General features: G+C 33.2%; 4 protein-coding genes across 11 annotated transcripts; 2 read left to right on the forward strand and 2 right to left on the reverse strand.

The window, feature by feature from the left end:
- The first annotated feature begins 25252 nt into the window (after positions 1-25252).
- Positions 25253-29128, forward strand: LOC149423472 (2-oxo-4-hydroxy-4-carboxy-5-ureidoimidazoline decarboxylase-like). 3 transcript variants are annotated; one of them, XM_089631975.1, is made up of 4 exons: positions 25253-25437; positions 26536-26722; positions 27619-27772; positions 28720-29128. In XM_089631975.1, exons 2-4 carry the CDS (start codon positions 26536-26538, stop codon positions 28898-28900), a joined length of 522 nt encoding a protein of 173 aa, XP_089488101.1. In that variant the 5' UTR covers positions 25253-25437; the 3' UTR covers positions 28901-29128. The 3 variants fall into 3 exon arrangements, with proteins under 3 accessions (XP_089488101.1, XP_089488102.1, XP_089488100.1); XM_089631976.1 differs by having other exon boundaries at positions 25253-25433; XM_089631974.1 differs by lacking the exon at positions 25253-25437 and having other exon boundaries at positions 26378-26722.
- A 2366-nt stretch (positions 29129-31494) lies between these two features.
- Pomp (proteasome maturation protein) lies at positions 31495-36052 on the reverse strand. Its single transcript, XM_089631977.1, has 4 exons — positions 35884-36052; positions 35613-35771; positions 33813-33914; positions 31495-32007 (listed from the first exon to the last, which is right to left on the reverse strand). Exons 1-4 carry the CDS (start codon positions 35884-35886, stop codon positions 31846-31848), a joined length of 426 nt encoding a protein of 141 aa, XP_089488103.1. The 5' UTR covers positions 35887-36052; the 3' UTR covers positions 31495-31845.
- Positions 36053-36517: 465 nt separating this feature from the next.
- LOC149423474 (uncharacterized) lies at positions 36518-40885 on the forward strand. Its single transcript, XM_089632248.1, has 7 exons — positions 36518-36544; positions 36634-36843; positions 37236-37340; positions 38317-38572; positions 39092-39223; positions 39310-39500; positions 40049-40885. The coding sequence occupies exons 1-7, from the start codon at positions 36518-36520 to the stop codon at positions 40883-40885; spliced, it is 1758 nt and encodes a 585-aa protein (XP_089488374.1).
- Positions 40886-41774: 889 nt separating this feature from the next.
- Positions 41775-102674, reverse strand: Pvr (PDGF- and VEGF-receptor related). Of its 6 annotated transcripts, none has more exons than XM_089631565.1 (23): positions 102017-102674; positions 74301-74654; positions 72620-72744; positions 70680-70818; positions 68529-68683; positions 67066-67252; positions 64211-64334; positions 63915-64108; positions 61484-61641; positions 60892-61192; positions 59573-59731; positions 59160-59290; positions 58456-58624; positions 57773-58024; positions 56437-56661; positions 56180-56351; positions 55081-55208; positions 54510-54679; positions 53755-53877; positions 53460-53632; positions 45110-45254; positions 44287-44482; positions 41775-42848 (listed from the first exon to the last, which is right to left on the reverse strand). In XM_089631565.1, exons 1-23 carry the CDS (start codon positions 102102-102104, stop codon positions 42349-42351), a joined length of 4368 nt encoding a protein of 1455 aa, XP_089487691.1. In that variant the 5' UTR covers positions 102105-102674; the 3' UTR covers positions 41775-42348. The 6 variants fall into 6 exon arrangements, with proteins under 6 accessions (XP_089487691.1, XP_089487692.1, XP_089487690.1 ...); XM_089631566.1 differs by lacking the exon at positions 70680-70818 and adding an exon at positions 71049-71220 and having other exon boundaries at positions 55081-55172; XM_089631564.1 differs by lacking the exon at positions 70680-70818 and adding an exon at positions 71049-71220.
- Between the last annotated feature and the right edge of the window lie 41505 nt (positions 102675-144179).

Below are 144179 nucleotides of genomic sequence, written 5' to 3' on the forward strand. Positions count from 1 at the left end.
GGTTAACAGAAATGTGATATTTTTAAAGAAACCGACAACTTAGCTCATAAGATTCCGTGAATTTGCTGGCCTAGAGATGCCGATAAACTTTGGGGTAACAATCTAACTGGGGGCCGCAAACTTGGTCTAGGCGGGGACACGACACCCTTGGGACCTCCCCCCGCCCACCCACTCTCTCCGCCCCCGCCCACTACGAGGTATAATCACCGGGGGTTGCCAGTTGCCATCGTTCAGTAGCTACCAGCCACTGCTGCACTATTGCGATTTAATCCTGCTGTTAAAAAGCGAACTCTTGTTTGCCGGGCATTATAAATTTAATGGAATGTTTTCGTATTATGATATGAATTAAATTTACATTTCTAATGCTGGATTTAAATTGAATAAATTAACTTACATACTCGAAATGACTAGAGAGTTTTAGAACTTTTAGAGAATTAGAACGTTTATAATATACTGACCTGCATTTCTCCATGCAAATTACTATTAAAGTATCAATTGCAATCGTTTGCAAATATAAATGCTGTCTGACAGGAGAATTAATTCAGATCTTGTTGTGTTACACAGAGTCATTCTTCTGCAATAGGTACATACACAACCAACTATAAGACACACTCACTAACCAATAAGATGCATCATCTGGGCAACAAGTTGGGGGGTACTATTGATATATTTATTGACCCCATTTACAGAACTAGGCGTAATTTATACCAGCACTTTGTTGATTCCTACAAATTATAGTAGCTTTGGTAATGTAGTTTTAGTGATTTGTCTTATACCTACGTAGTATTGTTCTAGTTTCTATATTATTTACTGTCACTGTTTGTTTTACTAATATTGTTTCATATTCAGTTTTTAATTGTACTGTTATATCATGCATTAAAATTTTTGTGTATAATTTTCGATAGCTCATAAAGATTTATTTTTTCCCCAAAATCAGTACTAAAGCCCGGCTGAGCGTAAAAACCAAATAAAATAAAACATCGTAATATTGAATATGATTGCCGATGGAAGAGGGAGTAATTATTATAGCTTGTTTATATTACATCATCGCTATCAATTAGGTACTATTTTTTCAGTTTATTTTGATAACCTAACCATAACCTAACTACTGAGTCTAGTGTTGACATATTCTTACGTCTGCTATAATTTAATAAAAATCAACATAAAATTGAAGTGTACTAAACTCAAAAATCTAATATATTAGAAATCAAAGACTGCGCTTCAAATCAGTGCATTTATATCTTGTGAAGTGCTATTTTTTCATGTTTTTTTGTCTTCACAAAGAAACTGCATGTTAACTGTCAAAAAAAAAAAACCAAATAATAAAAATAAATCTGTCATTCTGTACTAAAACGAGCTAGCTGTTAAAAAATTCAAAAGTGCCTAAACTGTGTTGAAACTATCAATATTAAACATCATTCAATCAATTTTATTCACGGCGAAATCAATTTATTTCAACATGAATACACTGTGCTTCGCTTGCGACAAAAATATTGACAGTCCATCCGAATTCATATCTTGTGTTGTTTGTGATAATGGCTATCATCTTGTTTGTGCAGAGATTGGCGAAAACATACGTGGTGCTCGTAATTCTCAGTGGAAATGTAAAAAATGCTCTAAAGCTTTTTCTAAAAAAAAGACCAGAAATATGAATTATTATGATGAAAAAATCGATCAAGAACCATCTACCGGCAAACCTACCAAACATCTAAATCAACAGTCAACAGACGCAGAGAAATTTCCTTCATCAACCATAGATGGCGCAAGCGGCATTCTTACGTCAGAAAAGTTTATTTTGGAATTAAACAATTTCAAAAAAACAATAATGGATTTTGTGGAACAAAAATATGATTCGATTATCGCACAAAACAAAGAAATTCTCGATTCATTTAAATTTTTAGCGGATCAGCAAGACCTTCTAAAAAAACGTTTAACTGTCATTGAATCCTCGCAAGAAAGGTTCATTACTGATATGCTAGAATTAAAAAAACAAAACGCTGTATTAGAAAATACTACTTCTCATCAGGACGACAAAATTGACCGGCTGGAGTACATTACACAGATGTGCAATATCGACATCAGAGGCATCCCTGAAGCAAACAATGAAAATATTATGGAAACTCTTAAAAAGATATCAAAAATCATAAATTACGGAGATACCTCGATACCTTTACAATCTGAAATCAATAAAATGTACAGACTAGGACCAAAACTGTCCGATAAAAATCCCAGATCTGTAATAGTGTCGTTCAATAGTATTAAATCTCGAGATGACTTCCTACTCAAAATCAAAGACTATAAAAAATCCTCTACCTCCAGTTCAAGCAAACTCAATACAGCAGATCTAGGGCTATCTCAAGAATCAAAACGGATTTACGTGTCAGATCATCTAACTCAAAAAGGAAAATTCTTACTCTCCCAAACTAAAAAATTCGCCAGAGAAAATAACTATAAATACTCTTGGTCATCTTTGGGGCGCATTCTGCTAAGACATACGGATACATCTAAAATTATTACGATTAAAAACATCACTGATCTTGATCGAGAAAAACGCCAACAACTATGACAGATGATAAAAAGTACCTCAACATTTACTGCACTGCTAAACAAAAATAATCCGGATAATATCATATTCATCGCAAGTTTTCTCATGAGTTATTTCTTTGTCTTTATAAATAATAATGTTTTAATTGAAAATAATGCATTCCTACTCTTTTTAGGAGCTCTTTCATGTAGCAACATTATCAGTGTGAAAATTGTTTATATCAGTATTCACTATTTTTATTATACTTTACCTCCTTTGACTGTATCTCACGTTTCGTTAGCTCTCTCTAAAAAAAAATTATATATCTCCATAAATAATACTTTCACTACAAGTTTTTATTTGAATATTACCGCTATATACTTTTCACACACCCTAAGCATAATACCCAATTTTTATCAAAATAATTCATTCTTACTTTCATTAGTAGCTTTCCCTAGTAACATCAAAATTACTATAAAAATTGCGAATCTTACTATTAAAAATTCTAACCATACTCTTCCTCTAAGCAACAAAAACCACGCTGTTTTAGTATTCTTTAAAATATCTGTTTACTGGGTAAATATTATTCTTCCTTCATGTTCTCGTGGGAATCAGAGTAGTAATATCTTATTTACTCACTATATGATGCTCTTATTTTCTTCAATAATCTTTTTATTTTGGCTAACTTTTATTATATTCACTTGTATTTACAGAATTTACATTAACTACAAATGCTCGAGCTCTGTCAAAATAATGTTTTTGTATTTCTCAAAAACCTTTACTACTGTTTTATTTACATATTTTATTCGCACATTTTTAATCATACTTTTGCATTTTTCTCATGTTACTAAATTTAATTATTGTCCTTTATCACACCTAACAATTACAATCAGAAGCATTATACACTATAGTATGCACTTTACAGTTAAAATATATTTTAAGTGGGAATACTATGTATCAACATTATCATTCATGTTATATAATGTTCTCTCATTATCTCATAATAATGCACTTTCTCTATTCCCTCTCTCTGTTCTTCAAGCAAACCCATATGTACGTATCACAAGCAGCGAGAGTCTTTGTAAGATTATGTTCCCAACAAATCTGTGTAAATCTGGAAAAAATCTTAATTTACATAAATATGTCCTAGTATTGGTTCTTCTTTGCATTTTTCGCATGTTATGGTATTTAATTATTGTTTTTTGGCATTTTTTTTCGCATCAACTCCTCTACAGAATCAGCACATACTTTGCATTTGGCCATTTTATTGATTTTATTGTTTTCATATTTTTTGTATTTGCAGCCTTCATGACAGATATCTACATAATCATCAACTGCTTAGATTGCTCTATACGAAACATACCAACACCAGCATCTTTTATAACATCTTTTACATCTAATATAATTAGTGGATTCAACTTTCAGCTCGAAGTAAAATACGCATCATACTCGAATAATCAGAACTCACATTCTACTATACAATATATTAATAAAACACCGATTAACAACACAGTCATTTACACTTTCGTTTTTAACTTTTTGTTTGCAGACTTTTCGCAAAAGAACTACGGGTTCACCACCACACATCATAGTAAATTTAATCATAATTATGTTTCAGTTACCTTCGGATAATTACAATGATTCTGTAATTAGCATTAATATGAATATAATTCGAGATCTGGAGAATTTAAACAACTATAACTGGGACTCATATAGTCTAAAAATCATACACCAGAATATTAGAAGCATATCAAATCTAGATGACTTTACAATTTTTCTTGATCAATTTAATTCATCTTTCGATGTTATAATATTAACCGAATGCTGGTTAAATAAATACTACACCGTAAAATCAATCCACAATTACTCTGAATATCACACCACAAACAACCTCAACAAATCCAGTGGAATTGTTATCTACATCAAGGACGGAATTAAAGCTCATGTAGAGGAAATTACTTTAGCACAATCAAACTGTATGAAAATAGTATTGAATAATAACATATGCATATTTGCCATTTACAGATCTCCTTCCTTCATCAATATTGACCCCTTCCTTTCTTCATTGCAAGAAATTTTAAACAATGCGAAAAAATTTGAACAGCAAATTATAATGGGAGATTTAAACATTAACACTATCCCTGACTACCACCGTCAATCAATCGATTATCTATGTCTACTCGCGGAAAATGGTTTCACACAGACTATTAACAGCTTTACTCGTGAACAGGGCTCGAGTAAATCCTGTCTTGATCACATCAATGTAAAAAATATTAACTTTATTGACACTTTTGTTATACACTCAACTATTTCAGACCACTATACAACATCTCTTTGTCTTAAAAACAAGCCTCCCACTTCTTCGAAAATTAAATACGTTGCTAAAACTAATTTCAACAAGTTAATTGAGGACTTGAGCGCAGAAAACTGGCTAAATGTTCTAGATAAATCAGATACTGACTTAGCAATGAAAGAATTTATTATCAAACTACACGAGTATATATCAAAACACACAAGTAATATAACCGTTTCTAATAAACAAATTAAATTCACACCATGGATCACCCTGGGGCTAGTTAAATCGATTCACAGAAGAAATCATCTTCATGAAAAGGCAAAAATATATCCTGAGAATTTGGTTTTACAATGTTATTATAAAAAATATAGGAATTTGTGTAAGAAATTAATTACATCGGCGAAAGAAAATTATTATAAAAAACTCATTTACGAAAACAACTGCAATCCAAAACGTTTTTGGGATACCTTTCGCAACATAACCAAATCCAAAATCAATAAATCTTCGGAAATAAAATCGCTATACATTAACACATCAAACTCTGAAGTCCCCAAAGATATGGCAAACTTTGCAAACAGTTACTTTTCATCTGTGGGTGACACACTTGCGAAAAAAATTCTCGATAAGTGTAAGAAATCAGAAACCGCTCTCGCCAATTTAACTATCCCTAGGATCGGTCACAAAATAGACTCAATCACAACTTCAACTAACGAAGTCATGAAGATAATTGACGACCTTAAATCATCAAAAGCATGTGGTCCCGATAAGATTTCATCAAATCTTCTAAAAATCATTAAAGTATACATAGCCATACCGATTGCGTTCATTGCGAATCTAAGCTTTAATTCAGGGAAATTCCCTAACCATTTAAAACAGTCAATCGTCATTTTACTGCATAAAAGTGGGGACAAATCACTGATACATAATTACCGGCCTGTTTCCTTGCTCAACTCTGTCTCTAAAATTATGGAGAAAATTGTAAAGAACCGTCTCATCCTTTATCTCGAAAATAACAACATCCTTTCTAGTAGACAATTCGGCTTTCGCAAAGGTTTAAGCACTGAAAACGCCATCGCTAATTTGACAAAAATCATCTCTAATAATCTAGATAAAGGTAGTAAATGCATTGCACTTTTTTTAGATCTAGCTAAAGCGTTCGACACTATCTCGCACAAAATTCTGCTGAATAAACTACAGCGAATTGGGATACAGGGTCAAATTTTCAAGTGGTTTGTTAGTTACCTAGAAAACAGGAGCCAAAGAGTGGATATTAACGGTACTCTAAGTGATCCAGCCAATATTAATTATGGCGTACCGCAAGGAAGTACACTAGGTCCCTTATTGTTTAATGTTTATATAAATGACTTATGTAATACTTCATTTGCAGACCACATTATTACATTTGCTGACGATACAGTACTTTTATTCGAAGGCAAAACCTGGAATGAGTCTTGCATTAAAGCTGAATTTGGCATAAACAAAGTTAAACAGTGGCTAGATAGTAATCTCCTCACTCTAAACTCGGATAAAACGAAATTCATCTGCTTCAGTTCAACTCAAGCGGGTCAACCACAAGAAATTATTAACATTAGAATACACCATTGTTACGACACTATTACATGTAAATGCAATACCTTAGAATGTGTGGACAATATAAGATACCTAGGAATTATCATTGATAAATTTCTGAGATGGGACAAACACATAGCCTTTACTTCCACAAAGGTCAGGAAACTTACACATCTGTTTATAGCAATAAGAAATATTCTATGTCTAAATGATTTGAAACGAATTTACTTTGCAATGTGCAATTCCATACTAGACTATGCTTCATTAGGTTGGGGAGGTTGTGCCAAAACCATACTCGATCCCTTAGCTAAATCCCAGAAATCGCTTATAAGAGTCATACTGAAAAAACCTTTCAGGTACCCCAGCGATTCATTATTCGCAGAGTTTCGTGTTCTTGATGTAAGACAATTATACATAAGGAAAATCATTTTACATACTCAAAAACAGAGGCACTACTTAGCTTCCGTAAACCACTGTCATAATACAAGACATGCAAAAAAAAACCCAACAGTTCCGCCCACCACTTCCTCATCTTTAGCACAGAGACAATTCTCTTACTTAGGCCCTAAACTGCTCAATCTCATACCTGATGCATGGAAGGCAAAGAGTACTAATATTCTGCGTATGCAGGTAAACAATTGGCTTCTGGACTTGGGGAGAGTTGAATGCGAGAATATGCTAAAAAACAGTAATTAAATTGTAAATTTTGTTTTCTTTACATTCTTCTTTACATTTTAACTTATATTGGTATTATATTAGCATTACAGGAACTGTATTTTTACATAAAGAAAGTTCGAAAATTGTTCAATTCTTCGTGATATTTTTCCTTAAAGGAAAAGTTCCTTCTTTACTTTCATTTTTTATTTTTTGTTATTTTTCATTTCCTTGTTTTATATATTAATATTTCTTTAGTTTAATATATCAGCTAAACAATAGTAAAAAAAAAAAAAAAAATGAATATACATTTGTATTACCTTACCAACAGAATTTCTTCAATTCAGTTTCATTTTCAAATTCATTTTCTTGTTTTTATCTATTAATTCAGCTTATGTTATGTTAATTCAGTTATTATGTCAGCTAAATAATAGTAAAATATGTCGTGATATAACTGGAAGCATTCTAGAATACGAATATACATATGTATTTTTTTTTTTTTTAACAACAGAATAGTCAACACTATAATGTACCATATATTACATGTAAAAACTTATCATATTGGAATGTCCTAAAACGGGCAATCGCCTAGTTGGACATTTTAAGTTCATTAATTGTATTATGTAATATTTACAAACAAACAATAAATAAATAAATAAATAAATAAATATCTTTTACTTACTCAATGAAAAGTAAGAAGATAATTCATCCCTGTGCTAATTCTCACTAAAACGGTATTACTAACAAATGTCATTATTTATTTCGATTATGTTTTACCGTTTTGTGAATTTCCTTCAAAATTTCCCGCTTCTGATTTTCATAAAAACGGCCTAGCGATAAAATGTCATTACGATTATTTTTTTAACGTTTTGTGAATTTTCCTGAAACTTTCTCTCTGCTTATGTTCATTAAAACGGCATTATGATTTTATTATCTGTGAATTTTCCTGAGATAATTTTCATAAAAATGGCAAAGCGATATAAAGGCCATTACGATTATTTTTCCCGTTTTGTGAATGTTCGAAATTTTCCCTAAGGTAATTTTCATAAAAACGGCGCTACCATAAAATGTCTTTACGATTATTTTTTACCGTTTGGTGAATTTTCCTGAAATTTTCCTTCTGAAAATTTTCATAAAAACGGCATTATGATTATTTTTCCTGTTTTATAAATTTTCCCTGTGCTAATTTTCATTAAAACGGCATTTCGATCAAATGTCAGTACGATTATTTTTTTTCTACGATATTTCGTTAAATTTGTTTGAAATATAATTGTTTTTACCATGTGGTAAAATAAGAGACGAAAAAAGAATTGCAGAAAGTTTGCTTAGCATAAAAAATACTTGTATGGCATTGAAAGGCTATAATTACTTTAATCACAGAAAACAAGATTATCTCACCATCGGCGAGGTGAGGATTGGTGAGCTACCGCAATTAGAGATCGAAGAGTCCATTGATTTGACTTTAAGCTTAATAAAATCGTTTAGAGAAAACGACTCCAATAAAAGCTCGTGGATTCTGTCGGTTCGCGTAACTATACAAAGTAAACCTACGCAGTTCTGTGTTGAGTATTGCGACGGACAACGGGTACTTCGCTTTATTAAGGCGATAATTGAATAACGACTCCCCTCGCACTTCCACCTTATTGGACTTATAAAAGCATAAACTGCACATAAAATGATAGACTCACCCAAACTCACCGGTAGTTCATTAGAAGTACAATAATTTATACTGTGTATTTATATCTAAAAGAAGTCCATAAAGCCAAATATCTTTCATTATAAATAAAGTCGACAGGGATTTATATACTAGCCTTATAAAATCATAAGACAATAAATGTTTATTTGTGTTACCTATTCGAAGTTAAACAAGGTTGTTTGCGCAGACAACAAGGGGTCCTAAAAATCTCATGTCAACCGTTTCTGATTGTAGATGACTAAGGAATTTACACTTTTATTGTTATTTTAGTGAATAATTAGAATTGCGTCAAATAAAAAGGTATAAATTAATACAGTAGGCAATTAATACATTTATAGGTGTATTAATTTAAATATTTATGTTTATGTGGCTGTGGTTAATTCGAGCAAATATTTTGGGCATATCAGCGAATACCAATTATTTGTTTTGATAATTATTATTCTTAGATTTTTACAATGTTTTGCTAAATAGCTTATACACGAAAATGCATTTTCTGTCTTTTACATAGGTATATAAACAGATCATCACTTAGCTCAGCTTCTTGATTAATACCTTAATCTATGTTAGGTTGTTATCAGAGCATTATGTATGGCGTATATTATATTACATGTATTAGGTATTCATAAAATATCACATAAATTACTTCTTCGCAAACTAAAGGCCTCAACGATAAAGGACAAATTGCTAATTTGGTTCGCTAGCTACGAAGTGCAAGAAAATTATTTGTTAAAGTGAAAACGTCAAAATTTAGAAGAATTTTATGGCTCTAGCGGCTTACCGCAAGGTAGCCATTTAGGTCCTGTATTCTTCTTACTCTTTATTAGTGATATAATATCGTGCTTCGACAATGTTAAATTTATACTATTTGCTGATACAATTTTAAAGAAATGCCCATGATTGCCAAAAGTTTCAATAAAATTTAAATTAATTAAAATTGACGTGTAACCAACAATTTATTTCTAAATACATATAAATGTAAATATCCAATGCTATCTACATATGCGATGTACAATAAACAACTTGAGGTACTAACTAAATTAGAGACCTCGGAGTTATATTTCATAAGTAACTAGAATTTGTAAATCATACAGATCACATTACAAATAATATTATGAAATCATTAGGATCTTCGCTAAGAACCTTTAAGGCTCCGTAGTAAGCGTTCATAAAGAAGAAGAAAATAGTTTGAAAGGGAGATATGAAAATACGGATGTTAGAGGGAGCACGCTGATATTAAAAAAAAAAAACAATAATAATTTTGCGAAAATTGTAAAAATATTTAAAAACGCGATTCGTTTAAAATGTAACTAAAATATCTCTAGACAAAAGTCTTAAATAGTAGATATTTAAAGATACACTGTCAATTTTTTTCATAAAATATGTTTTTAATGATTTTTGGTGAACACTTTCGGCTCGGAAAATGTATACAGATAATATCTTAAAAATAAAACAAATTGTTTATAGAACTTAAAGTGTTCAGAAAAATATGTTATACATCGGTAGAAACTCGGAATGCGGGGGCCAAAAAAATTAATTCACTTCCTGTCATGAAAATTTTATTCGTCTTATTGGTTCTTAGTAAAATTCCGCTGTTTGGTCCTCAACATAAAATTCACATTAAAATTGAAAAGTGATTTTTTAATTTTAAGGTGAATATTCCCTTCGAACATTTGTTCTGTAGTTTAACTTGAAACTTGAGAATCGACGAAGGATAAGCGACTTATGCTTCTTTTTTAAATTATAAATTCGGAGTTCGACTGTTGCGCTAATATAAGAGTAAGTCTAGTTAATATAAGAGTACCTACTCGACACACTAGACATAAGGACCAATTTCATTGTCACTGTTCACGAACAAATTATGTAGCAAACTCGCCAATTCGTTTAGAAATAATATAGACATTTTAACATAACAATTCAATGTAAAATATTCCTAAACAAATCTTTCACGTCTAAATATTATTTACAAAATGTTAAAAAAATTTAAATAAAGAGATTTTTCTAATGTTATCCAACTGTAAAGCTTTTGAAACCATTGTTCATTATTAACCGTTGTTTAAAAAAATGTAAGGTTAGGTATATACCAAATGTGAAGTTCCAATGGCGTACAAATGAATATAAAACACATTTTAATATTATAAATCCCTGAAAAGTGAATATACATAGAGCACGTATAAGTTCATGAAATCATATTATTATAGCTTAACATTCCTCAATCGTTTATTGGTTAGACCAGTCTTTCTCAAAGTGGGCGATAACGCCCCCTTGTGGGCGCTGGATGCTTTCATAGGAAAATTAGGAGACTTTAAGGAAATCTAGCTCGTTTAAAGAATAATAATTAGTTTGTTTTACTTCCTTATAGCAATGGTATATTGTATGAACATGAATGCGAATTTAGTGCTGTAGCGACGTTGCTAACTTAAAAGAGAAATCAGCTGCAAGTTATACTGAACGCGGCAACTTACGGCTGTTCGCGATTTCAAATCTGATATTAACAAACTCATTCATCCTTCATCCTTCACAATAGATAAATTTTAAATTCAAAACCTTCGTTTAGTGTTAGTAAAAACTTTGAAATTTCCTTTTATTAAACATTCTTTTATCCAAAAATATGATATGGGTCCCACCCCATCTATCCTATCCAAACAATAACACATGTTTGAAAATTATATTTGCAATAACTATTTTTAAGATACGAAACAGATATAAATAAAGTAAAAACGCGAGTTAAAAAAATATGGGGGCATTAGATTTATTTTTTATTTATTTGCTCTAGCACAATGTACGTAAAAAATACTTGAGACTGTAAAAGTGTTTTTGCGTAATGTGGAAGGTGGAATTTCCTTGAAAAGTCCAATAAAATTTACAGATGTCGATTATGTCACTTTAATATCGATATTTTTCATGTCACTTTAACATTTATTATGTCACTTTAATATCGATTATTTCACTTTAATATATCGATTACGTCACTTTAATATAGATATTTTTTATGTCACTTTAATATCGATTACGTCACTTTAATATCGATATTTTTTGGAAGTACATGTTAGGCATAGGTACCATTTTTATAGGATATGAATATTGTATAAATGATATAACCTGTAATCTGTCTACATATGTACCAATTCATAGTCATAGGTAGTATATCTGTTCTCATCAAATGAACACCGCAAACAGATACCTACTTACATGAAATTATAAATTTATATCTAGCGGAACACCACAATAGATCGTGCAAAACTAAATACGTGATCTGTAGAAGTAACGGAATTTTTCGACTTTCTTATTATTGAAACATCACTGTCTCTAAAGACTTATCTGAAATAAGGGATCAAATGATAATATATTATATTCATTTACTCCGATATTATAGTGCTTTTGATTGTTTAAAAATTTATTTAATGTTTAATTGTTAACGAGTCATTAATTATATAAGGTTTTGAGTAATCGAACATGGCGAAAGCAATTAATCTCATTACCTTTTACAGGTAGGTAGGTACTAGGTACTTGTGTGTACCATGGTAAATATTTACTAAAAGTATGAAGTATGCACAATTTAATAATAATAATCTACTCAAAAAATGCTCCACTCAAATTTATGGAAAAAATGAGTACCCTACTGACAAACATACCGTACACTACAAGGAACAAGGACGAAAACCTCAAATCTACTAAACATCCCAAAATTAAATACATCTTTTGGACAGTAACTAAACATAAAGATCAGGAAAATAATAAAATTATATTATTAAGTAACATCAATACAACTTACAGTCAACAAAGATGAATTTAAATATTATTTTGTGGATATCAACACCCTCAAAGTTGAGGAAATAATTATGTTAATAATAACACCCATGCAACAACCTACAGTCCGCCTCGGAACAAGAATACCTAGTGAGGAGGACTGCGAATAAACTAGTTTATTTTGTAGTTTCAAATTGTTATTAATAAATAACTACTCAAAATAAAATAAAATATTAAATATATTATGGTTCTTCTACTAAAATATGATAGTTACCTCTATTAAAATATTATATATTATGGTCCTTCTACTAAGATATGGTAATTACCTCTATATTATGGTCATTCTACTAAGATATGGTAGTTACCTCCATTAAACTATTATATATTATGATCCTTCTACTAGGATAGTTACCTCTATTTACGTTATAACCATCTTTTATAAAAGAGGGAGGCTTTGTAATATAACTTAGCTATCAGCGGTATGCATTTAAGCTTTGTACTGGATATAAAACACTGAATCAAATATGTTAATAATATATTTTAAAGGTTATAAGCAGTGGCAGCTCGTGACTTTTGTGTGTGGTAGTGTGCTAAGTTGGAAAAATTCGACATTATTGATGTTGTTTAGTCCAAAACGAAATTTTAATTTTTTTCGAAAATTGGGATTTTTGAGAGAAGTTTTCAGGAAAATTCTGTACTTCACAGATTTCCTGAAAATCAATATAAAAAACCCTATTTTTCAAAAACATAGTTTTCGTCTACAGCAACATCAATAATGCCAAATAAACTCTGATGTTTTGTGGAACGTATGGATACGTTCAATATGCGTCAAGAATGTGTGTTTATGAGTTACCCTCCACACAGCTTCCTCAAGGATGACAGACTCCTGTTGAGTTTTTTTATAAATGTTTAAGGTCAATAATTTAATGAAATTCTTAAATAATTTACAAATACGAATTTAAATTTTGTTTTCGTGAATTAATAAATGCATGCAAATCTTGGAAGAGAAAATCAACCCCTTCCCGACATCCGATCGAGCTGAAACTTGGCAGATAGGCTCGTTGTCGATGAAAATGAATTAATCGATATTTTGATGACAATCATTGCAATTTCTATGAAATTGGATTACATTTCAGCAGTTAATATACGAAATACATGTCGGTCCCACCCAATTGGGATTTGGCGCAGTTGTTAGCGCTGTTGACTCCAGTCTCTGGGGAGGAAGGTTCAATTCTCAGTGAAACAAAAAATAAAACTTTACAATTGGTTACTAGCCGACCCAAGAGATGGAGAAACCGGGTTGGAAATTGAAATGAATTAAAGCAATTTCAATTTCCAACACATATTTGTTTTATATACTGGTTGATTTTTATTAGCTTTGTTAACCCCGTGGCAAGGTATTTCACAAAAATGGATGCATAAAATTTGGCGAGTTTTAATAGGTAGGTACCTACCTGAACAATTTAATTTTAAAATTAAAAACAAAAATCATCTTTTAATAATGTCATGTATTTTAATGTTGAAAGATTCAACAGATATGTACCTTTAAAATGTAATGTTTAACAGTAAACCTAAAATACCAGGTAAGTATATAAAAGTAAGTCCATAGAACCGAATAATAACTACCTATTTCCTGCAGTCCATTAATATGCCGTATTTTATGGTTATGGCGGCCATGTACGCACATTATCTAGGTTCCCATCGATTTGTGATCAGACCAAAACCGCAATCAATCCAAAATCGATCACAGCAAGAATTTTCTCATTACGCGCACTTTGCTTTTATTCTAGATGTAATAATAATTTTATTGCGGCGAATAGAAAAAGGGGCGGCCATTGTTGGTACATATCTACAAGATACCTTTCTACCTGCTGTGATCAACGATCGTTCTCTTCCCATCAAAAGCTGATAGATGTTGGTGTTAGTGATGATTGAAAGATAACAACCAACACTGGCGCGAGTTGATGTAGGCGGGGAGTTATAAGCCACATAGACACGGTCCAACCCACACGGCAACTTTACATGTTTTATTTAAAATATTAATTGATTTGAAAAGTCTTGGGTAGTTTTAAATATGTTTGTCTAAATGTTTTAGAAATAGGTTAAGTATTTTGTGATATAGGATACTATTAAATTAAACGCTGTATTTGCGTGCAGGTACCATATTGCATTTTTGAGTCACTTTAGCAATCGAAACACGTTTCACAAAATCATTTTATTTTATAAACTGCCTGTATTTTGGAAGTGATCACAGTAACTATCCATTTTTATTTTTATTTTATCATTTGACCAATGATTGAACCTCAGTTGCTTTTTATGCAATAGTTAGAAATGGTTAGTATTATAGACAATATTTATCTATTTCATTTTATTTATTTAGACGCCCATTGCGGTTTTACACACATAAAGAACAGTACCTATGTATTTATTTACAGAGTGGTTAGAGGCGTTGTCTTGGTAAGATAGAGATCCTGGTGTCAATTCCCAGTTGAAATTGTTACCTTTTTTTATTTTTCTGTTTTATGTTTCATGTTTCGTTAATATTTATTTCTTTTACCTTTTTAAAGAAAGACGAACATTCTCAGGTAACGAATAATCTGACAATATTTGAAAATCTGCAATTTTTGGATATTGTCAAGCCGAAGCCGTGGCAATATTTTTTTTAAATCTTACCATGCAGAACCGGTACTAAATGGAGCATCGGTTCCAGATCATTTCCTCAAACTAATAATAATGATTGGTCGTCTTCCGATAACATTTTCTACTTCTTTTCTAGTCAATGAAAATCTTTTGATCCCATGATGCTTTCTAACAGAAGATTTAATTCAGGCTTATGTTTCTAAAATACAGGCACTATCAACGAACAATTCTCTCTAATAAATATGTAATCAACTCCATAAGTCTAATTTGTTCTTATCACTCATTTAGTTTTTTAAACTTAAAAAGTTGTTAATTTTTCAAATCTTTTTATTCCACGTTGTCTACAAACCGATTGTTATGAATTAGGTTATTATTGGTATATTCCCGACAGATACAACTGTGGATATTTCATGGTGCCAGAGATGACCATATTTTTCAATACACGTATTTTCTGTTTTTTTATTAAGATTACACATTTTTTGTGGATTCAACTGAATAATTATTGAAATGGTAAAGGAAACAATTATTCTGAAATACTCGTATTAAAATAGATAATTAGCTACCTATTGCAAAGCAATTTAACTCCAAATTCAGATTTCTGTTGTGTTGTGACCCGAAAACCAGGTAAAATCGTGCAATAAAATAAAACCCTTTACATTGTTATGCACCTAAAGGCTTAGGACTCATTGTTCTCTTAAAACCCTTTGCAATATTTAGGTATAACTTATCTGAAATCAAGGGTTAAGAGTTAGAGAATTGACTGTTTTATGTTTTATTTGGGAAAACTTAAAGAAACATTGAAAATATTGGTGGTAAAACCGGTCGTTGGCGTCTGCTAGACGACCAGGTAAACTAAATTAGTTGGTATCGGAGCAAGATACAATATTTCAAATTAGTGGTGTCTTTTTAAATAAGTGGGTTTGTCGGGAGTCAACAGTCGTAAAAAAATAAATGGATCAAAGCCCTTTTAAACCAGCTTGTTTTGTTTTGCCGTGCTGATGGTGAAATAACTTCGTTAATTGGTGGAATGGCTAATAGTAGTCAATATAACAAAGGATGGGTACAGTAGTCATCAAGTCTCCTTCTACTTGGTTAAAAAAACTTTAGATGGATGTATCTTATACCTATCCGCTGTATTACTCCCATTTAATAAAATTCATTAATTTACCCATCAGGCTAATCTGTTCGCTTTTGCGAACAGCTCATAATAGGTCTCATGGAAATCGTTGTGCCTCCCTTACTCTCATGGTGAGATATATGATCTTAACGGTGATAGAAAGAGAAAACACCTCACTTCATATTTAAATCTAGAAGTTAACAAAATAATAATAATTTACACCTCCATTAAACCAAATATGAAACTTCGTGAGGTTTTCATTAATTATTTTTATATAAAACGAAAAAAAATTAGCGTTGACAATAGTGTTTATAATAAATTTTAAACAAATAAAACGTTTGTTTTTTTCAAAATCATCAGTAATTTTAGTTCATTTTTCACACGAAAAACCTAATATGAGACATTTTTAAAACGTTTTTAAGTTTGCATTCAATTTTTTTATATTTCAAAATGATATTTATGTTTCTAATAATAAAATTTGAAACTGTATTTCATCACCTTTCAAAAATTCTTTTTAGTTAATAGATAGATTTGATTATTAATCTTCAGACAAAAGTGTTATTATCTCACATTACTCAGATTAGAATGAAAAGTAATTATTGTTTATTTTGAATCGCTTCAATTAAAATAACGTTCTGCAGATGGTAGAGTGATAATTTGGTACAAAATAAATAAAAAAAACTTTAGTCAATGAGAGGTATGAAACCGCAATTAATTGAATATTTCCATTGATGTATTTAGTCAATGAATATTTCGTATTCTATCTCAACACACATAATTTCGATTCATCCAAGATCACGACCATTCGAATGCTGAAACTCAGCAGACAAACTCGTTGTCGTTGACAATGTATTGTGTCAACGTACCTACGAAAACCGTACATTAACGCTTACTCAAACTACACATACGCATTTTTCTGAAATCGGATAAAATTGCAGATACAGTTTAATATGGTGGACATTATTTGACTACTGCATTACTACACTATTCTGTCTTCTGATATTGTTGTAGGAAACTATATTATGTGGAAATGTTGCGTGTTTAATTCGTTGAATATTTAAAATATCGATGAAAAAACACTGTGTATAACGTGTGTTACTGATTGTGATTGTGTATTTTTTTATGATTTGTTGATGGCAACGGCAGAGGCAAATGACAGATGTTTTCATGATCTACGGTTATGTTCAAGGTATTGCCATTATTTAACGATTGTAAAATATTATTTCTTCTCTAATGGCAACTGTCTGTATGAAATCGTGAGTATGTGAAAATAATGATCGTGTAACAAAGATTTAAGAATTAACAGGTCTTAATGTAGTTTCCATGTGGGGATAGGTATGCAAAAAAAACATCGTGTAAAACGTTCATAATTGTAGATACAGATAAATTATTTTAATTGCAATAAATACCTATTTACTTAAATATTATATTTAGCCAATTGTGCTTATTGTGCCTATCTACACGACAAATTAAAATCTGTTATTTTTCCTAAAAAGTCAACTTAAAATTGATAGAAAAACAAAAACAAAAGGATATAAACAAACATACGGCGACAACCCGCCACATACCACAAGCAATGTCGTGTATCGGGTCCCATTATAATTTATTTAATGTTTGTTTTATAAATCAACTTGTCACATAAATCCCAGTCGAAATGTTTCAAACTATCAATTTTCCTCTTGGATTTATACGAGAGCAGTTTATTGCCGCTTCAGGAAATAGATCCACAATGGAAGTAAAAGTTTACGAGGTAAACAGAGGATGAGATAACCCTTCCACAGTCGTTGTCGGGAAGATGGTTGTCGGGAAGATAACGGAGGGGTTAAGCGTCACTCTTAAAGTGCATTCATACTTCAACAACGCCGCTAACGATAGTTAAACTCTTCATTTACAGATAGTATTATCAAACACTTAAGATTTAATCAGCACCTCTCCAGTTCAGTGTTTGGAACTCTAGCTAATTTTCGTAGTGCGTACAGGGCCGGCATTGAGCCAAATGGCGTCTGGCGCTAGTAAAAACCCCAAAGGTGCTATATTAGGTTGTATCAGCGCCTTGGCTCCTTGGCGCCTTGGCAAATCGTCCGGAGCGGACTGCACAGATCCGACCCTGAGTGCACTAAGAAAGATCTACGCCTAGGTACCAAAATTATGTATATCAAGCAAAGGGTAGTACCTATAGGTATATCCACCTTTTTACTTACTTAAAAAAACTTTACGGCCGTCGGTTTCCTGTTACATAATAAATCTTAACCATAAAACCGAAAACTCGCATTATGTTAAAACAGTAGGTATCTAAAAACTATGTTTCATTAATTAAAATTAAGTAACATTTCAACGAAATGTTGACCTCTAATAAAATATTTGCATCATTAAATGATACTGATCATTTATCTAATACAGTTTGGCTGATAAATCACCTCAATCCATTGATGTATTATATTTAGATGTGATATGAAGCGAAAAAATAGGTTCCGCATTTTTACCTTCAACTGGTCTCCAACTCTCCCAACGCTCTAACTAAAATTACTGAATTCGGTCTAATATTGAAAAAATTTTCGACGCGATATCAATACGCAGTACCGCCTCTAATTGTAGTTCTACGCCTCAATCGCTTTACCGTTTTCCGCAGTGGTAGGCAGAGAGGACTAACCGCCAAACAACTCTGTCTTGTAACATACTCCCTACTTAATTCCTATTCATACGTGTCTACTATTAAGTTTCAAAATTATTATCACTTCCTACCTACGCATCCATTTCACCAACAGAAAATTATGCATTGTAGTTTACGAATGAGAACGACTTATGAGCTTTATATTTTACTAATTTTAACAGAAGTCGGGGACGCCCGAGGAAGAGATGGCACGATCAAGTATATCAGTCGGGTCATGTCAAGAGTCAGAATAATAAAAGAGTATGCATGAGACGATGTATGAATGTGAATGAGACACAAAGTGTGTGCTAAGACCGAGTTGTTTGGCCGTTAGTTAGTTATTTTGCTAACTGAAGTCCCCGGAGTTGCTCGGGCCTCACATGGAATTTTTAGTTTTCAGAATCAGACAGTGATCTTTCTCTTATTTTGAAGGTCAAGTGTGGAAAATTTCATCATTCTCAGAATAAAACTGAAGATTTGTATGCAAATAAAACGAAACCCGTCCAGCCGGTGTTCGTCCGCCACACTTTGGTTTATATAAATGATAGATTAAAAATGAATAAAAAAATAAAAAGGGAAAATAAATTGATTCTGTTGAATATTTTCTCTTAGAATCTATCTATCGATGTTATGTATAACCACAAAATTATTTACAAATTTGTGGGAATGTTCAGAAACAGAATTATAAATTATTACTAAAACTTTTGATTAACGAGAGTTATAAAACTGTTCCATTTTCACAGCGACTTTAATACATTTCAGGTGGGTGCTAGACACTGGACAAGTCTCTCAGAGAGGAGCTTTTATGTTCATAAAATATGACTGTTTAAAGTTTTAACCAAGCCCTTGTCCAATAAAATCGATATCTGAAATCTATCAAGACATCAAGCCCTCTCTTATATATTCCAAATTCGAGGCAGATGTTCCATGCCTTATTATGTGGCTTCGTTTTCGGGGATAAGAACCAGTGGCCCGCGTACGCAGACATTTTCGACAAAGTTTGTATATTGCGTTTTTGTCATGTTCCAGGATTTTATTAGTTTTCATAGTTTCGTATTTTAGAATAATATAATAATATATATAGCCAGTCAAACATAACTGTCGAAAAAGTAGATATTTTAAATTAATTATTTAGATCTAAAGGAAGTGTGTTTTTACCTTGTCTCATTTTTATTTCTACATCCTTTTTTAAAATGTGAAAACGCACAAGAGTCCCAACCGTCTAGAGCCAGTGAGACTATGGCATCCCCATTTGGGGTATGTTGTGAGGCTGCCTTCAGTGGGGAGGGGAAGGAGGTTTGGAGACTTGGCTTTCTGGTCACACGGCCAAAACCATTTTAAGCAACGTTTCAATTCTGAAATTACACATGGTCTTACACCATGGCGATACTGAGAGTATCTTTCACTTTGGAACGTGCCGCAAATATACTATATATTATTAGTAATTAGTAAATTGTTAAATAACACAAATTAATAAAATAAAAATGAACTGCGAATTAATTAAAATGAACCTGCGTCCTCCGGCTGGCTAATCGAGAGCCTTACCCCTCGACTACGAAGGTCATCAGACATTTAATTAAACAACGTTTTATTTCGTATTTAATTTAAGTTCGATATGAATAGCTTGCACAACATTTTTGTATTTCTAAAATATCTTGTTTTACATAAATTTGAACCAACATTGAATAAACTCAAGTTTAACGTATCTGGTAAAGAATCCGCTAGTTATTCCATTTCGTGATTACATTTATTTATTTTTAACACACTTTTTAGAGACTTTTTCATAGAAATACTTTAAAAATTATATTAATATTATAAAGATTTTTTTTTTCATTTTTATGAATAACATAAGTGCTCGAGCAACAATCTTATTAAGTGATAAATTGAAGATGTCCCCTGAAGAATCCACATTATGACCCTCCATTAGAATTCTGGGTAATGAGAGGTAGATATATAATATTATGGTAGTTAGTCCCAGAATTTGTGAAGTAAAAAATATCCCGTTTTCTAGTAATCTGGAATTGGTGGAACTTACAAATAAAACGCAATGTATAAGTAACGGAATGGAAAGTATAAAAATGTACAAATTTTGGTGAAAATGCCTACATATCATTTGGGAATAACGCTTTGTATTGATCTAGATTTTATGTAAGAAAGTATGATGTAATATACTCGAGTAAATTATATTTATAGATACCTGATCAAATATTGACCCATGCCAATATTATTTTCTCTTAGTGGTGATTACAACATATTAATTATTCCGCGTTCTTGAGTACCTAGTATTACAGCCATCCGTGGTTTGTCAACGTGTATTCTGCTTCTGTTTACTTCACAAGTGTCAAAGTTTTGAAGCCATAAAACGCCATTTGCTAAAATGGTAGCATCCTCCGATAGGGTGATAACTTTTGCTCCACCTTTTATATAGGTATGAATGACAAAATTGAATGATGTAGCGATATGATAATAGGTAGTTGTGTTAGTCTATATGACTCTCAGCGTTGTGCAAATTTCATGTCTACAGTTTTAGCTGCTTTAGACTTCAACCAAACAGGTTTACTGCTAATAAAGATACATAATATCATTTTAGCTTTCAAATGATTCGCTATTCCTGCGATCAATTACAGGTATAGAGGTTTGTATCTTAAAAACGTGAAGATCTAGGAGCAGCCCGTCCATTGGCCAGCAGCCAACATTCGGCCAATAATAAAACTTAGAGGAATCCTTTTCTCATCCCGTTTTTTTTAATCACCCCGAGATAACATTAAAGCGGTGCCGACGGGTCCACAGTAATGGCTTATGGTGTTTTTCTTCTCAGAAGGTAAGCCTACCCAAACGCCCGTCCTTCTATTATAATCTTCAATCCCTTTCTGAAGCCATAAAAATTATTTCAAAGTAGGTATTACATTCAATCTACAAATTCAAAATATACTCGTCTACAAACTATCCTCAAACTGGGACACTTTCCTTAAGATCACCACTGACTTCAGTTTTAAACAGCTGCAAACAAAAGCAATTTGCAACGTGCCTATATTTTACTAGATAAAATAACCTTTTTTCTAATTTTCTTTTAGTTCTAAATATTTTCAGTATATATTTCAATGCCGAGATCTCCGTGTGTGTAACGTTTAGTTTTAAGAATCCTTATTGTTTACGAAGACGTTTTTTGTTGTGTTGTTTTGACTTTTGCGTGATTTTCTTATTAACGTTTCATCGACTCTATTGTTTGTGATGTCTCTGTTATAAAACTTTGTGCCGACAACCGAAATGTGTTGGCATTCTTTACATTTTTCACCGGTGAAATTAATTAATATATATTACACTTAATTTAATATTGTTTGGGGATTATCGGGTAGTCAATTATTATTTTTGATTTCCAAGCTCTCTCTGGACTACGGTTTAAAAGTAACTTTAACATTTCATGACTGGAAGGAAATATTTTTCAATTTGTCTTTTAGTAAAATATGTTATTATAATTCGAAGGATAATTAGTACATCTACCAAGCATCTCCGAAATCAGTTCAAGGATAGCATACCTATATCAATAATTCTATTTCCTCGCCCACGAATGCCAACATGTGTTTGTGGCTTACGTGACAGTATACCTACATATATGTCAGACATATTATTTGTATGGCATACATGGGAGGGGAAATAAAATTATGGTTTTTGTGTGTAACTCGACAGCGCTGATTCCCGCGAATTACTTACCCCTCTATGTTCAACGGGGATGATTCCTTGCTAGAGTAGACAATATTATATTGTCCTCGCTTCGAGGATCTTGAAGATAATCTTTTATCATAAAGTGACAAGTGACCATTGATTTTTTCCGAAACCCTCCATATTAACTCTTTTGGGTGCTTTGTATATTTTAAAATACGTATATTTCAGAAATATTTTTTCCTCCCTATCTAGAGCGAATAAAAATTGACGGTTTTGCTTTCCAAAGTGGATTTGCGCTTATTTTTTTCACTGGAACTTAGTTACTCGTTCAGACGGTAGGTATATAGCCATTTTTTATATTTGCAAATGTGATTTTTTTTTATTTATTTAATATATATAAAGTGGGTACAGGATATAATATGAGTACATAAAGAATATATTTACATTACAAAATATATTTATGTTCGCAATCTCACCAATGAAGAAACTGGTTCTTGTGCTTGGTGAGAGAGTTACACTAATTATAAGAAAAATAGAATCATTATGCTATAAGTAAGTATATATATGATAGGAACAATATATAAAGAGACAAAATCTAAATACAGTGGAGATGAGTATAGACTGATAATAGATATCAATGAAGGGAAAAACAGGCAATTATTTAGTTAATTACTTCTGAAAGAGTAACTTCAGTTTTAGTTTAAGTATGTTATTTCAATCGGAAGGTTGTTGAAATACTTTATTCCTAAATATATATAGTTATTTTGCATTTGTTTGGTATTACATTTTGGAATTTTGATATTGTATCTATTGATATCTTTTAGATAAGTGGGTTTCAAATTTTTTGATTATATTATATTTATAAATTTGGATAATTGCATTTTTCTTGAATATATCTTCTACTCGGGCACTCCGAAATCTGTGAATAGTGTTTCTGTTGGATACGTGGAGGGTTTCTTGAGGATTACTTTGAGGATTTGCTTCTGGACCACTTTGATCGGGTTTAGAATCTTATTGTATGACCCCCCCATCCAATAATTCCGTATTTGATTCCGTGATTGATGATGATTTTTATATTTATTCCAAACCGAATTTTTCTCGTGTCGAATGTATATTTTTTGTTTAATTTTATATTTAATAAAAGTAATGTTTTAAAAAGTTAGCAAAAATAATGTTTTGTATACAATGCATGATTTGTCATTTACAGCATCAAACATTACAAATAACTCTGTCAAGTATCCGTGCAGCTCAGCACCACGAGGAGTGTAGAAGCCTTCATCAGGCCAATTGGCTGGGCCAGTGGTCAGGGCCGGCCCAATATGGGCGCAATTGGAGCAGTCCGCTTCGGGCGCCGAATTGCCAAGGCGATAATAATACCTAACACCTAACAGTTCTAAGAATCCAACATAATAATAGGTGCACGGTTGACATTTGTCATATGAGAATGGGTCGCTTCTACGAGTCAAGACCCGTGTACACTAATCACTCCTTCCTCTCCTCAAAAAGATCCTCACACAGCATCCCCAAAGATATATTAGGTATTGGTCATTAAACGGCGCTTCACAAAAATATAAAATCAGTAGAATACCTATTATTGATAACAGTGATCACCTACCTAGGCGTCTACAGGTTTTGACGAGGAACGTCAAAATTTTACTAGCGCCGGCCCTGCCAGTGGTCGCAAACTGTGACTCACGACCCACTTGCGGCTCTTTGGCCACTTGAGTGAATTTTTGGCTCTCAAAAGATATCTAAATCATCGTACTGCTGATATTCGGCTCTTTTGACTAATGAGCTTGCCGACCACTGTGCTAGGGGGTCGCGTTCGTGGAATTAAAGATAATAACTAAAGAAAATGTTTCAGATCTTCCAACAAACCCAAAAATTAAAATGAATATACTGTGATGATGGTAAAACAAGTGGGTAGGTACCGAAATATTTATAAAGGTAGCGGTAATTCGGAAATAATACTTAATTTTCCATCAAGGAGTTAGACTGCTAGGTTTCCATCTTATTTATTATATGGCATGTTTCATAGAACGAAAATTAAAGTCGATTCAACTTTGTTTCTATCGCATATAATAAAATAAAAGAGGTGTTATCCCAGCTATTTGTTGGCCCGGGAAGACCGAAGAGTATTTTCCGATGTACCTACGTGGTGGATATCTATCTACCTACTTAATTGTTTAGGTACTGGCAATAATTCTAAAAACACAAAAAAAATTGGTATTATCGCGTGAGTGTTACTTACTTTACGTTAATTTTTATAAGGTGTCTTGCAAAGAGAAGATTTTTCGTTGATGGATTGAATGACGTCGATAAAATAGCCGTTTTTCAAAAAATTTAAAAATATTGCATTGCACACCACCTGTCGGGCAGTAGAGATTTAAGAATAATTGATGTCGGTTCAGCGCTATCTATTGGGTAATAGAATATCATTGAAAAAAATAAAAATTGTTGATCAATTATCCAGGTCTAATAAATTTTCTGCTGATAAAAAAAGACTGAAGTCGATATATTGAATTATTTGTATTATTTATTTGTCGCAGAAATGGCGAATAAGGTATCTTTATGATTTAACGTACCTACCGGGGAACAGTAGTTTTGGAAAACTTCACTGCAGTTTGAAATTGTTTATATACGTTGTACCAACCGCAAGAAATGAAATTCAACTGATAAATTAAATAATAATAAAATCGTTTTGATAACGTTGCATAATATTTGACTGACAATTCATGCCACTTGTAACCTGGAAATGATTTTCTTTCTAGTATGATTCTGATAGGCGGTGAGTTAATGGAGGTGTGTGTTGTCATTGCAGTCGCATTGTACCCATAAATTAACCACTCACATTCTACCAATTTAGACGATATTCAAGTAGGTAAATATAGCTTTCAAGTTATTATTAATTAACATTTTACTATTTATTTGTTTTTTTTTTGTAAACCTATGATTTTTGTGCTAGAATAAAAATATATTATTATTATATTTGTTTGATTTCTGCTGGAAAATCACAAGTACCTACCTAAATAATTCACTATTTTTTGTATAAAAAGGATAGAAGATTATTTTTTTGTACATGTGCTTGATATTCAATAACCTAATTTGTAAATGATAATTACATTACAATAAAGTTGTCGTTTTGATTTTTTTCTCTCGTAAATGAATTATTACAGTAATCCAATAAGATTTATTGGTTAATTGCATCTCTTCATCCCTATGTTATTATTCAGGTCGACAAATACATTTTGTCAATAATTGTAAATTTTTTCATAATCACTAATGATAAGAATTAGCAACCGATGTATCTTCCCTGGGCTGATGAAATAATTCTTATGCATTTCAAAAATAAATAAAGTAGTGTAATATAAACCAAGGTCCTTATCAAAAATAAACCACTAACATTTATATTATAATTATATCAACAAGTGTAAATTCTTATTTGTCACAGAATTTTTTTGCTATCAATAATATTTATACCTATCTGCTTTCAATGCACTCCAAAATAACATATTGAAAAGTATTACAATCTATTCTTTCAGTTGAATAGATATTTAGCTCTATAGCTCATAATGGAATTGATGGTGCTGGCTGAAAACAGTTGCATTGACTTATAAATACCACGTCAACAGATTTCTCAGTTCGAAAGTCTGGGCTGCTACAGACAAACTGACATTTTTGCTTTATAGCATAAGTAAATATTTTGTTGTTAATCTTTAACCTCTTGTAAGAAACAAGATAAGAAATTTAATAATAGATAACTCTCCGAGAGATCACTTAATTAAATAATAAAATACAACAATATTCTAGCTGTATATCAAAATTAAACCTTTATTATTTATTACAATCGTAATTATTATTTACTGTAGCAGTTTAAAGAATAATGTCGTCTGCTATGATTTTATTATGTTTTATTCCATTAATAATGTATATTTTGTCGCTAAATAATAATAACAGTAATAAATTGTTTGGTTCAAAGATGGCAGGCTACATATACATCGGGGAGGTGAATGAGCTGGGAAGCGAGCAGTTTGTTTGGATGTTTGGAAATGTGGTTGAATCCTACAAGGAAGCGGCCACCGCAGTAGCCGAAAAGGTGCCGTTTAAAAATGTCGGGGACTTGTGCAATGCTTTCTCTGAACACCTAGAGAATCTCCCAAAGGACGGTAAGCATCCAAACTTATTACATCATCACAGCGCTTTATGCTTTATATAATTAATGATCTAGACACTTAACCAAGAATTGACATGCATTATAGAAACCTTTGAAATGTTGTTGTTTAGTAGCGTCCTCAAATTACCCTGGACGAATTTAGAACTTTTTTTTTTAATGAAAGACAAATATTCCCGGGTTACGAATAACCACTTTATTTGTGACAATATTTGAAAATCTCCTACTACCACCACAGTAAGCGGAAAATGTTGGTTCTGTTGTGATGGAGGACTTAGCCAGCCGAGGAATTGACACTCTACGCCTGGGTGTACAGCCACCAACCTGTCAAACCTTCTATGTATTATTTAAATTTGTGAAATTTCGTTAGACTTGAATGTAGAAGGTCTTGTGTGTGAAGTATCTTGGTAACATCATGAGGTATGACACAAACAAGATTATCTGAAGATTCAAGGAAAAAATTATGGAAGACAAAGCAGGAAAACCTCATGGCTTTGAAATCAATGTGACTTGTACAAGTGCAGATTCGCCGAGTTGTTCCACACTGCACCCTGCAGGTTAAAGATTATTCTGATTATTGGCAACCAGAAGAAGAAATATAAGACAGCTGTTTCAGTAGAACATTGATTTGTTTCCCGGTTATTAGGTTTTAAAAGCTTAACATGCAGATACTCCTAATCCTCTGCACCAATTTTGCAAGTTACCAATAATTATTGTTTTATAATTAATCTCTTGGTGAATCAATTGAAATTAGAGTAGGTAATTCAATAGAACAAAATATTTCGTAGCATTATGTGTCATTCCCATAATAATGTCATTTCTTACTTTATTTGTTTGTGTCATTACTTGTTGTTTTTAATTTCATTATAAGATGAATTATTCACTTTTCAGAAAAACTTAAAATCCTATGCCTACATCCTGATTTAGCTGGAAGATTGGCCGATACTGATGAATTGACAGAGGAATCTGCCCGCGAACAAAAGTCTGCAGAACTTAATGCATTGGACCCTGAAAAGAAAGCTAAAATAAACCTGCTCAATTACAGGTAAGTGATGATATAATTTCTTTACATTCATAAATAATAAGAGCTATCTTGACCACAAAAGGCTGTCATAAGAAAAAATGTTAGACTAATAATATTGAATTGAAATTCTCACACAAATGCATTTGATAAAACCTGCCATAACGCATGACAAAACATGTCATTAAAACTCCCTACAGACCACTTAATTTGGTTGGTTCAACTGTTGTGGAACAACCGTTGAGTGTTGCGTACAGACGACGCGATGGTTGGGTTGATGCTATTCTGGGGAACACATGCAGCATGCCTCCTACTTTATCAAAAAAATAAAAAAATTAAGTAGAAAGTTAAGCTTTAGTAGAATCGTTAACTAAATACCTGAAGAAAAAGACTATCGTGGGCAAAAAAATTCAGTCATGATCCGCTACTAAAATAATTACAATTTAGTTTTTTTACGGTTTTAATAGTTACATCCTTTCAATACATTTAAACTGCTTCAAAAGGATCACAATATCTATGTTCCTGACATCTCTATCAGAGTACATCTTGCTGTAGTATCCGACAAACAAGTTAACGATTTATATAATGTCAAAAAATCCATCAAAAGCTCACTTTCATTAGTCATGCCTGGCATATTCATTATTTTTATTTGTTAAATGTACGCTCACAAACAACTAGGCATGACGGCTCCCTAAATAGACTGAGTAAAGTTGGTTAAACTGCTCAACCACGCTACAGACGATCCAACTTGGTTGGACGGTCGTCAAGCGAAAAAATGTTAAAGAAACTTTTTTTTTGCCTTCTTATTGCACTCGTCACCCCTTAATTCCCCTCAAAGCCCCCTATTGTCACTACCACTGTCAGTTGAGCGACATTGCTTATTTTGCCTACACTGCTCTAATTATATAATACATTATGCTACATATGGTAAGTATAATATTTGTTGTTTATTTCTTACCGTCTTATTTCAGCTACAAAACCAAATTCGGATTTCCCTTTGTCATCTGCGCCCGGGAAAATAAAGCAAATGTGATAATGGAGCAGTTGGCAGTCCGCTTTAAAAATACCCTTGACCAAGAAATAAACATAGGAATCAACGAAGTCAAGAAGATCACCAACCTAAGAATTCTCGACCTCGTGTTGGACTATTAATTAGCATTACATTCCTTGTTATGTTTTCTTTTAAAGACCATTCTGTTTGTGTTGAAATGGTTCTATGTACTGACTTATGAATGTATTTATCATTGTTTGGTAAATAATGTGAATGTGCCATTGTCTTACTTAAATATAAGTAAATAGTATAATATGTAAATAATTTTTCTATGAATTTGTTTTTATGGATTTTTATAATTTTCATGTACATTCCAATAATAAGAATTGAATAAAAATATATTTTTTACAAATAATAAGAAATTTTATCATTTTAATAATATTCTACAATTGTTGTTAAAAGTCCACAAACATTATGTAACAATTTAATTTCGGTGGTGAGGTGAGTAAATAACAGTAACTACATACACGGTCCGGTATGCCCAGACAGGTTGCCTGCACAAGCATACTGGACCAAGTGGATGAAATAACTGTACCATTATCTCCTGTACAGGTGACGGGACAAAATACGAACGTTTGTATCTTGACCTTCACAGGCTTAACTGTGCACGCAAACCGGAGCGTGTGGTGGAATCCGCAGGTGCGCCTAGTGAGTGGAAAGTTGGAGTTGATCTCCATGTGGTGATATGTCATTTCTCGTAACTGTATCATTATTTTTTATTAATGGTGTAACTAAGAGAAGCTTACTTGCATTATAGCTCGAAAAATCATGCCAGTCTTTTGTTCAATTAACAATTCGCTTAACAAGTTTATGTGTGAATAAATGTTCCTTTTTAGCGACCTATTTTTACACCATTTACAAGGTGTTTTAGTTTCCAAAATCAAACGGAGCACGGCAAATGCGTAGTCTGTCAACGGCATGGTCTCGACTGCACAGAAATCAGGTCCTTCTGAACATGCAGGTGCACCAGGTGAATGTGCTGTACCTACGCACGCCACTTGCAGAACAGGCGAGGACCATTCATACATTAAATATTAATAATAATCTATTTATCTATACAGGGTGTATCGGCACGTACCTGACAAACTTTAACCAGCTATTCCTTAGCATATTTGGAGTAAAAAATCTTATGTGCACTTTGCTGTCCGGTAACGTTTTTTTTTTTAATAAAAAATTTATTATTCATATTTTCACCACATGTCACCACTGTTTTATCCTTTGTCAAAGTTTGAAAACCCATCTGGCAAATATTTTATTCGAATTCCGTTGAATAATGCACGTGTGTACCTATATTGGCGCACTTTTACAATCACAACGAAATGGCACGGCACCATTCGTCTCATTTTTAACTATTATTATTTAGTGTGTGCGAAAGAGCGAAGACGCTTTTTGACATACTTGCTTATAACAGCTGTTGAACACGAAACGCAATGCCAATGACAGTGATGTAGTGTGGAAATTTTATTTTTTTTTGTTTTTAATTGAAAAAGAAATGCTACCGGACAGCAAAGTGCCCATAACATTTTTTACTCCAAATGTGCTAAGGAATAGCTGGTTAAAGTTTGTCGGGTTAGTGCCGATACACCCTGTATAAATACAAATGTAAACCTTTATTTGTTCAAAATCTTAAATCTCCGAAAGTTCTTCACTTTGATTGCTTTGAAATTTTGACACAACGTTGCATTTGAATAAGCGTGTGTTTTTAAATATGTATCTATATTATATAAATATCTCCTGTGACAGGAAAAAAAATGCTTTTTTTTAAAACTGCGCCATCTGTTGGATGTGAAAGCAACTCGCGCTATTGTTTCTCTATCTGAACAGACATACTGAGCCCCAGCAACGCCTGGCGGGGTACAGCTAGTTCAAAATAAAAGTTTTGGATTTATTCTTTCTGGCCGTAAACATGACGACTGCAATTTAATCACATGGTATCGTCCTCTCACACACAACGACACAATACACAACATACACAACCAAGAGAGTACGTTCTTAGTCCTCAAATATAGTTAACACACAGAATAGTAGCAGTGTGGATTCTATCTTATTTCAGAATTCACGGTGTATGAAACTATCTGACTTTCACGCATGCGTATTTAGTCCCATCTGCCTAAGTGTTAAAATATTATAAGTGTAAATGCATTTGGCAACAACATCCAGTGCAAAAAAATGCCTTTCAACGCTTATTGGTATAATGCACAGAATAAAATACCTACATATTATTTATTGAGTGCTTTGTTTTTGGTACGATTAGGAATTTTTCGCATGATGCATTATTGGAAGTGTTGAATATTCTGTTGCGGAGCGTAAAGGATTTATAGAGCTAATTTGACAATAATTGCATCTTGTGTATGGATGAGTATATAGATTTGTATATTATTTGATAGATCCCTTCTTCAAAAAGTCACCGTCCACCACTACTGTATGGGTACGCCGGATGGGTTTGTCTGAGCATTTGGAGCCGGCATAAGTAACTTTCTAAAACACATCATTCTTACTTATTCTTTTTATAACTTTTTTAGATGGGATTTTTACCCTCGGCGCACTACAGAGGTGTTAGATTGCAGGACATCGGCGTTCCAGAGGTTAAATTAGGTAAAAAGATATACGCCGTACATCCCATAATATTATATAGTAGTCACATAAATATATACAGTGTATGGATATCACTTCATGTGGTTTTATTTAAACAAAATTTCTCAGTTTTTAAGAAATTTTATTAAGAGTATGATTAAACCCAAAGATATTAGAAGAACGAGATGTGCTATGAGCAGTTCATACTGTGTGGAATTGTTTTGCCCAGTGTCGCCGGTTTTGTTCACCAATACTACTGCACACCTTCGCTTACGCTAAGCTATCCGCACTAATACATAGAACAGATTTCTGTGCGTACACGTCTTGATAGTATTCAAAGTACCCTAATTAAGTAGTACTCCGCCTACGGTCCGGCGGCCAACATAGCATATCTCGTTCTTCTAATATCTTTGATTAAACCAGTTCAAATCATTTAAATTTAGGGACATAAAAAAAACCTAAGTATTAAGAATTACAGTAGACCAAGAGATCTCTCAACAATAGCGTGGGGTTGCCCCATCTGCTCCCTGAACTCGGCAGTGTTGAGGGTGTCCTCGAAACCAATGCGGAGGTCATCTCCGGTGAGGGAATCTCGGAGGGCGTTGGAACTTTCCAGGAATGGCAGCCTTCCAACCTGAAAATGCAAATAAAAAAAGTTTAAAGGAGTGGTAGATACTCTCAGTATCGCCCTGGTGAAGGACCACCATTTAGAATCGAAACGTTGCTCGAAATGTCTTTAGCCGTTTATGGTGAATAGCCAGGTACTTCCCCACTCCATTTGGGGATGCCATAGTCCCACTGGCTCCAGATGTTGGGAGCAGTTGGCCTCTTGTGTAGGATTTATTTTAGACTAGCTGTACCCTGCCACGCATTTCTGTGACTCAGTCTGTCTATGCAGATAGAGACACTAAACAAAAAAACTAAAAAAAGAGTGCTGTTTTTTAAAAAACATGTTTATCCAACAGATGGCGATGTTTAAAAAAAAACGTGTTTTTTCCTGTCACAGGTGACATCTATATAATATAGGTATATAAAAACACACACAATTCGAGTGCAACGCTGTAAAAATTTCAAAGCAATCAGTGAAGAAATTTCGGAGATTTAAGATTTTGAACAAACAAATATTTACATGTTTATTTATACAGAAGACAGATAATTTTCCATTACAATATTAGTAATCTAAGCTTAGCGGGTCGTAAGTCGCAGTTACAAAAGTTTGATCATCTTTGGCCTGTCATTTATCATTATCATTGCCTATTATCTGTCATTATATTGTCAGATTTACAATCTTATTTTATATTTTGATGGCTGTCAGAAGTCTGTTTCAAAGTTTTATTATGTTCTTCATCTCCAAAACTCAAAACTAACCATAGACATATGAATATTAGTAGACCTGCCCTAAGTGATTAAAAGCGTATTATCCCCACTTCCCATACCGGTTCCATTGGAGCCGGCTGTGCTCGCGTATGGCCTCAAGTGAAATTTGAAAACGTGACGTCATCATTCTTGTGCGAACTATGGTCGAGGCATCATCGGTTCATTTTACGAAATAACACGGCAAAATGTTGACTTGTGCTATGAAAACTTGTAAAAATAGATGTGAAAAAGAGAATAAACCCAATTGTCGTATTACATTCCATATATAAGCATTATTTTACTTTATTTTAAGCATATTCACATTGTATAATATGTATCAGTTTTAGAAACATATACTATCACATCGAGAAACGTCTGGACGCGAAACACAAAGCTGGTTGGTTGCTGGGAAGTAAATTATGAACATTTATAAAAGTGTCTTAACTAAATACTTAAACGAAATATTCGACTCTGAATTTTTTTGCCGAATTTGGACTTCGCAAATTTGTTTATAACGTGGCGAGTAATTTGCGCTCCCATGTAAAAATGTCTATTCATTCAAAAGCAGATTTTACTTTTAAGAAGTAAATGGTGATATTATAATGCGAGATGCCTATTTACTGTCAGATTGATTTATTGACGAATCACAGTCAGCCTTACCCCCTTCGTTCTTCAACAGTTGATTTTACCCCTCGCCATTATCTTCTCGTCTATTAATTCCTATGTCTGTGAAACTAACCAAATTAAAGTGAGTATTTTGCGGGTTTGAAATGAGTGGTACCTGATTTGATGATTTTGAAAAAATCAAATAATAAGGACAACAACAAACAGTAGAGAACTGGCGATTTTTTCCTAAATAGACCATAATATTGAAAGGGTTCCATTTTGGCATCTAACTAAATTGTATTTGGTTATTTTTTGGTGCACAATGGAGAGGAACACAACAAAGATTAATATTGGTAGTCCATTCACATGCGGGCATTGGCCTGTTTGATAACAATCTACTGCCAAATAATGAAACCCCCGGCTGCTATCTTACCGATGAGTGTATAACATACAACCGATGAACTCTGAATAAATTACCTTATTCACGGCTCTTAATTCCGTAACCAGTTTCAAGGGAGCATGAAGACCTTGGAAGTTTCGGAGAATTGTGAGATCCATCGCACCTCGATTCTTTAAGAACTGGAATAGAATAACAGAACAATTTGTTAGTTAGTTAAATTTGTGTTTTAGAATTTTTTTTTTTTTTTTTGTATTAGGCAATTCACCCTAAAAAGAGTTAGAATTTTTTTAACTGCACAACCTATAAAGACACATGGTACAACCACCTGAGTAATAGTGTATTTAAAAAAAAACAACAACAACTTGAGCAGTAGATTTCCGGTTTTAGGTTCGGCCGCGCTCTTTCCAAAATTCCCTCTTGATATTAACACTTCAAACGGGTGAAAATAGGGTCCATTTGAGAAAATCCATTTTGTATCGAGCTGTATAAAGTTTCGTTTTAGCATTTTTATTGTTTTTGATGATATATTTCTCCAATTAAATAAATAGAGGTTAATGCAAAATATAAAACAACATTATTTTTCTTGATCTCCAAAACAGTAAAAATGCAGAAACAAAAATTTAAACAGCTCTGCTGTAAAACTACCGATTTGCAGCAGAGTTTATAGTTCTTCGGGACCATCGACTTGAATGATTTTTTTTTTGCATAGTAGTCACCACACCCCTACCATAAATACTAAACCTACTGTCTGAAATTAAAGCCTACTTTGTAATGCAACTCCATAAACTGAAGCTTAAGTCCGTTTTGGGCCATTTTTGGGATGTTTTATGTGTAAAAAATGTGCATATTTAATTACATTAATATAAATTTGATATTCACTCCCGCACAAATAATTACAAAAAAAGAACAATTTTCGCATCTCGAAATTTAAATATGGAATCATGGATCATCACCACCGAAAACCAAAGCTCAAATCACACACAAAAAGCATAAGTGCAAGGATTTATTACCCATTCAGCAGGTTTAGTATAGTTTCCTTTTGATAAAATTTTCTTTCACACAAGAGACAATAAGTTAAGAAAATGGACTAGTACCACATTGTTTGTATATATACATATTTATAGTTGGGACCCTTACAAAAAGATTGGTATAAAATAATCATAAAGAATTATTGGACAGCATTCAAGTAGGACCATCATAAAAGGTAGAACTATCCTTCCCGCCAGAAGTGTGTTTACAAATTTGGGTAGCTATCGCTCGAGGGCATTAGCGGTACTAACTAAATTAGGGTAGCTATTGCTCAAATGGTTAAGTAAAAAATTCTAAGGCTTTTAGGAAACCAGGTAAAGTTTCAGAATCGCTGGATACGAATGCTTGATACAAATACTTCAATCAAGAAAAAAAACATTGCCCAAACTGTCAAAACACAAGAGATTTTGAAACTTTGACTGACAAAAAATTTAACTTTAGTGCATCTTTTAACATCTCCCTCTTTTAAGTTGAATCAAAATGTTATTTCAAAAAAATTGATCGTAAAGCATGTCCAGTTACTCTGAAAGATTACCAAAAGCCATTTGAAAAGAATCTGAACTAAAACATTAACATTTGGGGCAGCAGGAAGGGTTTTCAATGTATTTACAGAATATTTTACTACATAACTTGCTGAAAACTAAAGCTAGGTGTTGGGTAAACATGTATCTAACCTCTCCACTTTTAATAGGCACAGATTATGGAAATTACACTACATTTCAACTTCATTACTATAAGTGAAGTGTAATTTCCATAATCTGTGCCTAAAAGTGAAGCGGTTAGGTAAATATTTACTAGGTTTAGTTTCACCATATATAAGAGGAAACATAGTTATAAAAATTGCTCACATTCCGCTCGGAAGCCTCAAGGGGATGAGAGTTCCCCAACTTCGATTTTGTTCCTGCCAATCCATGAGAAAGCGGGTCCTGGACTCCAAAAGCCCCTTCGTGAAGTCCAAAACTGTCGATGATCTCTGGTCGTACCTTGACTGAAGGAAGTTCGAAACTCTGAAAAGGAATAAATAATGCAATGTCATGAATATTCTTAACCTATAATATCAACAACATCGAAATTGCAGAATCGATGCGCTACCGCTATACAAAATGTTGACATATTTACCATATTGGGTTTTTAATATCGCGAAATAAATCAACGAATTGAAAGAAAATCAAGCTATGTATTTGACAATAGCTAAGTATTTGAAAAATAACAATTCGCATAAGACAGAGGCCGATGCGTTTCGATTTTTTCTAAGCAGAAACTTGCAGAAAACGATGACAGTTGAAACCATAGATTTTTCTTAGAGTGGTGTTGCCATGTTTATCTGAATATAGTAAATAAAAAAATACTATATATAAATTCATATAAAAATGAGAAAAAAGCAACCCCAGCAAGTGGCACCTGGAGCAGCATGGTAATTTATTATTGGCGGCTTTTAAAATATACAAAAATCATGTGAGTAATAATGTCTTAGTTATTTTGTCTACGCAGAACACTTTGAGCAGGTTGTGAATGATTTATTTATGAGCAGATTGATTTCGGACTTTGAGTAGCCCAAGTTCGTAATGCTCTGACTCTGATCCTTAGCAAGTTTAATCCTAGGTAGGTAATAAATATTCACGTTAAGATCTTTATTTGAATTTAAAAAAAACACATTCTGTTAAATAAGCAATACATGGGATGGGCAATACAATCACCCAAAATAAATTACAAGATTAGTGTGCTGTACAAAACTTAATTTACAAACTTGAAAATGGCTCCTCAAAAGGGCCCAGCAATGGTAAGATTTATAAAAAACCCAATTCATTCTTTTAAAATAAACACAATTTTTTGTGATGTTTTACAAAATGTATGGTTTCTATTTTCCAGGATCCAGAGGAGCAGGAGAGAATGAAATTTCGAGCATTGTGTAGATTCCGAACCATCGGGAGATTGGCAATGGAAAATGCAGGGTGGATGAATGAAGGATCTATAGTCAAAACATTAGTTACAAGTGATGTTTCGAAAAATGTTCGACAGAGTATTGTGCAAGCATTGCAGGAGAGGACATCAAAAAAGAAACAAATATTGTCTCTGGAAGTAATTCTACTAAATTATTGATAACTAGTGGACCCCGCGATGCTTCGCTATTGTTAATGTCCTTCTCGGACGTCTCTGACTTCTTCCACCATTCACTATTTTATACCACAATGTAACTGTCAAAAAAACTGTATTACTCGAGTCCGTATCTCATTCCAATGCAGAGATATTACATTAAGTATTCCTCGGGTATCCCCGACTTCTTCTATCATTCAAACCACCATCTAAACACTCCTGGCACTAATAGAACAAACTTTGAAATTTTCATCGATATCTGTCAACTACTTTTCGAGTTTTGCAAAAACAAACATACACACACTGAATTCTATTTCACAACTTTTTCACAGACTTACCAATAAATTTGGATGAATTGATTTATTGTATGTTTTTAGGATAAAGCCCTTCTTTGCCATCCATTATCTTGGCGAACTGATGAGGAAAAACATTACCTTAACAGAATCATAGGAGGATTAAAATGCTTTCGGAGGTATCCCAAGGTTTGAAAATAAATAAGAAAAATATTATTTTTGTGGATTAAAGTAAAATAATTTGTTGATCTAGCGCATCTGATTACTGAAGTTAGTCTGATACTTACATAAGTTATGTAATTATTAACTGTGATGATCTTTGTAGCGTAATGTTTTGCACATTTGACTGTTTAGTTTGGACGTTGAGAGGTTGTGAATAATAACCAAAGATAATCTATTATCTTTGATCACTATGCACTCGCCACAAAAATAAAGTACTAAGCATTAATGCGATAAACTGGTCGCGGACTCGATAGGTACCTACGCTGTTCTTGTCCAGAGCCAAGAAAGTGGCTTGTGCCTTTTAAAAATGATGGGCGTCACTGTTATAATCATCCTACTCTATTAATAAACTAATGTCTATTTAGCTGAAAATTTGCTGTTGAAACCATCTTTCAAATACAATAAAATAAATGCATGTAATAATATTATTCATTATCGTTGATGAGACTACTAAATGAAAGAGACATTATAATTTTTTTACAAAGCGTGTGGGAACATATCTCAGTACTTTTATTTTTAGACTGGACATGCACGGATATAGTCCTTATCAAGTCTGGGAAACGCTGATTGATGTTCTGTAAAATTGATAAATATTTGACCGGTCGGTGGCCGAGTTGACATCGCGCTCGGGTCCCATTCAGACGTAGTGTGTTCAATTCCTCGGCTGGCTAAGTCCTCCATCACAACTCAAGCAACATTTTCAGCTTACTATGGTGGTAGTAGGACATTTTCAAATATTGTCAGGTTATTCGTAACCCGGGAATGTTTGTCTTTCTTTTTAAAAAAAAAAAAAAAATATCCTAAAAAAAGATTTTTCATATATTCCTTTATGTTTCATAACTGTTCCTACCCTGAATATGTTGTAGTAATTAAACTTAAATTAACAGTCTATTGAGAATAATGGTGTTGTATTATAACAGAAAGAATATCCTAATATGTTCAGTCAGTTCGTCGAGGTTTAGCTGCCGTTTCGTTCTTCAAATACTATGGCCCAGGAAGGGTGGTACTGAGAGAAGGTCACAAGCCCTTTGCAATGTATTTTGTTATCAATGGAGAGCTGCAGGAGACCCGCCATTCTTTTGATGTCATCACACAACAGTGGCAAGAAACAGTCACCGGAATGTTGGTTCTCGGGGATGTATTTGGTCACGATTCACTCCTGCATGACATTCCTCGGTCTGAAACTGTTACAACTATTAGTAAGTTAATATAAATATGTACACTTCGTGTGAAACCATAATAATTTAGCTAGGCGTTATGTAGTAGATTGTTAATGTTTATTGAGACTATAGCAGAAGCGTTTTAAACTTAAGTTACCTTTTTAAGAAAATAATATTTCACTTATCAGACAAGTGAAAATAGCGAAATGGTATTAATTGCTTCAAGAACAAGAAAGTTAAACAACCAAGTACCAAAAGCGGGCTTCCTTAAGCTGTACAGCCAAGGAGCCAAATCTCATTGTGTGTGTGAGGAAAACCATATGGCTCGCAGCCTCCGCTTGACATTCGGTGAATCCAAAATCTACCACCACCATGGCATTGCTCACCATCCAATTTAATTTAGGAATCTATAAAAGTTACAGAGGTTCTGCTATACATAAATTGGTATTTTGTTCTACCTACCGAAATGTATATTTTGATTGGTTATTGATCAAACATTCCAATCTATCTATTGCAAGTAAATACTTATTTAACGGGTTCATTGCATTTTATCTGTAGCTGGGTGTGGTCTTCTTTGTGTCATGAAGGAAGACTTTAGACGAGTGTTGGACACAACCATTCAGAGCCATTGGGATGATATTGCACATGCAATGTCAAGATTCACATACTTTTCCACTTTCAGTGAGGTTGGTAAAATAACATTTTCCTTTTTTATAAAAAAAAGATCAGTGTTAAATAAATTATTCTAATTAAACAAACTGCATCATTTCAGATAGCTATTCGAGAAGGATGTATGCTGGCTAAAATGAAATCTTACAAAGTAGATGAAACTATAATGGGAGATGGAAAAGGCGTGCCTAATTTTGTTTATTTCATTCTCTCCGGACAGTGTAAAATGATAGAAAGTCTTTTAGTATCAGTTAAAAAACGAAGCACAAAAACTTTCTATACGCTATATTATCCAAAGGTAATAAATAGTACATTTATTTTTAAAATAAAACAATAACTTAGTAAACATCTAATAAAAGTGGTGTTTACTAAGTAATGTTTTATTTTAAATTATAATGTCACATCACAATGTATCTGCTTCATATGAATAAATAATACATTTATGTTTGCTTTAATACCTCCTTACCTCCATAATAAGTGTTATATGTATACTGTACTCCCTTTTTACACAGTGGGTACATTCCACGCAACACCTGGTAAAAAACTATACTACATACGAGTTTACATTTATAAAAATAAATTCTGGAAATCAAAAGATAAAATTCATTATTGTATGTTAATTTTCTTTAAAAAATTACTTAAAGTAGCAAAAGTACTTATAAAAAGTGTAACAAAGATTATTCACAATGACTATCAGATAATAGACAAACACGTTTGCACATTTAGAACGACATCAAGGAATGTAGCGTCGTGTTATTTCAAAACCGTGTAAAACAAAACTGTGTAAAAAGAGAGTCCAGTGTATTATAGGCATTTATAAAATAAGATTTTTCGATAATAATTTAGGAAACTATAACAGTGGAAAATGTTAAAGTACAAGTTGATATGAAAAAAAAAGAATCAAAAATTGATGGATCTGATCAAGACGGAGCGGGTGCAGCTTCAGATGTCCTGGCTGAAACAATACAAGAGTCACAGGACATTCAACACAACGCCGATGACGTTGAAGTGAGGGAAATTTTAGAGAAGGATAGTGAAATGGTTGAGCTTGAAGAAATGGCAGCTGAAGGAAAAATCGCCGAACAGGGAGAGCATAAACACGGTGAAGCTGATGGCAATATGATGCTAGGATCCACATCCACACTGAGTGTAAACAGGGAATGGAATAGACATTCTGCTACACAATCAACTTGGTCCAGCAAGTCTATCTTATCCTCAAAGGATTCAACCGTAGATGTTTCCAATAAATTATCCACAATCACACCACAATGTTTTGAAAATCTTCCTAAAAATGTAAGGGTGTATTTTATGCAAGTATGCCTCATGAGCGCGGGGGGCTGCTTTGGTCTGGGGGAGACCATGAAGAATAGGAGAATCATCGCTACGGGAGATGTTCACTGCCTCCTCTTGCCCCAACACTGGCTGTGGCAGTGGAACCCCGCCAACATCTGGTCAAGAATCAAACATTTCCTAGACAGAAAGATCCCAACCACAGAGCAAGTGTTTGCCGAGTTCGAGCTCAACCAGAGATGGAACCTTTATAAAGACAACATTATCAAAGAAGTGTTCATGGACAAAACAGCAGTCAACCCAACGTCTGTACATGACGTGCCGTATTCCATCAGAATTGACCAAAACTTTGACTTTGGGGAATGCAAAACTAAAAAGAAATCAAAACACTAGAGATAGCATCGCAATTATTTTTTATACATTCTAACTTTTATTTACAATATCCTTTCGTTTTACATTCATTATATTATTGGTATAAACATTTTAATTTTCAATAACATTAATATGATTTTTTTTATATGGAATATAGAAATACAAATACACTTTGGTCTTTGATATTATATTTTTAACTACAAAGAGATTAAAATAAAGTGTACACTTATTGCACCTAACTTAAACACTTACACCTATTATCTAATATGGCAACTTAGATTGTAAACACAAATAAGGTCTGACTCATAAAATTAGTTACATATATAAGAATCAAGTACCTACCTACAAAGATCCATTTAAACATAAGGATAGGTACCTAATGTTGTATTTGTCACCTTAAATTATCTAATGTCTACATACTTGGTGTATGTATACATTTATTTATATAATCAATTAAAAGTGAATCTTCCAATATGTAAGTATTACAAGTTCGAATTGTGTGTCCTTTGTCATAATATTCAAGCGAGTCCAATAAAACCCTACATTATTATTTATAAATAATTCACAATTATTTTTATGAAGGAAAAAGGAAGTATGACTTGACACACGCTTTGCAATCTTTGACTTCGCTAGTGTAGATTTTGTTGATACAAAAAATCTGCGTATTCTAAAAATAGTTTGTTTAGTTTGTTAGTTCCTCTTTTGATTTCCTGCAAAGTTAACTGTGTCAAGCCATAATATCCATTAGATACAAGTTTTTCCTTTTGAATTTGAAGTTGGAAATCTTTGCATGTTTCATCTAGTTAGATCGTTGCTCTAGTTCGTTTTTGTCCAACAGACCATTTTTGGCGAAATTGAGTTGTTCTCAGAAAGCATTTATTTGTACGACAAAAGTGAATTTTTTTTTAAAAAATATTTTAAATGTGTTTTCAAGACGCAGTTTGTCTTAAGTGCACCAAAATTAAACAACATTCCCAGCGTGTTTATCCAACACTTTGTCCTACATCCAAATTAAAAACGTGTTTTCTGCGTAATTTTAATTTGGAACAACTTTCACTTAAAACTAATAATTTCAATCACTTTAAATCATTTTAGTAAGCTTAGAATTGAGCTAATTTCATTGTATATGCGTTTTTCTTAAAAAAACTTTGAATGCTGTTTCGCCCGATTTACCTTTTGGTCTGTTGGATAAAAACGAACTCTCTAGACGAGATCTCAAAACATTTGAGATCGAGGGTATATTACATAATTCAATTTAAATAGATAATATTGAATTGGGTATCAGGTACCGACATAATAATATTGTACAAAAATGTACATTATTCTAAGTTTCATTATTTGCACTGTTCCTAAAATTCACAAAAACTTTAATGCATGTACATTGTTCAATCTTAAACCCCATAATTAGGGTCTTTACCTTACATTAGTAGATTTATGTAATAATTCATAGTTTGTCCGAAATGTTCATCACATGCATCATCATCTTAGACCACTGTGCTTGATGGCACATTATTATATATATGGGGCACTCTGTTCTTTGCATTCATTTCCACATAACTAGGATTAGCAAAGGCACTCGGAGACAACTTAGGATCTAAACTATCACAAAAACCGCTGTCTTTTTTGGACATGTTCACATAATTGTCTTTTGTTGCAATCAGGTCGTCTATTGGAACATTACCATTAGTAGTTGGAATCTTGAACATAGACTGATACGAGGGATTGGCGAAGCTGGTTCCATCTGGGGGACTGTGAAGAGATCGAGGTGAGGTGGGGTTGGACTCCCCCATGTCTGAATCCGAGCCGGGCCTTTGCGGTTCATTATTTAAGTCGAGCATTGGTAGCAACTCAACAGGTTTTTTTTTGTCACCGTCCAGGAGATCTGGCATTCTTTTCGGCGTTGCTGTGTTGAAATTAAATACAGGCGCATCTTTTGTTATTACACCATTTTTAGCTGGACTCATGCACAAATAGCCTTCAGTATCTAAAAAAGAATTATAAGTTAGTATTTATATTCAATAACGAGTTTCACGAAAGTGCATGTGGCTCCACTGGGTTGGACACAATGACATGACATGAACCCAATAGGCCCTGGACAGAGCATTAGTGTGATCTTGTACGAATAACATTGAACCCAAATATAGGGAGAGGGGAAATTGCCTGGCAGCCATCTTGTATGACAAACTTTTCAAATGATTTGTATGAAAGAACTATTTTATTTTTATGTTTTTAATTCAGTTATAACAGCTTGTGATTTTTTTGGGTATTTGCTGAGACGAGGAATGGGACATTTCATTAAAAAAATAATTAGGTAAAGGCATTTTTCATACATGGTCCCCCTCACCCCTTGGCTTCAAATTGTGCTTGAATAGTCCAAATATCCAGGGCTTTTGGGTTCATGGTTGGACATATTGTATAGCAAGGCTGGAAAGAAGCTGCCTTTTTGTGCGAAGTAGAGCGAAAGGATATTTTTGAGAGGAATATCTTAAATGAATCTTTTGGCCACACAAGACAATGGTGTCTGTGGATAAGGTACAACCTCAAGGTGAAGAGTCGTCTATAACACAATTTATAAAACTGGAACTCTGCTTGGCAGTTTTGCAGCAAGGATGGAAGATAGATCGTCATCAGAGAGCCTTTATAATAAGTCTGCTGGATGAAAGGAGTAATGGGAGACATGTACATAGGTGGTTGGATGGCGGGAAAGTAAATACTGTAAGATTAGGTTTAATAAAATGGAAACGGAGATGGTCTTGAGGAGTGAAGGTGTTTCCTAGAGCCTATACCGTTTCAGTCACGGTGATGACTGTAATAGATTAGCTTTTGTTTGTGCAATATCATTGACAAAGCCTACCATTTCAGTCACGAGAGTCTCAAGGAATCCACTGTGTTTTTAGTTACCACAGCAGTATAGTAGATTAGCTATTGTTTGTGCAAACCTAATCTAACCTAACCTACAGACTGCATTAGACTACTTTGCTATCGTAATGTATCTTCCATTTCAGTCATGAGAGTCTCAAGGAGTCTCAAGGTGTAAATGATTTTGCACATCAAAATCCATCCTATTACAGTCGTCACCGTGACTGAAATGGTATAAGCTATGTAAAAACCCAGCCTGGGTATCGATTCTCTAATCCAGGCCACTTGCAATCGCCGTGGAAAGTACATACATTGGTCGACGTTCTTATTCTTGAGTCTTGTCGAAGGTACATACTTACATATGCCAAGCGTCAAAAGTCATTCCATTCGAACAACTCGTTGTTAGTGTGGAATTACTTCGTCGAGAATTGAGGCCCAGGACTAACCAAGGAATATGTCGTTATGATAAGGATATTTAAATGAATAAAACAGTTTTACGGGAACGCGCTTAATAACTTTCAAATTACACAGTGATCATTACTAAATTTGAATGGATAGTTTACCCATATTATCAGGAGAGAGTGGATTAACACTTGTAGGTCCACCGAATGGATCATTCACATAGTCATGTGAGGCTGTTGCAGAGACCAGGTTCCCATAGTCGGGAGAGCTCATCATGGCAAGATAGTCACTGTCACCTCGCTCCGCTATCCATCTGCTGTTCATATCCATGTACGGGTCGTTCAAATCTATGTAGTGCTGTGAACATAATAAAGTTCAAATAAATACACCATTTACTGATTGAAAGTTGCTTTTTATATATGTGATGCGTATCATCATCTTCTTGATGATTTTAAATATCATATTGTGTCTGATATAATTTAAAATTAGTATTAAGTTGTTTAACTTTTGGGGTACACAGTTAGCCAGTTTTGCATATTTAGACAGCCTAGCGGTGTACATCATCAGGGCAGATGCGTTATGTCACATTGAGGCCATCCAAAATGTTATTTAAAAAAAAGAAGGAACAAGAGAAAAGAGCATACTGTTTTTTACAAATCTAGATTGGGTAGGTACTGTCCAAGTTCTTAACCCCTTGGAACGCCAACGTATCCTTGAGGATAAGTGTAAAAATCATTTTTCTGAATATAACTATTTATTTTGGGTTAACCAAATACGGCAGATTATATCCTATTTTTATAAATGTAAATATAACACATTACACGGTAACATGGTAAAATTTACGAAAAATCATTTTGGAAAAACAAGTAAGCTATGACGAAATTAGAATCAGATAGCGCACTGCGAAAATTTTGCAACAGAACACCAAAAGATGAATTTAAAAAAGTGTTTCAGGTTTCACATTCCATTACAAAAGTTTCTTACTTTTCTGACACTGTCTTCCAACAGGTATCCAAGTCTTTCTGCCAACTGAGTGAAGCTTGGTCGATGGATTGGTATTCCTCTCCAACACTCCAGCATTGTTTCATAAATCTGCTTATTTGCATACTGGGGCTTTTCCATTCGATATCTGTTAAACAAAGAAAAAAATTGTTACCTAACAATACAACGCTAATAATACACACAGGAAAGGAATAAATACTTCAGGTGCTCCTGGGATTAACTAAGAATTAATGGCGTCTACACACGGCTGGTTTGCTAGCCACCATCTCGAACTACCGAACTTCCGCCCTTTCCTTAAGTCAGGCCTATTATTGCCTATTATGTTTGATCCTTTTTCACATGTTTTCTTAAAAACCATAGATAAACTTACTGGGCAAACCATTTGTCACTTTATACTAGAGGTGGGTCGACTAATTATTTTACACGACCCAGGTCGCTGATGACCCACTGGCGTCATGAGTGAGTTGCAAAAATCCCCCACCTTGAGCAGGTTTTACTCATAGAAAAAATGCCATAGAGGCACTGCCGGCCGCCATAGCACGTCATACCTGAAACCCATTTACCCATCATCTGCGTACTTTCATTTGACATAGGTAGGTATTAGGTTCAGTAGATGTGAAATTATGCAAACTGATTAGGAATTGATTGTTGCGAAAAATGAAATAGTAAATAATGTGGGAAATTCCAAATAGCTAATGCACCAATATTTAACATCAATGGCAGAAATCTTGGGTTATTTAATTATATCTATTTATTTTATAGTTAAATTATTTCAAATATAATAAAAATATAAACATTTCCTTGCACATACATTTACATAGATTTTTGTACAATGTTATATTAAAGCAAGGATCGTGTTATGATAATAATAAATAAATTATGACTCCGATAAGTGGAACCGCGATGATAGCCTATTTTAGATTTCGGTTATCTACCATCTCTATTTGTCTGTCACGAGAAAGTGATTCAAGGATGTGATGCCCACTCTACAAAATTCATACTCATACATCTTCTATGGCCGCTCGCTATGCCACACCGGCAGAGATGTGCTTTATTTCAAATAAATCCATTTCAAATGGAAATGCAAAATGCAAAATGGGTATTTTCCATTTTGCATTTTAAATGCTTTTCTAAAAACCATTTTGCATTTTGCATTTTAAATGCTTTTCTCAATGCATTTTCCATTTTTATTTTTATTTTTATTTTATTTTTTTTATTTTTTTATTTAATAAAAAAGGTAAATGTAATATATATTAACAATAATGATATATAAAAATTAGTTTTCACAATTTTTTTTGAATTTTTTGATGTTTCTCCTTTATGGAAGCAGACGCTTGTGTTTAAAAGAGATGCTGAGTAACGAGATGAACATTATTTATATAAGTATCCTTATTAACCCGGAGGCTGCCGTGCGCATCTATGTTTGATTCAAGATTCCGGGCCCTCGCTGCCGCGCGCAATCATGCGTGATTTTAATTTCATCTTGTGATATCTCGAAACTTTCTGTATAGATGGCGCAAAACTCGGGCTTAAAAAATAATTTGAACCTTTATCTAGCGACATCTCTACACAGATTTGACAAATGATTTTGTTTATATTATGAAAGACCTCGTCAAACTGGAGACTACAATATTTCCCCTCACAGTGTTTGAATTCCCCGCGCGCGCGTAGTTGTGTTAGTGAATCACGTGGTTCCTTCTTATCTCGACGGTTCGCGAATACTTAGAATCTGCAACGAATCGTGGTTCTAACGTTATTATTTTAACAAATTGTTTTTATTAACTACTCATATTTTTAGTGCAAATAAGTTTTGTGTTAATCAACATGTTTTGTTATTTTAAATGAAATAAGTTGTTATATCCGCCTTTCGAGTGAAAAAATAATCATATACATTTTATTTTAATTATCTGTGTTTAGAAACTAATTATTGTGTTAATTTGTCGTTTTGCCTAATATTTTTTTTGTGTAACCCTCTATCATGGCTCGACGCGACTTGTCTGATGACCAAATAAGGGAATATTGTCTCTATCTTATATCTGTTAAATTCTTTTATTTTACACAACAGCATAAAAAATTCAGGTATGAGCTTCTCCGATTATCAGTTATGTGTGATAAGACAATTAATCGCAAAACACCTCAAAAATACTCAACTCGACTCTACTCCTCATTCGTCTCATCATGACACACCATTACGTCTGAGCCAATACCGGCAACATCAAAACAATCCAAGCCATACAGAGCCGGCCATGTTTGTGCGAATACAAAACTTAAACAAAGCCGTAGAAAAATGGCTCGATATGTGTTCCCAGTGTAATGTGGCATTGTGTACCTATTCATTCCTGTTTTTAAGTCTACCATTCGAATAAAAACTATAAACATAAATAATGCGATAAGAAACTGTAAATAAAAGTTGAATAAATAATGAAGTTTTAAACAATAATATTATTACAAGTGAATCGTGAAAAATGGTGAGCCGTCGCAGAGGTCCCGCTTCAGAGACGTGACTACTGATATTACTATAGTAGGTCTGTATGTGTTGGTGAGATTACTGATTTGATAATGGCGGCGGGTCGAAGTTTGTTGATGTTTCATAGATAGTTTTTATTCGTCAAATAATGCATCAATTTATAAAGATATCTTGCTTGGACTTTTCAAGAGTGTAACGTAAACAAGTTTTTTTTTGTTTTGGTAATAATTTACAATCTCTAAGTGCTGAGGATAATAAATAATGACGCAATATAAAAAATTCTAAAAACCCTTGGCGTGAGAGTATTATCTTGTGTTTACATTCGGGCAGCAAAAGGGTTAATAATTTAAGGAGTTAAGAATATTAAAATTATAAGTGTATATCAACAATGTACAATTTAACGATTTATGACGTTACATTATTTAATTGGCGAATTTCGTTATTTTGATTTTTTACATTGAAATGATCTTTGATCGCTTTGAGTAGGGTTTTGTCGTCTTCGATTTTTCTGATATTATCAGGTAGGTTATTAAAGTATTTTTTGCCTAGAAATGTGTAATGATGTTGTGCAAATGAGGTGTTACATTTATGTATTGGAAATATATGTTTTTGACGAGTACGTCTTTCAGTTGAAAAATTGTGATTTTGTTTTTCTTTTATTATTTGAATTATTATGTTTTTTCGGATAAGATCGTTAAATTTTGGTACTTTAAATTCTTCAAATAAAAGTTGAGTTGGATAATCTCTCGGTTTTTTCAATATTATTTTAACAATCAGACGTTGTATAATTTCAATAGGTAGGAGATTAGTTTTGTATGCGGATCCCCAACTGGTTACACTGTATTGGAGATTCGATTGTACTAATGCGTAGTAGACTGAAGTTAAATTTTCCAATGATAGAAAGTTACGCAGTTTCAGAAAAATATAAATTAATTTCCTTATTTTGTTAATGGTAAGGTTAATTTGATCTTTCCAGTTAAGGTTTTTGTCCATTATTATTCCTAAGTATTTAATTTTATTTGTAATTTTTAGTGTGGCACAATTTATTGTACAGTGATTTGTATTATGTTCTTCAAAGTTGTCGTGTATAATTATGTCAAAATTTTGTGGAATATCGTTTGATTTTATTGCGAATGGCAATACATGGGTTTTTTCGCTATTTAGGGATAGTAGGTTTATGTCAAACCAGTATTTGAGTAGATTTATGTCTTCTGTTGCTTTTTGTTTTACTCCTTCCCATGTATTATCACTTTCAATGAGTACTGTATCGTCCGCGTATGAGGTTATACTACCTAGAATTGACTGTGAGAATATCCCGTTTACATATAAGATAAATAGTAATGGACCCAGTACCGTTCCTTGTGGGATTCCATATTCAGATGTCTCTTCATCGCTGTATATATTGTTTATTTTGACGTACTGTGGTCGATTCTTTAAGTAGCTTTTTATCCAATTTGCAACATTCTCCTTAATGTTCAGATTATCTAATTTTTTCATAAGTTTTAAGTGAGATATGCTGTCAAATGCTTTTCTTAGGTCTATGAAAATGCCTAAACATTTTTTACTCTTATCTAGGTTTTCGTATATGCGTGAAGTAACGTTTGCAATTGCATCTTGTGTGCTGCGCGCTTTTCGGAATCCATATTGGTTATTGTGAAGTATTTTGTTGTTTTCAATAAATTCCATGAGTTGAGATTTAACAATTTTTTCGAATATTTTTCCAATATTAGAGATAAGAGAAATTGGTCGATAGTTGGTAACATTAAGGGTGTTTCCACTTTTAAATATAGGCGAGATAATTGTTTTCTTATAATTTGATGGAAATATTCCTTTTTTAAGGCTCAGATTTATCAGGTGAGTTAATGGTTTAATCACATAGTTTTTAATAGATTTTAGAATTTGGATCGTTATATTATCATATCCTGGCGACGAACCTCCGTTCATATTTTCAATTATTTTTAAAATATCTACTTCACTTATCATTTTAAATCGGGACAATGAGTTTATATTTTGTATATCTTCAATAATTGGTTTTGTAGTTGATCCTTTTGTCACGTTAATTTTTTTGGCGAGGTTTTGCCCAACTTTTGCGAAGAAGGAGTTGAATACATTTGCCCATCTTTTTGGATTTACACTAGCGTTTATTTTTACTTTATTTTCATCTTCAATTTCATTGATTGGTTTATTTTTTTTATCATTTTCTATTGCACAATTAATTGTTTTCCAGATTATTTTTGGGTTATTTTCGGAGTTTATTATTTTATGTTTATAATACTCATCTTTACTGATTTTAATTATGCGTGTCAGCTTATTTTTGTATTTTTTGTATTTGCAATCCAGTTCTTTGTCATTTGGGAAATTAACTGTTTTTTTGTAAAGTTTACTTTTTTCTCTAATTGAATTTAATAATCCCTGTGTGATCCACGGTTTCAAGAATTTATTTTTAGCTAAATTTCGATTTGGAATTTCCGTTTTAGAATTTTCTATATGTGTCGCTAAAATGTTTTCAAAGTTATTTGAGCATGATTCAACCTCTTGACAGTCGATTACTTGTTTCCAATTTTCCGTTTTCAAATTTTCAATTAATTTCTCTATGTTTAATTTGGTATATGATTTTTTTATTGACATGTTTTTTGTGTGAATTACTTTTCCATCTTCGTACAAAAATATACATGTATGATGGTCTGTAATGTTATTTTTCCATACAATGGTTTTAATTTTATGAAGATCCTTTAAGTTAATATTTGTCCAGAAATGATCTAGACAGGATGGTTTTTGACCTTGAATTTCACGCGTGTTTTCATTAGTACACGATTTAAAATTATTTTCAGTCATACAATTTAAGTATTCATGTTTAATTTTACTATCATTATTTTTGTTAATGTTGATATTGAAATCTCCCGTTATTATGCATTTCTTATTTTTGAATTTTGATATTATATGCCGTATTTGTTCAATAAATACGTTAGCATTAGATTCATGGGTTCTGTATATTGCTATTAAAGAATAATTCGTTTTGTTGTTGCTAAGTTGAATTTCTATGCAGTTTGTTGAGTCCATATTGTGTTCCAAAAATGTTACAATGTTAAATTTATTATGTACCCATACCACTATTCCACTATTTTTATTAATATTTGTGTTTGTTTGTATGTAAGTATATTCGTGTAGATTGTAATGTGGTGAGTCACTATTTGTGAACGTTTCCGTTAACACAATGACTCCCGGCTTTACTTGAAGATTATTTATATTGAGAATAAATTCTTCAATGTTTTTTTGAAGGCTACGTATATTAAGGTGGATTATTTCTATACCAAGGAATTTGTCTGTGATGATATCGTTACACTCTTTTGCACTATGACTCTTGAATTCACTGATTTTGAAGTTGTTTTCCAGTTGTATGTTAATAAAGTCATCCATTTTGTCGAATGTATTAATTGATGTTATTTTTTTTTTTTTCTTATTACTGGTATTCAATTTTTTGAATTTCCATATTCATCATTCTTTTTCGGTAGGTACATTTAACATCATTTGCTTTATGGTCCGTAGTTACATTTGTTTTGTATATCGTATTTGTTTTGGTACAGTTGAAACACTTTGGGGTTTTGTCCTTTTTCACGCAATCCTTGAATGTATGTTCTTCGCTGCAATACATGCATCTTGGTTTATTTATTTTGTTAAGGCATTTGATAGAGGTGTGTCCAAAACCAAGACAATGGTAACAATGCATCAGTGGGTTGCAGTCCTCGATATGGGCTCTTATGAAGCCTATATTTATTCGCTGTTTCTCAATTAGTTCTTTACGAATTTGGGCACTTGTTTCGATAATAACATTACACAGTTTGTCACTCTTCTTGTTTTTTTTAAATTTCATCACCTTAATTTGATTCAAATTTTTGATATCTTGATTTTGACTAATAATGTCATTCATGAAATTTTCTTCGCATTCTTCGTTGTATTCAGCACTCACGCCTTTAATTATCATGCATGGTTTCTTTTTTTCAATATTTTTGGCGATTATGCCAAATTCAGTTTTATTAATTTCGTCTCTTAATGTTTCGGCGTCCGTTTTCTTCGGACAAGTAATCAAATCCGATTTTTTGTTGTTTTTTTTAAGCTGTTTATTCCAATCCCTAATTTTGAGGCTGATATGGATTCAGAAATGCATTTTTCAATTTCTTCCGAAGTTTTTTTGTCTTCTGCCGATATAAGAATGGCATAATTAGGTTCGTTTGTCCAATGTTTCTTTCTTTGGTCATCTGGGCATAGGATGGTGCTTTAGTATTTTTATCTATAATTTTTTCGATTTTTTCTACCAGTAGGTCGTTACGTTCAATTAATTTGTCTTGCAATTGAATTATTTTATTTTGTAGTTTTAATTGTTCACATTTTATTGCTTCTTCCAGCTTTTTAATATTGTTTTCCAAACTTTGTTTTAATTTCGAGTCTTTTACAGTTGTTATTTTATTAATATCGATTCTTATGTTTTCTATTAATTACTCCATAATTATATTTTTATTAAATTAACACTGTAGTGACATCTATTGGTTTACTTCTAGTTTTTGAAAGATATTGCTCGGTAGATGACTGGTTTCGCTTGGTCCATTTGTCGATAGATGGCGTAGTACGACAAATTATAAATAATTATTTAAATTATAACGAATGATTTATGATTTTTTTTTTTTAAGTGTCGATTTTTTATATTGTAGTTGAATGTATCAGATTATAATTTAAGATCACATGGATTTGCCTTGAGAATCACTTTTTGCGTCTATTTAATATATGAAACACTATTTGACACTAGATAATGTTCTTGATTAGTTTTAGGTAGTTAGATAAAGTTTATAATTGTTATTTTATTTTATTTATGTTGAATTTATCAGGGAAACACTGTTTAGTTCATTTCTACTGTTTTAAATGCTTTTTTACAACATTCTTCCTACTAACTCCACTCATCTTTTTTTCATAAGCCTCAAATATCAGTCGGTCCTCAACCTCGCTATGAGAGATAATTTACATTTGTCAAGTTGCTCCCTTGAGGCAATTGAGTGATACCATTACAAAAAATACTGATTCAAATACTGAACATGGGGCCATGACGCTGTAATATAAAATGTTAGATAGCAGTTTCTATGTTTTTACGTTGGCAACATTATTCCCGCGCAAATTTTTTGTGGTTTCATAATCTGTAGTCGTGGTGTTTTTGAATTTACCATCATGTAATATGTTTGTTTTACATTGATGTCCATTATTAAATGACAAAATTGTTTAAAAATTCTACAATTATTTTAATTGTTTGACCTGAGAAACCATTTTGCATTTTCAATGCATTTTGAAAATAGGTATTTTGCATTTTGCATTTGAAATGCTTTTCTAAAAACCATTTTGCATTTTGCATTTTCAAATGGAAAAGTTTTAACCCATTTCCATTTTGCATTTCAAATGGTTTTGGGTACCCATTTTGCACATCTCTGCACACCGGTAGCCAATACAAAATAATCCACACACTCTTTGGTGGTTTGTGAGCGGATTTCAATGAGCGAGTCATCGTCCCTTGTCTACTTGATACCAAGTTAACCAAGTAACCCATTTTAAAATCTGCAGCATTTCTTCATTGTAATATATTACATAAAATAATTTTTAATGTGTTCTTTGTTTCAATAAATAATGGATAGTTAAGATAATTTTAATTAGAAATCAAGATTTTCTGTAATATTAAGTGGGTATTTCCTAGACACCATCATCTACTTATAAATGATTTATTTTGGGTTTGAACTTTTGCTTACAATATAAAAATTAATACTTTTCATGGAAAAAAGATGAAGCAATGATTGTAAAAATATCACAACGTTGAAAAATTGTTCTTACCCTTCTATAATCCTGTTATAAAACTTCTCATCGGCTTCCATACCTGGGTAAGGCGTACTAGCTAGTGAAAAGAGTTCCCATAACACTATACCATATGACCACACGTCTGACTGTGTCGAAAACACCCTGTCCCTTATCGACTCTATAGCCATCCATTTTACTGGTAGAAGCCCCTGGAAATAAATAAGACATAAATTTAAAGTTCGTTATAATTATTGTAATAATTAGCTACTAGCCAATATTATTTCTTAAAACATACTTGATAAAATACTCTCATTAATAATGGATTACTTACATCTCCTTTCTTTTTGTAGTTGTCATTCTTATACATACTCTTGGCCAATCCAAAGTCACAAATCTTAACAATGTTGTCGTCAGCCAGTAAAATATTTCTAGCAGCCAAATCACCGTGGAGCACCTATAATAATAAAATGAACAGTTAAATATATGAATTAAAGAAAAGGGAGTTGTACAGTCAGGTGCACTAATCTGAGAGAGCTAGATATCCAAAGTAGACTTACAACTGTCTTCCTAAAGTCTCATACTCTTCAGCGAGCTGTAATCATAACCGTTGCAGACACAGTAACCTGGTTCTAGAGTGTTCATGGTGGCCACATCAATACTATGATTACTGTAACGTGTTACGGTTGCAGCTAACTGATGAGTGCGCGGCATAAAACGTATCCTAAGATACTTTCAACACAAACTTGAACCTAGAGAAGATAATGGTCACTGGCAAAGTGGAAGGCAAGAGAAGCAGAGGAAGATCACTGATGCCTCGAAGTGATCAGGTGTCTGGAACGCCAGTGGTCACGAAACTCTGTGTAACGCAGAACCGTGAGTACTGAACTGAGGACAATTGGAGTGTGAGTCACTATACTTAGTGATGCCACAACTCAAGAGGAAGAATCAAAACATGTATTGAAAAGGGAGTAAGTTACGCGCTATGAGTATCAAACTCGGCTTGTCCTACTGCTAGTTGAGTGTACTACTGCTGCGGTACTACCCACCGGGCTCTCAATCACTTCAATGGATAATGCATTATTTTACCTTTCTATTAGCCAGATATTCCATGCCTCTAGCCACCTGGAAGGACCAACAGAGGAGGTCCTGAGTGGAGATGGGGCGGACGTCTCTGTTGTAGTTATAATCCCCTCGATAGTTGGAGCGCCAATCTGGCTGAACACTTCCATTGCTCACTATGACGCCATCAATGTCCCCTGAAATAAATCCAAACTATTGAATGTCTACCCTTACATACTGAGTATAATAATAATATGTGATACCTTTTCATTATAATTAAAAAAAAAAAACTTTGAAATGAATCTCTCACAAGACGTCATATATTGTTACGGGAAAATGATTCTGCTATAAGTGTGCCAAAGCAAAAAAAATTACATCGGAGTCAAAACATAACCACTCCTGTTGTCACATAGTTGACAAAGTTTCCTACGAAATAAAGTGCAATAGGTTAATTTCTTTTTTTTCTACTATCATTACTTTCTAAAGCTAATGCGGTGATCACACTCAACTGAGATTCCATCAGTTGTCTGGTTATGTATTATTATTATGTAAACTAGGATTAACACTTTAAGAAATTCAAAAGAATACTAATATTTACCATTGGGTACCATGGATATGACTGTGTTGTTGGTGTCCAGTCCTGGAGAATGTAGGCCACTGCTGTTGAGTCCAGAATCCCCGTGGGATCCGCTACGCAAAAGGGGTAGAGCTGCATACTTATTGCCACTTTATTTTGAGTTAGCAAACAAGCCCAAACCAAAAACCAAAACCAAACAATGAGTTAGACACGATGCGCATTGTTATCAATAGCATTAATATATTTACAGAAGAACCTATTTAGAAGATTTTTGAGGAAAATGAAAAAGGTCACAGCATTTTAATTTGCCACAAAAACTATATTATGTTCATGCGGAAGACGGCTGTGTGTGCCTTGTTGTTTCATAATATAACACAAAAAATGCACATCATAAATAAAGGTTAGTTTTAAACAAAATTATTCCATGTTATTTTTGAAATAAGCTTTTAACAAGTAATGTTGTGCACATAGCAAAGAACAAGTTAGTTTTTTTTAGATTCAGAAAAAGTAGTGTAACAAAAGCTTCGTTAAAATATAATGTAACAGTCTATGCAAGTAAGTATTACAAAATTCTAACATAAAAAGTTATTTTTATCTCAAAAAATTTCTAAATAATTTAAGGTATTATTATTAGGTTATTTTTTATCAGAATAATAAACTCTTGCTCCTATGTTTTCAATGCATATTATACTATTCAATTCATTGTTATTGAGTTATTATTTATAAGAGTAATAAACTCTTTTTCCTATGTTTTCAAGACACTTTATAATATTCAATTCAATTCATTGTTATTTTTAATTGCCGGCAACCCGGGCGTTTCTGCAGTAACATAATCAAAATTACAAACATGAAAGTAACCCGCCTCATTAGAAGATTTCTGTTCTGAGGTTTCTGTTTAGGCTTTATTTCTGTTATTATTTATAAGAGTAATACACTCTTGCTCCTATGTTTTCAAGGCACATTATACTATTCAATTCAATTCATTTTATTATATCAATTATACCATTAGAAACAAAGCTTGCTGTTTAAAAAAGGCTTCGTTGATGGTAAATATGTCGATATCCGAATGATTCTGTTCAACGGCTAGCTTGCCCTACTATTTTTAAAATTAGGTACCTACCCGCTTTTATTACTGCTGATAGAATATGCACGGTTAATCATTTCAACGCCAATGGTTGGATCTATAACATCTGTACTGCGCACCACTTGATCAATGAAGTTCCCCCGGTGTCTCAACAGATAATTGTGCAGGTTCCCAAACCGGCAGTATTCTACAATGACGAACAACTCATCTGAAATGCAATGAAAAATGTTAAAACACAGACATCAATCACTTCTAGTGTACATCTATCTAGTAATAATTGTTATTTTCATTACGTTTTGTGACATTTTTGGTGCAGGCTCCCAGTAAGTTGACAACATTCAGGTGTTTGCCGAGATGCACCATGATCTTGAGTTCGGATACGAGGGCCTTAACAAATGTTGAGTCAGCTGTCTTCTTCACCTGCTTCACGGCCACAATGGTTGTTTCCTCTCCTTCCACGATGTTCTGAGCCACAGCTTTCATCACAACACCATATGCTCCAGAACCAAGCTGTTTTCCTACAAAAGCAACCATCAAATTAAATGTAGAACAGACAATCAATTTGTTTGTCTCAGCAAAAATTCAATAAGAAGCCATTTTGTTTGTTCCATATAAAATTTTTAATATGTTGAAAAAGGGTCTAGAAACTCAGGCAAAACTACTAATATTGTCAAACACCGAAGAAATACTCTATTGGAGAAAACAAAAAAAATTGTATTGAATTCATTTAAAAATACTGATTCTCAAATTGAACACTGGGACACGACCTTGGAGGAAATTTTCATTCTTCCACGCACACAATTTAGTAGAAAACTTTTGTAACCCAGTGATTCAAAACGTTTGAATTTTGTGGAATCAATAATTAATTCACATAAACTAAGTTAAAACCACTCAGGCCACTTGGTGCTATATCTGTCACTCAATGACACATCCTCGTGAAACTTGTCCTAACTCCTTTTATATTTTGGTAAGACATATAATAAACATTATAAACAGGTTTAGAAAGTGACAACACCAAGCTTTCTATTTGCATTTCAAAGTTTACCATAGACGTTCCCGTATAATTTGAAATAATAATAAAAAAAAAGAAAACTCCAAAACAGGTTCACCTAGTCAAGATTATTTAAAAAAAAAAAATTAAGTGACAATAACCGTTATAAAATATTTGTTTAATGATGTGTTTTTTAGTTACAGTTTACAAGAAAAAAACCATTGGTAAGCGCTTTTTAAAAACTTTGAATTTAAAATTTTAATGTATAATTGAATGATATACAGTAAATGAAACAAGATAACTTTAATTGAACACCGACAGGTTTCGGAACAATCGTTCCTTCCTGAGGGCAAAATATGTACTACTGGTCGGCGTTTAAAATATATAATGGTTCAAACAAAATTATCTTGTTTAATTTATTTATAATGGATACCCACAAAATTATAGCTTCTTTCAGAAGTATGAATAATATACGCCCGGTTGTAAAATCATAATCTGAAATAGTAATCTGCTTTCAAAATCAGTATTTTATTTTGGGATACTTATGTCAAAAAACTGCAAATCTATTTGAAATTGAATGTCAATATTTTGATGACCATAAGTTATTGTGTCTATGCCGGAGGGGTTAATCTATTTACCTAGCTTAAGCATTTCTCTGGGGAACTCCCACTTCTTATCATAAGGAAGAAGTTCAGCTTGTTCGTCAAGTCCTAACTCGGGATTGAGGTGTTCGGTGGCTCCTTCCTCGAAGTGGAGCAGGCCATCAATGCAAAGTTGCTTTCTGATTCGCTTCTCTTTCTTAATTTTTAAGATCAAGTAAGTTATAAGTAAGATGAAAACAATGGCCAATACGATGATGGTTGCAATGTAACCAGCTTTAAAATCTCCATCTGTAAGAATCAAAATGACAAATTTTATTTTAAAATTGAAAACAATATTTTAGAGGTATGTAGTATGCTTGTATAATTTTAACACAATAGCGGCTATTGTACACACACTTCGGAGCGACAGTACTGCGCGCAACTCCAAGCTGCCGCACAGAAAAGTAAAGTCCGGAAGCAAGGTAAATGTTTACAGTGCAGTCTATTGTGAAACTTTTCTGCGTGGTGGCCTGGAGCGTTGCGTGGTACCGTTGCTTCAAAGTGTACATGGAGCCTAATAGTTTTAACTTTTGCCAAGAGATGTCACACATCCAAGGGTTTATCAATTTATGATTATATATATCACATCTTCCCCGTTGATGGACCCTAAAGGTGTCAGGAACAAATGTTCAAAAATCAATCATCATAATAGTTTGGTTGATGTGTTCAAATGTTCATACTTAGTAAGGTGATGGCCTGCGATCTTACTGCTTCTCCTACTCGGCTGGTGGCCTTGCAACTGTATTTCCCGGGATCTTCTTCTGTGATGTGGGTAAATTGCAGCCGCTTTCCATTGTCTGTCAGTTTTATCCGAACATTCTCATCATTGAAAACCATCAAAACATTGTCCTAGAAAAGAGTAATATTTTTTTTATACAGAGAAGCTATAAACTGATTCATAAAAACTTCCACTAAGCAACTTTAATTATTATCGTGTCGAAATGGCAGTAAGTCGGTAGGCACTGTGAGTATTGAATTCTGTCCAGTATATACAAATTGGTCCATCACTACGGATAGTACCTAAGGAGGTAAATTCTACATGATAGTATGAGTTAAATAGGCAAATAACTTTTTTCGAAATTACAACATTTTAACATAGTTTTTAGGTTAAAAAGATGATTTTTTCTCTATATTTTTCTAATCAAAATTGTTTAAAAAATTTAACCAATTCGTTTTCATAATATATCAAAATAATCCGTGCCTCCAATACTATGAGCAATAAATGCACGAGTTTGTAGTAAAAAAAATATTGCTAAAGGCGCCATGCAAGCCTTTTGCATGTACATAAAGAATATATTTGCATTTTGAATCTGTTTTAGTATTTGATATTTTCATGTTTATTACGCAAGCATTAAAATTATTCACCAATACTGTGTGAACATACCTTATACCACTTTATTTCCGGAATGGGGATACCCGAAGCTTGACAGTAAAAGAAATGGTTTTGCTGTCCAAGGGATAGTTGAATTTCACTAGAATTCATGCTTGAAGAAGTAATATTTGGTTTTACAGCATCTGAAACAAAAGTAAGTTAAGTACTTATATTTACACCCACCCAAAAGTACCTGCTTACATTTATATGCACACAATATTATCTATGAAACCCTAAATTTATTGCTGTTGTTCAAAATTTTGGTGCAAATTCAGACATTTACAAAAAAATATTTTTGTTTACAAGTATGTAAACTCATTTAGGCAATCAAAATTCATATGTTTCCACATTAATATTTTGAGGAAAGATAACTAAATCGAATCGCAAAATCGAAAACCAAATACCAATCACGTGAATTGTTATACCTTTCACAAGTAACTCCATCTTCCGTTCCACGGTGGTTCCTTCTTCCTCTGTGGTGTGAGCACGGCAAGCATATTGGCTTATGTGTGACTTTGCAATCTTGGGAATGGACATTATCACCTCGTACGAAAGTTCTGTCGTTTTGCGTGTGATAGACACTCCTAAAAAACGATAATTTATAAAATATTAATACAGTCATATTATGTACTAAAACTTTGAAAATTTTATTTCAATCATTTCCACGGTCCCGAAAAACTATGCTAGATGTGCAAATTTGTAGTTTTGAAGCACAAATCTTTAAAGTTTCATTTTTGCATTTTGACTGTTTTTGATAACATATTACTCAAATTTTATAAAATATCAAACTACACTATATTTCTTGATTTCAAAAACAGTGAAAATGTCGAAACTAAACTTTAAATAGCTCTACTGCAAAACTACAAATTTGCACATCCGGCATTGCTCTTCGGGACAATCGATATTATTATTACAGCACTCTTTAATTGCGCATAATTAAAAATAGAATATATAAATGGTTTGCGATTTTAAATATGTATTTTAAGCTTAAAAGAAATCGTTTCTTTATTGGTGGTAGGCGCCCAGTGCATTCAATGTCTTCTTGAACTGCCGACCTTTAACAATATGTTAATACTAAACTTGTCTATATGAATCTCCAGTGAGATAGTTTGATTTCAATTTTTTGTAATTACATACAATATTTAAAAATAAATAAAAAAAAGCAATTCATCTGATTAACCCTTAACATGCTGAGAAATCCACTGTGGATTTCTGACTTTTGAACCCGTATTATACCGATGAATCCACAGTGGATACTCAAGTAGTTCTCACCGCACTTGAAATTTTATATTTCTGAAAGTGATAAACATTTTCGATTTCAAAGTCATAGTACTGTATCTATTTAGAGGAAAGTCTTATACAATTTATTTTTTATTGTGAAGACCACTTGATTTATGGAAAATATTAAAAATAAACCCAAGAATATTTTATTGTTTCTTTATCAAATCTTTTTTTATAACTTTATGGAGAAAAAAACATTTATCTGATTGTAAGTAGCTATTCTGGGTAAAATAAACAAGAGAAATTATAATATACATTTTTATAAATACATTAAAATATCTGGTAAGATGGTACAGTTTACAAAAACAATAAGTAAGTGAGTTATTAAGAAAATAGTGTCACCCCGCGCACGGTGGGCGATTGGTATTTTATCCCTGGCACACTAAGCAGTACAAGGTTGCCAGAGGTCGGCATTCCAAGGGTTAATCTAATAACTTTAAAATAAATGTTATATCAATCTTACCATTAAAACTATAATCATCAATGACTTTATTTTCTGGCAATTTATACCAGTTTGTTCCAGTGAAATTGGAAAAAATCGAGGCTGTACATGTTAAAGTCACATTGTCTCCAACAGCTATGGGATTCCCTTTATCATTGCCAATGATTCCGAAACCATCTTCTATATCGGAAACGTAGAAAACTGATGTGGATTGATTAGTTCCATTTTCATTTTGAGCAGTGCACTTGAAGAAACCTGATTGTTTTACTGGGATTTTTACTACGGACGTTTTTGTATAATCCCCTTTAGTCTTCAGTTCACCCTGAAAAATTACAAGGAACACATAAGTTACTTAGGTAGGTACATAAAAAAGAAACATTTATAATTCATCTTAGCAAAATAATGCATCATGGGGGCGTAAAGGTCTCTAATCTCTAGGACATAGTGAATTGTGTGAATGTGGATAAATATCAACCACAAAACAGATCCCAGAAGAATATCAACTTTCACTAGTTTCCCGGAGGTACATCTATGCTGAATTTGAACATTTCCCTGGGAATGTTTTCTTTCCTTTTGAAGAAGTAAAAAAAAAGTTGAAAAAAAGTCCACCTACTTTTTTTTCTTCCCATGGTACACCTTCACAATTTTTCAAACATGGCCGGAAGTTCCAAGTGACTTCAGGCAAGGGGAAGCCAGTTACACGGCACTCAATGCTTGCAATTGTACCACGCATGAAGAACTTCTTTGTATCCAATTCAACAGTTGGCTTTTCTTAAATCGCAAATTATAATAATTAAACTTAGCAAACATTGTTAATAATATTATTTTAAACATGTATTTGATGAAGTGTTTTGTTTCTGTGAATATTAAATAATTTTTTCAAAAGAAACAAACACATTGTGACCTGAAATTTTATAAATATCAAACGAAAATACTTGATTATTATTATTAATTATTAATTAATAAAGATCATACTTTTAACCGTGATACAGGAATTAAAGTCCTACACAAAAATGGAATAGGTTTATAATAGATATGACTTAAGCTTTTGAAATAAATAAAAATCGTTAAATTCAAAGGTTGTAATCATTAATAACCAATTAAATTTAACTGTCAGACCAATTTTAAGTATGTTTCCCATTACTTCACTTATCCCACACTTCTCTTCCCCACCTCTCTCCCACAAATGACGCACTGTCCCACTCTAGTATACTGTCCCTTTCTTTCTTGATAATATGTGTACTTTTGTATTTAATTGCATTATTTTATAACAGTCCTGATGACGGTACGGAGGTACCAAAACCGGTAGAAAGTGAAAATATATCAATAAAGTGACTTAAAACCAATTATTTTCATTTAATTTATTTTAAAAATCGTTTACCTATAACTTGCAGAATCAACTGTACAATGTGGAATAACCATATTAGGAAATTCTTGCAACACTAATTTAAATTACCTACAATGAGTACAAAATTCTATATTTAAATTAGTTTCAAAAATATTTTTTCATAGAGATGTAACATTTCATTGTTGTATCGAAACTTGAATATCTTGCCTGTGCAAGCCTTACCAAGGGACAAAATATTGATTTAGAATATATATGATTCTGAATATAAAAAAGAAACGGGAACATGAACACTCACTACGTTCAGAAATAAGGCAATAAATGGACAATAAACCCTGGAATATAACGTGCCCAAAATGTTCAAGATGTTGCCAAGTAACAAAAAAAAATTGTAAATTTCCAAATAGATTCCGATATATGCTGATAACATGGTTCATAAGTGGAAATGCTTTATACTAATTATCACTATCAATCAATATTTGTTATTTATTATCATGTAGATTTAGTGTTATTTTAGACTATGTGTGCTAATAATAATAATTTGAATATCTCAAAGGTAATAACAATTTTATTTATTTTTTAAATTTTATTTTCCGAATTTATATCCGGGTTAAATCTTCCCCACAGGAAAAACTAAACCCTTCCACACACTTTTCCACAAATGATCATCTAGTCAATCTAACAAGCAAAATAAATACAAAATAATATAAGAACAACACGTCAAATCACCAGAGATCAAAAGGAAAATAATTCACCGACTCCAGATATTTTCATATCAGAGGGTTCGGCTCGGTAGGACTTCTAATTGGACCTGTAAATCCTACTGATCCCTCAGTATAAATATTTATAAAACCTTTCGTAATCCTACATGTATTAAAATGCTTGATTTTTGAGTTTTTATATATAAATTCTTTGACAAATCTAATATGCCTAAATTTTGAATGGGAGAGCTAGGTATAATGCCAGTAGCCGAAATAACAAATGGTAATATTTTTATAGTCTGATAATTCCAAATTCTTTTAATTGCATTTCCTAAATCTGTGTATTTTCTTATTTTTTCAGAAACAGTTTTTATTAATAGTACAGTAATTTGGAATAGCGACATCAATGATATAGGTAAGTTTTTAGATTTTCACGGCCAAAAGCATTTTTGTTGTTTGTTTTTGGGGTGTTATGCCGTGTTGCGCTAACTCCTTCTTTAGCCGACGTTTCGGACAGCGTTGCAGTGTCCATCATCAGGGCAGATCCGGTAGATCTTCGGATTTATCTGACTATTTATTTATTCTGACTCTATCCTGAATGTCAAGTATAAATCCTTCTATATTTGCGCTCAACTCTCCAATACTCAACCATTTGTTGGACGAAAATTAGTCAACATACAAAAAAAAGCTATTATTGTAATAATATTATGTATACATATTTACATAGTAATTGAACATGTACATCCTGTTGACGAACTGCTTAATTGTAGTTTAACGGGATAATACTTAAAAGAATAATAAAAAAAGCAATATGTCATACTTCAGAGTGACCTGTATAACATGCCACACTTCAGAGTAGCGTGTACTTGTACAACATGCCACTTTTCAGAGTGACCTGTTTATAGTGTGAAACTTCGGAGTGACCGAATTTCAAAATTGCCCCTGTATATCATACAGGTAACTGAGAAATTTAATAAATAAGTTATTTTAAAAGGTACCTGTGACAAAAAGGGTGAGATTTAAGTTCTTTGTTTCATATTCATTCTTGGCTTGAAGTCGGTAAACACCGCCATCCGCTAACGTTAATCTGCTTATCCAGATATTAGTGTCTTTGTGCGATGACTTCACTTCAAATTTATTATGATGGTTTTTAGTCCAGATGGGAATAAGTTCATTGTTGTGGTTATCAAACCTAAAATTACAGAAAGAAACAATACACTTAGCTACAGATAACCATCATACAAGTTTTTCACAAAGTTGGGCTGAGAAGATAGATGAATAAATAACATTTTACCATGTGATTGTGGGAATTGGAAAAGCGTCCATCAGAATGACCCATTTAGCCGGTTTTCCACTCTCCACAGTAATATTGTACAATCCAGCAGCTTCAAAAAGGTTTATGTATGAAGTTCCCTTCTCTACAATAAGAAATAATAATTTGTTAACATTCAGTAATTTGCTAATCAGTTCTTACAATCATTACAACTCTTTCCCACACAAAGAAATATCCAAACATTTGAACTTCAACGCGGGTTATTTATCATAGCACCTGCATAATATTATTAGGTGTAAGGAACGTGTGCGTAAAGGCATAAAGAAAGATAATGGGTGTATTATAAATATATTTTATAACCTAGCCAAAATAGTAACTTGTTTCCCAGTTAAAGTAATTACATTTTATAACCTAGCCAAGATAGTAATTTGTTTCCCATTTAATATAATTACAGTTTATAACCTAGCCAAGATAGTAATTTGTTTCCCAGTTAATATAGGTAATTACAGTTTATAACCTAGCCAAGATAGTAACTTGTTTCCCAGTTAAAGTAATTACATTTTATAACCTAGCCAAGATAGTAATTTGTTTCCCATTTAATATAATTACAGTTTATAACCTAGCCAAGATAGTAATTTGTTTCCCAGTTAATATAATTACAGTTTATAACCTAGCCAAGATAGTAACTTGTTTCCCGGTTAAAGTAATTATAGTTTATAACCTAGCCAAGATAGTAATTTGTTTCCCAGTTAATATAATTATAGTTTATAATCTAGCCAAGATAATAACTCGTTTCCCAGTTAAAGTAATTACAGTTTATAACCTAGCCAAGATAGTAATTTGTTTCCCAGTTAATATAATTACAGTTTATAACCTAGCAAAGATAGTAACTTGTTTCCCAGTTAAAGTAATTACAGTTTATAACCTAGCCAAGATAGTCATTTGTTTCCCAGTTAATATAATTATAGTTTATAACCTAGCCAAGATAATAACTTGTTTCCCAGTTAAAGTAATTACAGTTTATAACCTAGCCAAGATAGTAATTTGTTTCCCAGTTAATATAATTACAGTTTATAACCTAGCCAAGATAGTAACTTGTTTCCCAGTTAAAGTAATTATATCTTTTATTGTAAATTATGACAAGCCACAAAGTAAATGCTTATTACAAATATGTAAAGAAATTATAGCTTATTAATCTAGCCACAAGAGAAATTATTTTCTACCTAGCCACAAGAGAATTTAGTTGGTGATCATCACAAAACGAGCAATTACCTCATTAGGTAAACCTTTGTTATAAACCATTTATATTATATTAATTGAATAAATTGTTAAATAACACAACTTAATTAAATAAAAATTTCTTCGCATGCCAGGGTTTGAACTTAATGTCTTAATATATTATGAATTATTTATAACACAAAATTGAAAATGCAAACAACGGGATTGCACATGTTTATAAGGGCGGAGCATTTTTAAAATTTCAGAATTTAAAATCCCTATAGGTATGTTTAATCATTGACCTTATACTGCATGAGAAAAACACCAAACTTTATTGACCTGCTATAACATCTTCAGGTGGCGCGGTTAACCTTAAATTCACAAAAAAACTATTTTTTTACGTGTTACAAGAGTGTCATTTTAAGTATGTACTTAATTAAATTGTAATTAATTAGCAAATTAAGTCAATGATTAAAAATGCAGGGATTTTAAAATTCCAAAAAATACTTATACATAACTTACCTGTACAACATTTCTTGGCCATAGCACGAGAACCAAATGCACGAATTACGGGAAAGGAACAAAGCAACCGCAAGCGGATTTTACACCATTCGCAGTCGCTTTGATCCTTTCCCAAAGCCGTGGTTCAGCTCGGCAGTTTGGCTCACGTGTTTATACGCACCCTACGATCACAGTAGAGTGTTATATAATCATCTAACTAAAAGCTGTCACATACACCACGAGGTAACCCTAGGGCCGGCCTGAAGCGGGCGCGATTGGAGCAGTCCGATCCAGGCGCCGAATTGTCAAGGCGCTGATTATACCTAACATCTAACAGTCCTAATACATCATATTATTTATTACAGTGGAAACCTATCTAAGCCGTTTGGCTCAGGGCCGGCTCTGGGTAACCCCAGGTATTCTATCTATTGTGTCTTAGACATGTATAATAAACACAGAAATTTGTTAATATACTTACTGAAAATATTAAAGGGTGATGGACTTTATATACCAGCTCTTACAGTTTCGTGATATAATTAAAAACAATTGAATGAAGAAGACGGCCCCGTGGTCGAGGGGTAAGGCTCTCGACTAGAAAGCCCAAAGTCGCGGGTTCAATTCCCAGCGTGCACAAGAAAATTTTATTTGATTAATTTGTGTTATTTCACAATTTATTCATTTTAAATAATATATAGTATACTTGCGGCACGTTCCAGAGTGAAAGATACTCTCAGTATCTCCCTGGTGTAAGACCAGCATTCAGAATCGAAACGATGCTTCAAATGGTTTTAGCCGTGTTTGGTGACCAGATCTGAATAGCCAGGTACTCCACCACCTTCCTCTTCCCCACCTCCTTCCCCTCCCCAGTACCTTCAGCCTTACAACATACCCCACTTGGGGATGCCATAGTTTCACTGGCTCCAGACAGTTGGGTGCACTTAAGACTCTTGTGCGGTATTCACATAAAAAAAATATTTTTTTAACGCTTAGCCGACACTTAGTGATATTATATGATCATATAAAATATGGTTCGTATTCCAGGGTTCAAAGGCAATGGTTTGAGTTTTTAGTAAGTTAGTGGTTGTAAAATTATTTTTTATCGGTGATTATAATAAAATTTGATGTGTATTAGAATTAAATGTAGCGTAGTTACTTACTCACAACTTTGATAAGTTTTTTATCAGAATTTTTGTTATTGTTTGAATCAAAAACTTCACACGTGTATATGCCACTGTCTTCTGCTGTTACATTATGTATAATGATTGTGCTCTTTCCAATTATTGTAGAAGAGTCGATATCGCCATTGTTCCAAGTTTTTGCATTAGTAGTTTCAACCCTCTTAGGCTGAAAATATTGAAAAAGAGTTCATTATGAAAAGGAAACACAAAAATATTCAAAGTCTTATTGAATTAGTGTTATAACAATAAATTTTTTTTAAATGCTAGATAGTTCAAGCATTTAAAAAAAGTAAGTTTCTGACTAAGTTTCTTAAGTAAGATTGTTAATATTCGATATTGTGTGTGTGATCTTATTTATGTAAGGCTTGACACATTTAATTTTACAGTCGGTGGCGTTGCCAGTGTAGATTTTGCGGATACAAGAACTCATTGATTTGAAAAATAGTTTCAATTTATTTTGATTGTTTTATCTCATTGATGTTAGTAATATTTCAACAATGAACAAGATAATAACAAAAACTCTCAATGAAATACGGGTTCGGTTAGGTGCACCTTTGGTGCTTGAAAAGTTATCCGTGCCATGCTGTAAGTACTAGTGACTACTCAGTCAGGCAAAGAGTACTTTCCGCAATAATCCTTTGTAATAAGATAAGTCTGTTGAATGTCAGGGATTTTGTCCCGGTAAACGAAACACAAGTTCGTATTCGCGTTCATAGATGGCGCTAAATAAAATATTTTGGAAAAACACTTTTTGCACATCGTGCTTAAAAAAGCTTGCTGGCAGATAAAAACTCAATTCTTTCAAGAGTACAAAATAGAATATTGAATTGAAATACCAATACATTATTATATTTGTATTCCCGTAGCATGATACGGTTACCGGGTATATCATCAAAATGACATTTCAACACACTTACAAAAAGTGATATAATGTCATGAAAAGTGATGAAACAAAACTAGGTAAAATAGGTTACATAGGTAACTACGAGTATTTAACCTAGTTTTTGTATCATCACTTTTAATTACTCCATATCACTTTTTAAATGTCATTTCGATGAAATATCATGGAACCGCATGAAACATATTAAACGCGCGCCCAACATATTCAACGCTTCTTCGATTCGTTCTTGAGTTCAAAAGCTCTGTTGTCCGGTCTCTGTATATCCTCCCTCCTACAACATGGGTCTCTTTAAGAGTCTCCTCAGTAAGAACCTCCACAGAGCATCCCCAGAGATGCACAGACATTTTCCTGAGGGAAATTATTTTCCCCAGGGCTTTTCTGTGTGGAGTTAATGTTAAAAAAAACATATAGTATTGTCCAAAAAGTGTTTTTTTCTAATAATATATTTTAATTAGCGCTATCTGTGTATGTGAAGATTTTAGACATTTTTGTCTTTAAAATATATATTTCATTATTCAATACTAATAATATTATTACTCACATCAATATATTTTTCATTTGGATATATCCATTTGACATGAAAAGGAATTCCTCGGTCAATCCTTACAAAGCAGTCCAGGTGCAGTTCCCCGCCTATTTCGGTGTTGCCATTATATGAATCATTTATTTGTGGTTTTGCTACTGAAGCGGTGTGTGCTGTAAAGACAAGCCAAATTAAGCATATCATTTAAATAAATATAGGTTTGATGACTGACTTTCCTTCTAACTGTAAACTATAAATAGTAATTAATTGCTATTATATTTGATGACAAATTGATATTTTGGGACCCTTATCTACTTTAAAATACTAACGTATTGAGCGACTTGCATTCATTTTTTAATCACTTGGAAAAAACGTAAATGCAAACTTTATAAAAAATAAAAAATTAAGCAAATCCGTGTTTATATCTCACGGCGTCTGTAACGAAAAATATTTGATTTGTAATACTCTTTATTTATGATAATAATTTTCCACACAATTAAAAAAAAATATATGTGTCTTGACAGCCGAGCCGTTCAGACCAGGTGGGAAAGATATTATATTTCCGGAAAAACTCCTGTTTAAAAAAAACTTGAAATGCATTAGGAATCACGAACCAAAAGAAAATATTATGCAAGTGGCTCAATGCGTTCATTTTGTTTGTACCTATTGTTAAATTATTTTTTTTTTTACTTATGATTGTACCAGGTAGCATTTCATTATGGTGTGTAGGACCTAGCAAAGTCATTTTGATATTCATAAATTAGTTAATTATATATTTTATTCTAATTCTCTATGTTGTGATCAGCAATTCTTTTCTCAAGAATGAAATTCTTGTCTTGAGAATTACTTGATGATCATTTAAATAGAATTCTAAGAGCAGGTTGTTTCACAGAATTTGAACAATTCATCAAATTTCACAGTTAATTTGCATGTTCTGTTGGACGAGTGTGGACAAATGAAATATGTTCGATGAATTTTTTTTTTAGTTATTATTTAATAATTATGACCAACTAACTTTTAAATTAAAATTTATTTAAAAAAATTAAATTACTTAATTCAAAAAGTCACACAAGGACAATTAAAATTGAAATAGAATTGAAAGATTACTATTTGTATAACCTTAGTAGCTATTTGGTAATCAACTCTTTAAAATTTGTTAATATTCATTATATTATAAAATTGTATCTAAAAAAATTTAACAAGAATTTAAAAATGAATTAGCATAAACGTTCTGAAAGAGCCCTAAAGATGCTTAAATCAAATAAAACAATATCAAGATTTGTTGACACACTTACTTAAAAAAAAACATAAGATATATTTCAGACTGTATGCCTGGAGTACCTAGATAAATACAGTGTTTGGTGGGTATCGTAGATAAACTCGAAAGGAGAATGCAGGTATTTTGAAATCTAATATTGATACATTTGGGGCCAGACTACATAAAATGTTTAATTTTTGTCTAATGATTACAACCGTTTTCATCTCAGACGAAATTACGGAGGATATTTAAGGACACACATAATAGGTGCACTGCCATGTACAATTAAATATTTAGTACCTTATAACTTTTAGAAAAATATACTGTGAATGTCAAAATAAAATAAATCAAACTAGGTCAAATCAAATCAGGTTCTGATGTCAAAGGAAAGAGTAAACTAGAACGACAAAGACCAGAAACAACGACAGATGTTTCATTTTCTCATCATCATATTGTTTGTCTTCAGAGCAAATGAAGAAATATAAAAAAAGAGTGTCTATAAATAGGGATCTTGAAAATTGAATTAAAAGATTGAACATTTCAATGTTATTAAACCCCAAATATATATTTTTAATAAATTTACTTTTGAAATGTATAAAATTATCATAAAAAATTCTAAATACCTTGTCCTTCTACGAAAACCACGAAAAACACAAACTTAAAGTCTAGGAAGAAGGGAACAGTGTTAAAGCCAAACCACACATGCAAATTCCATTAGAGAAGAAGAACACACGAAAGTTAACACAAGAAAAGAAAAAGATGATATAAAGCGTGAAATTAAAGCCATAACAACACACAAGACAAGACAAGACAAGACAAGACAGAGAGAGTAAAGAATGGTTGTAACCACTAACCCAGCATTTAGAGCACCAGATCCAAAGCTGCATATCAATAAAAAAGTACTTACTCACAATTTAAACTAAGAAACATTTCGTGTTCATTTTTTGGAACACCTTCACGAGTAGCAACGCATGTGATAGAATTTTCAGTAATACTTTTGACAACAAATTCAAATCCTCTGTGTGGGTCAAATGTAACACTGTCCGTTACCTGCAAGTTTTTAAAGTGTCACATCTATAATCGGCAGTTTATAAAGAATCACCTAAACATTAGCATTGATTCCTGTTTTCATAGAATAAACGGACCAACCTATAGAATAGATAAATAGTAAACAGAATTTAGAAAAATATGATGTTTGAATCACATCTGAGTGGTTCTTGTAAACAATTATGAGTTATTCATATTTGACAGTCAATGCTAATGCTTGGTGAGAAACATACTCAATATTGAGAGTGTGAAAACGTGGCTCTGGTTGACTCCGTCCTTGAAGAACGTGCACTCGAAATGGTAAGAGGAATCTGTCATCTCCACTTCTGGGATGGTGAATCCATCTCGCCGGTCATACCTTACGACTCTGTCATTCAGTTTTTCCAGAGGTTTATTTGGTTCAATCTAAACAATCCATCAAGATTTTATGTAACATTTTTTACTTGGTATTTCGTATTTTCACCTAAAATTAATTTAAAATAGAATTTGGTTTGGTTATTTTTTGGTATTTATTTTCTGCATTGGGATGAAGTGAATGTATTTGGTAATATTTTGGATTTTTTTGACATTATTTATCCTAAATATATAAATGACTGTTTGTTTCCTAAATAAAACAAAAAATACTTCCAAGTAGGTACAGGCAAGTATTTTAAAGTGGATACTTTTGAATGTATTTTGGAAGGCCGATAGTATTGAAAGATTAAAAAAAAAGTTTTTCGAACTAGTTTGAAACGCCCCCACGCAGTCCCCTCTTACCCCGAAAATGCCCAAAGTTACTGGATTTGTAGCGATCTTTATCGTTTCAGATTTAATTTAGACTCGCAGTTCAAATGTTATTTTTAGGTTTTTTGATTCTTTCTTCATCTTTTTAATAAAAACAAATTTAAAAAAAATCCATTCAGTTCATCACTACACAAACAAGGGTCTTTATAATGATTTACCTGTACCTATTTATTCTAATTTTAACTAGAGTTTCTTTTTTGTCAAAGGTTAGGTACCTTCCAAACGGAACGTAAATTTTACGGCCTGATTGTACTTTGAACTTGTATTTATTATTCGACCAATGTAGCATGTAGTGAAATTAGTTTTTTCAGAGGGCTTTAATTCTTTTCTAGTATTTAATTACTCGGGTTTAAAAAAATACAAGTGAAGCGAACTTACTCGTTAGATATTTTATTCAAAACATACCCGACAAACTTTAATCAGCGTTTCCTAAGCTTACATGGATTAAAAAAACTCGATTCCATTTTGCACTAAGATGACTTTAAAAAACTCACATCTCGCCACTGGTTAAGTCACTTAGTCAATCGAGTAACCGCCCCCTCCGCTCCATCCTTTAAGCGGCTCCCTAATGAACCGGTAAGGAATCGACATAAACCGACTGCTGTAAGACCCTGCGCAGAAAAGTAAAGTTTCCTAACTTACGGTAACGGATTGCAACGCAGTCCATTGTGGGACTGTTCTGTGCAGGGTTTCAGCGCTCGGTTTGTGTAGATTCATTACCGGCTCAAGAGAGAGCCACCTTACTGTCCCGTTCTGCGTGAAAGGAATTGTGGGTAGAGCAGGATGGCATATACCCATTTCTCTAAATAAGCTTGGTTACATGTTAAAGTCTGCCGGGTACACCCCGTTACACCCTCTATAATAACTTAGTACGTACAACAATAGGGTGAAATTTTGATTCTGGCTAAAACAACATTCTTTACAATGTTTGTTTATGGATGGAAAATAAGAAATGAGGAACAGAAATAAATAGTTTATTAAATAATTTTTTCAAATATATAATTAGAAAATGATTGAGTACCTCGGCGCCATCTCGATATAGGTTAACAAGCACGTTGGGGGCTGTCGGTCGGCATGGCACATTGATGGAACTGTACTGGGTGCCTATCACTACACCGTCGATTGGCACCATAAGTTTTGCGGGATCTAAGTGCCAATACTTACAAATAATAATTCTGGCAAGTTAACATTCAACATGAAGCATTGAATAAAAACATTAAAATAAAGGTCGATATATCTACAGAAAGAGCGTTGATTAAACAACTTTTATGTGCAGGCGGCTGAAACATGAACCAAGTGAAGCTTAACGCCCAAAGGTTTTGCCGGACGGTTTTCAACGGCAGGCACTAATTTTGAATATGGCAATAAACGCAAGGCGGCACGCACACCCCTTCCTTACACCGGCCCCGGACCGGGACCACTGCCATACAAACTACCAACGCACAGTGGGCTGAAAATCGCCTTTCATAGACATAGACACTTGAATTTTCTAGGGTATTTTTTTTGGCTAGAAATGCATTCTGCTGATCATTACTATGCTATAAATTTTCGTATGAAGCAATTGCGTGTACAAATGAAGGAGTTATCATTTTTTTAAGAAAAATTTGATAACTCGTAAGGATATAATGGCCAACCTTATGATTCCAGAGATTTTTAATGTCAGCGCCATACAATTTTTTCTTAAAAAAATGATAACTCCTTCATTTGTACACGCAATTGCTTCATACGAAATTTTATAGCATAGTAATGATCAGCAGAATCCATTTCTGGCCAAAAAAAATACCCTTGAAAATTCAGGTCTCTATGTCTATTAAAAACGATTTTCAGCCCACTGTGCAACGGCAGGCAAAAGCGGTACGAAGAATAACAAAAGAGGAATGAATGAAGTTTTTTGTTTTTGCATTAATGTCTATATACAGAATTGACAACCGACTGCACAGAGAAGTTTGTGCGTTTTATGATAAATACATTATATTTAACCAAGTCTTTGATTTAAACGACTGCATTTATTTTAACTGTCGACTTCGTTAGGACTAAATTACCTTAATTAATCTTACGACAAATACAAAATCCATATTTTCTTTACATTGTACATTATACAGCTAATAGCAACAATTTATTGATTATTTCAGAACATTCAAAAACCAATATAATTTAAATAATCCCAACATTATATCCTTCTGCCAAACCACTTTTTTTCTACTGCAATCTCTCGCCATAACTTAGATTTCTTTATATTTAAAATTTATATTTCCAGTAAAGTTCTCCAAAAACTGTCGACAGTTGAAATATGGATGGACAGATGGACAATATTTTTGTATTCTGTAGTGTTCACCTTGAACACATATACATATACGAGCCGAACTGCCGAGCTGAACCTCAACTTATGGGAAAGGAGGATGCTTAGTTTCTTTCCCGTAATTCGTGGCTCGGTTCGCAAATGTATACGTACCATTAGAGGTTTTACAAGATAATTATATTTTAAAAATGAATTGGTTTTCGATATTGATAGAAAGCAGATCTTACAAAACATTTTGCATAGATATTGTGCAAAAAGCCATGAGATACGTGCAAATTGCAGCCACGCAATAACGGCAAGCTATTCAATTGAGTTTTAGATTTCATAATACTTTCACAAGAATTTAAAACTATAAGGTATTTACATAAACTTTTACAGGTAAATTTAATTTCAGAAGTCTTACCGTTTACGTAAACATAGATTCTTTTTGCCTGTCCGTTAGCTACCAACTGTTCTCTGTCGCTCTCATCATTTTCTGACGTGTTGAAAAGGCAAGTGTAGTAGCCTACATCCATGACAGTGAGATTGAAGAGCTCAAGCCGGAGCTTGTAAGGGTACTCGGCGATGGGGTCCTCTGATGTGCTGATGTTACTGAAGGCCATTTGCATATCGTCTATCATAGTGTTCATCGGCACGTCCCAGGTTATCGGTTGCTTTGCTTCGCACTCGAGGGTCAGGTTTCCTCCCAAGGACGCCACAAACTCGTTCGTCGAGGGTTTCAACCTCGGAGGATCGTACTCGGCTGATACGACACGCCCTGAAAACAATGGATTCAAATTCTACTTATGGAAATATGGGCAGTCACCATTATTTATCGATATTTTTTAGTTACTTCCGTTTGATAGATTCTTCTATCTAAACGGATTGCAATAACTAGAGCACAGGCGTCAGGTAGGTACCGGTGTTTGCTTCGAGGAACAAGGAGCATAGTTTTTAAGTTCAACAGCTCGGCTGTAGAACGATTTGCGGCCTCTGTGTTCCCTCCCCCCTACAACATGGATCTCAAAAGACCCTCCTCACAGCATTCCCAAAGATGAGATGTGTGGAGGAAGTCCAGGGATAATACTACAGATGCCGTAAATTAGACTATAAAGTATAACGACTGCGTCCTGGACGCTTGAAATAATCAGATATGCTATGAGATTTTCACAGCCAAAAGTATAATCGTTTAATCAGGATAGTCCTAATTATAATATTCTTGAAATTAATGTAAGAGCTCACCCATTGATGATACTAGAATAGTCTATTAGGTTACCCATAAATGGCGTTAGCTTTCGATAATAATAGGATAATAAATAAGGTGAAAACCTCAAGTTCGGGGTCCATATTATTCCAATTGCCTCTAATTCGCCTGCTAATTAAGATATCGGAGACCATTGCTCGAGTGTTTTGTTGAAGCCGGAGTTTTATTGATTGAGAGAGTTTTTGAGAAAACCCCGGAGATACAAAACGAATGATGAACACTGAAATGTTGGCTTGTGGAGGAGGCAACCCAAAAATAAATCACGATACTTCAAATAATCAGTCTCGACAATTTACACTCGAAATTAACTAGTTGTTTATGCAACGCCAAAAATATCAAATAGCCAAAATGTTTGGCATGTTTGGTGCTGAGTGGAACTTTGTTTAGAATTGAACTGAGATTAAGCATGCCACCTATGAATCAGAAAATAATAGACTTATCGATTTTTTTTTCTAACGTCAGCATCTTGTGCTAATAATTATATATTCATAAAGAAGGCTTGGAACGGAATCTTAAATTGTTGGTAAAATCGTATTTTTAACATTTGAAATTAGTGCTGACCTTAGGTGAATTCAAAATTGATGATAGGTTACTGAGACAACGCGGGGGGTTGCACTGAACTAGGTCCAGTGGACAAACTTGACAAAATCTCACCAATTACAACAAACACGACACTTTTTTGTGAAAATATACCTTTCCGTGCTTTTGAGAGGTGCAAAAATAATTCACGAGAAAAACTGATCTTACGGTGTTTCTTTCCGTTTGTAAATACATACAAAATACGAATAACTTATTATTTCAATAAATACAATATACAAGAATGGTAAATGTCGAAATTACATAAAGTGAGATAGAGAACGTAGTAACACACAAGTATAAGAAACCTATACTACGTTGTCAAGTACGTATTTATGGCGTTCCGTATTCGTCTTAGTTAGGGTTACCATCCGTCCGGGTTTCCCCGGATTTGTCCTAGTTTAGAAGGCGTCCGGGGAGCGTCCGGACGGGGTTTCATTTGTAGTCCGGGTTTAAAAATTTAAAGTCTTGGGCCGCCCGCCACACACCGCCACATCGTAGAAACAATCTCTTCAGTAATTAAAATTCAATTCAATTTCCAGGAATACAGCTGCATTGAATTTTACAAATTCCTTTTAAAAAGGGAAGATATTCTAAAAGCTATCGGAAAGAGTGATAAATACAAAAAAACTGAAAAGTAAAAAGGCAAGAGGCTGAGGAAAAATCTTTAATAGCTAGATAATCTAATAATGTACTTACAAGTGCTATAATTTCTATTCATTTTTGTAGTTAAAGTCATGATTGTTTTTATTACGTAAAAGAAACGTAGAATTTAATTTTTATTTTTTATTATTTCATAGATTTCTTGAAATTACAATTGTTATGTTTTTTTTACAACCATACTAGGCTAATGCCCGTGTTAAGGTAATATGGCTGGTGATTAAAATTTAAGGTGATATAAATGAGAATAGTTTTGGATATTTTATGTTTTAAAAAATTAATAATGTAACTTACATTCCAGTAAGTCTAAGCTTTAAAAAGGGTCAGTTTTGTTGCTTAAGATTTTAGAAGACTGAATTTAGTTCATATTATGTTAAGAGGTATTTTGTTGTGTAAATGACTGCTGATACAAATTTAAAGAAGATAATTATTATTCAGTTAAAAGAGTTACCTCAAAAATTTGTAAGACTGAATACTAAAATGGTCTCAATATTTTAAAGATTTTTGTTTAAAAATTTAATTGAATTTTGTTAAGTTTAATATTTTAATAAGGTTTAGTTTTCATAACAGAGTATATTAATAATTTTTGTTTTATTTTAAGAATGAAAAAATTCTAACTTATTATGAAAACAATGTATAATGTAATTTGATTAATTTGTGTTATTTCACAATTAATTAATTAAAATATAATATATAGTATATTTGCGGCACGTTCCAGAGTGGAAGATACTACCAATATCGCCCTGGTGTAAGACCACCATTCAGAATTGAAACGTTGCTCCAAATGGCTTTAGCCGTGTTTAGTGACTAGATCTGAATAGCCAGGTACTTCCTCACCTTCCTCTTTCCCTTCCCCACTTACCTTCAGCCTCACAACATCTCCCAATTGGGGATGCCATAGTGTCACTGGCTCCAGACGGGAGCAGTTGGGACTCTTGTGAGGTATTCACTATAAAAATAACAAACTGTAATAAGATTCTGTTTTGTTAGGTAGGTACATTTAAAATGATGATAAAAGATGACAAAATTCAATTTTATGGTCTGAAAATAAATAAAAAAGGTGATTTATGATATTTTAAACTGTTTTTATTACACTGACTGTGTTTAAAAAAACCTGTTGACATGTCCGGGTTATGGGCTCTATAATCCGGGGTTTTCACGCCTCTTGTCCTGGTTGCCAAATTTTAGAGATGGCAACCCTAGTCTTAGTGGAAGCGAGTAAGCGTATCTTGCCATATCAGTCACACCCGTAATGTAGCTGGATTAAAAAATAATAATATTTGCCAAAAAAAATGTTTGAAAGTACTGATTTGGATTTTAGTATAGGATAAACGAAAATATCAACGGAACTGGATTTATTTCCAAGCCAATGTAGCCTGGGACTGGGGAATGAATTAACTGGATTGTTTTCGACCAATAAATATACTCATAGAACAACTCTGGAAGTCTCGTGGTGCAATTTGCTACACGGAACATTATTAGCTGAGTTAAGTAAGGTGCGTCCATTGCGTACCAATTTGTATAAATGTAACAAATCGCTCATTATTCTTCTGCAAGATAAGTAGGTTAAATCAAATTATTTCAACAAATCAACATAATTAATTAGCTCAATGGGTAAGTACGGATAGTTTTTAAATTGGTTAACCTTAAAAATTTGTGTACATCTCTCTCAATTTTTATTATGGGGACCAAATTGTGAATTTGTATTCTAAATTAGTTCTTCCTAAGGCACCGAGGAAATTTTAAAAATAATGGAGTGGTATAAAATCTTTTATTGTTCCACAAATAAATCCCAAGCAGTTCATAGCGTTATTTGTTACTTCATTAATGACAAATGTTAAATTTTCAAAGAGTGAGATACCTTGATCTTTGAAAGGAGACATCTTTTTACTAAGAACATTGTTGATACTGTAATGGAGATATTTGTTTCTAGAGATTAATTAATATTGACGTATTTAAAAACTAAAGAATTTACTCCTGTAAGCGATGAAGATCAGATGGAAGAATATTTTAATCATTGATGGAGGTAATCGCGTTGTAAATCCTAAGGTCATCCGCAAATAAGAGTATATTTACTCCTATAAATATTGTTACAATATCATTGATAAATATTAAAAATAATACAGGTCTGAATAGAGAACCCTGTGGAACTCCAATTGCTTTGAAGTTTAATTTAATTTTTTTACCGAGATATTTCTCGATGACAAGTAACATTTCAACCAATTAATGAATTACATTTAGGTGAAACCTTAACGAATATACTTTGCTAGAGTCTGTGTATATAATTATATAAATGATGAAATAAAAAGTCTAATAAAAGAATAATTTTATCGAGGATGGAACTTATAGGTGTGTTAAAATGATTGAATAGATTATGAATGAATATAATCTTACGGATTCAAAACAATAATTAGTATTTCTTTAGTTAGAATATCCGCGGAAAATTTTATTCAAAACGCGATGGTGACCTTACCAAATATTTCTTCCACTTTACCACTGAACTGATTGATCTACTGATTTGAAGGGAAACTGATGTCGCCATTTTACACGAGACCTTACTACTCCTGGGTCCCAGACAGGCCAATGAAATTAGAATTTTGATATTTTATCATTTTAATTGGTTGTTCCTCACCAGAGAGATAACATATTATCTCCTAATCTAAAACGAGGTGCAAATATAAAGGCAACGAAAATTATTTACATTCTACAACTATAACTACATATTACGTGTAAAAAAAGTTTGTCGGTCAAAAAGTTTTTGTCTAAAATAATATTCAAAACCACAGGCCACCGGTAGCCGAATGACAAATAAAAAATAATTATTATTTTCATCAGCTTTTCTACTTACAGTTTTTGTGTCAACAGCTGCGAGGTCACAAAGTATACAAATTAGTGTAAACACGCCGCAAACGGCAGATATTGTCAGCTTGAAATACGCTGTCAGTAGGTACCTACTAATAATGAGCAAGTATTGTTTCTGGGTTCTGTAAAATCTCTGGCTTCCTCTTACAGTGAGTCAATAGTGCGTCACTAATGCAGCACGTTTCTCTTGACAAAGTCTAGACCGTGGAATGCCAGGTAGGTACAGCCACCGTAACATTCTGAATGAGATTGTTGATATTTTAGTCATCTTCAAATGAAGAGAACATTCATTCATTCAACCACAAAGTGTGCCGTTAGAATTGTACAAATATTTCGAGTTTTTTGTTTTCCAACCAATTAAACCAAAAATAATTATAAAAATTCTTAATTCCAAATTTAAAATTTAATACTTACGTACCGTTGTTATGTGTGAAAACGCTCCTTAAGGCGATGCACTACGTGGTAATGCAAAATCACGTGTTTTTGGTTTGAAAATTTGGTCGCCTAGAAATGTTTCAGATGCTTTAATTAAATACTGCGAGTAGAACACATCTTGGCCTTTGCAATAATCGATTTTTTTTTAGATAAGTCTTTTTATAAGCCCAGAAAAAAATAATGTATAAGGCCTATGAAAACTATATATAAAAATGGTTTGAACGATTGGCTATAATCGTATTAAAAAAATAGAGCGTACCAAAGCCAGCAATACTAGCAATTGAAAAACGTAAACCGCCAATTTTTATTCGCTCTAGATAACGAGGAATTTAAATATGCACAAAGTCCGAAAGAATTAAATAACTATACATAATATTGCAACACATTAAGTCGTTGGAATTTGGCGTACCTGCCTCAGAAGAAAAATATTTAGATTATGTACCTAATTATTTATCAGAATTATTCCTAGTAGTATTTATGCAAAAAAATGCAGCTGCAGTGTTATTATTAAACCGCACGTAACCAAGTGGAAAATAGTTAGTATGCGCAGTATTCATAAATTATATATACAATGAAAGTATGCAGATAATAACTAAAGACACTACTACATTTTTTTATTAAAATACTGAAAACTAGGCAAATATCCATATAAACATATTTAGTAATCATTTACAAATAAATGTTTCATCATTATTACTATCGTCCGTCGTAACACAGAGATATCCAAAAACGTCAACTAATCTGAACATTGATTATAAAATATAAATACCATAAACCAGGAAGGTATGTTTATTGTTGTTGTTATACGCCCATAGGGGCTTTTACATAGATTATAAATAAGTTTTACATAAGTTATCGAGTTAGAATTTATACTAAGAGTTATAAAAGTGAAGAATTTTAAAAAAATATACAAGTAGTTTTTGAAGAATATGGCGTAAAGAAACATTTTAAACAACATAATATTTAACAATAACAAAGAACAAAATATAATATAAAACATTACAATAACATATCTAATCGTTAAATCTATTACAATAATTTGTATGATTCCACAAAGTGTTGGTTTAATTTGAATTTAAGATTATAAAGGGAATCATGGAATATATCTATAATACCACCAAACTTGTTGCCCAAATCATGCATCCTATTGGTAAGTGAGTTTGACTGATAGTTGGTTTTATATGTGTCGCAAAAGAATGTTGTATTTTGTCTAGTATTTCTTGTCGGTACATAGAGTTTAATAGCAGCAACGATGGCAGGGCTGTCAATAAGGTTGTTCATGACTCTGTATAATAAAATTAGGTCTGAAATGGTTCTTCTGTCAGACAGCGTAATTAAATTAAGTCCATTCATCAAATTTACATAATTAATGTTTTCTATTGGAATTTTAAGCTTGAAATTTAAGTACCTAAGAAATTTGTGTTGAACCCGTTCTAATTTGTTAGAGTGTACTTTATAGAAAGGAGACCAAATAGGTGAATTATATTCCACTTGGCTTCTAACTAGTGAAATGTAGAGTGTTTTCATGCAATCCAATGACTTAAAATCAGTTAGGGTTCTACAAAGGAAGCCAAGAATCTTTAAAGCCTTATTAGTTATATCATCTATATGCGCTGTGAATGTTAAGTTTGATTCGAATATAACTCCCAAGTCACGAATTTGTGATACTGGTGTTAATTTAACATTATTTAAATTATATTCATGTAAGATATGAGAATGAGTTCTGGAAAATCGTATTACTTGACATTTCTCAATGTTCAAAAATAACATATTTTGTTCGCACCATTTAAAAAATTTATCTAAATTAGCTTGTAAAATTAGGCAATCATATATATTTCGTATTCTTTTAAACAATTTTAGATCATCTGCAAAAAGTAGGACTTGTACATCTTTAAATATGTTTACAATGTCATTAATGAATATTAAGAATAATATTGGGCCAAGGTGGGACCCTTGCGGGACACCACTTGTGGCCTCGAATACATAGGATTCTATAAAATTAATCCTGACACAAAGAACTCTATTACTGAGGTAACTAATAATCCATGTCAATAAACTACCTTTGATGCCTAACAGTCGGAGTTTGGATATAAGAATATGATGTCGAACCTTATCAAATGCTTTACTGAAATCGGTGTATATAGAATCCACTTGTTGTTTCAGACTGAGCGATTCAGATATGTAATTATTGTAGATAGTTAAATTACTTAAGGTAGATCGACCTCTGATAAAGCCATGTTGGTTAGGATGTTTCTATTTTTGCCGTGGAAAAGCTACTTGACTTCGCTACTTTGTCTGCGGCTGGAAAATTTATAACGTTATTAAAACGAGGCTTATAACTACGTTACGAGAAAAAGATAAATCCGTGTTCTCTATTATTGGCCAAACATCTTTACGATCTGGTAATGTACATTGTGTAAATACATTGTACCTACTTAGCGTACTAAGTAGCCTCAAAGTATTTAAACAATTACAAGATGTAGGCCGGATTTGAACAGATGCATGCATTGTCGAAACAATATTATACGAATGAAGTAAAACTGTTTTTGCAGTTTTCTGGGTTTACCGAGATATTTTGCCTCAACTCTCGTACATTTATTAAAGAGAAACATGGTTTGATAAGACACAGGTGGGTAATAGTGCAACGCACAGTGGTATGAAACGCAATTACAGCTGGACAAAATTATTTTTATTTTTTAATGTTTTTAATTTATTTATTAAAGTTTGTATTCTAGATAAAATAAAATAATATTTTCACTCATCTAACTTACATTACACATAAATACATTACATAACAATATTTTTTTTTTTTTTTTTTTTTTTTTTTTTTTTTATTATGTGACGTTTTTTATTTTTTTTTTTTTTTTATTATTTAACATTATAAATGATAACAATATGCAGACTTATAAATAATTTATTCATTATTATTCTATTTCTCCATAAGTTGAGCTCCAGGAGCTCGTGTTTATGGGAGGAGTCTTTACATTCAGTTCTAATGATTTTTTAAACAATAATCAAAAACTTTTGAAATAAATACAAACATAATATTAACATAGGTACACAAATTAGAAAATTGTTTTTTTAAAGATAATTAAAATAATTCATCTTTTTACAGATTAAGTAAGCGTGAGGAAATTAAGGGTACAATATATCAAGAAAAATTTAGAAAAGTAGTTTTTTTTTAAAGACAATCAAATTAATATATATTTTTTACAGATTGAGTAAGTGTAAGAAAATTAGGGGTACAATATATCATTATCCAATTTTAGGGACTTAATTAACTTTTTGAATTGTTCATAATTCACAGTTTCGGTTACACTAATTTTATTTTTGGACAATAATATATTGTACCATCTCACACTATTATTCACTTTTATTGTTTTGTTGATTGAGCATCAAAGTGAACAATTTTTTTTAAACGTATCCACACTTTTTTCATTTTAAATTGTTTCTGGGGGGCAATTATATATGTTGCCCCCCTTGTAACCAATGGATTGCTTGCTGTAATGACTATGTATGGTGTTTAAATGTAATTTATCGTGTTGCCGTGTAAAGTGTGTGTATTTTAGTCTTGTAATTTTCTTAATGTTAATAGTTTTGTTTCCATATATAATTTTTTTGTGGATGTTCTAGGTTTGAAGTGAAATAGCTTTTTGATTAGTTTGTTTTGTGTTACCAGTAGTTCATTGCGTTTCCCTAGATTTCAATCAAATAGTTTAAATGTGAATGGAAAAAGCTAAAGGTTTTTCGAATCCCTGCTCCATGAATTTATATCGGAAAACCAATATCTCTGAATTTTTTTTTATTTTTCGATAGTTGACCAAAGTTTCAAAAAGCACCCATGGGTCACGGGTCATGAAGCATTGGTCTTAAAACCAAATTGAGTAATATTTTATTTTAAATGAAACCATAATTTTTACAGAACCAAAAAAACCTTTGACAACATAATTATCTCAACGACTGGTATCCACAATTAGATTACTTATTTTATTTTTGTTTTAAGGTTTTATTTCATATATTAATTTACATTTATTTTATTATTACAACAATAATTTGAACGGAAATTAATAAGAGCATCATGGGTATCCCGCATCCCCAATTGGGGTATGTTGTGAGGCTGAAGGTATTGGGGAGGGGAAGGAGATGTGGAAGAGTAGCGTCACCACAGTTTGATAATGCCTTCAGAAGGCGAAACAGCTGTCACGCGTAGTAATAATTGCACAGCAGAACATGTTTATAAATAAAATAATTTATTATAATTTGAATAAAATTGTATTATGGAATATATAAAAAATATCTCAAAATTCAGATGGAGTTATACAAAATAAACTTGATAACAATAAACACACTATAATTTATTACGATGTATCCGATTCAGAAATGCGATCAATTGGCAGCAGAAATATTAATAAAGTGACGTGTTTGACAAAATATTGATTTAGAAATTTTTTGTTCAATAAACGTTAATGTTGGGTTTAAAACGTTTAGTTGGTGCAACGTGCGACAGTGGGTTTTGTCAGCTCTTCGGGAAATACCGACATTCGATCCATGGAGTAATAATAATTACATAATAAAGCCTGTTTTAAACGACGCGACTCAATAAACGTATTGCGATATCAGCTTACTGGCAAATAGCGGTAAAGGTTGCCATTTCATTACATAATGGAAATCTAGATGTCGGTAATACTACCGAAATCATTTCAGCATTCGTACAAGTCGAAATAATTCATTTCATTTCAGTTTATGGTACAAAATAATGCTGATCAATCCAACAACGAACTTATTTTTTTATACCATATTTTGATCATTCGTATTATGAATACCGTCTATAAGTGGGACTATGACAAAAGTAATAATTTCGATTTGATTTTTTCGAGTGATAGATCACAAGTCCGTCACTCTTGGAAATACTGATCCCTAGATTCCTACCCACACCTCACCCCTTTTACCTTCCCAGAATTTCATCTATTTCCTTTCCTTATAAAAGATCTCCCACACAGCATCCCAAAAAATGACTTAGGGCCTCCTGTGTGGGGTTAATGAAAAAAATATAATAATAATGGTTGTGTTATCTGGCTTAATCGAGTGGTATTCAGATCTGGACACCAAACACGGCTAAAACCATTTCAAGCATCGCATCGTTTCGATTTCAAATGTTGGTATTTCACCATGCCACAAACAAACAATTTGCTATTTCAACGCCTTTCGTCTTTCATATAATATAAGTTATGGAAAAAGACATATACTATAACATGAGAAATTAAAATTTTGTAAGTAGTAAAGAGAAGTTAGGAACACGTGTAAATAATAATATTTTAAAAGACAAACGCATAATACAATACAAATAAAGAAAAGTAATCGAGAAAGTTTTTGTTTTAAAGTTGGTTTTTTATCGATGTGATGAAATAATGTAAGTATTTTTATTTCTGTGTGTATTTTTGAATACAATACGAGTATTCGAAGCACGACATGGAAACTAAAAGGTTATTACTTTACATCTTCGGTTTCATCACGAATAACCTCTACAACTAGCCAAGAGTAGGCACCTCGGCACATAAGTACTTGTTTATGAGAAGGTCATCACTAGTCTTGTTACCAGAGCCGGAACAAGTTGGGGCGCGATAATTTAACGCCTGGGGCACTTATTCCCTTAGTGAAAACGCGTCCCCTCAAAACTTTCTCAAGGTTCGTAAACATTCGATGTAATCACTAAAAATGGTCTAAGATTCAGTTTTTTGTTTTCTATAAAAAATAAGGGTAATCGTAACACGTTATCAATGCGTTTCCAGCACTGCTTTCTAGTACAAAATCTACCTATTTCAACCTTACCTAGAAAATAATATAGGTGAATTTGGTTTGTTGAAGATACTTTCAGTAACATTCTAAAACCGAAAAGTTGCGCATTGCTTGAAATAGCTTTAACCGTGTTGTGACCAGTTCTGAATAGCGACGTATTTCCCAACCTTCCTTTTCCCAAAAATCTTGTTCTCACTACTTTCTCCATTCTCACAATATAACACAACTGACTTAGAACAGCGGAGAGCATATGGAACTATTGTGTGGTATTCACACATAAAACGTATTGTTTAAAATTGCGTACTTGGTGGAATGGTTCGAAGTGTCGGATTCCACTAATAAGCCAAGTCCTCTATCACGGCACAAAAAACATGTTCCGCTTATTATGAAGGTAGTATGAGAAAATAAAAGATTTTGAAGTTAATCTTTACCTGGAAACGTTCGTTTTTCTTTTTAATTCATAAAAATATGCACAGTATCCGGAAACTCGTACTACAAGCGGAAAACTTGTGAATTCACTTTCAATTTCAAATTTGTAGTCGATTTTGAGGCTTAACTTTTTTATTTGAGCTTTCGTTTTCGAGTAAATCGAGTCATACCTTACATGAATTAAATACCTCTGTTTTTTATTTTTTATTTACTGTTATTTATTTTTATTTATTTGTTAACATGTAATTGTTGGGTTATGTGATATAATGTGTATTTGTTGAGTTAGCTGGAAGAAATAGGATTTAACCTGTAAGTTTACCCTTTGTACTCTTTTTGTGCAATAAATATTTTTTTGAATTTTGAATTTTGACATAAGTTGGAATTTTTTAGGCTAATTTGAAAATTCGATCGCTTAAGGGTTAATATCAGCAATTCGACTTATTTTAAAATCTAAAGAAGCCTCTAGACACTGTCCGAAAGTACCTTTATTTATTTTTATTTATTTATTTATTTATTTATTTATCAAAAGAAAGTACATATTACATATTGGATGCTTTGCCTGTCCAACTAGGAAAGTTTCCCGTTCTAGGACAGACAAATTGACATGTTTAGTTCATATTATTACTGAAATGTACATAATTACATAACAAAAACCAAAAAAAAAGTTTCATTTTTCTCTGAAACTAAGTTGTGTAATAAAGAAAATGTATATAATAAATATAAGTACACATACATTGTTTTGTGAGAAGTAGAAAAAATTTATACAAAAAAAATACCTAGTTCAGATGGGTAAATAATATTTTATGGGTTCTCAATGTGATGTAGAATCACCAGTTTCCCGCTTGTACAACGGTTTTCCGGACATCATGTACCTTTAGGTATAATATTCATGTACTTTTTTGTTTTTTAAGATTATAATTTCGTTTTTTGCCGTCTAATTTGGGCGCTCTCCGAAATAGCGCCTAGGGTCAGTGCTTAGGTTTTCCTGTCTTTGAACCGGCTCTGCGTTTTAATAAAGTATTAGAAATGATGAAGAAGCCAAGGTCACCAATAATAAGTAGCTAGGTAGGTATGATGCAGTATTAACATGTTAACGTGACAGTAACAGTATTAACGTGATTTTTGGGTTATTATGCCGTGTTGCGCTTCCTATTTCATTAGCCCATGTGCCATGCTTACGGTCTGTCAACCGACGACGTAGCGCTGACGAGCTGGACCGATGGTCCTCGTACATAGGGCGTAACCAATTGAATTGCACCACAACTCTTCATTAATTTGCCTACATAATACCGCCAGGGATGTACACGACCGACATGCACGGTACACCATTTCCAGCCTAAAGCTATCATCTTGGTGTTAAATAGAATCCCTTCGCGAAGGCATTATCAAACTGTCTAGCCTCTATGCCTTCAGAGGGTAAAACAGCTGTCACGCGTAATGATAATTACACAGCAGAACTTGTTTATAAAAAACCTGTTTGATTATTATTGAATAAATAAAACAAAAACCAAAAATTAAAATGGAGTTCTGCAAAATAAACTATATAAAGTAATTTTAAATATTCATTAAAATGTATTATTTAGGCAAATAATATAACTTGGTGATTGACTTGATTCACAGTCGTGTGTTATTATTTACATGTTTACGCGCAATTCCACCGTTTTCTGGCTTTTGTCAAATTACAATCTGATAAAATTATTACTCCAGCGTCTGGACGGTGTAGGCCCTGTGATTGGTCAAATGTTTAAATAAGACTTTAAAGATTAAGACACCATTTCATACTGAAATAGAATCGCCACATGTAATACGATATTTCTTAAAAAATATCGTTTCTGCTCATACAATTTTTGGATAATATCGAAGAAAATATGTCTTAGAAAGTTCATAATCCATTGGATTAATTACATTACAGTGAAAATTATCCACAATTACGTGATTACGTTTGACGTTTGACGAAAAAAGCAGGCGTTAATTCAATATGGCCGATTCCCGATACGCATCGCGGCTAGGTGGCCGACAGAGCGCCCCTCTGGCGGTGAAGAAACGAATCAAATGACTGGCGCGTATATTTAAATATGCAAAATTACTTGAACATCAAGCATTTAATAATAAGATTTCTTCTGGAAGTTTAGTTCTACTTTGAAATGGCATTTTTCATTATTATTTATAATTTTTTTTTGCTTATTAATTACATCTGATTTTATATTGACATGTTTTCTAATTTCTAAAATTTCTAAATTATTTATTTGCGATGCTTTAATCCTGAGTGAAGTATTTTAAGACCTGAATTTTTATCGAAAGTGTGATTCAAAAGATGATTTGCAAACTCATATTCACTATTTCCATTTAGAACCCTGAGATATTTTTTAGTTCGGACTTCAAAGTTTCTATTGGTTCTACCTTTGTAAAATAAATTACAAATCCAGCCCAATTGAGTTTATAAACTCCTGATTTTTTTGTTTGATTTTCGCAATCTATATTATTAAGAATATATTTATTCATTCTGTTATTAGTGTAAAACGCCGGTTGAATAGTACCAGGAATGTTTATATATATCATTTTAGAAGTGTCGTTATCCACAAACAGAATTCTACGCCATTGTTTATTTATATCTTAAGAACTAGGGTAAAAATACCGTTTGAAGATAATATGTTTAATTATTTTATTTAGTATTTCAACTATCAATTTATTAGAATAACCGTTATTAAATGTTATTTGTCTTATGAATATATTGTTTTATGGTTATATGCAAAAAAAAATTTCAGGTCTTAAAATACTTCACACAGGATATAAAGCATCACAAATAAATAATTTCGAAATTTTAGAAATAAGAGAACATGTTTATAAAAGTAGATGTAATTAACAAGAATTTTTTTTTATAAACTCTCTTTTAAATATTTTCCCACTTAACTGGTCTTTCATATTGTAATTCATAATTCTTATAAACCCAGCCTACTCTTACCCCTCCCCCCTCCTTCCACTTCTTTTTTCCAATTGTAATCTATATTTAATTTTTGACTTCGGTGTATACTTCGTTCATGAAACATGTATTGGTTGTATATAATAAAGTGAAGTTAAAAAAGTTATTTGTTTTTTAATAAAATAAAGTTTAATCGGATAACATTATTTTATCTATTTCCATTGTATATCAATGCATACGTACATAATAAAATGTAAACATTATATTTATTTATTAATTGCACAATTTGCATGGCGCCGCTTTTGTGAGATATTACCTCAGGGGCGCTATATTGTAATAATCTACCTTTATATATAGATTTTTACTCTCCTGATGAAGGTGTATATATAATCTAACTTTAAACTTTATTAGATACAGTAACAGTTTTAGGAAAAGAATTTCCACCAGTTGGAGTAAAATTCACACCTTTTAATTAAACCGACTGCTAATCACATTGCACCATTACCCTCCTTTTATCCATAAACACGGGTACAATTAATCAATATGTAATAATGTATTATTTCAGTCAACTTTGTTGTAACTATCTTTAATTGTTGTGACAAACTATACGATATTGATTCAACTTATAGACATTGACGGTTGTAACACATATTTAAGCACTGCAAGTCTCCTATGAGCAAATTATATTAGGTACCATAACAGTTAATATCAGTTGTAGACATGTAGTCAATAATAGTGTTTCATTTGAAATAATCCATCACAAATACGTAAAATTTCATTTATTCAAACAACTGTCATTCTTATTATGCCTAAATTGAGCATGTTATTATTCATTAACTCCTTCCTGTTCCGTGTTTTAACAATATATACTCACCCTCTCTCTGTGAATGACCTAATATCTATCTATTAAATGTAACTGTTGTTAATATCACTTAAACTGGGCGCAGCCCAACCAAGTGCCGCCCGCAGGGCCCAGCAGCAAAAACCCGCGGAGCGGGTTTTTAACTGCTAGTTTATATTATTATATTAAATTACCTGTTACAATAGTACCCGTGGGTCAATTTGACGATGATAAGATAATGACATTCAGCGTAAAAGCGGTATGTGCGAAAACAGAAATCTGCATTACCGACAGTTTACTTGATTGCAAGCTAAGACATTATTACTTGATATCTGCCGTGTACAGAGACCATAGAGCATTCGTCGCGCAACATTTCTCGCACCCTTGCAACTCTTGGTTTGTGCCAATTCTTTGCCTACCTATGGGCGACGGCATTAGATGACAAGCTTTGTAATTAGTATAAAATCTGCTTATATAAATTTACCCCCTTGCTGACGTTCGTATTTTGGATTTTGCATGATTGTTACGCAACCATTTACGATACATTAATGGTTGTTTGTCAGTTGTGTAGGATTTATAATTGCATTTATTAGTAGTACCCTTATTGTTTTCCTTAAGTAGGTACCTATTGAAAAGGATTAAAGTTTATTTTTGTTTTTAAAATGAATAAAGTGATTGAATTGAATTGAACGTTGGCTATAAATTATGAAACGCATTACGGCTTAATAAACCAAAAATTAATCAATTTAAAAATTAATCTATCTTGCTCAATGAGCCACTTCAAATTTATCACAGATCTATAATAAATAAGCATTGAAGTCACAGATTGTGAAATCGTGTAGCCAGTACACAAGTGCATGTATTTTTCCTAGAATGTAAACACACCTTGCTCATACCTGCATCATTCGTGTGTTATCATGATTATTTGAAGTATTTAATAATGTCGAGTCAGAGAAACGTTAAAAAAAAATTATTAAAAAAAACCAAAGTGATAAATAGATTTTATTTTATTAATATTATTGTTTTTGATTAATATTATTGTTTTTTTATTAATATTATTATTTTATTTAGAGCCATCAAACATAAAAAAAAACATAAAAATTCATTTAATTTGATGGTCAACACCATTTGAAGCCCGCATATCAAATTTCTACCTATTTATAACATTTTTCTTTTGAACACAAGTTCCTAAGAAAATACATGTTGTTTTTGAAGAATAACATACATATATACATTTGTAGTCGAAACGGTAATTATATGAAATTCCCCAGTAAGAAAAAAATAGCAAATTATGCTAAGAAAATGATTATGAACACATTTTGTTTTGTTTTGCTACATGTTCTAAGTATGAAAAATTTCAAGGGGTATCTTTATGCGATTAAGGCATTATTTGTCGAGCAATTTTTGCTGTATTTTAAAAGAGTCGTATTTTATCAAATATTCCCACAATTAATTATTATCGTTATTTATAAATAAGCGAGCTCCCTCTAACTTTCTTATTTACATATTATCTCTCTTTCTTCTCTGTATTCTTCTTTTTGAACGCTTACTACTTAGCTGTCATGTATAACGCGATCGTTATGCTTGACAGCTTATCACAGTTAAACCAAAAGTGGAAACGTGCCGAATTCAAATACCGTTCGAAAGTTAAAAATTCAAAATGGCGGTGATTATCGATTTGATTGTCTCCAAACACGATGGAGTAAAATACCCCAGTGTTATTCTAATACATTGGTGATAGAACAATATACATACCTAACCTAACCTATTGATAATATTTTATACTGATAGTTTCGGTTAGGAAACACCTATCTTCCTACCTATCTATGTGGGTGGGTATAACATACATTTACAAAATAAAGTTTTTTTAACTCAGCGGATGTGGGATTTGACATCTAACATTAAAAAAACTTAATTTATTTGTCACATCTGCACATCTCATGTCGTCAATATAATTTAAAAGAGAAATGAGTGGGACGAATATAATTTTCATTGTTTGGTTTGGTCGTGATATTCGAACTACGAACCATGTACGGTTTTAATATGGTGAATGATGTAATTTGTTATTTCGAGCAACGTTTCATAATTTGCATGGTGGAAAAATATGTGCTTTTAATTTTAATTATTGCTGTGACAGTTCTGCCACGAGATGTCGCATTTATGATGGATAAACCAATAATTAATGTCATGTTTTGGGAAGCCATTTTAAGCAGATGTCAAAAATATTGTGATCTTGTGGAATTCACATATTTTGTTTAACATTTTATGTATTACTTTAAATTATTTTTTACAAAATTATACGTATATCTTTGTATATTATAAAGTTTGTAATCAAAAGCAAAATAGTATGACAACAATGCAATTGTTACAAAATGTAGGATTCGTGGTATGGATGCATCTTGAAAAAAAATATTTCGTCAAAAAATTGAAGAGGAAATATTTATTTTATTTGCTTGTAGGCTGCTCAAATGCAGAGCCTGTGCGGAAACTTGTTTACCTACATATATTTAAACATATTTTTCCCTGAAATGATCATAAGAAAAACATGTTAATGTCTTTTACAGTAGTTAAACATTCTTAGACATTTCTGTGTTTATAATGGGAGTGCCAGTACAAAGTACAAATTACGTAGGTACGTATTTGATTGCATACCAATGTAGAGTGTTCGTTGTTGCGATGTTAATTTTTTGTGATAGAGATCTAAATGATATTGAGCATATCATATATTATTATAGTATCAAGAGCTTTATTCATACGATGACATAGTAATAAATGATTATGCATCTGTCTGACAACCAAAACGACGGTCAATCGTTGCTGGAATTTCGAATACAGTGCAAGAAAAGATATATATCCACTTAATTGAGCAGATGGTCATATTTCATTTTTTTTGCCAAAATCGGTACAGAGTTAACGTCAATCTATAGAAAAGTCGCATTATTAACAATGTAAGTATTGCATTAATAGCGAAGAACCTTTAAATTCTTGACACATCAGTTACGATTAAAATAATTTCTGTTTAAATATTATATTGGAGGTAGGTACTTTATCGCTTTTCTGAATTGTTCACACTCCGATTTTGAAAGAGACATTTCATATTTCACTGACCCAGATATACACAGACAGACAAACGACATCAATTCTTCGATCTCGTATAATTTCTCATGCCTGCATCGCTTCGTCTCCTGCGTAATCATGACGAGGGATGCTATTCGTTAGTTTATTTCACCCCACCACTCTGGATTACAGATGTGATCCCTGGGAAGGATTTCAGAACTGTGATGACCGATGAAAGGTCATGTTTTCCTCTAGAAAGGTTTAGAGTTTAAAGAGTTTACGCAGTTAACCCAGAGGATAAAACATTATTTTTCTCTTATTCGGCTTCACTCTTAATACGCAATATTTCACTTTCAAATAAATGGATTTAGCTTTATTAATTCAAAACATGATTTATTATGTCGGGGGAGACGGAAAATTACGCACTTTTTATTTTAATTTCGTTTATTAAGTCACTTACGCGATATGTCAATTAGTATGCGGCGCCGTTATAGTCGCAGCCGACGGCGACTATGTTCATATCAAGAGTTGGATTATATTCATAATATCGTATTAGAATTAAATCACAAACCAGTCTATACAAACATAGCGTAGCCCACAAACTACTTGAAAACTGGGATATAACTCTAAAGGGGACGCGAGCAGGCGTTATTAAAGGTTCCCCAACATTTATAGTAACTTTTAGTAATTATATAACTAAATTCAAGTATTAATTCAAAGTAAACATTCCATATTTACCGTGAAGCGGAATTCGTAACCTTTACCGATAAAAAAATGGTTAAGGGAACATATTACGTTCCTTTGGGTGGAATGTTGCAGGTGTAACCTGTTTTCTCAGTGAACCCATAAAGTGGCTGTTAAAGTTTATTACACTGTTTTACTATTGTTGAACTGCTATACTAAATACATGTCATACCTACTTTCATATTGATTACACTCAAAAATAAAGACTAACGGTGTTCACCATTAAAATTGTGCATTTATTTAAAAATCCCGTTACAAAAGTAATTTTTTGACTGTCAGGACGCTTTTGCGTTTTACGACAGTCAATTAGCTAAGTATTTTGGAATTTGTAGGTAGGAACTATAAATAATACTTTAAAGATGGTACAGCACCATTAAGGTGATACTTAAAAACATTATTGAATTAATATCTACTATTTACCAATCACACACCTTTTATCTGTGCGTCTCTTAAAGATAGCGGCATAAATTTATCAATTTTGTGTAATTGTATTATCATAGTTGAGATAGTTCCTATAATCAAGTACTTACAGCGTTAAAAAGATGTTTAAAGAGTTTACAAATGTATTTCAGGAAACAAAATCGGTGCAGAACTTTAAAAGTTTTCATTGTGACAAATAAACAGATTTATGTTTTATGGTATGTAATTTATTCGATGAAATAACTATAGCAATGGCTTAATGACATTTCAAAGCTTAGATGAATTAATGGTTTTACTGAACTAGGTTTAGTGTACATGTTTTAGATGGAAATTTTGTTTATTTTGAAAAGGTACATTACATTATATGGAAGGAAGCTTTTGACTATCCAACTAGGAAAGTTTCCCGTTTTAGGACAGTTAAATTATCAGGTTTCAAATTATCATACATGTATACAATTACATAATAGTAACACAATTACATAATAGTAGCACTATCTTGTTGAACAGTATGACAAGTTAATATACCTATTTCATCCGTACATTCATATATGAATGGAATTTTAAATGGCCACCCTTTTCATAAGCGGTGCTATATTTTTTGTTCGATCAGTAATCATTTGTGATTGTTTCAATTTGGGAGGCGGGTTTGAGTAGTGCCGCCCGGGAACCATTAATTGAATAACCAAGACCTCTACTATAGGTCACTCAAAATCGTTCGTACGTTTTGTGCCCGGGTTCACCTAATGTGTGGCGGGCCGGATTTGGAGAGACTGGTTGAAGGAGATACCCTCGACACAGCATCCACAAAGAAGAGACGATGAATTACCCCAGGGCCTTCTGTGTGGAGCTTATGATAAATACGAAGATTTTAATTTTAAACCCGTTCTTTAAAATGACAAACAATTTTTGATTTAGTTAAAATTCGCTCCATTGAACAAATATCGCGTCGGTATTATATTTTACACTAAGAATTTACCTGTGTTCCAAACTGGATGAATGACTTCAGAAATCATTCTTGATCCGAAAACATCATCATTCAAGTAGTTTACTGGGGTGTTAGTTCCACTAACCCTGAGTAGTTGGGACTCGTGGAGGTCAGCACATGAAGTGATATTTGCTGGTAATATGAATTACGTCATGTCTCGTGCAGAATTTGAGATGCTATACACAAGGCTTGGTGTATGACGTATGTTGTATGTTGTTACACCTAATGAACGTAGCAGCGTATCATTACATTAGGAATGCTAATCTCAGTTCAAACGAATGAGCATTATTGCTTTACATTTTACAAGAATGCAATTCTAGAGAGAATCAGTCTTATTATTCTAAGAAGGAAACACAATATCAATGAGTAGGAAGTCAGGTACTTAGCTAAATGGCGCCTGAAACAGGTTGAATTTAAATTTTGAAATAATAATAAAACTGTCATTTATCGTAACGTTTTGCAAACTTTGAAATAATCACACTTAGGTATGTAGGATTTGTCAAGCTGAAAAAAATTGCCTCACAGTGTGTTTCGAATTTTAGTGAATTTGAAAAATTACGATATCTGTCAAAAATTTAAACAAAAGAAATACACATTTCAAATTAATAATTATTAATGAAATAAAAGTAGGTGCCTACTTTATCGCTTGTATGATATTTGATTTAAAATAACTACTATTATTTTTCGGAATAACTTTTATTGAGTAAAACCTCAAATTGTAATATTTAAATATTGAAGACAATATTAGTGATTTTTTAAACGAAAATCTGAAACAGAAAAATCTCAATAGATGTCGCACATTAAAAATAAAAACAATAAGATAGGTTTATCTAAAAGACGCTGTCTAAGATTGCATTTAGTTCGGGTTGAATCTTGCGATCATACATAAAGATAGTTGCCAATAAAAATGTGCGGTGAAGAAAATGAAGACAATGTTGGTAGTTCTTATTCGAAGTATGATACAGTTAAAAGTGACCGAGTAGGATAGGGTCCCATTAGCGCAGTTGGTAGAGCATTGTCCCGGAAAGACAAGGGTCCTGGGTTCGAGTCCCAGATGTGACCGTTTCCTTTTCTGATTTTTCTGTTTCAGATTTTCGTTTAAAAAATCACTAATATTGTCTTCAATATTAAAATAACTACTTTTAATTTTGAAAATTAATAATTTATTTATCTTGAATAACTAATTGCATTAAGGAGCTACTATTACCCACGCTACTGACATTAGTATATTTAAAATTACTTACCGATATTTATAGGTACCCTGTCCCTCTAAAATTGTCCTATTCAACTCTTTTTCACACGTTTTTGCTCCTCTGAGACAATTATGTATTCTGTGACAGAGTGTGACAGTATGTAACTACTAATAATTATTTATTTATTGAGATCCCTTTTTATTGCTGTCTTAGATAAGGACATACCTATGCATAAATATTCATGTATTAACTATTTATAGTAGGTAAGTTTTGTATTATTTGTTTCAAGAATAGTCTAAGATTAAATTGTCATAAAACCAGGTAATACTAGTGATATTTTAGCGATAAACTGAACAAAAATGAATCGAAGTTCGATGTTTATGTTTTGAAGAACGACTTTAACCTGCTAACGCTGAGTACATTGTTTATTGTTTTCCTCTACCAAATAAAACCTTTGTACAATGCATCGCGCGTATGTAATAAACATAACATTTCCACAAGATTGCTCATACAAGAAATCAATCAATCGAATCACCATAAAGTTTGGTATGACTAATAATATAACAAAGGAATTTTGTTTTGGTTTAGAGTGGAAGGATTGTATCAAAATTTGAATCGAAATGTTGCTTCGGCGATCAGATTTCTTTTACGAAATTTCCAAATATTATCAAATATTCCACAGTCCCAAATGACTAAATGTAGTTTCGTTTTTTTAAATTAGATTCTTGACGTGTACGATGGAGAAGGTAAACAATGCTCTACAACTCAGAGAAAATATTTGTCATTTCGCACAAGTTTAACGTAAAAATAAACTGTTACCGGGCAACTCAGAACAGTGGAAATTCAATATACTCTTGAAAAGTTATACATATAAAGTCACGAAATAAAATAAAAAAAATAAGTTAAATAGGTTACCTTAGGTGAGGTTTATAGGACAGTTTGTTTTTCATCATTTTTAATGACTGTCACTTATCAAGTGTGATGAATTGCCACTGTCCTGAGTTGCCATGGAACCGTCGTGTTCCTGGCAGGAATGTTACGAGACAGTACCCGGGGCCGACCCTGTAAGGCCCAAGGCACCAAGGAGCCAAGAAGCTAATGCGCTGATAATACCTAGCACTAACAGAGCGCCCCTACGGTGTTTACTAGCGTCATGCTCCATTTGATTCAGGGCCGGCGTGAGTGGTTTATTTATGGGGCCGACACCGGGTCAGCATCACTATATTATTGTAACTATTCCTCTTCAACGTCGCAATATTGAATAATAATAAAACATTTGGGAAACAAATACCTAATCCGATATTGGTGGTATAATACTTAGTGCATCAATATTGCAATATAAGCTTACTTTAATACGTTTTTTTTCATCGAGTTGAGCTGATTTGTTTGTAGAAACTGTTTACCTATGGATGTGTGCTTACCTTTAAATTACTTGTATTATCTTTATTATTTTTTCTTTCGTGCACAATAATTGTAAATATGTTTATGTCAGTCATAATTATCTACTGCACTGTTTATATCAGTCATACTTATCTACTGCACTGTGTATATCAGTCATACTCATCTGCTGCACTGTTTTTGTCGGTCATACTTATCTACGGCACTGTGTATATCAGTCATACTCATCTACTGCACTGTTTTTTCGGTCATACTTATCTACTGCACTGTGTATATCAGTCATACTCATCTGCTGCACTGTTTTTGTCGGTCATACTTATCTACGGCACTGTGTATATCAGTCATACTCATCTAATGCACTGTTTTTTCGGTCATACTTATCTAATGTACTGTTTATATCAGTCATACTTATCTACTGCCCTGTTTTTGTCAGTCATACTTATCTATAGCATTATTTATGAGTATATTATATAAATTATGTAAATGTATACTTTAAAAGCCTTAATGGGCGTAAATACATATACAAATATCAAAAACTTGAAAGTAACCATGTGGTGGGCTAAAATTTTTAAAATCATGTGTTGCCAACATTGTAATCATGACAAAAAGCAGTTTTTTGACAACAAAACAACATGCAGATGATTTTCGTGACCATTTTTGCAATTTATCGTCATCATAAAAACACTGCATCGACTATTCTTAAACCTACGTAATTTACTATCATGATATCATCTCTAAATATCATAAAATAAAGTCGCTATCCGTATCTGTTTGTGCGTTTAGTTCTACTAAACTACGCAACGGATTTTAATAAGGTTTTCATCTTCAATTAGAGAATTTCTTTCGGAAGGTTTATGTATATAATAAATGCATATCATATTTATAGAAAGTAGAGAAAAGTCTCCGAGTAAAGGCAGGTACTCGGCAGCTAGTATCTAATATAATATAACTTATGGATATCATCCTATTACCATCACGATGCATTTCAGCTCTTCGCACACTAAATCGTGATTCAACAAAATGTATGATCTCATTTTGGTAGGTACCTATGCTAGTATCCCTTATCCTTGACCTGAAAATCACATGCCTGGTTAGGGCCACCCAGGTCTCCATGGAAGTGAATAATCTTCTGATTATGTATTTGTTATCATAGAAAAATATTAAGGACGCTTATATATCACATTCTTTAACTGCTTACCGTGCTTAGTGGGATAGTTGGGATGTAATATTAGGGTAGAATGAAAATCACCAAACATGATTACATCCTTTCTTTAAAAAAAAGTAATATTATAAACATGTATGAAAGCCAACGGTTTTTTTAGGACTCAAAGTGCACATAAAAAGATAGATATTATTTTTTTCCTATTCGCATGTCTTATTTTTCATGTACCTACTTTGTATTTTGATGAAGAAACCTTCGGTTTTGAAACATATTGGTAATTTTTATTAAAAATAGTGGTGTGAACAAATATTGCTATTATTGAAGAAGAAAGGCTTTGTTTATCCTTAAATTCCATAAATTTTCGCCGAATTAAATGTCTTTTTTATAACAATGTATATTTACACGGTTATACAGGGTGTCCTGGGTAAAGTGCACAAACTTCAGGAGGTGATTCTAAATGATACTACAAGTAAAAAAAATAACAAAGTTTTTCGAAATTTCAACGTTTAATTTTAGTTTTTTTTTAACCTTAACTCCACACAGGAGACCCTGAGGAAAATAATTTCCCTCAAGGCCTATTTCATCTTTAGGGATACTGTGTGAAAGGAAAGGAATGAGAAATAGTTCTAGAGGTGTGTAGGAATCTAGGGATTAGCGTGTCCAGGAGTGATGGACTTATGAATCTAATCCTGTGCAAGGCAATGGGTCAAGAGCATTTTAGTCAATGGTCAGGAGATATCACTTGGAGAGGTCAAAGGGTCTCCCCAAACCAACCTCTCCCGATCTGGCACATCACGCAGCTGGTGGAACACACCTCACCCGATAAGCTTGGGCACATCAGCTAAATCACTAAACGTAGCGAAGGTGTGACCTATGGCGGAGGTGTTGGTTATCCTATAAATGGTTCCCGGGGCGGCGGTACATAAAAATAATATACTTTAATGGAAAAATATTTTTTGTATGGAAAAAAAACAACGGAATTTCCAAAAAAAATGTTTTTTTCTTCTACCATCACTTGGAATCACCTCCTGAAGTTTGTGCACTTTACCACCGACACCCTGTATACCTACATGCTGCTGAAGTACTGAATAACTAAACCAAATTGAAGTGTGTTGTAAGCGTTTCGGTTTGCCCGAATTTAGGTTAGGTTAGGTTGGAACTGTTGTGGTAAATTAATTTTTTTTAAATTTATATGAATTTATTCTGCGCCCCTGTCTTTTTTGTTGCGGAAATGGATACCACTGCAAATTCAACTTGTGGTCACCACTTATCAAGAACTTTACTATTGTCAACATGTTTTCGAGAATTACTTTTATTTCTTATAAAAAATTGTTGGTAATCCACATTAAAATAAACGTGATCGAATACCGCCGAATAAAACCCGACAATCGGAGAATTCTGAAATCTGGTGTCGAGTTTCTTTCAAATCGTAAGGAGAATTACTTATCTTGAAACTCCTTATCATTTAAAACCAACATTATACAGGTTATTGTGAAAGGTTGTTCGATTATATATCGAGAAATATTAATAAATGACTCGACGTAGTTCTTATCACAGATCGAAGTAGATAACATTGCAGGCAGTCAAAAGTAACTAAAGCTGCCATGTTTTTTGCTATTCGAAGTTTTTTTTTGTATATTTCTATTTGAGTTCCTTCAAAGTTTTTTTTGCTTTTTTGGCTTATTATATAAAGCTATTCGAATGGGAATGATGTATGATACACTAATCTCAAGGTTCTGTTATGGCATTCATGAACTCAAAACCCATCAAATGCCAAAAAACTGCAGTGTTAGGACGTGTTGCCGCCCTCGTCGGTAAATTATCAAATGTGAGCTTACCAACTGCTCGAGATCGAGACTATGTCATTACCAATCGGGGAATGATGAAAGGCTGAAGGTATTAGGGAGGAGAATGAAATGAGGAAGAAGAAAATGTGGAAGTACCTGGTTATTCAGATCTGTTCACCAAACACGGCTAAAACCGGTTCAAACAACGCCTATTTTATTAATTTTTGTTTGGTTACATACCTTCCGTATAAATTTTAATCAATTCCAAATGTATGCTGAAGGTATAATGAAGTGAATAATTGTAAGAATTTTAATATTATTAACATAATTTTAATTACTCTAAATTGAACTATTCAGATAAAATATGATTAGTTAAAATAAAACCAGGGATTTATTTTCCACTGCAGTCATATAATGTAATCTACTGTGGTGACGTCACCGACTGCAAATTTAGGTGTGTCGATCTGTTTATTGATAGATTCGCTACTAGATAACCTTGTGCTTAAGCCTAAGACAAATGATGTACCAGAATCCCATACTAATAGAGGAGGTATAACTGCATTCAAATTATATTATTATATATCAAAATCATGCATGAATAAATATTACTTGTGGGTGAGAAAAACAGCCAGCCGTAGTGTGCAGTTAAACAAATCATATTACAGTAATGTCTTAAAAGACTAAGTGGATGTCATCATATACCACTTTATATGTTAATGTTGCTTCTTGCAAAGAATACGCAGGCAACCTAAGTTAAATAAATACATTTTTAGTGAAATGTAGCTCACAGCATTTTTATTAGTTGTTATGGGAAAAACCTCGAAAGATCGCGCATGTAAGTCTGTGCCTCAAAAAGTCGCAGGCACATTTGATTGTGGATTTAAACTGTAAATACCTAGATAAAAAATCATCTATATTGCACTTATCTACAACAAATACGAATCTTGAGTTAAAATTAGCTGTATAGATTGTATTAACTTGCAGCCACGTACTAACAGTAGTACTTCCAATGTGTATGGAATTGAATCCAAACTTGTTTGTTTCGTATAATATATACATACTACATAAACACAACGTAAAAAACGACTGAGGCTACTGTATTGGTTGTAACTATGAATACGAAATAAAATAATGTATACAAGAGGATTTTTAAGCGCGTTTTTAGCATTGTATTCACAACTTAATAATATATAGAAAACATTACATGTTGGTGTACAATAACAATGCAATTAATGTGCTTCTTCATTAATTTACATGCCCACCATACATATTTATTCCAAAATAAACAATGTATCCGCAAGACCATATTTGGCAATACAATAATATCGTGTGCGATCGTCAGAACACGCGATCTTTTGAGACGTGATCTTTTGAGACGCGATCTTTTGAGACGCGATCTTTTGAGACACGATCTTTTGAGACGCGATCTTTTGAGACGTGATCTTTTGAGACGCGGATCTTTTGAGACACGATCTTTTGAGGCGTGATCTTTTGAGGCGCAATTTCAAGTGCGCAAACTTATCGATGGCTTCGTTCTGCTATCAAAAACGATGAATAACGTAATAACTTACAACTACAAAATACGTAAACCGGTTAGAAATAATTTCTCACCTTCTCCATAAGTCGACACTAGAGCAAGACTAGCAGACAGCAGAACAAGAAACTGGAGCGAGTTATAAGCCAATCTCTTCCCGCCCATTTTCTCGTTTTCTCTTATGAGTTTTCCTGCGAAGATCTCATTAACGAAGCTGACAGCACGATAGATAAAAGATCTCAACACGCCAGCGATATATCTTTCGATCTAAGTGGACGCATTTGACATTCTCGATTAAGGCTGCCAAGAAATATTGACTACAATATAATTAGCACGATTTACACATCACTGTAGTTATGATATTTCATTGAAATTCTTCAAAAGTCTTGCATTGAACTAATCAATTCAATTAAATTTTTCACCCAATAAACAAAATGAATTGTTATTATTTATTTCGAAAATATTTGTTGTAATGAATCACTTGTTGAGTAGCACTGAGATTGAGTAATCACTTTCAAATAGCATATTGTAGTACAGTATAATATAGTACAATAAAATAAAGCTTTGTAATATAACACAAGTGGGCGTATTGCACTAGTACGTATATCGTTAACACTACCAGCACAATTTTATCAACGTGCTGAGTACATGATATGCCCAGCACTGTAGTTATAACGTTCGAGCTACGGAGACAGACTGGGATTATATTGAGTAGAGACGGTTGACTCGCAACTTGCTGATTGCCGACTGACTATGACTACTCGACTCGTATAAAGTTAGACGCGTAAAACACAACACTACGGCGCATAATCAGAAGCAGGGTGGGTCAACCACGGCTCGGAAAATGAATACATTATTTTTTATTGTTTTTACCATAAACCATCTGATTTAACCTTGCTATACACATTGTCGATTTATTACATTATTTAATGCCAGTTATAAATATTTATAAATGTAGCGCCTATGGATCAAATCATTGAAGTCAGAAACGAAAATTATGTAATTTTTTTTGGTGCATTTGTCATTTTAGTTCTAGTTTTATTAACCGACTTCTTCTAGGAATTAGATTTAATAAAGAAATGATGAATATCATTTGATCCTTTACAAGAAGGGCATAATTGTCTGATTTTTATTGATACTCGTTTCATTGAATAATATTGTAAGATATGAATTATGGTATCATATCTAATATTTTGACAGTTTAATAGACATTTCAAAGTTCAAAAGTTCATCATAGAAATGATTTTAGTAAAGTGAAGAGTTTTATGAGCTGAAAAGATATTTTTTAAACTCTCGTCTGAGTGAAATTCCTCTAAGATGTAGGACCGAGGACCAGGAAAATTATAAGTATTATTAAAATTATTATTACTTAATTTAAAAAAAAAAAATTTTCAGCTTGAGGGTTTGCCTCATCTGACATGACCAAATTACTACTTAAAAATCATTTGACCTTTTTTCTTTCATTTAACATTAAACCTATAGATGTGAACGGCGGAAAATTAAAAAAAAAACAAATTTGCCTTGTTAGATGTTTACGACAATATTATGACATTCGGCGCAAAAAATTGTGAAGCTTTTAAATTTGAATGTTCAACTAAAAGCTCTAAGAAGAACGGATGAGAGTCAATTTGATTTGAAATAAAATACGCATGGATTTGTTCGCATTCCTAAATGTATTTTGATTCTGAAACTAATAATAGGTAAACATTCTTATTGCGTAAGTGTTAGGCGAAGCTAACTCTGATCTGTGTTATCCATAGATTGGGGAAACAGAAAACAGGATACGGTTTCCCAAAAATAACTTCATAAATAAAACAATCCACTGTTCCGCTTAAGTATATAATATTAAGCCCCCGCATTCTTAAATTCTGCAGATTAAGAACAAGTTTTTCTTTAACTTTTTAAGTTTTTAAGTTCAAAAATATAGATAATATCTGTACAAAAATATAGATAAATCTACGAAAATGATTAAAATCACGTTTGCTTCTGTTATTTATGTTATATATTTATTGTTATTTTATGTTATTAACATGAAAAAATTCACAGTGTATCTTTAAATGCATCTAAAGCATTTGTCGAAAGATTTTTTCTCTATTTCAAACGAGTTGTGTTTTATTAAATATTTTCACCATTTTCGCTTAATTATTATCGATTTTTAATATTATCGCGCTCCCTCTAACATTCGTATTTACATATATCCCTTTCAAGTCATCTTTGAACGTTTACTACAGGGCCTTAAGTTATTCCGAGATAAGATAAAAATCACTTATATCGTTCAAGCTTTCGCTTCCGTAGAAGAGGAAAAAACATTTTTTTCAAATGTATAGGTGGGAGTTAATACAGGGTTTTCCAATAAGAGGTGTGCTTTTGAATAGCCCCCTATTTCGGTAGATGTTACTTTTAAAGCTGTCATTTTTTGACATTTGACAAGTAGAAACTACGCCATTAATAAAAATGGAACGATACATGCTTTAACAACGCATTGAAATTATTAAAATTCACTTGAGTGAATCAAATGCAAATCATCTTAAGTGATGAGGCCCATTTCCACATCGGTGGCTTCGTCAACAAGCAAAATTGTCGCATCTGGGGCTCGGAAAACCCAAGAGTTATTGTTGAAAATCCTCTCTATCCTCAACGTGTGACTGTTTGGTGCTGTTTATGGTTCGGCGGAGTCATTGGACCTTACTTTTTCGAAAATGAGGCAGGAGCAATAGTTACGGTGAATGGATTGAGCTATCGAGAGATGATTAATGATTTTTTTATGGCCGGAATTGGATGGTATTAATCTGGACAACGTTTACTTTCAACAAGACGGCGCTACGTGCCACACAAGCAACGAAACCATTGATCTTTTACGATTCAATATCAAAATAACACCTCTTGTTGGAAAACCCTATAGTTAGATCAAACAAACAGGGATAATGATTTGGTCTCACTCTGGAACAAAATGCGAAAAAACGTTTTAAATTTATTTAATTTCTGGTATTAGTTAACAGTTAAATTGAACTAAAAAAATTCTAATATAAATAAGTTTTGCAATTTTCATGACGCCATTATTCTTCGTTTGAGAGTTTTTAATAGTTCAGATATATAAATTTTTGCTTCATAACACAAGTACGAATATTATTATCTACAAAAATCACTCTTTCTACATGAATTACTAAAAAAACCCACCCATTTTCTGTATAAATTACATTACTTATCTACTATAACTACTTACACTTGTATCACATCTACCAAACATATAATCTAACTTTTTTTTTCTTTATAACTTTAATGTACTTAGGTACTATAACACGTAATACCTATCATATTATTAAGTACTTATAAATAACTACAATAATGTACTGTGCACTCATCTTCCCAACACAAACTAACGATTCTATGGAAGAGTAGTATTAAAATCTCGTAATAAAAAAATAAAATAACAAAAACACTAAATCTATTTTTAGATTAGGTATTATTTTCAAAAAAACCAGATTGGTTTTTACTTATAGAACACGATTCTTTTTCTCCCAGGTGAGTAAGATATTCAGAAAGATGACGTCATCGTTGAGATGTTATTTAAGTTATCATGAGTCACCTGTCTGCAGGTAGGTAACCTACTTACGATTATTATAGCTTCTTAAGGTGCTACATTTTAATGACGTCATACTTGATAAACAAAATTTTTTGACACCTTTTTATTAAAATGCAATTTTCATGTTTTGTTGTGGTTTGCACAATATTTTCGCCTCAGCGATTTTGTTAAAATGCCTTGTAATAATTATAAGTTATTTATAATCGAATTCTTTATGGACTGCAAAATGCAACCTAAAAAAAATATTTCGTGTCGAAATATTGCTCGGGGTTATGAATGGTTTGGAGTAAAATGTTGAGATTGTAAATTCTAGTGTACCTGAAAACTGGCTGCATTTTAAAGGTCGAAATAATGTTATCGTAAATAATTGAAAAGTTTACTTTTTACGCGTTTGTTTCACTTGATCATGCCATGTACTTCATCTACCCTTCAATTCTACGTTATACATTCTCCTTTCATCCCTTTCTACGTTCATCACATAGGTACGCCACATTTAACTTCACATAAGTACCTATTTAATTCAATTTTTTATTTATTTATTTATTTATTCAAAAAACAGTTTTTAATATAAAAACATACTCTGCACATCTCACTAGGGCATTCCTGCATCAAGATGTGTAGCTTTACAATTACATCATTTAAAAAAATATATATATATGTAAACTTAATATAATAATAACATTAAATGTAAACCTTACATTTGATATTGCCACGTTTTCCTCGGGCGTCCCCGACTTTTATCATTTACTTCATGTAGTATCATGAAATTCACTTTGTAAAAAACTACATTACATTGACTTTAATTCTACTCCGTATATCATTACGGTGCATAGATATTCCTCAGGTGTATAGATTTCTTATACCATTTAAACATCTCAAAACACTTTTGGCACTAATAAGAACAAACTTTCAAATTTTCATTGAAATCGGTACATTAGTTAATAGGGCACGCACATTGCCCTTGGAAAGGTCCGAATAAATCATTTGAATTGATTTCATCTCCATCCACTTTATGTTTCCCTTTTGACTGCTTAATTATTCATTTGATAGTTCGGAGCATAAATAAACCACTCACTCGGAGCTGCACATTGTGTCGCGCCGGCCGTGTGAACGGAACCATTGACGTCAGTTCTTCTGAGCACCTTTCATTGAAATACCAGTAGAAAAATACATAGTATTCCCACCTAAGACTATTTGTGAGGTACGTATTAAAAGTATGCTTGCTATAAAAAACAGGAGAAAACCAAAAATAGGTAAAGAAGAAATCTGTTTGTATAAAGCAGTAAAAACGGTGACCTCTGACGTCATGTCATATTGATTTTTAGTTCTAGAATGTATGTGTCATTGTAACAAATTTCAGCTCGTTACGTAATTTTCATCATGAGCTTAGGAGCTTCGGAATATCCAAGTTTCTAAAAAAGTTACGGTAAAATTTAATTTTTTTTTAAATTTTTTTTTTTAAATATTTTTAATATTATTTTTTTTCGTTAAATAAACATTTTGTTTGTTTCAATTAAATCTTAGTATTAAGGGCGAAACCGGTTTGTAAAACTGCTAAATTCGCGTTTAGATGGATACACTTTTGTTTTAATAATGTTTTCTAATACTAATTTGATATGTAGAAAGTAAAAATAAGTAGTAAATTCGTGCTGAATATTGATGAGAATGAAAAGTACCTACCTACATATGTGCTAAGAATATCCTACCTCTTTCTTACGCAAGTCAGATTTCTTATGAGCTACCTGCGAATTTTCATGTTATCTTTGTCAAATATTGACAGTAACATAATCGGGTTATACGAAGAATGATCATTGCGTATTACTGTCGATTACATTATATCGTCTTAGGTAATTAAAGTATGAGAATTGGTTGAAAGCTAAGCATATTTTATTTGCAAATGATTTGTGTAATGACATAGTGTTGTAATAAGTTTATTAATAAAATAATTTTCAATTAAGATCCTCGAATTTTTATAATGCTTCATTTAATTTTTATTTTACAAAAAACAATTATTTTGAACTTCATAATTTAATCGTTTTATTAAAATATTTTGGTTCTACTAATTACACTATAGTAAGATTATTGATTTCTCTGAAGCCAATATAATTTATCTACAAAACTTTCAATCTTTTTTTACAATGACGTCAATGACAATTCTGTACATTTCTGTATCTATAATTCCTTACAAATGTGCAGGAAATCGCGGGAACATTTACAATTCCGTATAATTCAATATTTCACTTTTTCAAATAATCTTACAAATTCGACTTATCAAACGTAACTATCTAAAACGGTTACTTTATATTTCATCAAAATGAAAATTCAAGATACCTTTAAAAAGTAATATAGAGTCATTAAAAGTAATGAAACAAAAACTAGGTTAAATAATTACATATTTAACCTAGTTTTTGTTTCATCACTTTTCATGACTTTACACTACTTTTTGTAGGTGTGTTGAATTGTCATTTTGATGATATCCCCGGTCACCTCACGGTAACCATCTAAAACATGTAATGCAGTAACAAAACGTGAAAGCGTGCTTTATTTACATAAACGTATTTACAATTAAGGAGTGCATCAAACCTAAAAACTACTAAAGAAACAAGCCGATAGAAGTACCTTTTAGGTGTGACTGTGTTCCGAAGCAAGGTATTTTATCTAATTTCCTGTGAATTTGGTCAAACAATTTAAAATAATCGAAATTTACAGAATATAAAAATCAATTAGTTATGTTTTTATTTGAATAGGTCACAGATCCAAGGATTTTCTGTTCATTGCAACATCAGAATATTCAGACTTTCAGTGCAAATAGAAAAAAAAATCACAGTAATACGCAATACTCCTTCAGAATGCAGACTTATTACGAGCAAGCCTATAACATGTTTGAACAAAAAAAGCGTTGTACAATTTTTTATAATTTGTGTAGCGCTGATTTATTTTTTAAATTTTCGTATTAAAAAAACAACTGTATTCAGTTTTATTAAATTTTAATCCTCCTATGAAGTCTGCGTAAACAATAATTAAAAAAATAAATACAAATACTTACTTGTATCTGCCAAATCCATTCTATTATCATCGAAGACGTTCGAATGTAAATTCACGCAAACATTTCTGTTATTTTTTTTTATATTGGTATATTTTGGAATAATAACATGTGAATTAATTTTATATTTAATCTGATCTGGAATTGCGTTCAGGGTATCGATTCTCTAATCCAGGCCGCTCGCAATCGAAACTACCTACGTACGAGTACGTTGGTCGACATTCTTATTCTTAAGTCTTGTCGAAGGTACATACTTACATACGCCAAAGTCAAAAGTCATTCCACTGGGGGGAATGACTTCGTCGAGAATCAAGGCCCAGGACTTTCGAATAAAGCTGGTGAGTTAATAAAGAAGTTAACAATCTTATACAGAAGAGTAGGTTTTTTCAATATGATCAGAAAGCAATTTAGAGTCAATCATTTCATTTATACAAAATTTTTGAAGAAGCTAGATATGCAGAAATCATTTGAAGGACTTATTCGTAATTAATAATTAGAGATTTAAAAAAATAAAACCACTTTTTCCTCAATATGTCACTTTTCGTAGGTGGTGACATTATAATTTATTAGGAAAACCACACCCAATCTCACATAGCTATACCGATTACATCGAATGTCAATAATTGACAGTCTACTGGATTTGTTAAACCTATTATATATATCACAACCAAAGATGAGTCGAACCTAGTGCATACTCCGACAGATGCATTACTCGCATGCGTAACGTTACAAACTTGTTATTGGACTTCAGAAAACAAAAATCTAGTGCAAATGAAAATAAGTATTTTTTTAAATAATAAGAAAATGATGTTAACATTTTAGAATATTTTTCGATGATCGTTTACACAGAACAAAGAAGAACACAATAAATGCGATGTCAATATAAATAGTCAAAAGGTTGTAAGTCAGTAGCGACATTGATTTCCATTCAAATCTGTCTTCATGGAAAGCATTTCTATTTAGGTGTGTGGATTATCTATTCAGTTATCGTAAAGGTACATTTATTGTCCCTTTCTTGCTAATAACAATAAGAGACAAAAAGCTGTTTCTCAGTCACGTTTGGCAAAGACATTACTTTCGGCAGTGTATAGGTACATACACATAATCTAAATGTGTGTAGTTTGGGTTAAATGGAACTGCGCTACCTATGGACAGGTACTGTTTTTTTATGTATCGAGTACGGTGTTATGTACTTGCAATACTCACGTAGTTCGTACATTTTGTTGATAAACGAAATTCGTAACATTACCCAGTTAATAATTTGATATAACTTCATCGATGTTGTATTGTAAACAGTGAATAAATGTTTGAAAGAGAAAAGTAGAGTGGCACATGTTGAAACGCCCACTTCTGTTACCCAATAACTAATAATAGTGTATAACATACAATAGGGTGGGCCGTTAATGAATGTCAATTTTTGGAATTAACTTATTTATTTATTTATACTGGGTTTTTACAGACGATCTCACTTACGTGAGAACAATCCACTTATAAAAACTCAGTTAACATACAAATACACATACAAAGACACATTAATTTTCATATACCTAAATAAAGATTAAAATATAAAACAAATAAAATTAAAAATACATATGAAATACAAATATTACAGAAAAGTAAGAGACGCAATAATACATAATATAATCAGTGCAACATATAACTTAACAATAGCAGATTTTTTTCTGAATCCATATAAATTATCAACAAAAATATTCACTTCAGCACACTCAATCTTACTATACAGTCGACACATTTGAGTCAGAGGGCTAAAATAGGCGATATTATTTTTGAAAATATTCAGGTGAAAAATGCTATGGTGTCTTAAACAATGGGAATTGGGGACATTTATTTCAATATTGCTAAGACATAATGAGATGGCCGTGGATAATTTTATGCAAACGTATTAGGTCAGTCAATTGCCTTTTTATTTTAAGTGTATTAATCTTAAAGTATTCACGACGTGCGTCGTATGATCTAAGAAGTTCATGTAGTCCACATTTGAAAGATAATAGTCTAAGCATTTTTTTTAACCGATTCTATAATGTTTTCATACTTGCAATAATGTGGATTCCAAATAGTGCTTCCATATTCAAGTTTACTTCTAATTAAGGCATAGTAAAGGGTTAGAATTGATTGAGGATCCTTGAAAGGTTTAGTTATTCTGTGAAAAAATCCCATCATTTTAAGTGATCTGGACTTAATGTCATAACTTACTCGCAGGAGTATCAGAAGTGGCAATTTCTATTTAGATTGTTACTTATCATATTGTTTTAACTTTTCATATTCAATAGCATGCACTTGTGGTCTACTACAGAAACTCGAATATGGGATAATTGCAGGAATTATGCGAAAATAATTGATGAATTTTGTAATAGCACTGTTTTATTTTTAGGAAGGAAACTGAAAAAAATTGAGGTTGTGACATTTCTGAGATAAACTTAAAATGTAAAACACGCTTTATAATATCTCTCTCTCTCTCTCTCGATTTATAGACTTACAACAAGAAATCTGGGTATAATTTCGACGAACTGGAGGCAAACCATGTGAACAGATTTATGGCACCTGGAAGGTTCGAGGATGCTTTGAATAAACTACGACATTAATCGTAGCTTGACCGCCGAAGAGCGCACATTAAAATAACCAGACCCTGCGCAGAAAACATTGATAAGCTAGACTATCAATTTAGATTTATATGGGGTGGGTAGTGAATCAAACCGTATTTTTATATTTTTAACACTATCAGAATTTGAATGCCCAATTTTTTTTATCCAAGTATGAAAATATTTTTGGAGGCCCACCCAAATGTACTGTGAACCTAAAACATGTGGAGTTGTAAAGTTATTATGTTTGTAGAAGTTATTTGGTCAAACAATGAAATCATTGTACTTTAGTACAATAGTTCTTATCGTCAACTTTTCTGGGAACATGTGGTAGGACCGGGAAAAGTATTTTTTTATGCTAACATTCGTTATCAATACCGCAACCATCCTGTCATCAATATGGCCAAAATATTTTTGTTTCGATAGCAAAAATTATCACACTTTAGCAAAAATAAAGCTACTGAACTATGGAGTATTTACTTTGGAGAACATACAAATCTAGCCATACATTCAAACATTCTTCCACCTTTGGTCAAAGTAACTTTAGATACTTTGCCACAAATATATTCAACATGCTCCCAGAAAATATTAAACTGAGTCAAACACAGAAAGAGTTTTAAAAAAATGTTAAAATTTGGATTTATTCAAATGATCGAGGATATACTGGAGCCCTCACCCAAACGCCTTGTCATTGACAATTATTGTAGTATGTACGATGCTAAAAATATTGCTGTATTTGTATTGTGTAAATGCAAACAATAACGAAACCTAACCAAATGCCTTGTCATTGTAAGTTATTATAGTAGGATGTATTGTGCTAACTTGGTGTATTTGTATTTTCTATATGTAAACAATAATGTAACCTAAAATAATGTATTACTGTATGTGAACCAATATAAAACATTTATAAGCAAACCATAGACAACATACGAGAAATAATTAACTAAAAATTCTGCCTCAACACAGGTTCGCCTAGTGAGGCAGGTTATGCACAACTTAAAATATAGTATATTATGCCATTTCTATATAACACTCTTACATTCATACCTACTTTATCTTCTATTAGAAACTGCTGTATTATTGTAACATTATTTTTTCAACAATTTCATTGTTTCTAACTGACATATAATTATATACTACTACTGTACTAATGATATATTATATATTCAGTAATTTTTTGATGAAATAAATTTAAAAAAAACCTTATATACCTACGCCTGGCAGATGTGAAACATAGAAATTGATTTATATTGAGGGAAGGGAAAATGAAAGTAAACAAAACTTTCCACTCTCCAACACAAAGAAATACATTAAAATAAAATTAGTTAATTAAGAATATTACGTAAAATATTATTAATTTTTACCTTTTCCTTGTAATTTCAATAAAAAAACACATTTATAGATGTAAAATCTTAAAATATAGGCATTTATAAAGGAGAATAGGTATTTATTTACTAAATGAAGAGATCATTACTCATATAAAATAGTTATAAAAAATACGGTTCCACGATAACTCAACACAGTGACTATTCAACACACCTTTAAAAAGTGATATAAAGTCATTAAAAACGATGAAAAAAATAAAAATTAAACCTAATCTAACCTAAACTACTTAACCCAGTTAATAAAGTTTTTGTTTCCACTTTCCATGACTTTATATAACTTTTTAAAGATGTGATGAATTATCATTTTGATGATTTATCCGGTCGCCAAAAAATACATATTGTGTATGCACGCACTTCAGCACTATTTTTGAAATTTGTGTAATTTATATAAATAAATATGGCCTCAACTTATGACGAACATGTCTTATGTGTATTTTTTCATTAATAGGTATTTAGCATCAAATTATTATATATCAAATAATGGTACATTATTCATTATTACAAAACTAACGAAAATGATATTAGTTTTAATGCAACTAGATAAACACAAAACCGAGATAGATAATAATATTTCATGTAGATATAGCTACCAGTTGCTCGGTATCTTCCATAGCAGTTATTATAATTGACTGGAATGCTAGTAGATAGAAACCAAATGGTTACTGTAAAAGAGATTAAACCTCCATGTTCAATGTTTCCTCCATTGTAGCAATTTTGTAATGTTGTAGGCAGAATTAGCTTGCAACATAGGATAGCCTAGTGAGGCGGTATTTGAGAAACCTCAACTAACTGTACTCTTATTTTCTTTTTACCTTCATCATATTATGTTTGTATTTTTCTGTTATTTTTATAACCTTAAAAAAAATTACAAACCTATGTACAATATACACCATAATATGCATTTATAGTTGTAATGTGCAAACTTCCTCAAATAAAGATATATTTTTATATTACACAGTAAGTACCTACTTGTCTAAAGCGTTTGTAATGTGAATGTAATGCTGCGATAAGCTTGTCCTTTTTTGTATAGATTTGTTTTTGTTGTCAATGGTACAATTCCTTAATTTTTTTCGTCTCCATAAAACTGTTGTACATAAATATATAACAGGGAAGATTACTTTGTTTTAAAATATTTGTAATCAAGGAGTAGCAATAACAAATAGTAGAAGTAAGTACATAACATGTGCATATTGAATATTTAAAACAACTCTAAAGAGTACTAAAATGCAAGAGGTGACATTAGGTTATGTTATGTTTTTGCAACTTGAAAAAGTTGATATGAAAGAGCAAGGCAGAAGTATAAAACGGATAAATGCGAGCAGTTTTACTATTTTGTGACATGCGTCAAATTTTGTTGCTAATATCAACTATTAATGATAAATTTCTGTTGATTGGCGAGTTCTGATGAGCATAAGTTGTCGCTTTCGGAGCATAACAAAGTGGACAGGATCTCCCACGGTACTTTTAGCAGGGACTCTATTCTCGAAGAAGTCATTACACTCGAACAGCGAGTGGTTCGGCCGACTCGTTGCTCGTGTGGAATGACTTTCGACGTTTGGCTTATGTAATTATGTATCTTCGACGACACTCAAGAATAAAGTGTCAGCTACACTACTCGCTTCGACGCTTCGACGAAGTCCTCGACGAAGTTAGCCGAAGTTCGAAGTGCGTGCCCACACACTCGTGCAACTTCGCGAGTAACTCAGTCCAACTCAGTCGTGATTGGTTTATTTATGTGTTCGAACTTCGGGACGCTTCGAGTCCTTTGACTCGGGCGCATTTACCGACAACAATCGGAAGTCGGGCGAAGCGAAGCGAAGTTGCCCGAAGCGAAGTGAAGTTCGTGCCCACACTATCGTATTCGGTCAATTTCGATCAACTTCGCGAGTAGTGTCGCTGGGCTACAAGAATTTCGACCAATGTATGTAGTTTCCACGGCGATGGCGAGGGGCCTGTACTACTGCAAGGGACCTCGATTAAATTGACCTCGGGCTGTTGAAATAAAGCATTCTTGTTGAGAACAGTGATGGCCACAGCATCGTATTGTAATGACTATGATCAAAAAAAAAATACACACCAAATATGTATTTATTTTTTTACTGACTCGTAAACCTGCACTTTGTATGTACATCTGTTTTGAGAACATCAAAAAAAGATTCAAACTAATTTATTATTTTTCCGCCTTTCTTTTTCCATCCTTGAGATAGTGCTACCTTGAATCAGTTGTCAGAAAACCGTTAATTGAATTATTTTAGAGTTCTTAAAATACGTTGATATTTTAAAAGAAAAACATTATGAGTAATAAAAAAAAGTACAATTTTTATTAAATTATAAATGTTTTTTTTTCAGCATGCTGTATCCCCAAAGGAATTCGATATTCAAAAATTGTCACTAAAAATTAGCATAAAATACTGTTCTGTTTAGAATAATCATAAATAACCTGCTTTGTTTTTTTCCTACCCATAATTATCGCAAAAATGAGCTGAATATTTTCAATGTAATTTAGGCCCGGTCGAGAGGTTATTTATAATTAATTAGTTTGTATTGGGTGCGGTTAATATTACATGTCACGGGTTTTCCAAAGAAAGAATGAAAGCACATTGTAACACTATAGTTAATTATCATTAAAGTGCTTTCATTGCGGACATTTTAAACAGGTTTCATAGATATTTTCATCACGCACCTTGATAAATATTCCAAAAAAGGATGGGGTAGGAGAATTTCCAAAGAAAATTCAGGAAAACGAACTGTTATTAGAAGGATTACAAACTGTCTAAAATACAAAGTGGTTGGTTTTAACTAACTAACTAACCATCACGCTGTTTCCCCGCAGGGCTAGCCAGAGAGGACGGACCGCCAAACAACTCGGTATTGGAATACACTCCTTGCCTCATTCACATTCATACATCGTCTCATACATACTCTTCTATTATTCTGACTCTTGACATGGCCCGACTCAAGTATCTGATTCACTTGGTCGTGCCATGTCTTCCTCGCTCGTCCCCGACTTGTGCTACTATTCACATTTGCATCGTATATTCTCCTTACACTCCTTTCTTCGCTCATTCGCTCTACATGCCCAAACCATCTAAGCGTCCCTTTCTTGATCTTACTCATTACGCTTACATCAGTCTTGCACTCTTTGAGGATCTCCACATTCCTCACACGATCATACATGGTTTTAACACACATACGCCTCAGGGATCTCATTTCAACAGCATTCAATCTACTTTCAACCTTTCTTTGCCAGTTCCATGTCTCACTTCCATACATTAGGGTAGGTACCAGCACTCCATTGTGGACTGCTAACTTCACTTCTTTGGACATTTTTTGTCCGCGCCAACTGCGTTCAGTCCTCCATTAATGGAGTTACCTGCATTTACACTTCTTTCAATAACTGTCAGCCTTCCCATCTCTCATAAACATGCTTCCTAAATACACAAACTCATCCACCTGCTCCAAGTATTCCTCATTCACAGCTTATTGCACACTGTTTTCGTACTCTCTCTTTCAAACACCATTACTTTATACTTATTTACATTCATCATTAACTCATTCTTCATGCATACTTCGTTCATCCTAGACACGAGAGACTGCAGATCATTCATACTATTAGCAATGAGCACCGCATCATTAGCATACAACAGGCAATATACTTTCAGATTACTCAAATTCCCACCCAATCCCATCTCTTCCGATTTGCATGTTTTGTAATTTACTCTTCTATACGACGTGGAAACATTAAATGCATTAACAAGGAAGATCGAACAACATATTATATAGATGTCGCAGGTGACTTCCGTCGATGAAATATTGCACAGTTGACCTTCTAAAGACGAGAAAGGTCAATGTCTACAGTCTACACGCGATTTCGAGATCCCTGCGCAAAGCCCGGGCAAAGGGACTTCAGCTGATAATAATAAACGCCTCACACGATCTACCGTATCTACACAGACACGACCCTTTGCGCCACTGCGGACGAGATTGATAAAATGTGACATCATCATATGCATAATCCCTTGGTAGCAGTATGGCAGTAAATAATAATTATTTTATATCACTGATGTCGTTATTCCAAATTCCTGTAATATTCAAAAATCTGTTAATGAAAAAATAAGAAAATACACAGATTTAGGAAATGAGAATTTGGCATTCTCAGACATTAAAAAATATTACCATTCGTTATTTCGGCTACTGACATTATACCTAGCTCTGTCATTAAAAATTTAGGCGTATTAGATCTATCAAAAAAATTATATATAAAGATGCAAAAGTCGGTCATTTTGAATACATGTAGGATAACGAAAGATTTTTTTAATATTTATGTTGAGGGATCAGTAGGATTTATAGGCCCTGCTAGGAGTTCTACCGAGCCGAACCCTCTGATATGAAAATATCTGGAGTCGGTGAATTATTTACCCATTTGATCTATGGTGAGTTGACGTGTTGTTCTTGTAATGTTTTGTATTTATTTTGCTTATATAATGCATTTGCATAACGTGGATTGAAAAGATGATCATTTGTGGAAAAGTGTGTGGAAGGGTTTAGTTTTTCCTATGGGGAAGATTTAACCCGGACATAAAATCGGAAAAGAAATAAAAATAATAATCTTTGTTTAAACCACCATTATGAAATAGTTTTTTTTTTGTCTGTTATTCCTATTTAATTCCTCATTGATAGTATACGGGTTCATCAGGCAGATATCAATATTTTACTGTAATAGAGAGTATATTCTAGAGTCAGCTGTTTTCAATTAATATTCATATCGTAGTCAGCTTCGGTCTGCGGCCAATGGCTTGTCGCTTGCGACTTGTGACGATGATTCACTAAACTTTCACTTCACCAACAATGTGTCTGCCATCATAACTGGTTGGACACTTCCTACATTCTGATTCCGGATATTAATATGTTGCTGGTAACTATATACTAGGACAATGTATTGATGAAATAATCATTATATCAGAGATGCTTACACGAGCATTTTGATTAGAACGATATGATTATATAACATTTTCTAAGGATTTGTATAGTGTTAGCGTTAGCTAAATCCTCTGGTAAAATACAATCGTTCTTGATAAATTATTAACTTTTGTGTCTAGATCCGAATAACTAGATACTTCCCAGTCTTCTAATTTCGATATCGTTAGTTTTTCACTTCCTTTGGCCTTTTGTGGTAATTTTATAAAAAAACGTTTACCTACTCCACAGACATTCAAATAACTACGGCGTGACGGTCGGTCACGCCGTCTCGGCTTATCATTTCGGTGATTTGTCAATATATGAATCTGGAAGTACGAAATCAACTCACATTTTAATAAAATCAGCTTAAGCATTACTACTCCTTTTAAAATAGCGTGCAAATTCCTGGTCCACATATCCCGAATCGGGTAAGAAAATGTTCGGGTACACTATTTCTTATTAGTTTCAATTGCAAAGTTTGTACATGATTTAGGTATAAAGTATAATATAGGTAAATACATTTTATTTTTTTCACAGTCCTCTTCACTAGGGTTTCCTGTTCTGAGGCGTCCTGTAGTTTTCATAGACCTCCTCACTAGCGTTTCCTGTTTTGAAGCAGCCTGTAGTTTTCACAGTCCTCACTAGGGTTTCCTGTTCTGAGGCGGCCTGTAGTTTTCATAGACCTCCTCACTAGCGTTTCCTGTTTTGAGGCAGCCTGTAGTTTTCACAGTCCTCACTAGGGTTTCCTGTTCTGAGGCGGCCTGTAGTTTTCATAGACCTCCTCACTAGCGTTTCCTGTTTTGAGGCAGCCTGTAGTTTTCACAGTCCTCACTAAGGTTTCCTGTTCTCCTGTAGTTTTCATAGACCTCCTCACTAGCGTTTCCTGTTTTGAGGCAGCCTGTAGTTTTCACAGTTCTCTTCACTAGGGTTTCCTGTTCTGAGGCGGTCTGTAGTTTTCATAGACCTCCTCACTAGCGTTTCCTGTTTTGAGGCAGCCTGTAGTTTTCACAGTTCTCTTCACTAGGGTTTCCTGTTCTGAGGCGGCCTGTAGTTTTCATAGACCTCCTCACTAGCGTTTCCTGTTTTGAGGCAGCCTGTAGTTTTCACAGTTCTCTTCACTAGGGTTTCCTGTCCTGAGGCGGCCTGTAGTTTTCATAGACCTCCTCACTAGCGTTTCCTGTTTTGAAGCAGCCTGTAGTTTTCACAGTCCTCACTAGGGTTTCCTGTTCTGAGGCGGCCTGTAGTTTTCATAGACCTCCTCACTAGCGTTTCCTGTTTTGAGGCAGCCTGTAGTTTTCACAGTCCTCACTAGGGTTTCCTGTTCTGAGGCGGTCTGTAGTTTTCATAGACCTCCTCACTAGCGTTTCCTGTTTTGAGGCAGCCTGTAGTTTTCACAGTTCTCTTCACTAGGGTTTCCTGTTCTGAGGCGGTCTGTAGTTTTCATAGACCTCCTCACTAGCGTTTCCTGTTTTGAGGCAGCCTGTAGTTTTCACAGTTCTCTTCACTAGGGTTTCCTGTTCTGAGGCGGCCTGTAGTTTTCATAGACCTCCTCACTAGCGTTTCCTGTTTTGAGGCAGCCTGTAGTTTTCACAGTTCTCTTCACTAGGGTTTCCTGTCCTGAGGCGGCCTGTAGTTTTCATAGACCTCCTCACTAGCGTTTCCTGTTTTGAAGCAGCCTGTAGTTTTCACAGTCCTCACTAGGGTTTCCTGTTCTGAGGCGGCCTGTAGTTTTCATAGACCTCCTCACTAGCGTTTCCTGTTTTGAGGCAGCCTGTAGTTTTCACAGTCCTCACTAGGGTTTCCTGTTCTGAGGCGGCCTGTAGTTTTCATAGACCTCCTCACTAGCGTTTCCTGTTTTGAGGCAGCCTGTAGTTTTCACAGTCCTCACTAAGGTTTCCTGTTCTCCTGTAGTTTTCATAGACCTCCTCACTAGCGTTTCCTGTTTTGAGGCAGCCTGTAGTTTTCACAGTTCTCTTCACTAGGGTTTCCTGTTCTGAGGCGGTCTGTAGTTTTCATAGACCTCCTCACTAGCGTTTCCTGTTTTGAGGCAGCCTGTAGTTTTCACAGTTCTCTTCACTAGGGTTTCCTGTTCTGAGGCGGCCTGTAGTTTTCATAGACCTCCTCACTAGCGTTTCCTGTTTTGAGGCAGCCTGTAGTTTTCACAGTTCTCTTCACTAGGGTTTCCTGTCCTGAGGCGGCCTGTAGTTTTCATAGACCTCCTCACTAGCGTTTCCTGTTTTGAGGCAGCCTGTAATTTTTTTTAAACTTTTGTATTTAGTTTCAATTTGTCTTCACATCGTCTTCATAATTTTGATCATTAGAAGAAGAGTATGTATTATTGTGAATGAGGCAAGCATTGTGTGCCTAGACCGATTTGTAGACGGTTCGTCCTCTCTGCCTACCCATGCGGAGAAACGGCTTGATGGTTAATTAGTGAGTTATTTGATTACGATTACTGATTAATTCCAGTATTGTTGAAATCATTTTTTCAAATCATCACATTCAATGAAATGCGAAAAAAATATACCGAATCATTTATTATTATTTTTAGGTTTATATTCAACAGGAAAATAAATATTCGGAAATTCCGAATTACTAATACAATCGTTTTGCAATGAAAATTGATTAAAATTCTGAATAATCTGAATTGAATAACATAAAAAAACACTTCTGTCAATTAATGCCAGACGACAGTGGCCCACTTTGTTTTAATTTTATCATTGCTTCAATGATGCTATTAAATCATGGCCATTCGAGTTATTTTAATGGCGCATTTCCAATCCCAGTAAAGGAGTATTTCACACTCTAATATTACTTACGTCCTACCCTCTATTATTATTTTGAACAGAAAATCTGATTACACCTTACACATCCTATCAAAACTTTCGTACGCAGAACACTGGCTTCATGAAATTTACACTCACAACAAAAAAAAAATTGATGGCTAAAATACATAACCCAATTACAATTTTTTTTAAATCAAAATTGTTAAAAAAGAAAGATATGAGTATTTTAAAGTTAAAGAAATTAATTTTGTATTATTTTAGAGGAAACTTTGACGTATTTTTGTGAGTTGTGTAATTATTAAAAATAAAAATTTGCCTTACCTACTAAGTTAAAATAATGAAATATTAAATTAAATATAAAACATTTTGTTTTGGGTAGAAATTTTTTATTTTATTAACGACAATTTTTTTGTTCCCAAGTAAATCGGTTGTTTGTAATTTGAATTTACGCCCATCAAAATGCTTTATTATAACGTTTAATTTCATCATATTTATGTAGAAAAAGAATTTATCCATTCTATTTTAGTTATTTCTTGTTTACATCGCAAAGTAACTTTAGCTAATTTCATCACGTCACGCCTAAAAATGTATCAAGAACCCTTTACCGTGGGTAAACTAGGCTACAAAGTTTCTTCTTATAAAAATAATAATTGGGTAATTTGTATAGCACCGTTTTTGTAAAATTCACTTTATTCCGCGGCGCTGTACTTGATGCACATATAATTAGTTTCACGTTAATTAGGCTACAGCGATTGTTACACAAACATTAAAAACATTTTTATTGTCTAACGCCATTTCTATAAAGGGGTAATCACAGATGATGATAAGTACGACACTCTCCATTTGATACATTATTGTTTCAGTTGTGTTTGGTGACCAGATCTGAACAGCCAGATGCTTTCCAATCCTTCTATCTATCACCTTCCTCTCTCCCCTCTCTCCAGCATCACAACGTTTTCCGATTGGTGATACCATAGTCCCATTGGTTCCAGACGGTTTGGAGCAATTGAGACTCTTGTGCAGTATTCATTTGGAAAACGTATCGTATCATATCGTTTTAGGACGTCTCCGATTTCTTCTTTCATCCACTATTTGCGCCGTCAACTTCCTTTACGATTCTCTTCAATCCAAACACCTCTTTGTCAAAATTGTTACGTTTACTTCGGTACTGTATCGTCTTGAGATCTTTGGACCAATCACACATATGCCTCAAATATTTTTTAAATTAATTTCAATCTTTTCTTCCTGTGAATACCGCACAACAGTTCGAACTGCTACCAGCCGTCTGGAGCCAGTGAGACTATTGCATTCCCAATTGGGGTATGTTGTGAGGCTTAAGGTAGTGGGGAGGTGGTAGATGGTAGATAAAGTGGGATGTTACTGGCTATTTGATATGGTAAAAAAACACAGCTAAAGCCATTTCAAGCAACGTTTTAATTCAGAATTGTGGTCGTATGTCGTATATCAGGGCGATACTGAGAGTATCTTCCACTCTGGAATGTATAGATACATATTATTCTTAATGAATAATTTGTGAAATAAGACAAATTAAACAAATACATCACCACATATTTACGTACGTAAAGTACCTGTCGTGTTCTGTCAAGCTGTTAATTATACTAAGAAAAACACAAGTTTAACTAATCCGCCGAAAGTAAAAGACTATCTATCGTGAAAAACAACGAAAGTTCAACTTGTGGAAGTGTTATCTTTTAAATCATTTGCTTTTAAGCACATTTTTAAAGTTATAAACTAATCATCCAAAATAATTGTTTCACTAACAGAAGTACCTACCAAGTGATATTTACAACAACAAGTGCGTTCATTGGCTGCCTTTGATTATGAGCTCACTTTTCTGGGCTCCAATTGGTTGCCTTTGATTATGAGCTCACTTTTCTAGGCTCCAATTGGTTGTCATAGTGTTTAATAACTTCTGCATTCTAACAAATCGAAAATAATTATTATTTTATTTAAAAAAAATACTTCGTTTAACCTTTGCCGTTGATGCATATGTTTTAAAATTATGGGGAAAAAAAAGAACTCTGTTAAATGCCCTATAATTGCTTCCCCTTACACCTCCCAGTCTGAAGAATCGGACTCCGACGCTGATGAGATTGAAGCCGAAAATAACCCTGACCTGAGTCATGTATCAGGACATAAAATATTATCCGGGACTCAAATTGCCCTAAAAGCCTAACAGGACGCATTGGCTGAAAAGCCATCCAAAGTGTTTAAAGAGCAGCAGCTCAAAGTATCGAGAAACGTGACAAATGTTCTCGGTTCCGTTGCCCAACTTTTGCTGGAGAAGGAAGAGCTTAGAGGAGACCTTAATTCGGCCCTAGCTAATATCAAGGTCTTGCAGGCCGAGAAAACAATGGCCGAAAATTATACAAAACAGCTGCTGGACAAAATTCAACAGCTTGAGTCAGATCTGGGTCCAGTAATGCGCCGTGTGGCTGATGCAACAGAGGCTAGCCTTTCATTTGCTGAAGTTACAAAGAAAAAACTCCCAGTGCCTCCACCACTCACTCGTACCAGTATCAAAATAGGGAAACCAAGACCATCTGTATGTTTTTTTCCCAAACTACCGGGGGTCTGTGATAGCGATGGGACTAAAAAAATTATTAAGGACATCGTTAAGCCATCGCAATTAGGAGTGAGGATAACGGGAGTAAAAAACATAAAAAAACAAAGGAGTCATTATCCACACTGCCAGCAGCCAGGAACAAGAAAGGCTTTTAAATGATCCTGTTATATCCAGCTCTGACTTGCTGAGTGCCCGTCTTCCAGTTAGGAGGCAGCCAAGGTTAATATTTTTTAACGTGCCCCGTGAACTTCGGATGAGAAATTTTTAGAGAATGCCCTCTCTGGAATCTCTGAAGGTGACAACTTTAAAGAGTGTGCATCCAAGTGCAAACTTAGTCATATGGCTGGAGCTCGAACCGGACCGTCTTGCCACAGAGTGTACTCGGTGCCCGCTAACATTCGTCATGCATTGGTGCAACAAGGTCGTGTATTCGTGGACTGGACCGTTTGCGGTGTGCGTGACTTTGTAGGACTTACAGTGTGTCTGAACTGTCAAATGGTTGGACATTCTCACAAGTACTGCAAAGATACAAAGAGATGCTCTCACTGCGGTGTAGAAGGACACGCGCGCGAGGCCTGCCCCGCTGCTGCTGCAGCACCCAGTTGCGCTACATGCGCACGTTTTGGAAAGCCTGCAGTTTCCCGGGCCCACCCCACTGGAGATAAGGACTGCCCGGCGTACAAAGCGGCTTTATTGAAGGATCTCTCCACCATCGACTATGGCGTTTAATCATACGGAAAAAGATGACGAGGCAGTTGCTGTTGATGCATTAAATATACTATATCAAAACGTGAGGGGTATTCGAACAAAGACCGTAAGTGTGCGCAATGAAATTTTAATCAATAATTATGACATTATTTGTTTTTCTGAAACATGGCTGAACTCAACAGTGTTTAGTGAAGAACTGTTTGATGACAGATATATAGTATTTAGGAGAGATCGTGAGTCAACCAAATCTGCGTCTAAAGAAGGTGGCGGAGTTCTAGCCGCCGTTTCTAAAAAACTGCTTGTGTCCAGAAAAACGGAATGGGAGAGTGACAATGAAGATTTGTGGCTTGTAATTAAATCTCGTTCCAACTCGCTCATCTTTATTTGCATCCTCTATATTCCTCCTAGTGTAACTGTAGACAATTATTGTAATCAGATTGAAAAATTACAAGATCTGTATTTAAAGTATTCAATTTCCAATTCACAGTTTATTATTATTGGTGATTTCAATTTGCCCGAAATAAAATGGTTACCTGACAATTCATTTAAAAATAATGTACTTTCACCTTCTAATTATAAAAGCATGAAAGCAGACAGTCTTGTCAACCTTTCATCAATTTGCAACTTGTATCAATTCAATATTTTCCATGATAAATTTTTTTATAAAAATCCCTACATAAGTATGTACTCCAACTAGATGCTGATTAACAAATGTATCATTTATTATTATTATTTATTATTTTCTATCTTTTTCACAATGTCATTTAATGTAGTGAAATATTTAATGTATCAAAAAATATGTAAACATTTTTAATGTATCAAATACGTCTGTCTCGACACAGGTTTATCCTAGTGAGACAGACATCGAAAAAAAAACCTGTAAAAGAAACTTTATATTGATAATAAATAAAAAAAAAAATAATAAAAAAAATAATGTACTAAATACAAATGAAAATTTATTGGATCTTGTTTTCTCTGATAAAGTTAACATAGATATACATATAGCACCAGGCTTAACCAAATTGGATCAATATCACCCTTCATTTGAAATAATAGTGAAACAGAATAAAGATCACTTTTTAGAAATCAATAGAAGTGACTCAAAATATAACTTCAGGAAGGGAAACTTTCATGAATGTCGACAGGATCTATTATCTGTTAATTGGATAACTCTTTTTAAAAATGAAAATGTGAATAGTATGGTGATCTTGTTCTATGAAAAATTATGGGAAATAATTGACAAACACTTTAAAAAATATATTACTAAAACAAAAAATCAATATCCTGTCTGGTTTAATCAGCATTTGATTGCTCTTCTTAAGAAAAAAAAACAGCATTAGACTTAAGGTAAAAAAACATGGTAACTAGTCAGATTATAGAGAATTTTCTTATTTAAGGAAAGTTACAAAAAAAATACAAAGCGAATGTTATAAATCATACATCAACTCTGTCGAAAGTGGTCTGCGAGGTAACATAAAGGTGTTCTGGTCATACTCAAAATCATTACGAAAAACCAATTGTATTCCTAAAGTAATGCATCTTGACGATATTTCCGCAAATGACGGTGAACACATAGCAAACATATTTTCTAAATATTTTTCATCTGTTTATACCAATTCGGAATCATCCACTAATGGTTCAATGCCAAACATAACTGAACACAATCAAAGCAATTTGGGTAAAATACATATTGGTGCAGATGAAATAAAATGTTTTTTGAGTAAAATAGATTCCAACAAGGGTCCAGGCCCAGATAATATTCCTCCTTTCTTTGTCAGTTGCTTTGCAGACTCTTTATGTTTACCGCTTTTTATAATTTTTAATACATCCCTAACCACGGGAACTTTTCCTGATCTGTGGAAAAAAGCACATGTGGTACCAGTATTAAAATCGGGAGACCAATCTTTAGTAAAAAATTATAGACCAATCAGTATATTATCCTGTTTTGCTAAGGTTTTTGAATCTTTGATATATAAAAATATTTTTTCGCATTTTAAGCCCCTTCTCTGCACTAGGCAACATGGGTTTGTTCCTCAAAGATCTATTAACTCAAATCTTTTGGAATTTTGTAATTATGTATGTAATTCTTTTAATGAAAGATTACAAGTAGATGCAATTTATACTGATTTCCAAAAAGCTTTTGATAAAGTTAATCACTCCATCTTATTAAAAAAACTTGAACAAATAGGAATACATGGAGATCTACTTCGCTGGGTGAAATAATATTTTTATAACAGAATTCAATTAGTTATTATTAATGGATACAAATCATCCCCTATAATTGTAACTTCCGGTGTACCACAGGGTTCAAATCTTGGCCCCCTGCTTTTTCTTATATTCATAAATGACCTTGGCTCGAAATTAAATTGTGATTATGCTTTTTTCGCCGATGATCTTAAAATTTTTCGTAAAATCAAGTCTGTTTCCGATCATCAACTGCTTCAAAACGACCTCCACACACTTAATAACTGGTGTACTGTCAATGATATGCACTTAAATGTTGAAAAATGTTACATTTTAAACTTCACTAGAAATAGAATTATAAAGGATTTTTCCTATGTTATTAAAAATTTATATATAAAGATGCAAAAGTCGGTCATTTTGAATACATGTAGGATAACGAAAGATTTTTTAAATATTTATGTTGAGGGATCAGTAGGATTTATAGGCCCTGTTAGAAGTACTACCGAGCCGAACCCTCTGATATGAAAATATCTGGAGTCGGTGAATTTTTTTTTTCCCATTTGATCTCTGGTGAGTTGACGTGTTGTTGTTCTTGTATTGTTTTGTATTTTTTTATTTTTATTTTTATTTTTATTTTATTTTTATTGATTTATTGTGAAAAACAGTATATTCCATTTACATTTCACAAATAACAGTTTATAAATTACAGTTTATAAGAAGTCAGTACATACATTTATTTGCATGGGTAAATACATCAATACTATCTGATTAACCAGATTTGTTAAATAGTATGCTTATCGCCGTCTTAAATTCTCTTTGGTTCAAATTGAAAATGTCAATCACAGAAGAAATGTGATTTAACAAAGTAGTTATTCTCCCCAAAGGCATGATCATTGGTAGGTTGGTCCTGCCCCTTGGAAAAATAAATAATCTGTGCTGTCTAGCTCTGATGAAATTATCAGGGACATAAAAAGAAAATCGTTCCAGAATATCTGGATTGCAAATGTGCCCATTTAGCATCTTGTGCGCCACTAACACCATTGCAATATTTCTCCTAACGTCTAGACGTTCTATCCCCAGCATTCCGGCAAGAAAATCAGAGGGATACAATAAAGGGTAATATCCGAACTCTCGCATGTAGAGGTATCGCATAAACTTTTTTTGCACCTTTTCTACATCATTTGAGTAAAGGGCATCTTCGGGTCCCCATATTATCGATCCACTCTCAAGAATGCTGCGAACCAGAGTAAAATAAAGCATTTTTATGACTGCCGTATTCGTAAAAGATTTCGAATTACATATAACAAAACCCAGCATTCGCATATTTATATTTATTTATTATATTTATTTTACTTATATAATGCACTTGCATAGTGTTGATTGACTAGCTGATCATTTGTGGAAAAGTGAGTGGAAGGGTTTAGTTTTTCCTATGGGGAAGATTTAACCCGGACAACAAAATCGGAAGCATAAAAAAAAAAAAATATATATATATATATATATATATATATATATTATTCTCAAAAAAGTATCTTCAATAAGAGATCTAGGAATCACTCTTGATTCTAAATTCATATTTGATGTACACATTAACGACATTAAGTGCAAATCATTAAAAATGATGGGATTTATTCATAGAATATGTAAACCTTTCCAAGATCCTCAATCAATTCTAACTCTTTACAATGCCTTAATTAGAAGTAAACTTGAATATGGAAGCTCTATTTGGAATCCACATTACTGCAAATATGAAAATATTGTAGAATCCATTAAAAAATATATGCTAAGAATGTTATCCTTCAAATGTGGATTACATGACCATCTAAGATCATATGACGTACGTCGTGATTACTTCAAGATTGATACACTTAAAACTAGAAGGCAATTGACTGATCTCATATGTTTACATAAAATTATTCACGGTCAACTTGATACTACATTATGTGTTAGCAATATTAAGATAAATGTCCCCAATTCGCATTGTTTAAGGCGCCATAATATTTTTCACCTGAATACATTTATAAATAATATCGCCTACTTTAGCCCTCTGACCCAGATGTGTCGACTATATAACAAGATAGAGTGTGGCTGAAAAAGATATTTTCGTCGACAATTTGTTCGGATTCAGAAAAAAAGTTCTGGCGCTATTAAAAAATATTAGCTAATTCATTGTGTCAATTTTCTCTCTATGCATACCTCTCGTATTTCTTATGCCTCTTACCACTTGTAATAATGTATAATGTAATGTGTTACTTGAGCGAGCTTGTATATGATTGTGTATTTTATTTTTATTTTTTGATGTTTTTGTTTTCTAATTGCATGTATCTGTATTTAAATTGTATGTATCTGTATTTAATTTATTGTATCTTTATTTAATTGTAGATTTTTGTAATTGTACAATAACTGAGTTTTTATAAGTGGATTGTTCTCACGTAAGTGTGATCATCTGTAAAACCCAGTATAAATAAATAAATAAAAAAAATAAATAAAAAAATGCGTCCGACGAAATCCTAACCTAACCTAACAATCATTAGCGATGGTTTGAAACTTGCATAGATTACAGCTACGAGTATATCAAATTCACAAACAATGCTTTTTAGAAGACCTCCCGGAAAATCACGATAAGTATGTGTTTGACGTATGAGAGAGTAAAATAAATATTATATTTAATAAAATATTGTAATTATGCACTCGTTGCGGTAGGTAAAGATATATTTATATAGCAACGAGGTAAATTGCTGAATAATGAATAACGCGTTGCGCATTAAAAATACTTGGTGTGTTAAATATTTGACATTTTTTCACGGAAGTGGTATTAATATGGTATAAGCCACGAATGAGGAACATTTTGACACGTTTACCGAAAGTGTTCAAAGATGATTTATTTACATTTCCTCTTATCTATTTTGTTAGTGTGACACCTACATATATATCCTACATGCACAAATAATAATCTACCGCACTTTGGTATATATTAAATAAATCTTTATGCACTTCATTTAAATTTCGATGCACATTTTTGTTTTCATTTTACCTTCCGCCGCTGAAAAAAAAATACCTAGAAGCTTGATCAATACCGATTTGAAAGAAAACTGATGTCAACTATATATATTAGACCTTCCTTCCTCGCCCTCAGAAAGACAAAAGATAGTTCTCAGTAGTTCTAGAATTAGTCGCCATTACTGTTGATGGCTTCTAAGCTTCTGGGTGGTTTCTTATAAATACCAGAAATTCTGCCTGAAATAAGATTATATGTCTTCAATAATTTCACGCGAGGCCGCCAACACATGTTGCTGATTCTTCTCAGTGCAGAATTAATTTACATAGAGATAGAATTTCTTTCAATGAATACTAACGGTGAAAGAAAAACAAACATTTTTCCACAATTCCACATTTTTGTAGACCGGCAAATTGATACGACAATAAGGAACACTATTATTTTTTTAAATCAATAATGACTAACCTTCTAACTTATATACCAGTACTTTTAATTTTTGTAGTTATAGTTATACTTAAAATAATTTTCAAAATTTTAATTTTTCGGGTCTTAAAAAATCGCACCACATCTATGGACGCGTGACGGTACCAGTCCATGACTGCACATGATAAACAATTTACCATTGTTTAAAAACTTGCATTGCTACGAAAGAAAAATAAATTGTATAACACTGATATATTACTCACGTAGACTGGTTGTGACTTTATAACATGTTAGAATCATCAGATTCAGTCGTACCAAACAAAACGGCGTATTTTAATATGATGGTGTTTTAAAATAAAACCTATATAATCAGAAACAGCGTTTATTGATCTACATCAGAGATGTGCTTTATTTCAAATAAATCCATGGGTATTTTCCATTTTGCATTTTAAATGCTTTTCTAAAAACTATTTTGCATTTTAAATGCTTTTCTCAATGCATTTTCCATTTAAATGCTTTTTTGCAACATTCTTCCTACTATCTCCACTCATCTTTTTTTCATAAGCCCCAAATATCAGTCGGTCCTCAACCTCACTATGAGAGATAATTTACGTTTGTCAACTTGCTTCCTGGTAGGAGCCCTGGCAATTGAGTGATACCATTACAAAAAATACTGATTCAAATACTGAACATGGGGCCATGACGCTGTAATATTAAATGTTAGATAGCACTTTCTATGCTTTTACGTTGGCAACATTAGTCCCGCGCAATTTTTTTGTGGTTTCATAATCTGTAGTCGTAGTGTTTTTGGATTTACCATCATGTAATATGTTTGTTCTACATTGATGTCCATTATTAAATGACAAAATTGTTTAAAAATTCTATAATTATTTTAATTGTTTGACCTGAGAAACCATTTTGCATTTTCAATGCATTTTGAGAATGGGTATTTTGCATTTGAAATGCTTTTCTAAAAACCATTTTGAATTTTGCATTTTCAAGTGGAAAAGTTTTGACCCATTTCTATTTTGCATTTCAAATGGTTTTGTGTACCCATTTTGCACATCTCTGATCTACATGAATATATGTTTTTAAGCCATTGTACTTTTCACTCTAGTTCCTGATGATGTTTTGCATTTCATAAGCCACATACTGTCTTTGTGTGCTGAGACCTGATTTTATAATGCGGTTATTAAGTGTTAGTAAAAGCTAATGTTTACGTCAGATTGCGGTCTAACATTGACGTACTGGTAGGAATTTATAAAATATAAGTTAACGATAAAATAACCATATTTTCCACAAGAGAAAAACCTTTGTGGTTTACATTATCATGTAAACATAAAATAATATACACATAGCAGAAAAATGTCACTTAATAACTCGTTCGTTAGCGCCATCTATCAGTAGTTAATGAAGTTATATCAAATGGAAACTAATTTTTCTTTTCCGAAAAAAATGGTTTGATATAGGTTCCTGCTTTATTCACGATTTGTGTTTTGTTCTGAAAGTTCCAAGGGTAAAGTGCGCTAACTTCAGGAAATGATTCTACATGATATTACTAGTAACAAAGATGAATTCTTTTTTCGAAATTTCACTGTTTTAAGGTAGTTTTTAACCTAAGGAAATGAATTTTTTGTATTGAAAAATATATATTCTGTTGAGGAAAAAATATTTTTGCATTGGAATTTGGAAAAAGTTATTTGTCTTTTTTACTTCTACCGTCATGTAGAATCACCTCTTGAAGTTAGCGCACTTTACCCCCGGATACGCTGTATGGCAAAAGTTTTTTATGGTGATGAATAAATAAATTAATATAATTTCAGTAAATTTTTCCATATTTTCAAATCGTTTTGTAATTTTATGTTTCGTGAAGAAAGACAAATATTCTCAGATTAGACTGAATGCTCTAGAAATGAGATCCCTGGGGTGGTAAAATCGTGTATAATCGTGCGAGAAATGTAGACATTTGCAAAGAATGCAAGGCTGATGTAAGTGCAATGCCGGTTACCGCTGTCCGGGCCGCTCGATAGTACAGGGGCCCGACCCTCAGGCTCACGACTAAGGGTGGGCTGCCCCATCAGCGAGTGAAAAAACCCCGCCACTGCTGTTGTGCCGGTTCGTGACCGGAGGGGACCCAGCAGCAGCGTTTGGGGCGCATTGGATGCCCTCTCCAGCCGGACTCTCCCAGCCTATCGCCTAGCACCGCAGTGGGTGGGCTGGAACCAAACGCTCATCACTCCTGGATAGCCTGAACCCCATATTCCTACCCACCCCTCATACCTTTCCATTCCAGACCTTCCTTTCACTTCATACCCTTAAAAACAAAAAACAAAAAAAAAAAAATCATGAATATACATAAAAACAAACTTAACATCTTTACAGCGGCGAGTAGCAGGCGTCCCCGGTGCGGGCCAAAACTGTTGGTAAATTTTGCCAACATTCGCGGCCTGCACACAAATTTAAATTCCGTCCATCACCATCTTTTGTCCCAACGTCCCAACCTTCTTTTCCTATCCGAAACTCAGATAGCCGAGCCGCCAGACTCCTCCTATCTGGACTGCCCGGGCTTTACCCTCGCAAGCAAATTCCGACTGAAAGGAGGAGTCTGCCTCTATAGTCGAGCTGACGTCAACTGTGTGCGACTATTGAGTCTGGAAAACTCCAGATTCGACGTAATGTGGGTGCGCGTCAATCTTGCCAGTACGGCAAGATTCTACGCATGTCTATACCGCTCACCGAACCATAGCGAATCAGACACTTCCGAGCTCTTCAAACATTTGAGCGATACTATTGATGATCTCTTGCCCCGCTACCCTTCGGCCGAGTTTGTTGTTCTGGGGGACTTCAACGTTCATAACGAGCCATGGTTGAAGTTCTCAGGCCCAACGGACTCGGCTGGCCGACAGGCGGAATCCTTTGCCATTTGCTACGGATTAGAGCAATTGGTTCAGGAGCCTACAAGGGTTCCTGATGTCCAGACTCACCGCTCCAATCTGTTAGACCTATTCTTAACTACTGTGCCACACGGTTATAAGATTGACGTCACAGCGCCTCTGGGATCATCTGACCACTGCCTAGTGACGACATCAATCCCCGCTAGCCTCAGACCAACCAATGAGAGGCTGAGGAGAAAAGTGTGGCACTATAGGTCAGCAGATTGGTTCGGTATGCGGGCCCATTTCAATGCTTTTCCGTGGTCAGCTGTTTGTTTTCGGACTTCGGACCCTTCAAGATGTGCCCAGGAGATTGGTGAAGTCATCAATTCGGCGATGGATGGCTTCATACAATCGACTACTAAAGAAACTGGTGTGGGCTCAAAGCCGTGGTTCAGTCGACAATGCTCCGAAGCAGTTCGACGAAAAAACGCGGCTTACCGAGCCTACAACACATCTCGAACGCCCGAAAGCAGATCAGCATACAACAAATCGGCAAAGGAATGCAAGAGAATCATCAATAGGTCAAAATTCGAACACGACCTGCAGATCAGCAAAAAGCTGGCTGCCTGCCCGCATGGCAGCAGAGCATTCTGGTCGCTTGCGGGCTCAATAGGTCGAAATTTTTGCAAACCCAGTTTGCCACCTCTTACCAGACCTGACGGCTCACTAGCAAACACCGCCACCGAAAAGGCAAACCTTTTAGGGAAAATGTTTGCGGAAAACTCGACCCTCGACGACGGGGGTGCTGTTCCGCCGTCGGTTCCTCACTGCGGCTTCTATATGAAAAAGCTGAGGATCCGGCATCGGGATGTACTCCACGTCATACGGGGGCTCGATGTTAACAAAGCTAGTGGACCTGATGGAATACCTGCCCTGGTATTGCAGAGGTGTGCTGCGGAAATAGTTCCAGTTTTGACAAAGCTCTTCAAAATGTCCCTGAAGTGTGGCACTGTGCCCTCTGGTTGGAAAAAAGCGGTAATTCACCCTATTCCCAAGAAAGGTGACCGCTCCAACCCGGCCAACTACCGCCCCATAGCGATCACATCAGTTCTGTCCAAAGTGATGGAACGTGTGATCAACGACAAACTGCTCACATACCTCGAGAAGAACAAAATTATCAACGACCGTCAATACGGATTCCGGCGGAACCGCTCGTGCGGTGATCTTCTCGCGTATGTGACGCATGTTTGGGGGCGGTGCCTGGAACGTCACGGTGAGACCCAAACGGTCGCACTAGACATATCCAAGGCCTTTGACCGGGTCTGGCACCGAGGACTTGTCAACAAATTGCATTCTTACGGACTTCCCGCATCCCTGTGTACGTGGATTGCTGACTTTTTAAGGGATAGGTCGATTCAGGCGGTTGCTGACGGTTTCACCTCTTCCTCGCACTCCATAAATGCTGGCGTCCCACAAGGATCGGTTCTGTCTCCAACTTTGTTTTTGTTGCACATCAATGACCTTTTGACATGTGCACCGATTCATTGTTACGCGGATGACAGTACAGTTCATGATAGCTTTTTGTTTGACAAGCCCCCAAAGGGCACACAAACTCCAACGGCTCGGAGGGCTTTGAAGCAGAGAATGGACGGTTATCTCGAGAGTATTTCCTCCTGGGGTAAAAATAATCTCGTCGAATTTAATGTTTCAAAGACCCAATCCTGTCTGATTACGTCTAAAAGGGATCCAAATGATAATCTAGTCTCCTTCAACGGAAGCAATCTTCCGAACAGGCCTTCCATTGATATGCTTGGTGTAACTATAAGTGACTAGCTCAGGTACGGGGGCTCCATCGAAGCTAGAGTAAAGTTGGCCTCTCAGAAGCTGGGCGTACTGTACAGGGCCCGCAGATACTTTAATAGTACACAACTGCTCACCCTGTACAAATCGCAAGTGCGCCCTACTGTCGAATTTGGCAGCCATCTCTGGTCTGGAGCCCCAAAATACCTGAAAAAAACCCTTGACTCGTGCAGAAACGGGCGGTACGTTTGATAGATTCCCCAATCTTAACAAACGGACTGCAATCTTTAGAGCACAGGCGTCAGGTAGGTATGCTGTCCTTGTTCTATCGGTATTACAATGGAAGATGCTCTGAGGAACTAGCGTCATTGATCCCTTCGGCACCGGTGCGTAGTCGGGATACACGCCAAACGCGCGCCCAACATTTGTACACAGTTGACACTTGTCACATGAGAACGGGTCGCTTCTACGATTCGTTCTTAAGTTCATCAGCTCGGCTGTGGAACAAACTGCCGGCCTCTGTGTTTCCTCCCTCCTACAACATGGGACTCTTCAAGACCCATGTTCACTCCTTCCTCTCCACAAAAAGACCCTCCACACAGCATCCCCAAAGATGACATAGGCCCTGAGGGAAATTATTTTCTTCAGGGCCTCCTGTGTGGAGATTTAAAAAATGGACCCTTTTATGGTTTGGGCATATAGAGCGAATGAACGAAGAAAGGATAATATATTGATTAGTTGGGATAAGTAGATACTTGATTCTGGCCATAGCATGAGTCGGAATAACAGAAGAGTATGTATTACACGATGCATGAATGTGAATGAGGCAAGGAGTGAGTGCCAAGACCGAGTTGTTTGGCGGTCCTCCTTCTCAGCCTAACCATGCGGGGAAACAGCAGTTAATGCAGTAGTTAAACTGGTTAGTTAATGTATAAACTGACAATCTCTTAATTTTCCATATTTCCATAAAAAACGCAGTTTAAAACGTTGCTTGAGGTTACAACGGAGCTCTCGATGGTACTACTATTTCCCTAGGGAATTACAGTTCAGGCAGGGGTTCTATTAATACTTGGCTATTTTTAAATGCGTCATTTTCATGGTCTTGATGTGTTGGTGGTCTTGTTTCCCATACTCTAAAATCCCAATATAATAGGTTTTACAAAGCCCACACTGTTTCTTTTTGTGCCTAGATATTGGGCATTACAATACAATGTTAATAACATAATGTAAAAGAGTCAATATTTTGAGAAATTGCAAGACGGCATAATGGATCCAAAATAAAGCGGTTGATAACTTCAAACATTTGACTTCTTATCTGAGTTTGCCATAAAATTTAAGCTTTGTCAATAAGCATATTATTAGGTATTATCTCAGTAACATTTATGCAGACCATTTTTCAGGTGCGCGTAGATTAGAGTATACAGATATAAGATTGCAAAAGTTGATATTAAAGTATGTGGAATTGTCAACATTTGTAAGTAGTTAAATATTAAATCGTACACAGTTGACTAAATAACAAATCTATTATTTAGCCAGCTTGGTAATTCAAATGAAAAATTGGAATTATATTTGGTTTCTTCACACAGAGTACTTGTATGTATCCACTTCGATTATCTTCAGAGATATCCACTCGAGCGTTCCTTTGCATATTATGGCAGCGATCGATTGTTATAGTGTGCCAAATTTATAGAACCTAAAAATTTGGGATGAAAGGCGAAATCTAGGTGAATTCATTGGCTTTAAATCGCAGAAACAGTTCATACGTTTAATGATATTAATTAAATAATGTGGTAAAAGTATATATAAACAACCAACCGCTCGAGTGGATATGTGTGATTATTATGTTTTTATTTTTTTTATTGATAAACTAATGTTTATAAGACAAGGTTTTTTTATGCATAGCACAGAGGATAACAAAGTGTTATAAGCAATAATTTGTTATCCTTTGTGCTATGCATAAAAAACATGTCTTATTAACAATAGTTTATCATAAAAAATAATAATATTTCAAAGTCAAAATATTTCAGCAACAAATCTGATAGTATTAATACGCTTGCGTCTGGACGATGTAGGCTCTCTGATTGGTCAAATTTAAATTGTTTGTTTCGGTTAAATTCCGCTAACTTGAAAATTAAGACACGATTTCATACTAAAATAGGATCGCCTCATAATAATACGAGATTTCTTCAAAAGCATCGTTTCTCCTCATATAATTTTTGGATAATATCAAAGAAAACATGTTTTAGAAAGTTCATAATCCATTGGATTAATTACATTACAGTGAAAATTATCCACAGTTACGTGATTATGTTTGACGTTTATAAAAAAATCACGGGTTCCTTCAATGACCGATACGCACGGCTATAGATTAGATCGCCGACAGAGCGTACCTCTGGCGGTCTAAAAACGAACCAAATGAATGGCGCGAATATTTAAATATGCAGCTCACAATATTTGAGTACTTACGATTAACAAGCAGATTTCTTCTGGAAGCTTATCACTTTGTAATGGCATTTTTCATTATTATTTATATTTTTTTTGTTTATTAATTATATCTGATTTTATATTGACATGTTTTCTAATTTCTAAAATTTCAAAATTATTTATTTGCGATGCTTTATATCCTGAGTGAAGTATTTTAAGACCTGAATTTTTTATCGAAAGTGTGATCATTATTCAAAAGATGATTTGCAAACTCAGATTCACTATTTCCATTTAGAGCCGTGCGATATTCTTTAGTTCTGACTTCAAAATTTCTATTGGTTCTACCTTTGTAAAAGAAATTACAATCATCCCAGTTGAGTTTTTAAACTCCTGATTTTTTTGTTCGAATTTTGCTATCTTTATTATTAAGAATATATTTCTTCATTGTTATTAGTGTAAAACGCCAGATGAATAGTACCAGGATTGTTTTTATATATAATTTTAGAAGTATCGTTATCCACAAACAGAATTCTACGCCATTGTTTATTTCTATCTTTAGAAAGACCGTTTGAAGAGAATATGTTTATTTTTTTTTATTTAGTATTTCAACTATCAATTAATTAGAATAACAGTTATTAAATGCTATTTGTCTTATGGATATATTGTTTTATAGTTATATGCTATTTGTTTTTTTCAAGTCTTAAAATACTTCACTATAATTAATTTTGAAATTTTAGAAATGACGAAACATGTTAATATAAAAGCAGATATAATTAACAAGAATTTTTTTAAAAACTCTCTTTTAAATATTTTCCCACTCAACTGGTCTTTCCCGTCTAACGATATTGTAATTCCTAATTATTATAAACCCAGCCTACTCTTACCCCTCCCCCCTCCTTCCACTTCTTCTTTCCCAATTGCAATCTATATTTAATTTTTGACTTCGGTGTATGCACAATAAAATGTAAACATTATATTTATTTATTTATTGGATAATTTGCATAGCGCCGCTTTTGTGAGATATCACCTCAGGGGCGCTATATTGTAATAATCTACATTTATATATAGATTTTTACTCTCCTGATGATGTTGTATATATAATCTAACTTTAAACTTTATTAGATACAGTAACAGTTGTAGGTAAAGAATTACCACCAGTTGGAGTAAAATTAACACCTTTTAATTAAACCGACTGCTAATCTCATCGCACAATTACCCACCTTTTATTCATAAACACGGATACAATTAATCAAAATGTAATAATCTATTATTTAAGTCAACTTTGTTATAACTATCTTTAATTGTGACAAACTAAACGATATTGATTCAACTTATAGACATTGACGGTTGTAACACATATTTAAGCACTGCAAGTCTCCTATGAGCTAATTATATTAGGTACCTAAGATAACAGTTAATATCAGTTGTAGACATGTAGTCAATAATAGTGTATCATTTGAAATAATCCATCACAAATACGTAAAATTTCATTTATTCAAACAACTGTCATTCTTATTATGCGTAAATTTAGCATGTTATTATTAATTAACTCCTTTCTGTTCCGTGTTTTAACAATATATATACTCACCCTCTCTATATACTCGCCCGCAGGGCCTAGCAGAAAAAAACCCGCGGAGCGGGTTTTTAACTGCTAGTGTAGATATAATGTCTCGTCGCCATCTAGTGGTAAATTTAGCACTAACAAAGCCTTTCCTATAAAAAATAAAGTTGTTTCTTTACAGGTGAAAAAATATAGTAAGCAGTAATTGCTGATTTATTTATTTATTGTTTCTTTACATTGTATTAGAATTTTTCACCTCACTAGTTACTAGTACTGGTGCTCAATTGATATGTTACGTGCGGTACATAGAAGAAACAAATGTGTGTGAAGATTTGTTATTTTGTAGAAAAATATGTGAAAGTGGCAAGGCTGCTGATTTATTTAGGATCTTAGATTCATAACTAACTAACTAAACTAACTAACTAACTAACCATCACGCCGTTTCCCCGCAGGGGTAGGCAGAGAGGACGGACCGCCAAACAACTCGGTCTTGGCACACACTCCTTGCCTCATTCACATTCATACATCGTCTCATACATACTCTTCTATTATTCTGACTCTTGACATGGCCCGACTCGAGTATCTGATTCACTTGATCGTGCCATGTCTTCCTCGGGCGTCCCCGACTTCTGCTACCATTCACATTTATTTAGATTCATATATGATCGAAAATAATATTAACTGGGAGAACTGTGTGGGTGTATGTACGGATGGTGCTCGAGCGATGTCCGGACAATATGGAGTACTACAAGCTCTTATCGAAACCAAGGCTCCAAATGTTAAATGGATCCATTGTATCATACATAGAGAGGCCTTAGCAGCAAAAAACATTACAGCTGAATTAAATGTTGTGATGGATATAATTATTAAAGTAGTAAACTATGTGAAAACAAGACCCGTAAAAGCAAGATTTTTCCAGAAGCTTTGTGAAGAAATGGGTGCTGAACACACTCTTTAATTTATTATTGCAACTCTCGTTGGTTATCCAGAGGCAATGTACTCGCACGTGTTTACGAATTACGAAATGAGTTTTACATTTAGCTACATCCAGAATCACACAGTGATGCGCAAAACTTTATTAAAACAGAGTTTTTAATAAAATTGTCATATCTCTGCGACATATTTCAAAAATTAAATGATCTCAATAAGTCCTTGCAGAGAAATAATACTCACATATTACAACTGGCAGATACAATCACTGGGTTTCAGAAGAAGTTGCTCTTATGGAAAAGAAAATTAGAAGAAGATCAAGTAAGTTCCAAATGTTTCCCTGCTTTACAAGGCATTCTACAAGAAAAATTGACAGAAATTCTCGATCCTTCTTTAAAAATAATATTTACACAGCACTTGTCATCTTTGAGCGAACATTTTGAAAAATATTTTCCCGAAAATCTGGAGCAATATGACTGGGTTAGAAACCCTTTCCAGTAGACCTCACCATCAACACTTTCGACAGCAGAAGAAGAACAGTTAATAGAATTGTCCTGTGACTCCAGACTTACGCTGCAATATAATAAGGATAAGTTACTTGAATTTTGGAGCTCAGTTTATCAAGAATATCGTTCCATCAGCACTGCAGAGTTAAGGGTTTTATTACCGTTTGCGACATCATACTTGTGTGAGACAGGTTTCTCTGCAGTTGCAGTAGGTAATTAAGAATAAGTACAGATCGAAAATAAATTTAGAGGCAGAGACGAGAATGGCGATTTCGAAACTTCAACCTCGTTTTGAGAAACTATGCTCAGAAAAGCAAGCACATCCTTCTCATTAATACCAAAGAAAAAAAATGCTTTTTTTATTTTTTTTGTTTGCTTCCATTTTTGTTTTTATGTTGTGTTCTTTATTTTCTAATAAAAAATTTAGATACTATTTCGAGTTTTTCTGACAAATTGTTATTAGGTAACATACACAGCGGGAACATAACAAGTCAATCGGTTTAATTGTTGGCAGATGAATCATCTAAATGCGTTTATGATCGACGATTGATTTTATTAATTAATTTCATTCATTTAACATATATATCCAGCTAACAATAAAAACACCCTAATATAATGGAACTTCCTTCTTCTTCTGGCGTTAGTAAGATTAGATTGTTAATATTAATTTTAGTTGTAAGTTGCTAAATATGTAAATACTCGTATATATGTCGTTAAGATAGTAGTTATAGGCCTTAGTCGTAAGTCACTAGATATAAGTCTTAGAGATAAGTCAGTAGTTCTAGTATTAACTATTTAAGAAATATATTTGTACAGCGCCCTTGAGGTGATTTCTCACGAAAACGGCGCTATATAAATTAGCCAAATATTATTATTATTATACCCAAAAAAGTTTGGGAAGCCCTGTACTAGTACATATTGAATTATTTGGTGTGTTGGAAATAAGCCAACGTAGCTCAGTGGTCCAGACCACCTGACCGGACATCAGAAGTTGCGGGTTCAATTCCCGTCGGCGGCATTTATTTTTAATCGGGAGATATTTTAAATTTGTATGGATATTTCAGGCGACTAATTATTACTTACAATAATTTATTATAATATTTTTAATTATATCATCACTCATCGTAACGACAATGCGCCTCCTGGCGTCCCTGTCCTCAGCTATTTTTGCATCCCCCGTATAGAGTATGCATTAAAGAGTGCAGAGAATTTCAGTTTTAAAGTCATTTGATTTGGTAACTATTTCTTGAGATGAGTTATATCTATGTTACAATATATATATATATTACTTTATATTAAGGAAAACAGTATCATTGACAATCATATCCTCCTAAATAGCTAAATCTGTGGTTATCACAACATGACATGTAAGTAATTGAATATTTATTTAATATGAGTTTGTTTATCTCAATAACTCGTTTATCAGCGGGCACGGTTTTCCTGTGTATATGTCGACAAACAAACATCACAGTAAAACACTGTAGTTAGTTAACATCGGGTTAATAACGCGCAATGTTGTTTTTGCGAATTGGACATGAAAACAAGAACAAGTAAATGTATGAGAATGTCATTTGATCGATTCCGATTAATATTTCAGGTATCCTCTATGTCCAGAGTGTGGACTCAGTTTTTTAAATTTAGAAACATTTTATGGTTGATCTTGGACAAACCAACTAACCATCACACCCATTGTTTTAACCCGAAACACTCAACTGAATTCAATATATTTTGTATGCATGATTCTATCAACGTAATTTTTTTAATATTTATGTGAATACGGTAGTCCTAGCTGCTCCCAACCGTCTGGAACCAGTGAAACTATGACATACCAATTTATTTCTAACGCTAACGGTAATGTGGAAGGGAAGAAGAAGAGAAAGAGGAACGTGGGGAAGTACATATCTGGCCACCAAACACGGCTAAAGCCCTTTCAAACAACGTTTCAATCCTGAATGATGGTCTTTCACTAGGTTGATTCTGAGAGTAGGTTCCGTTCTGAAACTTTCTGCAAATATACTATAGGGCTAAAAACTGTCCGAATTATACCTAAAGGATTATAGTTTTATTGTGAAAGTAAAAAAAATCGACTTAGTCAGATCGAAAAAAAAGTTTCAAAACCAGTTTCCAGCTTGTACCACTAGTTTACCAATTTCTCAATACTCTCAGTACCACCCTGGTGAAAGACTTCACTTACCAAAAAACGCACACATTAATAATTTATTTTATTTGAGAATTTACGACTCACACCTATCTACTCACCTGATGTGCACATGGTGTAAACATGTGTAAGTAATACTTACACATAGATAGACAATAGGTTTTGTTTTTCACTGCAACACATATCATTAAATAAAATCATACCAAACCGCTAAATAACTAAATTTTATAAAATTTTTACTTTCATATATCGCACCTCCGGTGCTAAACTGTCACTTATGCAAGTTTTGTCAAAATTGATCTGAGTATGAGAAAAAATAACTAATGTACCTCTTTACTTGGTGTGTCATCGTCGCTTGTATAGTGCGTATAATTTCCGCGTGAGGGCAGTTATGTCGTTATGGTTTTGGTGCAAATCTAACCTCCACTGGGAGAAACAACGTTTGATTGGTTAGTTGCGCGCGGCACCCCGCACGAGTAGCAGTCTCCTGGAGCTACAACACCACAAAGGTAATTGTGACAATACATTTTTATGATTTTGGAGCAATAACAACACTAAAGTTTGTTGTGACATTTTTTTCTTGAAATAATAAAGATACTTGTGTACGTAGTGACATTGTTTCCCCAATCCTTATGTTTTATGGTATAAAGTTTTCGTTCGATTAACAATTGTGACAATGTTACATGACAGGTTCAAGTTACATCAGGAAGAAAAAAATTTAAGTAGACTTGAAAAAGACAGGGATATGAAAAAGTGTCATGAACCTGACACCAACACAATTGTTTTCATCTATGACTTACAAGCAGTGTTACCCTGTCCTGTTGGCAAATCAAGCTCTTTTTACTACAAATCGAGATAGACATTGTAATAATTTAACAATGTCTAATGCAAAAAAGAAAGAAACAACCTGTTATTTTTGGCACGAAGGCTTGGGCAATAGAGGAGCCATAGAAATAGGATCGTGTGTGTATACCCGGAGCAGATTGCACTTGAAAGTCATGGCTGCGATATAATTATTTACTCGGACAATTGCTGTGGCCAACAAAAGAACAGGGTTGTGTTTGCGATGTACTATTATGCAGTCAGTAAGTTTGACATTAATTCCATTCAACATAACTTTTTGATTCGAGGTCATACGCAAAACGAAGGCGACGTAGCGCATTCGGTTATTGAAAAAGCTGTAACAAGAGCAAAAAATGCTGGATCTATTAATGTACCCGACCAATACATGTCACTGATTCGTGGGGCGAAGAAGACTGGTAAACCATTTGTGGTAAAAGAAATGAATTACGATGATTTCTTTGATTTGAAGTCACTTGAGGAAAACATGAAGTGAAAATATAGCAAAAAATTTAAACGGAGATGTAATCAAAAATGGTGATATTAAATGCATTAAATTCACAAAGAATTGTGAAAATTACCAATATCGAACAACTTACAAAACTGAAAATTGGGAGGAAGCAAAAGCTATAATTCAACCAAGAGGAAAAAAATTACGCGGAAGTAGAGGCAACGTCCAAAGAATAGATGAAATTCCCTTCAAGCAAGCATATACTTCAAAAATACCAATTAGAGAACGCAAAAAGCGTGATTTATTGCAATTAGTGGAGGCAAATATCATACCAAGATACTATGAAAGTTTCTACAATGATCTCATTTCATTTTTTGTACTTCTAACATTTTATAAAGTCACATTTCCACTTGCAAGGAAAACAAGTTTATTGAAACCGCAGTGTTAAAGACTCCCTGATTTTCTTGGGAATGTAACAATAAATTAAAGGTTTTTGATTTTTTAAGAGTACCCAATTAGTACAAAATTAGTGCTAATTAAAATAATAATAATAAGTAAAAGAAATTATTCCGTAATTATAGTATTTAAATAGGTACAATACGTGACCAATGACTGATTTAATATGAAAAGTCGCTGAAAACCGTTCGTAAAATGGTAAGAAGACTGAGATTAAAAAGTCTGATTAATAGTAAAGTTCTATATGTAGAATTAAGAAAATTGTTAAACTGCTTTGATTTTTTAATTAATAAAACTTTATAAAAGTATGATATCGTGTTTTGATTGTTATGACACAATTGCCTGATAAATTGTTTTCTAGTGCCACTTTGTTAAGAAGACTGAGATTAAAAAGTCTGATTAATAGTAAAGTTCTATATGTAGAATTAAGAAAATTGTTAAACTGCTTTGATTTTTTAATTAATAAAACTTTATAAAAGTATGATATCGTGTTTTGATTGTTATGACACAATTGCCTGATAAATTGTTTTCTAGTGCCATAATTGTTTTCTCGTCACTTCTGGGAGGGTTGTAAATTTAAAATGTTAATATTTTTTTTATTACAAAGTTGTGAGACGTTTGCTTTTACTTTGATATGAAGTTTAAAGTTGTAGTTTAAATAATTACCAGTTCATTTTTTAGACAAGAAGAACTATACATCATAATAGGATGTCGAATTTTCAAACGCTTCTCCTGAAAAATTACATTATTTGCATAAGTGACAGTTTAGCACCGGAGGTGCGATATTTTCTCGTTCTACCAACTTTGTATGCACCGAATAAATTGAAAACACCTGGAATACTTCTCCAAGATGTACAAATGAATTTGTTTATATAACTAACTATATGGTTTATAAAACCTTATCAAAAACGAATTAAAAATTAAACGTAATTGCTAAAAACTCAAAAGTTATTACTTTTCTCTGTCTACCCACCTGGAAAAT

The sequence above is a fragment of the Hesperophylax consimilis genome, chromosome 5 (assembly GCF_061612785.1).
Source record: "Hesperophylax consimilis isolate HC1 chromosome 5, BYU_Hcon_1.0, whole genome shotgun sequence".
NCBI lineage: Eukaryota > Metazoa > Arthropoda > Insecta > Trichoptera > Limnephilidae > Hesperophylax > Hesperophylax consimilis.

Bases quoted from the DNA above. Each gene is read 5' to 3' on its own strand.
- LOC149423472 (XM_089631974.1), top strand. From the start codon at position 26,440: ATGTCGTCTGCTATGATTTTATTATGTTTTATTCCATTAATAATGTAT. The intron at 26,723-27,618 runs GTAAGCATCCAA...TTCACTTTTCAG, and splicing joins AGAGAATCTCCCAAAGGACG to AAAAACTTAAAATCCTATGC. The intron at 27,773-28,719 runs GTAAGTGATGAT...GTCTTATTTCAG, and splicing joins ATAAACCTGCTCAATTACAG to CTACAAAACCAAATTCGGAT.
- Pvr (XM_089631564.1), bottom strand. From the start codon at position 102,104: ATGGGCGGGAAGAGATTGGCTTATAACTCGCTCCAGTTTCTTGTTCTG. The intron at 67,253-68,528 runs GTGAGTAATAAT...CAATATTTTCAG, and splicing joins CAAATGAAAAATATATTGAT to CCTAAGAGGGTTGAAACTAC. The intron at 45,255-53,459 runs GTAAGAACAATT...TTTGTTTAACAG, and splicing joins TATAACAGGATTATAGAAGG to ATATCGAATGGAAAAGCCCC.
- Pomp (XM_089631977.1), bottom strand. The intron at 33,915-35,612 runs GTGAGCAATTTT...ATTCTATTCCAG, and splicing joins TTGAGGCTTCCGAGCGGAAT to TTCTTAAAGAATCGAGGTGC. The intron at 32,008-33,812 runs GTAATTTATTCA...TTGCATTTTCAG, and splicing joins AATTAAGAGCCGTGAATAAG to GTTGGAAGGCTGCCATTCCT.
- LOC149423474 (XM_089632248.1), top strand. From the start codon at position 36,518: ATGGCTCCTCAAAAGGGCCCAGCAATG. The intron at 37,341-38,316 runs GTTTGAAAATAA...TAATATGTTCAG, and splicing joins GCTTTCGGAGGTATCCCAAG to TCAGTTCGTCGAGGTTTAGC. The intron at 38,573-39,091 runs GTAAGTTAATAT...TTTTATCTGTAG, and splicing joins TGAAACTGTTACAACTATTA to CTGGGTGTGGTCTTCTTTGT.